This window comes from Pongo pygmaeus, chromosome 1 (genome assembly GCF_028885625.2).
Source record: "Pongo pygmaeus isolate AG05252 chromosome 1, NHGRI_mPonPyg2-v2.0_pri, whole genome shotgun sequence".
In the NCBI taxonomy this organism is placed as follows: domain Eukaryota; kingdom Metazoa; phylum Chordata; class Mammalia; order Primates; family Hominidae; genus Pongo; species Pongo pygmaeus.
In genome coordinates this window covers 175,519,346-175,651,818 of record NC_072373.2, presented here as the reverse complement: position 1 = coordinate 175,651,818, position 132,473 = coordinate 175,519,346, and the positions used below count along the sequence as shown (strand labels likewise).

The 132,473-nt window shown below is 47.8% G+C and overlaps 3 protein-coding genes across 10 annotated transcripts; 1 reads left to right on the top strand and 2 right to left on the bottom strand.

Moving 5' to 3' along the window:
* Positions 1–13,574: 13,574 nt before the first annotated feature.
* TTC22 (tetratricopeptide repeat domain 22) lies at positions 13,575–36,930 on the bottom strand. 2 transcript variants are annotated; one of them, XM_054486067.1, is made up of 7 exons: positions 36,204–36,930; positions 21,901–21,956; positions 21,566–21,681; positions 20,809–20,927; positions 19,836–19,997; positions 16,189–16,341; positions 13,575–15,645 (listed from the first exon to the last, which is right to left on the bottom strand). In XM_054486067.1, the coding sequence occupies exons 1-7, from the start codon at positions 36,768–36,770 to the stop codon at positions 15,109–15,111; spliced, it is 1,710 nt and encodes a 569-aa protein (XP_054342042.1). In that variant the 5' UTR covers positions 36,771–36,930; the 3' UTR covers positions 13,575–15,108. The 2 variants fall into 2 exon arrangements, with proteins under 2 accessions (XP_054342042.1, XP_054342051.1); XM_054486076.2 differs by lacking the exons at positions 13,575–15,645; positions 16,189–16,341 and adding an exon at positions 19,405–19,497 and having other exon boundaries at positions 36,204–36,914.
* Positions 36,931–39,246: 2,316 nt separating this feature from the next.
* Positions 39,247–77,751, top strand: CIMAP2 (ciliary microtubule associated protein 2). Of its 7 annotated transcripts, none has more exons than XM_054486130.2 (10): positions 39,247–41,848; positions 42,614–42,701; positions 43,146–43,310; positions 43,509–43,631; positions 47,538–47,675; positions 47,790–47,933; positions 49,539–49,700; positions 50,618–50,743; positions 52,684–52,817; positions 77,592–77,751. In XM_054486130.2, the coding sequence occupies exons 1-10, from the start codon at positions 41,745–41,747 to the stop codon at positions 77,626–77,628; spliced, it is 1,221 nt and encodes a 406-aa protein (XP_054342105.1). In that variant the 5' UTR covers positions 39,247–41,744; the 3' UTR covers positions 77,629–77,751. The 7 variants fall into 7 exon arrangements, with proteins under 7 accessions (XP_054342105.1, XP_054342093.1, XP_054342100.1 ...); XM_054486118.2 differs by having other exon boundaries at positions 77,300–77,751; XM_054486125.1 differs by lacking the exon at positions 77,592–77,751 and adding an exon at positions 77,115–77,431.
* Positions 77,752–85,030: 7,279 nt separating this feature from the next.
* Positions 85,031–124,215, bottom strand: DHCR24 (24-dehydrocholesterol reductase). The gene is made up of 9 exons (XM_054486096.2): positions 121,874–124,215; positions 118,590–118,745; positions 111,027–111,132; positions 110,189–110,307; positions 106,453–106,716; positions 100,363–100,506; positions 89,448–89,645; positions 88,840–89,018; positions 85,031–87,791 (listed from the first exon to the last, which is right to left on the bottom strand). Exons 1-9 carry the CDS (start codon positions 122,324–122,326, stop codon positions 87,638–87,640), a joined length of 1,773 nt encoding a protein of 590 aa, XP_054342071.2. The 5' UTR covers positions 122,327–124,215; the 3' UTR covers positions 85,031–87,637.
* Positions 124,216–132,473: the final 8,258 nt, after the last annotated feature.

Genomic DNA, 132,473 nt, shown 5'->3' with positions numbered 1-132,473 from the left:
GTACACAGGCCAGAGCAATGATTCTCAACCTTGACTGCATTAGAGTCACTATATGCACCCACTGCCACCCTCTGTCCCGAGATGCTGGTTGTGGATCTGGGGTGGGCCCAGACATTATTATTTTATAGTTCCCCAGGAAATTCTAATGTGCAGCCGGGGTTAGATCTGCAGGCCTAGAGGAAAGGCACTGGACAACCTGGTGGTGGAGGGGGCAGGGGGTAGATGCCATGTTATTATCCTAGTCTTACAGTTGAAGAAAACACAGCTCAGGTGGAGCACACGACTGCATCTGCCCACCAGCTAGGAGGACAGGCAGGGCTGGGGTGGACCTGAGCTCTTTTGTCTCTAAGAGCCTCGCTCAGCCTCTACAGCCCAGTGCTGTGGTAGAGGCTTTCCCCAAGGAGTGCAGTCCCAGAGGTTTCGCTGGACTGATACTCCTCACTCCTCCTCTTTGGGGGCAGGGGGCAAATAAACTTCAGAATTTCTTGGATCTACATATCCAAAGTAGCCTTTAATTTCTCCTTGCACGTTATTACATCCCTTTCAATCCTGGAAAATCCAGGCAGCTGTCCTCAGCACCCTGAGGTGTTAATTATTTCTCAATTAGCAGTCCCCAGGCTGTAGAGCATAGTGGTGTGGAGAGGCCTAATGACTTGCCGTGTTTATACACCCCCACATCTTCAGAGCACTTTACCAATGGTAACTAATTAATGCTCACAACCCCCTTGGGAGGCAGGCCAAGAATGCTGCATTTTACTGTGAGATTGCAGGAGGCTCTGCAGCTCCAGGCTGCAGAGTCCTATCAAGACAGTCACGGAGTAGATTTGCTCCCCATTGAGAGAGTCCAGGGTGGTGGAGATCCCAAGGTTGTGGAAACCCAGAATCTAGCCCTGTTGCTGCTAGTGACTTCCTGTGTGACATTTCAGTCAATCAATTGATCAGAATTTATTGAATGACTTGATTTACAGAGCTTATTCATGGTTAAAGCCCCATGATGCACCACCCCACCACCTGCACACACACACACACACAAAACCCACACAGAAAAAATCTATTCATTCCCTCATTTATTAATTGGTTATCAAAAAGAAATAAAGGAAGAAAAGGACTCCACACCTGCCTTGGTGCCCCACAGCTCTGGGGACACACCACGCACTTAGTGATTTCCCCTGGCCAGACTAGGATCTCCTTGAGGGCAAGAACAGGTTTTGCTTTTTTCTCTATCCTCATCCCTGAGCAGAGGGCCTGGCCCAGTATTGGGGCTTATCACAGGGTTTTGCTTTTTGGTTTATGTGTTGTTTTAATATAGCAATCAATAAATGAATGGATGATTTGTCTTCCCTCAGATCATGGGCTCCTCTGAGGACACACTGAATCGTCCTTGCATCCAGAGCCCCTTGCCTGGCACCAGGAGGGTCTCTGAATGTGTGTTGAATAAGCAAATGAAGGCAGAGTTAATGATGAACACCCCAACCTCATGAGCTCACGGCCTCCTGGAGAGGCTGCCTCTGAAAGCGGTGACACAGTGCCCTGTGGTAAGAAGCTGTGAGGAGGGAAGTGCAAGGTGCTGAGCGAACACACTGCAGATTGGGGGGGTTGGGAAAAGAAGTGACATTCAGCCATGAGGTGGGATCAGGGAAGGCTTCTCAGAGGAGGGGTACTTGGAGTTGACCTTAAGGAATACATAGGAGCTTCCCAAGCCAAAAATGGGATGGAAAGACATTCTGGTCAGAGAGGCAATAAATTGCTTCTGATAAGGAAGATGGCTAGAGGTAGTTCTGGCTGGAGCATAGAGCACTCCCAGGTGTCATGGACACACAACTGGAGCGCCATCGGAAGCCAGGTACAGCAGGGCCTGCTGAACCAAGCTCTGAGTTTATCTTCATCTTTGTGGCCATTGAAACCTTTCTGATGAGGAACGATACTCCTCTCTGCCCCTCTCTTCCCCCCAACACACACAAACTCCTGCTCTGAGCACAATCCCTGGACACTTTTCATCCCACTCTGTAGCATGGACTTGTCATAACTTGAAAGTATAATTGGTACCACAGGAAGGCAGCCTCCTCCTCTGCTGCATGCCCGTAGGCAGACACTGCTCATGTGAGAAGCAGGCCTGTGGGCAAAAGAGGGTTCTACACCAGGAAAGGACTAGTCCACTGTGTTTCTTTGTCTGAAGTGAGAGCTCAGATTGGAGGAGGAGGATGGCGAAAGAGGCCGGAAAGGAGACTCCTACAATAGCCCAGACTAGGGCAGTGGGTGGGAGAGGAAGAGACAGATTCCAGAGACATCTGTCCAGAGACAGTCCACCTGATGGACTCCTGAGCCCACCCCTGCACCCTTAGCCCAGTTCAGCCCAGACAGGCTGGACTGTGAGGGTGGCTTTGCAGTTAGGAAGGCCTTGACTAGGAATCTGCCCAGGCTCTTCTCAGCTACATGACCTTGGTGAGTTACTTACTCATTTCTTTATCCATAAGACAGAAATCATAATAGCACCCCATGGGGGTGTTATGCAGGGACACTGAGCAATGTCATTGAAAGCTTCCAGCCCATCCCTCAACGCTTGTGTACTCACTTTCTCTCCCATGTTGACTCTGGGGACGTTACTGCTCCCCTCATCCATCGTAAGGAGAGAACCCTCATCCTACTGCTGCTGCCTCTGGTTCTGAAAGACTCCCCACTCTCGCCACTGTGTAGGATGCAAATCTTTGGTCTTCGAGGGCCCCTTCTCCTTGGGCCCAGAGCACACCACTTGCTCATTTTTTCAGTGCCTAAGCCTAGCGGAGTGGAGGCCAGCAGGGATCAGGAAGGTGGGACTCTATTTTTATGAAGAGTCCTCAGAATTAGAGTGTGGCTACTACTATCATCACCATCCGCATCATCAGTAACATTTATGGAGCCCTTGCTATGTGCCAGGGACAACATTAACTACTTTACGCCTATGTCTTTTTCTTTTTTTTTTTTTAAGACACAGTCTTGCTCTGTCGCTCAGGCTGGAGTGCAGTGGCTTGAGCTCGGCTCAGTGCAACCTCTGCCTCCCAGGTTCAAGCAATTCTCATGCCTCAGCCTCCTGAGTAGCTGGGACTACAGGTGCACACCACCACGCCCAGCTTTTTTTTTTTTTTTTTTTGTATTTTTGTATTTTTGTAGAGACGGGGTTTCACATGTTGTCTAGGCTGGTCCGGAACTCCTGAGCTCAGGCAATCTGCCACCTCGGCCTCCCAAAGTGTTGGGATTACAGGCGTGAGCCACCACGCCTGGCCCAATTTAGCCCTATGTCTGATTAAATCCTTAGAACATCTCCAGGAGGCGTAAATATCACAGTTATATCCATTTTACAAATGAGGCAACCAAGGCTCAGAAAAGTTGGTTGGCTTCTCCATGGTCAACACAATTAGTAAAAGGGGAAGAAGGGAGTCATACCCGGGTTTGTTGGATGCACAGCCTGATGTCTGCACTCACAGCTTCCAATAGCAACTTATTTGTATCAGGCATGTCTTGACCCAGCACCAAAACTGCAGGAGCAATCACCCAAACAGACCCTGTCTGACTTGGCCCCTCTGTCTGGAGGCCTGCTCTTCAGCTCAGTGGCACCCCCATCAGGAGCCCTTCCTTGAAGCCCCCATAGGCAGAGACTCTCCCTCTCCTGGCACCCCTTGTAATTTTGTCTCTGTCTCCCATCTGACTGGCTCACTCTCTGACATGTGTCACAATTGTGTGTGTAAGTGTGACAGGGCAAAGAGACCTGAGTGCAAATCCTCATTTTGTTACCTACTTACCATATGGTTATTGGTAAGATACTCAACCTCCTTCAGCCTCAGATGCCTTATCCTTAAAATAGTAGTGACATCTCCCTCATGAAGCTGTAATGAAGATGAAATGAGTTTGCCCATGTAAAGGGCTTAGTACAGTGCCTGGTGCATAATCAGCGTTCAATAATGTTTGCTATTATCATTATTGTTGATGTTGATGACAGTGCCCATGGCTGGCATGATGCCTGGCACACAGCAGGTTATGTAGCACATACAAAAAGTTCATCTCTTTATCCCACTAGACCGCAGGCTCCCAGAGGGGAGGGCCCATGTTTATCTCTGGCCCTGCTAGATGTCATAATGAATCTCAATACATATTTGCCAAAGTAATGTATTTCTAAACAATTCCATCAATTCATAATAATGCCCTGCTAAAAATACAACAGAGCAAAACCAGTAATAGTTAATCTGCCAACCAACAACTTCTTTTGCTTTCTTTTTTTTCTTTTTCTTTTTTTTTTTTTTTCAGACAGAGTCTCTCTCTGTCACCCAGGCTGGAGTGCAATAGCACGATCTCAGCTCACTGCAACCTCTGCCTCCCGGGTTCAAGTGATTCTCCTGCCTCAGCTTCCCAAGTAGCTGGGATTACAGGCACCTGCCACCACACAGAGCTAATTTTTTGTATTTTTAGTAGAGATGGGGTTTCACCATGTTGGTCAGGCTTGCCTCGAACTCCTGACCTCAGGTGATCCACCTGTCTCGGCCTCCCAAAGTGCTGGGATTACAGGCGTGAGCCACTGCACCCAGCCACCAACACTTTTGGAGCACCTCTTTAGGTTAGCTCTGCAGAGCACTGGGCACAGCCAGTAGTCTGGGTGGCTCCAGGACAAAGGCAAAAATCGAATGTATATGTGTCTGGGTGTGATTCCAGCAGTTTATCTGGTGTCCCTCATCTGGAATGATGATGGGAATTCAGTTCCCTTTGAGAAAATCCCCTTTTCTCTTTGGTGCAGGCTTTTGGTTTAGGTGTGTGGGGTTGACAAATACAATGTTAAACGCGGTAGAGTCCATGCCCTCCAAAGTTGGTGGCTTAGAGAGGGGAGTGCAATGTCTGGATCCAGAGATACCTGGGTTTTCTTCCTAGCTTCAGCACTCACTGGCTGTGTGACCTGGGCAAGTGATTAGACCTATCTGGCCTTCAGTTACTCTATGATGGGGTCGGTAACCCTCCTGAAATGTTTTGGGGATCAAGCAAACAACAGTACAAAACTTTGCAAACTGAAAGAACTGTATTAGTGATAGAAATATATTAGTGATAGACATATATTCAGATCATCTGTTTGTAAGATTAAGGGTATAATGAGATAATGACTTTTAAGTAATTAATTGAGATTAGGTACGTAAAGCACTCAAAGGGCCCTGGCACACAGTGCTCATACAGCATTAACCATTGTTAATATTCCCTTGCACCTGCTGCCCCTCTAACTGGCGGCTGTCCCCGCAGCCCCATTTCCACAGGGCTCACTCCTTCACCTTCTTTGGGTCTTTGCTGGAATGTCACCTTTGAAGCCAGAACTTCCTGACACCTTATTTTTCGCTTCAATCTACTCCTACTCCCAGCACCTCCAGCACTCCTGATACTCTCTCTCTCGCTTTATTTTTCTCCATAGCATTTATTGCTATTTAATATAGTAAATATCTTTCCCATCTTTTGGTTTACTTGTATTCTGTTCCTCACCCTACCCCTACTGTATGTATGTAAGGAGTATGTACTACCTTACATACTCCAGTAGAATGTAAGCTCCATGAGGGTAGGGATTTTTGTTTAAAAGTTTTCTTCACTGCAGCATCCCAGTGCCTAGACTGAGGGCACCAAAAATTTCCTGTAAATGGCCAGAGCATATTTTAGGCTTTGCAGGCCATACGGTTTCTTTCTTTCTTTCTTTCTTTTTGAGACAGAGTGTTGCTATTTCACCCAGGCTGGAGTGCAGTGGCACCATCTCGGCTCACTGCAAGCTCCACCTCCCGGGTTCACGCCATTCTCCTGCCTCAGCCTCCCAAGTAGCTGGGACTACAGGCTCCGGCCACCACGCCCGGCTAATTTTTTGTATTATTAGTAGAGATGGGGTTTCACTGTGTTAGCCAGGATGGTCTCGATCTCCTGACCTCGTGATCCACCCGTCTCGGCCTCCCAAAGTGCTGGGATTGCAGGTGTGAGCCACTGCGCCCGGCCTTTACAGGCCATATGGTTTCTGTCCTAACTAACCAACCCTGTCACTGCAGCACGAAAGCAGCTATAGAAATATGTAAACAGATAGGCATGGCTGTGTTCCAGTGAAACTTGGCTTAATTAGCCAGCCACTGTGGTGCCTGTCTGTAGTCCCAGCTACTCAGGAGAGTGAGGCAGGAGGATCGCTTGAGCCCAGGAGTTCAAGGTTGCAGTGAGCTAGATCTCACCACTGCACTCCAGCCTGGGCAACAGAGTGAGAGAGACCGTGTCTCAAACAAACAAACAAGAACAACAAAAAAGAAACTTTTTTTTTTTTTTTTTAAAGAAGCAGGCAGCAGCCAGAATTTGGCCTGTGGGCCACAGTTTGCCAATTCCTGGCCTAGATCAACTCATGGCACATTGTATTAGCTTGATGCAAAAGTAATGGCAAAAACCATGATTACTTTTGCACCAACCTAATAGCTGCTCAATAAATATTTATTGACTGAATTAATTGTGAACAAATGAGCACAGGACTCCCATAGACACCTGGTATAGTCCCTGGTACACAGCTGCACTCAATAAATACATATTCCTTCCTATTTTGTACTTAATAAATATGACAAGATAGGCTACGATAAATTGTATTAGAGGCACGAAGAAAGTGCTTGGGAGAATTGAGTGCTCTGCCCCTTGGGATGAGGGAGGACTTCAAGGATGTCTGTATAAGAGTTCTCCAGAGAAACAGAACCAAAAGACCAATAGGATGTGTGTGTGTGTGTGTGTGTGTGTGTGTGTGTGTGTGTGTGTGTGTGTGTGTGTGTATGTGAGGGAGAGAGAGAAAGAAAGAAAGAGCAAGAGAGGTATTTTTAAGCAATTGGCTCATATGATTATGGAGGCTGGCAAGCGCAATATTTGCAGAGTGGGCCAGCAGGCTGGAGACCCAGGGAAGAGCCAATGTTGCAGTTCAAGTCCAAATTCCCTCTTGCTTGAGGGAGGTCAGTCTGTTCTAGTTGGGTCTTCAACTGATTGGATGAGGCCCACCTACATTAGGGAGGCTAATCTGCTTTACTTGAAGTTCACAGATTAAAATGTTAGTCTCATTCAAAATATACTCTCCAGGACCAGCCTGGCTAACATAGTGAAACCCCGACTGTACTAAAAATACAAAAATGAGCCAGGCATGGTGGCACACGCCTGTAATCCCAGCTATTCGGGAGGCTGAGGCAGGAGAATCACTTGAACCTGGGAGACGGAGGTTGCAGTGAGCCGAGATCGTGCCACTGCACTCCAGCCTGGGTGACAGAGTGAGACTCTGTCTCAAAAAAATAAAAAAAAAACCCAATAAAACAAACCCCAAAAAACCCAAAATATACTCTCACAGAAACATCCAGAATAATATTTAACCAAATATCTGGGCACTGGTTGTCTTAGTGTGTATGTGCTGCGATGACAGAATATCTGAGACTGGGTAGTTTACAAAGAACAGAAATGTCTTTTTTTTTTTTTTTTTTTTGAGGCATGGTCTCACTTTGGTGCCCAGACTGTAGCGCAGTGGCACGATATTGGCTCACTGGCAACCTCCACCTCCCAGGCTCAAGCGATTCTTCTGCCTCAGCCTCTCTAGTAGCTGGGATTACAGGTGCGCACCTCTACTGCCCGGCTGATTTTTGTATTTTTAGTAGAGACAGGGTTTCCCTATGTTGGCCAGGCTGGTCTCGAACTCCTGACCTCAGGTGATCCTCCTGCCTTGGCCTCCCAAAGTGCTGGGATTACAGGCATGAGCCACTGCATCTGGCCCAGAAATTTGTTTCTTACAGTTCTGGACACTGGAAAGTCCAAGATCAAGTCACTTGCTTTCAGTTTCTAGTGAGGGATGCTCTCTGCTTCCAAGATGGCCCTTTTTTGCTGCATGCTCACATGGTGGAAGGGGACAAAAAGGGACCAGTGCTGTGTCCTCACATGGCAGCAGAAATGGAAGGCTAGTAAGGGCCAGGCAGCTCTCTGAAGCCTCTTTCATTTATTTATTTATTTACTTATTGAGATGGAATCTCTCTCTGTTGCCCAGGCTGGAGTGCAGTGGTGTGATCTTGGCTCACTGCAACCTCCACCTCCTGGCTTCCAGTGATTCTCCTGCCTCAGCCTCCCAGGTAGTTGGGACTATGGGCGTGTGCCACCATGCCTGGCTAATTTTGTATTTTTAGTAGGGACAGGGTTTCACCATGTTGACCAGGCTAGTCTCGAACTCCTGACCTCAGGTGATCCTCCCGCCTCGGCCTCCCAAAGTGCTGGGATTACAGGCCACCGTGCCCAGCCCTGAAGCCTTTTTTATAAGGGCACGAATCCATTCCTGAGATCAGAACCCTCATGACTTAATCACTTCCCCCAAAGCCCCATCTCTCAATATCATTACATTGGGGTTTAAGTTCCAACCTATGAATTTCAGAGGGACAGATACATTCAAACCATAGCAGTAGTCCAACTATGTTGACCCATAAAATTAATTATCACAGTGTGCAAAGCTGCTTCCCCCAGAAGCAGACCCTAAGTCAAGGATTCAAGGGTAAGTGGTTTATTTTGTAGTGATCCCAGGAAGCACTGTTGGGGAGTGGGGAGATAAGAGGGGAAGGAAATGAATACAAGGTGTGATAATGAGCAGGTTTTGCTGCAGACAACTGGGCCTCAATCCCTCTGGGCACCTCAATCCCTCTGGGAGATAATGCCAGGCTGCCTCAGAATTATCCTACTCCCAGGACTTAGGAGGCTGCGATATTTATCCTCCAATGTCCATTCACTATTATTAGTGGAAGGCTGCTTGCTCCTGGGGCCACCGACCACCTGGTGCTTCCCGTCTGCTTGGGCTGAGAGAGAGCCCTCGATTGAGAGTGGCAGATGCTTGCGGTAGGATGAAGGGCACGCACCTGGTGGGTGAGGGCAGAAGGAATGTGGGTAGGGCACTTTAGTGATACTTGGGCTGGCCTTGCAGGATAAGCCCCCATCTTGTTTAAGACACTGTTTTTTAAGTCTTTGAGGCTCAGCGCTAAGACTAATCCTAAGTGGGGCAGTCACTAATAGCGGTCTCTGCCTCTCTGTGCTAGCACAGAGGCAGAGAGCATTTTCTTTGTCTTGGGCCCAGTTGGAAAACTCTCTGGGAAGGACTCTGATTGGCCCAGCTTGGGTCACGTGCGTGCTCTTGAGCTCAGGGGGCGGGGTATTATGATTGGCAACCTCCACCACCACTCATAGTGAGGGGAGGAGCAGTTAGTAGCCCACCAAGAAGAGATGTGCTACTCCCAGCAGGGAGGGGGCTGGGCAGGTGAAAAAATGGATCTCCTGTACAGGAAGAGTTCTTTGGTTTGTTTATTTTATTTTGTGGGTGATAAATAAAACTCACAGAGGAGCTGCAAGTTTAATGAAACAGTGTACATGCCAAACTAGAACAAGCCTCACCACAGAGCTATTGACTGGTTTGGAAACACAAACACAAAACATGCATCCTAATTTTATGTATTCAGTGTATACAGCAACATATGTGATAGAAGAGAAAATAATTTAAACCCCAAATAGTTAAAAAGCCATTCATTAGCACTCTTTAGCCTGCCTGCCATTCAGTGCTGTATAAAGGGACCTCAGGAGAGTTACTTAACCTCTTTGAGCCTCAGTTTCCTTCCCTGTAAAATGGGAATGATGCTAATCCCAGCACTTTGGGAGCCCGAGGCGGGCGAATCACGAGGTCAGGAGTTCAAGACCAGCCTGGCCAACATGATGAAACCCTGTCTCTCCTAAAAATACAAAAATTAGCCAGGCGTGGTGGCACGCACCTGTAGTCCCAGCTGCTCAGGAGGCTGAGGCAGGAGAATCGCTTGAACCCAGGAGGCGGAGGTTGCAGTGAGCTGAGATTGTGCTTCTGCACTCCAGCCTGGGCAACAGAGCGAGACTCTGTCTCAAAAAAACAAAACAAAACAAAACAAAACAAAAAAACAAAACACTACAGAGGTTGTATTCCAATGAGACCTGGGAGGCAGGAAAGGTGCCCTAGGTAGTGGATCAGGGGGAGCAGAGGCAAGGAAGTGGGAAGTGAGAGCAGGTGTAGAGCTGGCTGTGCAGCCTGGGGTGCTGTGTGGGAGGAGGAGCTGGGGAGAAGGAGGGAAGTCACTGTGTCTCTAACCCGATCAGCAAGCTCCACCAGAGACTCCGGCCCCAGGAGCCGGGGAGGGTTTCTCACTGGAAGCATGCCCGCAATGCTGGGGATCTGTTTCCGTCTGCTCATTTTACTGCTGAGTTGTAAAGTGCTAAATGTCATTATCCTCCCCTTCCTTAAACAAGAAAAAAAGTTAACAGCCTGAGAAAAGGAGATATTTCACTTCATTTGGCATCCAGCCACCATCATCCACACAGGGTGCTCCCTTGGGGTCTGGCTAGGGATGGAGAGGAGCCCTAATCTGTTCTGTTCTGCTTTCAGCTTCTAGCACCCACTCTGTGCAGGCTCCAGGCTGGGTGGCCAGGTCAGAGCTCAGCCTGGCTGCTGGCAGAGTAGCCAGCTACCCTCTGAACAGCTCAAACACTGCAATAGGTGCCAAAACAGAGGGAAAGTAACTTGTTCAAGGTCACTTTGCTTATTAGGGCCTGTTCTATATGGCCCGAGAAAGTGAACTTGAACCAAGGAAAATTACAGATTTCAACTCAATAGAAGGACAAACTCAGAAGACTTAGACCTGTTGGAAAATGATTCCTTCATGAGGTAGTGAGCTGTTTGTCTGCCAGAGGCATGCAAGTGTTGACTAGACCCTCCTTTCAGAAGACTCACTGTAGAGAGGAGTCTGCTCTAGATGGCAGGGGTGGGGGGGCGGTAAAAAAGCTTATGATTAAGGTTCTTTCCAACTCTGAGACTCTAGAAATATATACCTGAGAAATCTCACCCATTTTCACGATCTTTAACATGCCTGGCCCCTGCTGTCTGAACAGGAGTTTCTGGCTGCCTGATGATGGCATGACATAGAAGGAGTGAGCAGGCAGAACAAGGTGTGATTCATCTTCATTATTCTGATTATGGGGTCATTAAGGCTTTCACTCTGTGGTGCTCCCTCGAGGACTTCCTGCTGCTTCCACTGTATGACAGTTGATCCTCTCAGCAGCCCAGTGGGCAGGGGTGTCCCACAAGGCTCAAAGCCGTACTTAAACATCACTCACCCATTGAAGCTGCAGTCCCTGCTGACTGCAAGGCCTGGCCTTAGCAGTGACTTGTTGAAATGGGCGGCCATAGGCCAAATCCCAAGGTCTGGGAACAGCCATGCCCTCTTCTCTGTTGGGCTGTGGAAAGGCCACTAACCCAGGATGAGTATGGCTAGTGTGGAGGGACTGGGGTTGCCAGCTAAAACCTTCAGTAGCTTCTCTTAGGTTTCCCACTGGTCCCTAGGGCCAGTATAACTTGCTCACCATGGTCTAGACTGTGAGCTCCTAAAGGCAAGGACAGGGTCTGTTTTGTTTCCCACTATGGCTCCAGAGCTTGGCAGTATGCTTGGCACTTGACCGGCGCTTGGTAAATATCTGTTGAGTGAGTGAATGGAAAACCTGTAGTCTTCCCGAATGTGAAAGAAGTGAAATTGGCAAGCAGGCATCCCTAAAAGGGTGGACAGCGCTGTACCATGAGTGACATGGTTTGGCTCTGTGTCCTCATCCAAATCTCATGTGGAATTGTAATCCTCAGTGTTGGAGGTGGGGCCTGGTGGGAGGTGACTGAATCATCGGGGAGGTTTCTCATGAATGGTTTAGCACCATCCCCCTTGTGCTGTTGACATGATAGAGTTCTCACCAGATCTGGTTGTTTAAAAGTATGTTGCACCCCTGCCCCTCTCTCTTGCTCCTTCTCTGGCCACGTAAGACGTGCCTGCTTCCCCTTCATCTTCTGCCATGATGTGAAAGTTTCCTGAGGCCTCCCATGAAACCGACCAGATGCCAGCATCATGCTTCCTGTACAGCCTAAGGAAACGTGAGTCAATTAAACCTCTTTTCTTTATAAATTACCCAGTCTCAAATGTTTCTTTGTAGCCATGTGAGAAGGGACTAATACAATGAGTCTGGAGGTTTGGACAAGTCCCTGCTCTTTGGGCCTCAGTTTCCCAATCACAGAATTGGGGAACTGGCATGAGGCTGGATAGGGGGTAGGAAGAAAGGCCATGTTTCCTGGCTGAGCTCCAGACCTCAAGGGTCCTTGGGCTGCAGAGCTGGCCCCAGCCTCCGTCATTGGACTTGGTAATGGAGCCACATCTTTGGGACTGAGGTGCCACATCACTGCTGGGCATTTACTCAGTTCAACATCCAAAACTAAGTCTGTCTTATATGTCAAGTGCACTGTGGGCCATGGGGCCAAATGAGTTGTGGTTCCTGCTATGAAGAACCCAGAGTTGAGTGGGGGCAATGGACATGCAAAGAGAAGGAAAGAAATGCAACACAGTGGGACAAAATGCCCAAGAGCTCTCCATGCACGAAAGGGAGTGATTAATGAGAGCTGAAAGGATGTGCAAGACTTCCTGGAGGAGGTGCCTTTGAGCTGACCATTTGGGGTAGAAATGACAGGAAAAAAGCCCGTGGAGGAAAAGGGTGGACAAATGCACCAAGATAAGGCAGTGTGGGAGCAGAGACCAGGGGTAAAGTAACAGGTAGGGTTGGTGCTCACAGGGCATGGAAGAGGCCCAACTCTAGACCGAAGATGACACAGCTCTTGCACGGGGCCGTGTTCCAGGACAGAGCACTGAACGAGGCTGGTCTGGTTCAAATCCTGGCCCTTCACATACTTACCTGTGATCTTGTTCTGTGTCTCAGTTTTCTCATCTGTAAAATGAGGATTCTAATACCTAACCTTCAGAGCTGTTGAGAGCATTAAGTGAGATTACAACATGAGATTGCATTAAGTGAGATTACATGAGATTAGCACAGAGTAGGCAGTCTGGGAAATGGGGTTTCCTATCTCTCTTTGGCTTTTTGTTAATATGCAGATACTCCTGAGAAAAGCTATAGTGGGCGTGTGTTAACCATTTATATAATTAGGGTGAACGAGATTATCAGAAAGTTTACTGAAAAAGTTATGAGAGGACAGGGAGGCAATGGAGGGAGAAATGCATGCCTTTAGGGACGGGAAAGGCAAGAAAGGAAACAAACAAACTAGGGAGCCTGGGGCAAAAGACAAACTTCATCAACCTCTAAGTTTTGCCAGAAGACTGCCTTAAATTCAGTTTGTTTGTTTAAGGAAGGAGAAGAAAGAAATGGGTTGCCATCCCAGGGACGGTCATGGGACACAGTCTTGGGCATAAGAGGGATGGGGGTGGGTGGGGGATAGAAGTGGACAGGGGTGCGTGCGGCCTGCTGTGGAGTCACCTCCTGGCCTCTGCTGCAATGGTGGTGAGAGGAGAAGGAGGGTGAGAGAGAATGTCACCATTCAAAGTCGTGAACCATGGTGACCCATGAGGTAGAATTCAGGAGCCTCAGGGTGGCCTCCCTGCCATATTTCACATGTACCCGGAATGCCACCGTTAGTGTTGAAGCATTGTCCAAGTGGATATCAGAGTGACTCGTGTAACAAGTGACACACAAACCTTTAACATATAAACACTGAATACTTTAGTGTTGATCAGTTTATTAGTATTTTTCCAAACCTGAAGAATGGTGAAAGTTTGTGGTACAGTGTGGGGAAAACAGTAAGTGTGGCTTTGGGCACGCCACTTCCCTTCTATGGCTGTCAGTTTTCCCATCTGCACAATGAGGGGGTTGGAGTGTGTGGTCTCTAAGGCACTGAATTTCAGTCTGTTCTCCATCCATCAGTGGATATGTGAGATGCAATGCAGGGGTGCTGGCCTGTCCCTGGTAATGAGTGAGGATATGAGCAAAGCAGTGAGTACAGCCTGGAATTCCAGCTACTCAGGAGGCTGAGGTACGAGAATCACTTGAACTTCGGAGGCTGAGGTTTCAGTGAGCTGAGATCTGGCCACTGCACTCCAGCCTGGGCGACAGAGTGAGACTCTGTCTCAAAAAAACGATTCTATAACTATGATTCCAAGAGTGTAAAATTTCAAGATGTTCTTTAGAATTAGTAGAATGGTCAAGACTGGGGGCAGGGCCGGGTGCAGTGGCTCACACCTGTAATCCCAGCACTTTGGGAGGCTGAGGCGGGTGGATCGGTTGAGGTCAGGAGTTCGAGACCATCCTGACCAACATGGTGAAACTCTGTCTCTACTAAAAATACAAAATTAGCCAGGCCTGATGGCGCACGCCTGTAATCCCAGCTACTTGGAAGGCTGAGGCAGGAAGATAGCTTGAACCCAGGAGATGGAGGTTGCAGTGGGCCAAGGTCGTGCCATTGCACTCCAGCATGGGCAACAAGAGCGAAACTCTGTCTCAAAAAAAAAAAAAAAAAAAAAAAATGGGGGCAGGTGGCACCTCCTAATAGGTGGGGCCCTTAGTTTCCCCCAAGAAGAGGGAAATCAAGTGAAGGTTCTACTGATGAGCTCTATTTCAGAGCATTTGGGAGGCCTTTTGGGCCAAGCTGACCAAGAAGGAGGCCCCCTAGAAAAGTAGCAGAGACGCAGGAATGAGCCCTGAGCACCAGGCTTAGGCTAGGGCCCTGTCCCGTAATTCACTCGCGGTGCCACCTTGCCCTCTGCTTTAGTCAGGGCTTTTCTGGTTGCAGGAGCTGAGACCCCATTCCAGTCAACTGAAGTAAACGGGGCTTTCTCATAAGGATAGAGTGTGGCCTATGGGAGTCCAAAGACAGGCACTCAGGCCTGAGGGATTGAGCGCCCGGACTAGAAAACTGCCACACGGAGGTAACTGTCTTCTGTTTCTCTCAGAAGCCTCACAACCATCTTATTTTACCTGTATGTCTAGAAAATTCTGTCTCTCAATTGGCAGCTTCCCAGTGTTTTCTCACCTCTGCTCCCAGCCTCTTCTGCTCTCGGGAATCAGGCCTTCCAGTCTGGGTGGGCATTTCAAAACGCCCGGGTGTCGCAACATTCCCATTCACAATTCCCGACCAAGAATTGAACTGGCTCCGCTCCCAGGTCAGCCTAAGGCAGGGAGTCCATCCAGACCCGGTCCCATCAGCTGGGCGGGGCCTGGGCGAGGTCCCAGGGAGCCTCCGGCCTGGGCACCTGAGCCCTAGAATGAGACAGCCCGGCGGTCCCGCGGCGCGCTGGCGCCCTCGCCCTCGCGCTCCATGGTCTCGAAGAGCAGCCGCACCAGCGCCAGTCGTCCCTGGGCCACCAGGGCCCGGGCCAGCCCCAGCACCTCGTCCGTGTGCCCGCGCCACACGCGCTGCAGCTCCTGGCGCAGGCGCGCCGCGGGGTACTTGTCCTGGGCGCGGCGCAGCCAGGCGTCCACCTCGCGGCCCAGCTCCCCGTCGCTCAGCTGTGCCTGGCTCCACTGCGCCAGCAGCGCCTCAAGCAGGCAGCCAAAGCCGTCGGTGTGGCTGGAGCCCGCGTCGTCCAGCTCCACCGCGCGCTTGAAGCAGGCGGCCGCGTTGGCGTCCTCGCCCTTGATGCGCAGGCACTTGCCGCGCAGCAGCTGCAGCTCGGGCAGCGTGGCACCCAGCTCCGACTCGCCCGCCTTGGCCAGGAACACCAGCGCCTGGTTCAGCGCCGCCTCGTCCACCGCCAGCAGCTCCTGCACCGCGTCCACGCCCATATAGTAGTAGACCTGGGGTGGGGGACGCGGGGTGAGCCCTTCACCGCAGGCGCGGCTCCACGCTCATTCCCGCCCCACGCTTGCTTTAAAAAAAATTCCACTCCTTCACTCATTCCCACCCTCTCTCCATCGACAATTATTAATCACACGTTTTATTCCTGCTCCTCTAGAAAAGGAGTACCCCGATTCCAGTTCCAGCCCCTTCACACCTAGCCATATAACCTTGAGTGAGTCAATCTCTGGATCTCGGTTTTCTTGTACCTAAAATTATGATATTGTCACTTCTTGGTAAACATTCCCTGAACACAGATAGAGAATAGGTATCTTCTAGATAAAGAATAATGCCCACACTTCCTGAGTGCTTAGGAAGAGCCAGGCCTTATTCTAAATACTGTACACACATCTTATTCAGTCCTCACCATGGCTGGAGGAGATGGGTACTGTTATGAGGGAGTGAAACTTTTTCTTCTGCATCCTGGCCTAGCCCTGGCCTAGCCTGGCAAGGAGTAAACAAATTCTTGCTCAGCTATTGGCTAAGCCAAGAGACTGCCTTACCTGGCCGATGTCCAGGTATGCCTTGAAGCCTGGGCACACCCTGACCACTTCCTCGAGGTCAGCCTTGGCACAGGCCAGGTGGTTCCTGTCAGGCATGCCCCCGAGACCCATCTTGGCCCGCTCCAGGTCATGCAGGTAGGCTCTGATGTGTATCTGCCAACAGAGAGCCAGCTTAGGAAAGATGATCCAGGCAAGGGCCTCTGCCCCCCCTGCTCTAAATGAACCCAGTCTTTTTTTCAGCAGCAACCAGGGAGGTTCTGTGTTGCAGTAGAAAGACCCTGAGGCCAGGACCCAGGAGTCCTAGGTCCTAGCCTTGGACCACCTTGGGCTAGTCACACCCACTTTCTGGTCCTTAGTTTCCCTGTCTGTGCAATGAGTAAGTAGGATGAAGTAAGAGTCCCTTACTCATTCAACAGATATGTATTGAGTGCCCACCATGTGCCAGTTCCTATGCTGGATACAGGAGGTACCATGGTAACAAGATAGATGAGGTCCTTGCTCTGGCAGAACTTAACATTCCAGTAGGGGAGGCAGTCAATAGTAAACAGTACTATTTCAAGTGGTAAGTGCTATGACAAAATAAATATGACAATGGGACAGAGGTGATTGGGGAGGATTATTTTAGGTAGGATGGCAGCACCGATTTTGTGAGAGTCTATGTCAACAAGCAGTTTGGGAAGAATGGCAGGTGGCCCCAACTGACAAGCATCACATTACAAATGATCTCAGACCCTTGCTTTCCTGAATTCCTCCATTTTCCCCACACTTAGAGCATTTACAAAGTTTGGAGGTTTAGGAGGGGTGGGTTTGGGTTGGGTAGGAGGAAGCGAGGGAAAGGGCGTTATTGTTATTGAAGGTATTAATGCTTTATAGTCATCAGAAGGGCTTTGGTTATAAGACAGCATCATGGAGGCAGGGGGAGATGAATCTCTGGCTTTCGGGTCAGTTGGACTAGGGTTTGAATTCCAGTCCTTCCCTCAACCCCTAGCTATTAGCCATGTCACCTGGAGGGAGTTCCACAACTCTATGAACCTGAACCTCATTTCTATATCTGAAAACTTAGTACATGAATATCTTCCTTGGGGAATTAACATGATGTCTGAAAGAACATATTCTATTCAGGAGCTAGCATATGGTAGGTGCTCAGTTCATTCATTCACTCAGCAAATATTCATTAAGAGCCTCCTCTGTGCCAGACACTGTTCCAGGCACTGAGAATACAGTAGACAACAAAACCACAAAAATCCCTGCCATTAAGTAGCTTACATGTTTTGAGGGAGAGAGAAAATAAACATGATAAATATGTAAATAGTGTGTAAGGGAGTGATTAGTGGTAAGAAGAAAACTAAACCAGGAAAGGAAAACATAAAATGTTGGCGGTGGCTAGGTGTGGTGGCTCACACCTATAATCCCAGCACTTTGGGAGTCTGCGGCTGGAGGATTGCTTGAGCCCAGAAATTTGAAACCAGCCTGGGCAACATAGGCAGAACACTGTATCTACAACGAATAATTTTTAAAAAATTAGCTGGGTGGGTGTGGTGGTGCACACCTGTGGTACCAGCTACTTGGGAGGCTGAGGTGGGAGGATCACTTGATCCCAGGAGTTCAAGGCTGCAGTGGGCCGTGATCATGCCACTCCACTCCAGCCTGGGTGACAGAGTGAGACCCTATCTCTAAAAGAATTTTAAAAATAAATTAATTAACAAATTAAATGTTGGCATGGCTTTGATATTTTCAATTAGATGGCCACTAGAAGACCTGTAGAAGTGAGGGAGGAAGCCAATCAGATATCTGAGAGAAGAGCATTCCAGGCAGAGGCCCAGGCCAGTAGGGTTGGAAGACTGACAGAGGCATGAGCAGAGGGAGGTGGGGTAGAGAGGTCATGGGGCCAGGGCCACGCTTATGGGCCGCAGCATGGACTGAGGCTTTTACACAGATAATGTGAGTTCCCTCCTCCTCCCATCTCTTTTCCACCATCCTGTGATCCTCTAGTCATCTGAGTAGTAAGTGTGACCTTTGGCACCACAGAGAGGCCAGGATCATAAGACACCAGACGGTGATGGAGGCAGGAGAGTAAAGTTGGAGTTTCTGATTATTGAATGCAGTTCCTTGGGGAAGTCCCCTGCCTCCCTGGTTCTGTGTGGCCTCATTTGTAGGATGGCACATGTCTGGCCTCTCTCACAGGATTCTTGTGAGCATTAAATCAGACCACGAACATGAAAGTGCTTGATGAAATGCAGAATTTTATAGAGATATTTTATTATTTACTGTTATGGTTAATGTCATTATTATCTATAATAATAACCACATCCACAACAGCGAAGGAATTTCACTCCTGCCTCGTACCTGCTGGCAAAGTAATTAAGCCACTGAGACCAAGACTGGGAGTAGATTTGCCACTAGGTCATGTAGGTAGTGGAGAAGATGAGGGAATGGGGGGACTCTTTGGCTCGCAGTGAAGTAAACTCGGAGCTCTGAGTCGGCTTCCTCAAGCACATGGGCTCTGTGTGGGCTCTAGGAGGCAGGTCTGGGACCAGTGCGGGAAGCTAGCAGGAGGCAGAGCTCACCTAAGTGTGTAACTTGCAGAGCTGAATGACTGTCCACTGCATCAAGAGACAGTGAGATAATTCAAAAATATGCCTAATATTAAATTAGTAGCAGTCAGTCTCTTATGAAATCTTACTGTGTGCTTGATGCTGAATTTTACATACAAAATCTAATGTAATTCTCATAACAACTCCAGTCTACAGATAAAGAAATTGAGGCTCAGAATCCGGGCAAGAATATTTTGCCAAAGGTCCCATAGCACGTGGTGTTGTGGGATTTGAACCAAGGCTGTCTGTGTTCAGAGCCAGAGCTCTGATCCACTATATTAAATGACCTCTACTGGCTTTCAGAAAAGCACCTCCTATGTCCAAGGCACTGTGCTTTAGATGCTACCTCACTGTGTCTGTTGACAACATTTTAAGGAAAGTGTTGTTATTTATATCTTACAGATTTGGGAACTGAGGTTTGTGGGGGTAAGTGGCTTGCCGCAAGTTCCATAAGGCGGAGAAGCCAGATTTCAACTCTGGTCAGTCTGATTCCACCCGTGCCAATCCAGAAGAGGCTGGGGGCTCACTGACCAGGAATTGTAGAAGGGATTCCTGCAGTGAGTGGAGGCTCCTGCATTCTTTCACTCAAAAACCTTACAGGGCTGGGCGTAGTGGCTCACACCTGGAATTCCAGCACTTTGGGAGGTCAAGGTGGGAGGACTGCTTGAGCCCAGGAGTTTGAGACGAGTCTGGGCAACATAGTGAGACCTCGTCTCTACAAAACAAAACAAAAATTAGCTGGTTGTGGTGGTGTGCACCTGTAGTCCCAGCTATTTGGGAGGCTGAGGTGGGAGGATTGCTTGAGCTTAGGAGGTCTAGGCTGCAGTGAGCCATGGTGGCACCACCATACTTCAGTTGGGTGACAGAGCGAGACACTGTCTCAAAATAAACAAAAAACTTTATAGAACCCAACTGTGTTTTTTGATGGCTCCTAAGCTCCCTTCCACCATGAGGACTCCCTGACCCTTGGGCCCTGGCAACAGGGTCTTGGCCTCTGGCCCTTGTTCTCTGATTCCCGATGGCAGGTTGAGGTGGGGCAGGAAGTTGACCCACCTTGGCCCTTGTGCAGTATGCCTGCCAGTTGAGCTCTGGATCGCGTAGGACATCCAGGGCCATGTTGCAGGTTCCAATGGCCATATCCTGCTTTCCCAGGAAGTAGAAGATTTTTGCCAGGCGATTCAGGATGGGAGGTTGGTTCTTGGCAATCTCAATGGCCTAGGTAAGGGAGGAGTGCAAAAACAAACCACTTGCTTGGTCATTAGCCAGAGCTGGCTAAACAGTGCTGAACCACAGGAACCCCATCTTTGGATACAGCCATATCAACACGGTGCCCTTTACCCATATCCACCCTTATCCACCTGCCAGTAAGTTGTCATATCACGGAGCCCAACACCTTGGGGCACAACCTATTGGCATTCAACTCCTGAGAGCCCGGCCCACGACCACATCACTGGTCACATCCAGTAAAGCCTTCCAGAGCCCAGTCAGACCCCTCCTTCCCAGTGTATGCTCTCCCATCTTCCTAGGGCAGGTGAGAGGAAGGGCCAGAGGCAACCCCCATCCCCCAACCTTACAAAGTACAGGGTTTCTACCTGGGTAATAACACTTACCCCCACTATTGTCATTGACTGCTTCCTGTTGTAAGTGACTTGCCTTAGGGTCACACAGCCTATGGGCAGGGCTGGCAAGGAGACACCAGCTAAACCCATCTTTCTACTATGCCATTGGGGGTGGAGAGGTAGGGAACTCCTGGCAGAGGGAATACTGCGAATGAAGGCCTCAAGGGAAAAAGTCTAAGGGTCTATTTCAAGGCTAGAGAAATGGGCTGGGGCCAGATTGGGTATGGGGAGGGTCTCTTTTGTTTTGAATGAAGAGAGGATAGAGAGCAAGGTCTGGGGTAAGTGTACTTCCTGGGTGGGCCACGCGGTGGGGGTTGATACCCAGAGAAGCCTGGGTTCTGGGTGGAGAGGCTGGGGTGCCAGGCTCCTTCTCAGTTTAGAGGGTGGGTGTGGCTGGGGACACGTACCTTGCCAAAGCAGTCCAGAGGGTCAGTCCCTGAGTACCCGCAGTCATGGACGCCCATGGGGGTGGTGGAGAAGGTGTCCTTCCGCTCCAGCAGCATCCCGAGGTAGCACCAGGCCAGGGCTGGGGGTGAAGGGTGGGAGAGGGTCTCTAGGAAGCAGCAGGGTGGAGAAAGGGAAGGGGCCATCTCCATCCTAGGTGTCGCCCATGAAGACAAAGCAAGGGACAGTACTGTGAGATCACTGAGGGCAACCCAGGGACAGAAAGAAGCAAAGGTGGAGAAAGGGGCCGTGTGAGGGGTTAGTGAACCCGTTTTAGTGCTTATTCTGTGCTTAATGTGTCATCGGGGGGACCTCATTTCAGGTACGTAGGTCTCTTCTGACTTCAGCTCTCACCAGCTCTGGTGGTTCTAGTCCTTGTTCTTGCTGTCTGGCCTTGCAAAAATATGACTTGACTGCTCTCCAACAGAGGCTTCAATCTTCTGACCATAAATAGGTGGAAATAGGGGAAATTACCTCTCACCCTCCAGGTCACGAGCCGCAGATGGGGAAGCCTGCAGTCGCAGTGACTTGTAGTTGGCATGTTCACTTGGGCAAGGTATGTGGGCTCCTTGAGGTGCACAGATGAGTGTAGGGGACAGAGCAAAGGAGGGAAGAAACAGGAGCCAAGAAGGGGAGGTAGTGCCAGAGGTGGGTGCAATGCCAGCGGGCTGTTGGCAGGGGGCAGAGGCTGCTGTCCCACCCATCCCCCGGGGTCCCTACCTCGGTGGCGGGGGTCCTCAGACTTGAGCACTTGCCGGAGTAGGGCCAGCGTGCGGTTGAAGGCGGGCAGTCTCTTCTGCTCCTCACTGCCCAGTTCCAGGAAGATGCCATCTAGCCTGTGGCAGAGAAGGAGATGTGGCTGGGTGGCACCCGCTCCTGGCTGTCCTGTGTGCTGCCAGCCCTGCCCAGGCCCGTGGTGGTGGGGGGGGGTGGCGGTTTGGGGAGCCCTTTCCAGTAGGAAGGGCCCAGCCACCTCTCCCCTTACCCTGCTGGCTGGGTGCCAGGCCACACCTCTCCCTCCTCCATCCCGTACCCCCACCACCCTCTTGCCTGACCTGATGTAGAGTGTTGCCATGGTGAAATACCAGCCCCTTTTCTCCTCCATCGGGATCTAGGGAAACAGAGAACAGCCCACACTGCCATTACTGAGGTACTCTGGTCATTGTTCATAAACTCCCACACTCACTGAACCCCAAGAGGCAGCAGGCACAGTGGGAAGGGCTTTGACCTTAAACACCCTTGATTACAGTCCTGGTTCTGCCCCTGACTGGCTGGGTGGCCTTGGGCAAGTCACTTCACTTCTCTGACTACACAGGCTTTGTGAGGGCCCCCAGTGAGGTGCCTATCCTAGAGCAGGTATGGCAAGCATTTCCTGCCGCCCTCCACAGGCCCCCCAACCCCAGGGCGCACACCCCACTGCCCACCCTCTCCTCCACGCCCACCTGCCTCCCTGTTTGGTGCCATCCCTGCAGTCTTCACCTTCCCGAGAAAGCCCCTTTGGGCATGTTAAGTGAGCCCAGCTCAGCTGAAGCCCAAGACCCTCCCTGAACTGTTTTGCCATTATTATTCCTGCCAACCTTGCTGTGCAACTTGGGCACCAGATAAAATATTTATGCTGTTATTTATGGGAGTAGCTACTCCAGCTTCGGGAAGGAATTTTAATGAAAACCAATAAAACCCTCAGTGCATATCAGTAGCTCTCCCTCAGGCTCCAGCCCCTCCCTCCACATTCATCTCCCGTCCCTGATCTGGAGGCTCCACTCTGTACTCGCCACCCCCACTGTGGCCTCCTCAGCTGTGGGGGAGGGGGACCCATCATCTCTCTACCCCCATCCCCAGCAGCTGGGGTGAATGCATTTGTGAGCACCTATGGCATAAGGCCCTGTGCTGGGTGCTCTAGGAATGCGGCACTGAATGGGACCTGCACCCTGACCCAAACGCACTCACAACCTGGCAGGGGAAGCAGATCCAGGCTTCAGTAATAGGATGCCACTCAGTGCCTGAATGTGCCAGGATCCTGACACCCATCTTCTCCATCTCACAACAAACCTATCAAGTAGCTGTTATCCACATTTTATAGAGGAACATATTGAAGCTCAGATAGATAAAGTGACTTGCCTGAGGTCACACAGCTTTTGAGGGTCAGAGCGGGATCTGGTCCCCGTTTGTCAGCCTCCAAAGCCCATGCTTGCTTCCCCACACTGGGTTGCCAATAGCTGTGGTATGAAGCCAGGCCTGACAGAGGCTATGAGAGTGGTACAGAGGAAGTGTGGGGGATGGGCAGGCCACTCCCAGCCGGGGGGTGTGGGCTTAAGGAGGGTCTTGGGTCATATTGGTGACCCAAAGGGTCAAAGGGTGGGCTCCAGATGGAGGGCTCCCGTGAGCAGAGGCCTGGAGACGCTGGGGATGGGCAGCTGATGGGTGTGCAGCACAGAGTGTGTGAATGGGGATCTGGGGGAGCCAATGCTAGCAGGTTAGGTGTGGCTGCTCCGGGGACACCTTCGATGAATTTGAAGGGAGGGGTCCTTGTGAGTCAGATCCCACCAACTGGTGTGACCACCCATCAGGACAGGGTCTGGAACCCAGGTCCCAGTCAGACCACCCAAAAGGGGCCCCACTAATTGCATTTCTCAGTCAGTATTCCCTGAGTATCTTCTCTGTGTGGCTCTCGGCTGGGCAATAAGGACAGGAGAGAAAAGGCAGGTCCCACATTTAGGGGCTCTGGGTCCTGCAGGAAAGCTAGACCCAAAGACACAATTAGAGTAGAAGGAACACGGGGGCTATGGGAGCCCAAGGAGGTATCCTATACAATCCAGGAACATCCCCATGGCTTTCCAGAGGAGAAAGTACTAGGGCAGGGTCCTTAAGGACAAGTAGGAATCACCCAGGTGGATACGGTGAGAAAAGGCAATCTAGGAGGATGGGACATCAAGTGCAAAAGCTCAGAGAAGAGCGAGCAAGGCGTGCTGGGGTCTGCATGCAGCCGGAGGGCTGGAACCCTGATGGTAAGGGGTGGAGGGAAGAGCCAGCAGGGGCATAATCAGGAGGGGCCCCTGAGTGCCAGGGTCAGGACTTGGAGCTTATCTGCAAGGTAGTGGGGAGCTATAGAAGGAGATAGAGCTGGGGGGCTGGGCGCAGTAGCTTATGTCTGTAATCCCAGCACTTTGGGAAGCTGAGGCAGGAGGATCTCTGAAGCCCAGCAGCAGTCCAAGACCAGCCTGTGCAACATAGTGAGACCCTGTCTACTCAAAAATCAAAATCAAAATAGCCAGGTACGGTGGTGCAAGTCTATAGTCACAGCTGCTCTAAAGCCTGAGATGGGAGAATTGATTGAGCCCAGGAGTTTAAGGCTGCAGTGAACTATGATAGCACCACTGCCCTCCAGCCAGGGCAACAAAGTGAGATCTTGTTTCTTAAAAAAAAAAAAAAAAAAAAAAAAAAAAAAGAGGCTACAGCTCAGGAATGCCAAGATCCAACTGATGTGTGCTTTTACATTTGTATCACCTTGAAAGGTAATCCTGTTACTTAGGTGGGAATATGTATATTGGGACTTTAGCTGGGAATAGGGCTATCTGGAGGGGAGAAGGGATGGCCTCAAGGCTTAAAGGGCATCCCTGAGAAGTAGGGAACACTTTCCAAAGCAAAAGGCAGGGATAGGACTCTGGATACCCTTATCTGCTTTACTTACACTGGACCTGGGAAGGAAGAAGGAGACTGGGATTTATGGAGCACCTAGTGTGGGCCAAACTGGCATGATGTGTCAAAGCCTGAACATGCAAAGGATCAGGGGCACATAGGGTGCCTCAGGCTCCCTGGTAGCGGCTTCTTCTTTTCTTCTTCTTCTTTCTTCTTTCTTCTCTTCTTCTTCTTCTTCTTCTTCTTCTTCCTCTTCCTCTTCCTCTTCCTCTTCCTTCTTCCTTCTTCCTTCTTCTTCTTCTTCTTCTTCTTCTTCTTCTTCTTCTTCTTCCTTCTTCTTCTTCTTCTTCTTCTTCTTCTTCTTCTTCTTCTTCTTCTTCTTCTTCTTCTTCCTTCTTCTTCTTCTTCTTCTTCTTCTTCTTCTTCCTTCTTCTTCTTCTTTCTTCTTCTTCTTCTTCTTCTTCTTCCTCCTTCTTCTTCCTCCTTCTTCCTCCTCCTCCTCCTCCTCCTTCTTCTTCTTCTTTCTTCTTCTTCTTCTTTCTTCTTCTTTCTTCTTCTTCTTCTTCCTCTTCCTCTTCCTTCTTCTTTCTTCTTCTCCTTCTTCCTTCTTGCTGCTTCTTCCTTCTTCTCCCTTCTTCTTCTTCCTTTTTCCTTCTTCTTCCTTCTTCTTCTCCCTCCTCCTCCTCCTTCTTCTTCTTCTTCCTCTTTTTTTGAGATGGAGTCTTGCTCTGTCACCTAGGCTGGAGTGCAGTGATGTGATCTCAGCTCACTGCAACATCTGCCTCCTGAGTTCAAGCTATTCTGCCTCAGCCTCCCGAGTAGCTGGGATTACAGGTGTCTGCCACCACACCCGACTAGTTTTTGTATTTTTAGTAGAGATGGGGTTTCGCTATGTTGGCCAGGCTGGTCTCGAATTCCTGACCTCAAGTGATCTGCCCACCTTGGCCTCCCAAAGTGCTGGGATTACAGGCATGAGCCACCGTGCCCGGCCCCCTGGCTGCTTCTATGAGAGCGATCCCATGACCTCTGGTCCCTCACCTGCTTTGAGGTTGGCTCAACTGAGTCATGGTGGGGAGGAAGAGAACCCACTCTCCCTTCCTTGCTCCTGGCAAGGGAGCCTAGCGTCCAGCAAGAACAGGTGTAGTAGGCTTGAGGGGTGGGAATGCGAAAAGCTGAGGCTCGTGTGCCTGGCAGGCCTGGCCATATGAGATGGGCAACCTTGGGGGATGAGTTACCCCTGGGAGGTTATGTCCTTATCTGCAAAGGAGGATAATCATATGGGCCTCTCAGGAGTTGTGAGGGCAGTGCCTGGCCCAGAATAGATGTCTGTTCCCTTCCTCCTGGTCTGGGTAGAGCTGAGTAGGGTTAGCATTCTCTAGGAGGTTACTTTGTCCGCTGTGGCGTGTTTCAGTGCCCGATGAGGCAATGTGGTCTTTGGCCCTGGAATCTGAAGCCATCCTGTGACACCTTGCTGTCCTCTCCCCACTATGCTCCCAGGACCTCAGGACCGCCAATCCCCTGTTGGGTCCCAGGCACCTTTCTTATCTCCACAGGTCCCCAGTGTTGGAGACTAATGTGTTCTCCTCAGGGCTCTCCCAGCCACTCTCTTGTTTGGTATTCAAGTGGCAAGAAATTAAATTATGTGTCCAAACCACAGTTAGTACATGATAGAGCTGGGGCTTAGACTCATGCCTCCATGATCCTATTCCCAAGCCTTGTCCACAACACTCAGTTATCCTGATCAATCTCCTTACTAGATATCCGAGGACACCGAGACGAGAGAGGCGAAGTGGCTTACCTAAGGTTCCACATTAGTTAGCATCAGAGCTTACAGTCCAGTGGTTTCACCACCACTCTGTGCACTGTTGACTATTACTGATTAATTCAAGAGCCTGGTTAAGGTTTTCACTAAGCAAGCAATACCACCACCTGGTGGCAGTATGTCTGAATTGCAGGGGCAACTCCTAAGCGTCAACTCTCCTCCCCTTCAACTTGATGACTGAAATTGATTTTCAAAAAAGTAGCTAATTGGGTGACATCTGTGTGACAAATCCCTAAAGTAGTCCCTCATCAGATCCCGCTTGAGAGCAGCATTTGCAGGAGGGCTTGTGGGGCTGCAGATGGGGTCAGTGGATATGAAACAGAATTAATGGGATGCACAGATCTAGTCAGAAGCCTCATTTGTGCCTGGGCTTTATTCCTCTATCCGTGTGGTGAAGCTGGTGTTGGCTGTTCACTCTGTGGTGCAATTCTGGCTCCAAAATAGACTGTCTCCCTCTCTCTCTCTTTTTTTTTAAGACGGAGTTTTGCTCTTGTTGCCCAGACTGGAGTGCAATGGCGCGATCTTGGCTCACCGCAACCTCCTCCTCCGGGTTTAAGCAATTCTTCTGCCTCAGCCTCCCGAGTAGCTGGGATTACAGGCATGTGCCACCACGCCCAGCTAATTTTGTATTTTTAGTAGAGATGGGGTTTCTCCATGTTAGTCAGGCCAGTCTCGAACTTCTGACCTCAGGTGATCTTCCCGCCTCGGCTTCCCAAACTGCTGGGATTACAGGCTTGAGCCACTGCTTTTGGCTCTGGACTGTCTCTTTAAAAATCCTTCTGGTTGTAACCGAAGCAGTAACTGAAGCAGCCGCTGAAGCTGTTACCAGGGGCAACCTGGCAAGCCATAGTGCGTTAAATTAAATTAAACAGGCTTGTGACTGCCCCCTCCCCTCCTGGAGAAGGGAGGGGGTATTCCCCCTCTATCCTGGAGGATAAAGTTGCTGTGAAACCTTTTATGGCCGCAAGGAATTCAGTTACAGAGTTTACGACTCCCAGAGGCAAGATGTTTGGAGGCAGCCTGGGAGGAGGCTCACAGGACTTCTGCCAGAAGAGGAGTATTTACGGTGAACCTGCCTGGGGTGGGTGGCCTCCAGTCAGGACACCCCCACCTTTCTCTCATTCGATCCTTATCACAATCCCGTGGGCTGGGGATTCCGTGGTCTATGAGAGAGGCTGGCCAGCGTGTGAGTCCAGGTTTATGCTAGAGGAGCTACATTAGGCTGCTGTTCTGTGGCAGATTCATGGGAGGGAACTAGGCGAGGCCCATGTTGACCCTAAAATGAAATTTGTAGACCCTGGTATGAGCTGAAGGTGAGAATGAGAGACAGACCTCAGGTGAGGTGTTCTCAGCACACCTCCCAGCTCTTCTGAGGCCCTCGCTATTACTTTCCTCATATTAGGGATGGGGAAACTGAGGCTGACAGAAGCAGAGACTTGCCTACTTAACCTGGTACTTCAGGCCAGGTCTCTCTGACTTCAGTGTTCTTCCCACAAGATCTAGCTGCAAGGAGGTAGTGTTTGTACAGTGTTTACCATTTACAAAGGGCTTTCACACAGATTCCATGTAATCCTCAGAACAGCCTCATGGAATGTAAATGGAGTATCATTACCCTCTTCGTACAGATGGGAAGACTGAGGCAAGATGCTATCTTCACAGTCACATGTCCAGTGTGATAGCCTCGACTGAAACCTGGAGATTATGCTCTTTTGCTATACTAATAATAGCAACTTTTGAACACTTACTATGCACCAGGCACCTCATTTACATGTGTTACCCCATTAGACTTTCTCAAGCGTTACCTATGGGGTAGGGATTGTTATTCTCCCAAGTTTACAGATGAAGCAACTGTGGCACAGAGTGGTTAGGGCATGCGCCCAGAGTGACACAGCTAGCAGGTAGTAGGGCTGAGAACTCTGTGAGTTAGCTCCAGAGTCTTTGCCTCCAACTACCCTAGACAAGTGGTTTTCAAAGTGTGGCCCCCAGACCAGCAAGATCAGCAGCATCACCTGGGAATTTGATAGAAATGCAAATTCTTGACCCACTGAATCTAAAACTCTGGGGTGGGAGCCCAGCATCCTGTGTTTTAACAGGCCCCCTACTGCATGCTGAAGTTTGAGAACCATTGCACAAGGCTCTCGCTGTACTACCCTAAGGTGGAGCAAAAATGGGCTAGAAGATTTGTCTCTTTTTTAGTGAGTAAAAGGATCAGCAATTGTGATCCTCAGGGAAGCCTGAAGATCGAAGCTCCTGTGGGCTGGGTGAGTAAGCAAAAAAGGTTAGTGACCTCACAGAAACTGCAGGAAATGCTAGGATTAGGATAAGCCATTACCAGAGTAGGTATGTCTTAACTTGGGTGGGGTACAAGGTTGGATCTCAGCATCCCATTTACTTCAAAAGACGGCCCCAAAAGAAGGAAATGTTGGGGAGCTTGGCTATTTTAAGTTATTCCAATAGAAGATCTTTCACTACACCAATGACTTACTATATATATGCATTTGAATAGGCTATACAGACACCTTGCTGGTTCTTAAGGAAAATATTTGCCTTGTATTTTGAACTTTGCCCCTGATGACAGGCTGTCCTCTAGATTCAGAGTCAGTTCCTGAAAGCTGACTAATTTTCTTTCTGGGGAGGAGGAATGACAAACAGGAAAGAGAATGAACATTTCTCCAGTGTCACTGGGCTCCTCAGTGCATCATAGCACTGGGTTTCTCACAGCAGCCTTAGAAGGTATAATGCATCTTCCTCCTTTTACAGATCAGGAAACAGAGACTACAGAAAAAGCCACCGGCCCAGCCCCATAGCCCAGGGCAGAAGAGCCAGGATTCAAGTTCAGATCTGCCTCCCTCCAATGCCCCTGTTGTTTCCACCTCATCATGCTGCCTCTGTGAAGGCTGACACTGCAGAAATAAAAGTCACAAGGTGGCAGGCCTGTGGATACGTCCTTCCTGCACAACTGGAATGTCCTCTGTGATGACACAGAGCAGCCTTTCTGCTCCTGCACACCGAGCCCCACCCCACCTGGCCCCAGCCTGCCGCCTGTGGGCGATGTACAAGACAGGCAGGGAAGGGGGTTGCTCTTCCCCACTGCGGGTGGTGATGCTCTTGTGCTCCTGCCTTGTCAGGAGTGGGGAGGAAACAGAAGATGAGATTGGAGTCCCACCCCTGCCTCTCACTCCTCCAGGGGTCCTGGAGCGCCCACTGGCGTGGCTCAGCTTCTACATCTGCAAACAGGGGTGACCCCACGTGGCCTGCCTGCATCATAGCCATGTTGGCTGAGGTGGTATGCGCACAGGTGGAGGGAATTTGGGATTTGGGTGTCAGGCCATGGAAACAAATATTCAGCCCTGTCTTGGGCTCCCTGGACAGTTCCCTGCAGATTTTAAGCTTTGAGCAGCTCCCTGCTGCCACCTCCTTTCTGGTCCTAGGTCTGTCATGCAAACACAGGCCCTGTGAGTCAGCTTTGCTCTGTGCTGGGTCCCAGACTTGCTGGACTGTGTTGACCCACTTCTCTGTTTCATTGTCCCTAGTGAGAGGGCCATTCCCTGTCTGGTCCAGGGTCCAAATCCAACTCTAGCACCGGTAGTAGCTGAGTGGGTCTGCAGAAGTCTCTTACCCTCTGCAGTAACAACAGTGATGCCTGAATTTTCTCAGCTGCTCCCGTGGGTCTGTGCTGTGCTGCACTCTAACATACATCATCTTTTCTCCTGTAAAAGAGGTGGTTGGACCGGATGATGCTAAAAGCAGCTTTCGCTCTGGGCTTCTGTATCTATGAGGAGGAGGGGACCCAGCTCTCAAACTTCCCAGCTAAGTGGGGAGAGAAGCCAGTAGCAAACTTAGAGGGCACTGATATGCAAAGGTGAGCACCCCAAGGCCACATAAGGCTGGAGCCAGACCCTTAGGAAAGCTGTCTCTCCTCCTGGGCTTTGATGTCCCATAGAACTGAGTTCAGTTCCTGCTAGCCACATGTGCCCTTGGGCAAGTCACAACGCCTCTCTGCGCCTTAGTTTGCTGTCTGTAGAATGGGGTTAATGGATTTGCCAGCATTTCTGTGAGGATCAAATGAGATAATCGATGAAAAGCACTTGTGTGCACAGTGCCTGGGATATCATCCAGCTTCATCTACCTCCTCTTGTAGCGGAACCAAATCAAACCACTCAGAATTGTGGAGTCGTGTGTGTGTGTGTGTGTGTGTGTCTGTGCGCGCGTGCACGTGTGGACACACACGCATGCATGCCAGGGATCCTGGGCTTGCTGACCTATGACACTCTCTTGGGCCTTCCTGCCAGGTCCCCACCCCGCTGGGCGCAGTGATGGATTGGAATGCCCACACCTTTGTTTGTGAGGCTGGCCACCTCCCTCCCCAGCTGCCTCAGCTGGCTGGTGAAGTATGGACAGCCCCGTGTGCACTGAGCCCACCTGGGCAAGTCCCTTCCCCTCCCTGAGCCTGTTATGCCCAGGGTGCAAGGGGGAATCACAATGCCTGGCAGTGTGTCTGTGAGGTTTGAATAAAAATAAAATGCGCGAAGGCAGGTAAGATCCTGAGCTCAGTGCCCGGTGCACAGACACCATTGCGGGTGTGGTTCCTGTCATTACTCAGGGCCTGCCCCGGTGTGTGTGTGACTGCATGTGTGTGTTAAGGCACCAGTGTTTTGGGAAAAGGGGAAGAAAATGACATAACTGAGTTGGCTTGGGACAGGGATTTTTTTTTTTTTAATCTTAGAAAATAAGTTCAAGTTACCTTATTTTAAAAAATAGGGATTTTAAAGACAAAATCGAGTTATTCGACTAAATTAAACAATGCTTGCAAACTCCTCTTGGGTGTTCAGCTCTACGTCAGACATTGAGGAGGGTGGATGGGGAAGAGAGAGAAAAGCCCAAGACAGAGTGCCCACACTCTAGGGGCAAGACAGAAACCAGGTGGGGGTAAGCCAGAGGTCGGGAAGGCTCTGTTGAAGAGCAGTGGAGAAGTGCTGTGGGCCAGGGCAGGCAGGGAGAAGCCCCAGGCAGGACCTCACGTGCCCCTGCCTGGTGCTTTTCATGTTCTCTCAATCTTCACAGCAACCATGTGAGGTTCATGTTAGAAACCCATTTTACAGAGGAGGAAACTGAGGCTCAGAGGAATAAAGACTTGCCTGTAGCCAGCTAGTGATGGAGGCAGAATTCTCACCTGGTCTAACTCCAAAGCTTATGCTCTTAATAGCTACTTAATCTAGAGATTTGCTACCAAGGATCCATCTGTGAGTGTATATGTGTCTGAGAGATGGCGTGTGTATACACGTGTGTGTATATTTAGAGGGTTGATGTGAGGAGGAGGGGAGTGATCAAAGCGATCTGCCTCCTCATATTTTTTGTAATTTAAGAAACAGAAATGTGGCTGGGTGCGGTGGCTCAGCACTTTGGGAGGCCGAGGCAGGCGGATCACCTGAGGTCAGGAGTTCAAGACCAGCCTGGCCAACATGGTGAAATCCAGTCTCTACAAAAATACAAAAATTAGCCAGGCACGATGACAGGTGCCTGTAATCCCAGCTACTTGGGAGGCTGAGCTGAGAGAATTGCTTGAACCTGGGAGGCACAGGTTGCAGTGAGCCGAGATCATGCCATTGCACTCTAGACTCAGTCTCAAAGAAAGAAAGAAAGAAATGGTAGGGAATGAAGAGCAAAGAAAGGAAGTCACAGAGACACACCCCCTCCCATACAAACACTGATTATGTTTGGATTATGGGCTAAATGATTAACTTTTATAATGTTTTCTTTTATAATTTAGTATTATTATTATTATTTTGTAGTTTAGGTTAGCAGATGAGCAGCTGTTCACAGTTCTTCAGTAGCTCTTTGTCCTTTGAGCTCCAGAGGCTCTTCCCCACCTGGGAGAGTCCCAGCCCCACAAGGATGGAAAATCTCTCGCTGCAGGGGGTCCCTCCTCCTCCTCCTTTCCTGGCCTGACTCTGACTTCACCTTCTACCTCTTCCTCCCCAGTCTCTGGACACATGGCAACCCACCCACCTCCTCTCTCTCCATACTCCTCTGCCTTAGATTTCCAGGAGTATGCCTGCGAGGGGTCTTCCCTCACCATCCTGCTAGCCATCTGCATTATACCCCACTTCTCTGAACTCTCCAGAAAGAGCAAAGGCTGTGCAGTCAACCAGGGTGGCATGGATTTCATTGCCATTTACTAGCTCTGTGACCCTGGGCAAGCCTCATTCCTTGCCCCAGTTCAGCTGGCACTCAAGCCCCCGTGCTCTGCAGGCCCCACCACGGGGCCTTTGCACGCACCATGCCCCTGCTGGGTGTGTCCCTCTCATTCCTGCCTGGGAACTCCTGCTGAAGGGGAGTGTTCCCTCTCTGACTCAGTCACTCCCACTTTATCCACAGGGCCCGGACTTTCCAGGTCACTCTTGATACCAACCTTTGGTCCCCATATCCCCAGAGTGTACTTTCATTGTCAGCCCCTGGGGCCCTGTTTTTGGTTCAGAAAGTGTGACCTCTGGGTGTACAGTACTTAGAGATGATTGCCAATGACACAGGCCTGTGATGAATGCCTGTGTCCTCAGCCAGTGGTAGACACGTCTTTGATTTGCCCCTTTGGCCCCCATTCCCAGAAGAGGGGCTCAGGTAAGCATAGTTAATGAAGAAGCAAATGTTTACTTCTCCTTTCGTTCAAGGGCTTCTTAGAGGCAGGGACTTCTTAAAAACAGAGCCTGGCACATAGTAGGTGTTCAATAAATGTCAAAATGCTCAGTAAATGCCTCTCAGACATGCCCAGAATTTTCCAGTTTATGGGCATTTTTACTCTCATCATTTGTTGCATAATCCCAATAAACCTGGAGCTGATCAATGTTTATGAAGCAGAAACTCAGGCAAGTCACAAGAGATGACAAGTGACTTGTCCACAGCCACACAGCAAAATAATAACAGAACTAGGTGCTCAGAACCAAACCTCTGACTCTAAAAATGATGCAACCATCATTATTGTCATCCTGCCTGCAACTATTTCTTGAGCACCTACTCTGCCAGGTGCTTTAGAAGCATGATGTCATCTAATCCTCAGATGATAAATAGGGTCTCCAAATCCCAAACTCTCTCTGGAGGTTTGTGTAGGGGGCTGACCACAGCTGCTCTGTGCAGAACTGTGGAGCAGCTGCTGGGCCACGCCTCAGGACACAGCACAGGGTTGGCAGCCACACCCCCATGAAGCAATCGGCTCCCTCCCTGGAGTGCCAGGCACCCTGCTTAGCATTCTCTCATCTGGATGTTCACTCACTGGGGAATCCCCACTGTGGCCATGTTCCCAGAGAGGGAAGAGCCCGCCTCTGTTTGATAGCTACCCCTGAATCACTGCTTTCCTGCTCACCTCCTCCAGGAAGCTTCCCCCAGTGAATGGCCTCCTAAAAGCAGGAAAGTGCCTCAGAGACCATGTAGCTCCTGCTTCCTGCACCCCGTTCACAGATGAAGAAACCACAGCCCGGGGAGAAGAAGGCCGCACTGTGGGTAGTGTTGCAGCTGAGACAAGAACCTAGGCCTCCTGGCTCCTAGCCCAGGGCTCTTCAGGCCCCTCTCTGCTGCCATGACCTGCTGTCATGACCACACTCAACACATCAATGTTGGCTGTGCCTTCCACTGAGGGTAGCCTGGCATTCAGGGCCACAGGCTCAGGACTGAAACAAGAGACCTGGGTTCTTGTTGACCTCATGCAATCAATGGTCATGTCTACACCCAGCTTAGGAGCAGAGGAAGCTCTCCCAGCTGGGGACACGGAGGGGTCATCTGTGACCCTGCTCATCCCTGTGCAGGCTCTTTCTAGGTGCTTTACAAATATTAACTGTTAATTATGACATCAACCAAGTGAGGGATGTCCCTATTTTACAGATGACAAAGCCTATGACATATGTAACATTACTATCTCCATCTTACAGGGAGGGAAAAGGCGCTTGGTGGTGCTAAGCACTGATTTGAAGTGAGTGAGCATGGGGGAGCTGGAATTTGGATCCAGACCATGTAACCCAGGGTCAACTCTCTTAACCCCTACCCTGCGTGCTGTCCTTAAGTCAGGTCCATGCCCTCCAACCTGTACTTTCTGAGGTCTTGACTCTTACATCTTCTCTTATTGAAGCCATGAACATTCATGGAAAAGGCACTGAGGGGAGTGTGTGGAGCCTTTGTGAAGGGAGCTGTGCTACCCATGTGTGAAGGCTTGTTATTTACATATCACAAATCTAAAACGTTATAAAACATCACTGTTAACAGCTCAACCTTGTCTGTGCTGTGCCTTCATGGAACCCCTCTGAACCATGGTTTCCTCTTCTGTAAAAGAGAATAATGCTCTACCACATCATTTTTCTGTCATTCAGTGCCTAGTGTGGCAGGCTGCCTCCGAGATAGCCCCAGTGATCCCCACTTCCAGGTATTCATGTCCTTGTGTAATCCTCCCCTTTGAGTGTGGGCTGAACCTATGACTTCCTTCTAATGAGCAGAAAATAGCAAAAGTGGTGAAATGTCCATGTGGCATGGAAAAGAGGGAAGCCATTTGCAAGAGCCAGTGAGGAACTGAATCCTGCCAACAGCATGTGAGTGAGCTTGGAAGCAGATCCCCCCTAGTCAGGCAAGCCTTCAGATGAGACCACGGCCCAGAGGCACTGAGTGAAGCCATCCTGGATTCCTGACTCACAAAAACTGGGTCATAATATATACTTATTATTTGAAGCTGCTAAATTTTGGGGGTATTTGTTATGCAGCAGTAGATAATATACCTAGTATTTGTCTATTGAATGCTAGGCCCTATGCTGCACATATATCCATTCATTTATTAGATACATTTATTGAGTGCCATTGTGTGCCAGGTGCTGTGCCAGTGTGTATTGGGTTTACGGTGGTAAACCACACAGACATTGTCCTCACTCTGAGAGACCTCACGATTGAGCTGGAGGCTTGGAAACAGACAGTGTGAGCAGTGCTATGGGAGCCCAGAGAAGGCACCTGACTCAGCCTGAGGAGTTAGTGGAGGCTTTCTAGAGGAGGGGATGTCTGAGACCAACCCGAGACTGAAGAGAACCTTCCAGGCAAAGGTGGAGCCGAAGGGCACCCCAGGAAGAGGCCGAGAAAGGGACAAGGTGAGCTGCAAGGAGATCTGGCCCATGGAGGAACAAGGGGAAGTAGAGTGTGGCAAAAGCCTGGCTTGGAAGGGGGAACGTGGCAGAGGAAGGACAGAGAGGTAGCTCACGGAGGATGTCAAATACCCACCAAAGAGCCTAGGACTTATCTGCTAGGCAGTGGGGACATGGCCAGCAAGATGGAGCACCACCACACTGGCAGCAGACGGGAAGATGAGGCAGAAGGATCAAGCTGGAGAGCAGGACCCCAAGGATGGGTGACAGCAGCTACACTGGTGCAGGCAGGAAGGTATGGAGGCTGGGCCGGCAGAGGAAGCCTGGAGAAGTGTGGAGAGACCTCAGAGATAACAGGAGGTTGAGGGGACAAGATTTGGGGACCGAATGGATGAGGATGGAGGTGAGGGGGAGAGGAGAGGTGGGAATGTGCCCAAGTTTCTGGCAGGATGCCTGACTGTGTCTTTTACTTAGGTGGGTGTGCACAGGCGCAGGAACAGGCACTTGCTGGGTGGAGCAAGGTAAGAAGGATGAATTGTCCAGGTTGGGCTTGTGCTGTTTCCAAAAGAGAGGCTTGGGCAGGCAGTCCCACTAGGAAGCGGTTCCACTCCCTAGACCAGGAGAGGGCTACAGGCCTGGCTGGGGCAGGCGGGGGATGCACATTGGAAAGGCATTTGGGAGGCTAAAAGACCAGGGTTGAGGGAGAGTCAGGGGTACCGGGGCATCTCTACAGACAGAAGGGAACATGGTCACAGTCCTCCCAGCGGGAGGTAGGGAGACAGGGGTCACCTACCTGCTGCCCGTAGCCTAGCGCCTTGTCGTAGAGCGCGATGCCTGCCGCCAGCCCCCGCGCACGCTCCTCTGGGCTGGCGCAGCCCACGTCGAAGCCGTGCGCGTAGCCCTGCTCGGCCAGGCAGCGAGCGGCGCGGAGCTGGGGGTCCCCGGCGGCCTCGGGCTCCTCTGCCAGGCCCATGAGGTCGGCCAGCCGCGCGGCGCACGCCTCCTCCTCTTCTTCCTGGCCCAGCCGGCCGTACACGTGTGCCAGATTGGCCCAGGCGTTGAGGTTGCCCGGGTGCTCGTGGGCCACCTCGAGGAAGCACTCGCGGGCCTCGTCCAGCTCCTCCAGGTAGAATGCGAAAGCGCCCAGGAGGTGACGCACGGCGGGGCGCTGCGGGGCGGCCGCCAGCTGGAGCTCCTGCCGCAGACCCTCCCGCTGCAGCTTCAGGTCCCGGGCGCGCTGTGGGGCCGGCGAGCGCGGCTCGAAGTTCAACTGCATCTCCAGGTGAAAGTGGCCCGGGAGGTAGTCCAGGTCGTCGATGAGGGCGTCTAGATCGTCGGCCACAGCCTCCAGCTCCGCCATGACTGCTCCCTCTGCTCCCCTGGCCTCACCCGTGTCCCTAAGGCTGTGGAGGGCAGTGGATGGGGGCGTTCCCCGAGCGAGCTCCGTGCGGGAGGCGAGGGGCAGCCGGCAGAGGCCCCGGGCGCTGAGGCCTCTCGGTCTCAGGGCGCCTCCCGCAGGTGGGTGGGCCCGAGGAGTGCCCTGTAGGTGTTTCCGCTTTCGCTGCTCAGCGGCTTCTAGACGCTGACATTGCACAACCAGGTGTGCCAGAAAAACAGGCACATTGTCAAATACGGGGCGCGCAAACCTCGGTGCAAGGCAAAAGGCGTGTTTTTACTCTGCTAAGCAGAGGAGGAAACTGAGGCTCAGAGGCGGAAGAGAACTTGCCCAGGTCACAGAACTGGGGCGTACCCAGGTAGGTAGGCCTCGAACCCCAGTTTGCTGAAGGCCGGGCCCTTCCTCCAGGGGCGCTGCTCCGCCCTGTCTGCTTGAGCTGAGTCAGGACTGGCCGTTCTAGCTGCGGCAGCCACCCTTACTCCTGCCGCTGTCCCATCCTCTCTGCAGGTCCTCAGTTCTTTTCCTCTGAATGGAGCATGCCACCTCCCTCCTCTCTTTTTTTGGCCATTATTTATGAGGCTTCCTTCCTGGGATTTCTCTGCGCCCTCTCTGCTCAGCAGTGAGCTCCTGTGCAAAGACTATGGGCTGCATGCGCTGGTTCTAATCCTGCTTCTCCAACCCTAATAAAGTATGACCTGCCACACTTTCATCACCTGTGACATGAGGATGACAATCCTTCCGCATTTATCAGGTAAGCCTGATAAATGGCCACTCTGGATAAATGTCAACTCCCACTCCTCCAGCTTGGTTCCCATCCCATCTTGCACTCCACCTGTGGTCCCAGTTTTCTTGCTTTGGCAAGTGTTCCTCCCAGGTCTAGAGTGGTCCCCTAACCTCTAGCCTGGAGGCTGGGTGGCAGTGCTCCCTGCTGCAGGGGCCAGTTCCTCCTGCTCTTCTTTCCACCTGGGCCTGGCTCCTGCCATCCCTGTTGTTTCATCTTGACAGACAGATGAAATATATATCTAGATGAAATCTAGATAGAGTATCTATGAAGATATAGATGTAAATATTTATATTTCATATAGATGAAATATCTATATATTTCAAGATGAAGCAACAGAGACCAGCATTTCAAAAGAGGAAATAAAGCCAATTAGTAAACTTGAAAAAATATTTGACATTACCAAAAAAAAAAAAAGTTAAATTAAAACAACATCCTGGTGCCATGTTTCACCTGCCAATTTTTAAATATAAAATTAATTTTAATAATTTTTAATTGAAAATTTTGCTATAAATTGCTGGTGATCCTGTGATGAAACTCGTTCTCTCACCTGCTTGAGAGTATCAGGGATGGATTCACAGAGGGTTTGGCTTTGAAAAAAAAATTGCGGGCTGGGCGCGGTGGCTCATGCCTGTAATCCCAGCACTTTGGGAGGTCGAGGTGGGCAGATCACCTGAGGTCGGGAATTTGAGACCAGTTTGACCAACGTGGAGAAACCCTGTCTCTACTAAAAATACAAAATTTGCCGACCGTGGTGGCGTATGCCTGTAATCCCAGCTACTCGAGAGGCTGAGGCAGGAGAATCGCTTGAACCCGGGAGGCGGAGGTTGCGGTGAGCCGAGATCGTGCCACTGCACTCCAGCCTGGGCAACAAGAGCAAGAAACTCCGTCTCAAAGAAAAAAAAAATTGTGACAATGTATACTTCACAAAAAATTTACAGTGTTAACCATTTTCAAGTGTACAATTCAGTGGCATTAAGTGCGTGACTGCTCCCCTGGCCTCGTCCTTGTCCCTGAGGGCACTGTTGTACCACTGTTCCCACCTTCCATCTCCAGAACTTCTTCATCTTCCCAAATGGAAGCTCCATACCCATTAAACAATAACTCCTCATTCTCTCCCCACCCAGCACCTGGTACCCACCATTCCGTTTCTGTTTCAGTGAATTCAACTACTCTAGTTACCTTACATAAGTGGAATCATATAGTATTTGTTCTTTTATGACTGGCTTATTTCCCTTAGCATAATGAAGACATTATGCTAAGGGATTCATCCATGTGGTAGCACGTGTTAGAATTTCCTTCCTTTTAAAGGCTGAATAATATTCCATTGTATGAATATATCACATTTTGTTTATCCATGTATCTGTCAATGCACACTTGTGTTGCTTCTACCTTTTGATTATTGTGAACAATGCTGCTATGAACGTGGGCATACAAATACATGTTTGAGTTCCTGCCTTTAATTCTTCTGGGTATATTCCCAGCAGTGAAATTCCTGGATCATATGGTAATTCTATGTTTAATTCTTTGAAAAACTGCCATACTGTTTTCCACAGCAGCGGGACTATTTTACTTTCCCACCAGCAATGGCCAAAGGTTCCAATTTCTCTACAGCCTCACCAACATATGTTATTTTCTTTTTTTTTTTTTTTTAGATAATAGCCATCCTAATGGATGGGTTTGGCTTTTGATTTGATTCTGAAAAAGATGAGTAAGAGAGTTGGGTGGGAAGGGTAGTAGGTTGGTGGGGGGCGCATATCATCAGCAGCAAAGGTATGAAAAAGCTAGAGGTTCTCCAGGGGAGGGTGTGTCCTAGGGACAGAGCAGCCTTGTGGCTGGAGGTTACAGAGCATGGGGCAGAGATGGCAGGAGATGAGGACTGAAGGCAGGGGCCACAGTCCTATCACAGAGGCCCAAGTCCTGGCTGAGAAGCTTGACTTGACTCTACTGTTACAACAGGTGGCTCTGGAGTCTGGACGGGTTAAACAGTCTTGCAGCCAGGGAGCTCTCCAATGTCCTTATGAGTCCCATATTCATGGTGTGACCCTATGCCTCACGAGATGTGACCAGGCCAAGTTATTCTCCCCATCTGAGCCTTAGTTTCCTCTTGTGTACAATGAGGGTGCAATGGTGCCTATAAAAGAAAATGGGTAAGGTGCTAGACAAGGAAGCTGCTGTGATGGGAAACTTTGGGCTGACCAGGGCAGGCGGCCTTGCTGCAGAGCTGACTCATTTGGCCTGTTCTGGCTTTCCTGGCAGCCAGGACTCCCAGCCCAGTGGACCTTGGCTTATAGCCTTTCATCACTCCTCCATGAGTCCTAGAGCCATGGGGCTCAGGCCAGAAGAGAAGCAGCAATGTAGCTGCAGGCATGTCTGGGCCACCCTGAGAATACCCGAGCAGACCCAGGGCTGGCTAAAGTGCACAGGGCTGGAGAGTGTGCACATCCACACCTCACTGACACCTCAAAACAGCCTTTCCAGGAAGCTACAGTCATAGGTCCATGTCACAGAAGAGGAAATCAAAGTTGGCAAGGGTAACTTGCCCAAGGTCAGCACCTAGGAAGTGGCAGAGCCAGATTTAAATGTGTCTTTGAGGATTTATGTGTTATTGGGTAGTTGGACCAGATGCATGTATTCATTCCCTTGTCATTCAACAAATATTTCCTGAACATTTACAATGTGCTAGATGCTGCACCAGGAGGAAATGAGACAAGTGTCTGTCCTCAGGCCTCTGTAAAGGTCTCTAACCAAGGGCTGGGAATGACCTCCAATTGAGCGCTGTTGTGTGCCAAGAGTATTACCTAAATCAGGTCATTTCATCCTCACAGCAGCCTGGGAGATAGAGATAATTACTTTCATTTTATAGAATGAAACTGACAATGCTGTGACTCAGAGAAAGAAGTGACTTGCTCAAAGTCCCACGGCTGGGAAGGGCAGAGTCTGCTTAGATGACCCAGGCTTTCCGTTCTGTGCATGTTCCTGAGGCCTGCCACCTCTGACCATCAGCTCAGTGGTGCAGTGCAGACGCTCTGCCGGCAGTGGCCCGCCAGGCCTGGAGCCTAAGAGTCCAGCTCTCAGCTGTGCTGGGGAGCCACACTTCTTATTTAACTACTAGCTTGGGATGTCAGAAGGGCATTGGGTGGGGCCTGGCAGAAGACCCACTGTGCCTCTGGTCCAGCTTCACCATGGGCTGGAAGCAGGGCCTCTGGTACAACCTACACCTCTCTGGCTTCAATCCTGTCACCATGGAATGGGGTATGGATCTCTGCCCCACCTTTGCCTAAGACCCTTGGAAAGATCACGAGCCATCGTGGGAGAAGTTAGACAATCTCAGAGCATGGCTGTGGAGCACTGGTTGGGGGGTAAAGAAGGAGGGAAGAGAGAGCTGACTATGCTTTGTGTGGGGTACATACCCTCAATTCCTTTCTTTACTTGGAAAGTCATCCATATGCTTCAATGTTGAGTTTGGAATTCTCCTCCTCCAAGAAGTCTTCCCTGACCTACCCACCCACAGGCTGGGTCAGAGGCCTTCCTCTCTCATAGACCTGACCCTAGTATGTGGTCATTGCTTCCCCCATTATTTTCAGGGCAGGGACCATATCTGGGTCCCAGGCATTCTGCACAGTGTCTGCCCAGAGTGGGTGCCAGGGACGTCTAGGGGCCGGTTGAGTCCCGACTACCCCTGCAGCTTTGCCCAGCCCTCCACCCTCTGGCTCTCCTTGCCCTTTCCCCCTTACTTCTGCTCCCCTGACTCCCAAAGTGGAGAAGGAGCTGGGATGTCATTTGCCCAAGTCGGCCCTCTCTGTGGGCCTCAGTTTCCCATCAGCACAAGGTGAACATTAAAAGGTTCTTTCTGAGCCTAGGCAGGCTCCATGCAGGGCTCTGGGATAAAGCCAGAAATCAGAAACACTTCCCCAACACATGACTGTAAGACCCCACCCAATGGCATCCATATTAAATACAAGAAAGGCCATTACATCTGCAGGGGCCAGGGAAGGACCCTGAAAATGTGCATGGACAAGTGAAAAATCAGCGGGCTACGAGCACACGCCGGTGGGGGCGCCACGTGGGCGAGGGCGCGGCCCACAGCTCCGGGGCGCATCACAAGGCCCAGGTTGCCGTGGCAGCAGCGGAGGCGGGCGGCGCGCAGGCCTGCCATGAGGGAAAGCCAGGATGCCGCCGGAGCTCATGGCTGGAACCGCGTCGGCTCCATGGCCACCAAGTGGTTCACCGGGGCGCCCTTCGGGGTGCAGAGCCACAGGTGGGGCCCGTTTGCGTCCTGGGCTCAGGCCCACGGTCCAAGGCAGCTGCTGCCCACCCCGAAGCCACGCTCGGCCTCGGGAGAGAGGGTGTCCACCTACACACAGGGCTGAGCCTGGAGGGGAACCAGAGGAGTGGGGGCCGGCAGTGAGGAGGAGCTGGGCTTTCTCTCCCCCTCATGCTTACTGCTCTTCCCTGCGCAGGGTTCTTTTACCATCTAAGTGAGTTCTTTAAAACCATTTCAAGAGCACTTACTATGTGCCAGGTTTAGAGAGGTCACATGGCCTGGTCCATAGTAGGCCACTCAGCTCAAAAGTGGTAGGTGGGATTTCAGCCCAGGTGTCTGTCTTCCATTCATTCATATTCCACTCTGTCTCTTTCTCTCTCTCACCTACTCTGTTCCAGGCACAGTTCTAGGATCTGGGGCTACAGCAGTGAACACAACAGCAAACCCCTGTACTCGTGGAGTTTGCTCTCTTCTGTTGGGGGTGGGGGTGGATAATAAACAAAAGTATGTATATCTGTAAAACGTTGGGTATTGGTAAGGGCTGTGGAGAAAAATGAAGCTGGGAAGAGGAGCTGGCGGGTGGGGTGGGGTGGGAGCGGCCTGGAACATTCGAAGCCACTGCAACTCCACCACTTTTCTTTCATGAGCTTGCTCCAAAGTCACCTTCCCGGGCAGCCAACTCCCCCATGCTCCAGAACTGCCCACGCCAAGGCCAGGTGCCAGGCACAGGGCTCTCACTGGGCCACCGTCCCTCCCTAGGTTTGACATCTCTGCTGTTTATCCCAACCGGAAGAAGTTCAGCACCTTCACTGAGGCCCCATACTCCACGCGTTATTCTACCCAAATGGTGAGTTTGCACAGCTTCCCTGACTCCTCCCACAGGGTCTGGCCGCTGCCCCTTTGAGCTGCCTACTGCGGTGCATGAGCTGAGCTGTAGAAGGGGCGTACCTTCTACCTTCTTCCGGCACAGAGCTGGGCCCACAGTGGGGGCTTCCAGTGTGTTTGATAAACAAGGGACTGCAGCACTCCTAGCTTTTGCACTGACTACCTCTGGGCTCTTGAAGGAGCTATTATACCTTCCTGCAGTGTGAGGGGGCAGTGATAGAGGATGTCACGAGTGCACCTTGAGTGCCAAGCCTGTTGGTGCCAGCCTTAGTGCTGAGGGTGGGAGCCACAGGGGGGGATTGCCTACTCCCTTCCTCCGGGTCAGGGTGGTGGCTTGGTGAGGGCCTGCTCTGTGGGTAGACTGGGTGGGCGTGGCTGTCACAGCTCTGACCACACTCTGACTCAGTCCCACATAGGCCCTGGGACTTACAGCTCCAAGGAGACCTGCTTCAGCAAGAAGAAGCTGATGAAGGAGGTGGACACAGGCTGGGCCAAGGCCCAGGAAGCCACGCGGCTGACCCAGCTACCCCACTTCCAGTACCAGGCCATCCTGAAAGAGAAGCGGCTGAAGGTGAGGCCTCTGGGGCCATGCCTCTCCCTCTGTGGTGCCAGGTGTTCCTGTCCATTGCAGCTGCTCCGTGTGGCCTTCAGAGTCCTCCCAAGGCCAGATGGAGATTATCCTTTAAGGAACACCATCATGCCTTGGGCTTCTTCCTGCGTGGATTTTCCCAAGTTTAAGGCTTTCATTTTCTCTCTTCTCTTGGCACAGGAGCAAAAGCTGGGGCCCGGCTCCTACAACCTCAAAGACTTCTTAGAACAGCTGCAGGAGAAACCATGTAGCACCCGGGGGCTGCTCAGCTCTGGGGAGGTTCGCTTCCGAGGACTCATCGGGGTAGGTGTTCTCACGTCTGGAGTCCCGAGCAGAGAGCCTGGCATACGCTGGGTGCTCAACAAATTCATTCACTTACATATCCATCCATCCAGCCAGCCAGGAATAAGGATTAAGCACCTCCGAAGTGGCATACACTGTCCTAGGCCTTGGGGATCTAGCAGTGACAAAGACAAGGTCCCTGCTCTCATGAAGTAGATGTCCTAGTGGTAGAAACAGTAGTACAAAGACGGAAATATAATACATATATAAGCAGGGCTATGAACACAAATTAGACAGGCAAGGGACAGGCAGTGATGGTGGTGCAATTGATAGAGAGTAGTCAGGGCTCTGGGAGGAGGTGACATTTGAGGAAACCTACAGGTCGTGAGCGACATTTGAGGAAACCTACAGGTTGTGAGCAATGGAGACTTGCAATGTCTGGTAGAGCCTTCCAGGCATTGGAAGCAGCAGAGGCTAAGGCCTTGAGGTGGGAACATGCTTGTCAAATCAGACCTGCAGGCAGGAGGCCAGTGTGGCTGGAGGGCACTGGCCAAGGGTGAGAGGAGGTGAGCGAGAGGGCAGAGGAGTGAAGAGCTGAGTCATGAGGACCCTGCAGCCAAGGTGGGGCCTTGGTGTTATTCCAGGTGCTCCCGGGGGGCAGTGGAGGGCTTTGACAGGAAGAGGACCTAACTTACCTTTTTAGAGGAATACCCTCGAGAGGGCCAGGGTTGGGAGGAGGCGATGGTGCTGAGAGGTGGGGGTGGCAGCGCCAGGGGATGATGATCTCATCAGGAGGACAGTGAGTGAGGCTGACACTCAGTAAGGGCACGAGGGAGAAGGCAGGAGTCACCCCCTACCAAAGGAGCCAGCGCTGCAGTTTGTTGGCCTGGACCTCTCTGTGCTAGACACTCTGTTATCCTTCTCCCAGCCCCTCACATAGGCCATGCTCTTTCACGTGGGGCTGTGCCCCTGCTGTTCCCTCTGCTAGGAATGCCCTTCCTCCCTTGGCAGCCTCTTCTCCTTGGGCACGCCTACTCATCCCGCAGCTCTCAGCTTCCAGAAGCCTTCCTCAGCCCCGCTAGGTGGCATCTCCCTTCCTAGGAGTCTCCACTGTGGTTGTGTGTTTAGCATCCATCCCCCACTGGACAGCAGCCCCTGAGGGCAGACCACGTCTGCCTGGTTCCTTCACTGCAGCATTCTGAGGTTGTTGCAGTGCCTGGCACACATAGGCACGCAATAAGTATTTGTGGACTGAATAAGTGCATGCATCCTAAGTACCAGGTGCTCCAAAACATTCTAATTCTTTGCAACCACTCCAGATGAGGCCCTGGAGGCTCAGAGAAGATAAGCAAGTTGCCCCAGAGTGCACAGCTGCCAAGTGGGCAAGCTGGGATGCACACATGGGAATGTCCAACCCCAGAGCCAGGGTCTTTCTCCTACACCTCACCACTGGGAATGCTTCTATGAAGGCTGGAAATTACTCCTGACAGGGTCTGGGGATGAGCAGATGCATCTTCAGGTGCAGAAGCTGTAACTGTAACTTAGGGAGAAGGGATACCTGGAGCATTTAAAAATGTCATTACTGTCCGATCTAAAGTAATAATAGTGGACATGTAGCATAGCACTTACCACGTACTAATTAATTTCATGTTCATGACAACCCTATGAAGCAGGTAGTATCATTATGTCCATTCTACAGATGAGAAAAATGGAGTACAGAGTGAGTAACCTACTGCCCAAGGTCATGAAGCTACCAACTGGCAGAAGTAAGCTTTTGAATCCCAGGTGTCCAACATGTACCTTGCATTTCACCTACAGGTTTGGCCCCCATAGTTCTTGGACTTTGCTCCCTGAGTCTCTGTGGAGGCCAAGGCCTGGGTGTGGGAACTCAGCCAAGCTGATGGCAGGGGAGCTAGGGGGACAAGCCTGATTCTCCTTCCTTCCTGCCTTTGCTCTTTTTGACTGGGGGATCTTCCCACCTTCCCTCATAACTATCTTTGGGGATCCTTCTCAAAGTCCAGCCTGAAAAAAAAAAAAAACCAAAAACTTAAAAGTGATGATTCATTCATTTCCACACTCCCCCTCTCCAGTTAATCACTCCTGTTTGAGTCCCCAAAGCTCAGACAACATAACATTCTAGTTAAAACCATAGGCTTTCCCATCAGCCCAAGTGTGGTACTGAACCTCTGAACCTGAAGGTTTTAAGGAAGAAAATAGGATTATCCTGACAAAGTGCCCAGCGCTGGGCTTGCCTCTGGGCTTCAGAAGCAGGGCCATTCTCACCCTTGGTATAACCCTCATCTTCAAAGTCTCCCAGGTCCTGTGGTGCTCGCTGCCCACCCACCCCGGTGCCTTCCACAGAGCCTGGCAAACAGTAGAGGCTCAGAAAGGTTATGGATTTTGGAGTTGAAACTCTCATGCTGTCTCTTTCTGGAGGTGGGACCTGAGACATGCAGTTTGCCTCTCTGAGACTCAGTTTCCCCATCTGTTAATTGTGGATGGTGCTGACTTGGTCTCCCCCAGTCACTGCCAGGACCAAGATATTAAGGCTTGTGAAGCACCTAACACACCATGCAGGGATCCAGCTATCCTTGGGGGCTTTCTCCAGAATGTACGTGGGAACCTTGGAAGGAGACATGTAGTTCCATTCCTCTGGGAGCGAACAAATCTGATGTCCTTAGTGGCCTGACTCCCCATGCAGAGGTCCCTGCCCTCCGTGCCCCATCCTGCTTCCCCAGGGCCAGGTTCCAGGCTCAGAGGTAGGGCACGGCCGAGCCATCTATGGAGCAGCAGTGACCCCGTGTGGCTAAAAGGTGCAGAGCAGCAGAAAACGTCCTGCCAGGTCTCTACCCAAGGTGGACTGCACTTTTCACTGCGCCTACAAAATCACGCTTCTGACCCTGGCAGCCCAGGTCCCAGATGGTCATTCCAACCAGTTGCTAACCTTTCCTCCTGCCCCCCAAGGCATTCAGCCATCCCGCCCTGACTTATCATGTGTCAGTGTCCACTCTGTGCCAGACACCGTTGCCTGTGAGCCTCCACTCCTGCTCACACCTTCACTTCCAAGTTCAGCCTCTTCTCCAGGGCCCTACTGGCCCGTCCATGCTATGTGTCACTGCCTCTTTTCTGCATCCCACACTCTGACATGGTGGGCTCCTTGCTGTTCCCCAAGCACGTGCTATTCCGCCCAGCCTCCTTCCCTTGCTTGCGGACATTATTTAACTTCACCGTCGTTACCTGGAAGAAAGTATTCCTATCTCATGGTACCAGTATGGACCACGAGACTCAGAAGGTCTGAGGTGACTCAGCAGAGCCAGGATCTAAACCCAGCACGGCAGTCCTTCCCTGTCACAACACTGTTCACAGCACATTGAGAAAGCCCTCATGTCACGCAGGGCCGTGGTGCAGAGGTGTAAAGGTTGGAATTGCCAAATCCACCAAAGCAGGCAACTGTCTCGGGTGGCAGCAGGAGGAAGGCTTCATTCCCAGAAGAGATGACATGTGAGCTGGCTTTGCAGGAGCAGTAGAATTGTCCAAGGCAAAGAGGGCAGGAAGGGCATTCTGGGTGGTGGTTACAGCATGAGCCGATGAGGGAAGAAGGTTAGGCAGAATGGCATGTGCTTGAGGAGCAGCAAGAAGCCCACTGTGTTGGCCAAAGTGCGCAATGTAAGGAGGGGGCAGTGAGATATAACTTGCACAGGCCAGTCCAAGTTCAGCCGGGGAAGAGGCTGAACTTGGAGGTGAAGGTGTGAGCAGTGGTGGACACTCACAGGCAACAATGTTGTGTGTCAGAGGGCAGGTAGCAAGCGGGTACCCTGAAAATCGCATTCCCTTCTTGGGGATGGCAATCTCAGATGTCTGTTCCTCAGGCACACTCAGCACAAGGAGTGGTTCTGATGGCCTCCATGCCCCCCCCCCGCCCCACAGAACTACTATCCAGGCCCTGGAAATTATGGGGAAAAGGGTAACCCATACACCAAGCTGGAGGAGAATGCCTGGAACCGGTCCCATTCCGAGGGCCTCATGTGCAGGATGAGCAACAAGCTGCACCCCCGGCCTCATCAGGTACCCCCTTGGCTGGCCAGGCCTTGCCTGCCTTCCCGTCCTGCAGGAGCACTCCCAGGGCAGAGGGGGAAGCTGAGCTCTCCTGCAGGCCTCATCACCTCTGCTGTGCTCTAGGGGAGTGGTCTGGGACCCGGCACCTACTCCTTCAAAAGCGACCTTGAGACATATGTGGCACGATCCATCGGCACCCGCGGCCCCTATGACACTTTCTCTGGTGATCGGAGCAAGCCACTGCCTTATGGGCACTACTCCACACAGGTGTGTACCCAGGGGTTGAAGGGTGTTAGTCCATGCCCCAGCAGGATGACAGGCCTCACTAGTCAGCACCAGGAACACCAGCCTGTGTGCCAGGCTCTGCACCAGGCCTTTCCCACACCCCCTCACTTCACCCTCACAGCCAGGGCTGGATCTGGTTTCCCGTGTTAGGTAGGGAAAACTGAGGCTGGCCACATGGCTGGAAGGAGCAGAGCTGGGATTTGAACCCAAGGACGTCTGTCTGACTTCACTGCCAACTCTCTCCTCTGCACTGGCATGAAGTGCCCAGGAGGTGAAGATGGCCCACGGTACCAGGGGAGCTTGGCCATGAGGAACCTTGATGGCAGAAGGTGGGAGCATCCTCCTATTTTGGAAACAGCAGGCATTATAGACCAAGCTGGCTGGGTTAGGGCCAGCGCTGTTGACAAAGCAGAGAACAGGAGTCCCAGGAGGGGAACTTGAGGTAGAATTTTATCTTGATATCTCACAGCTTGCTGCGCTTTGCTTGCTTTGTGCTCGTAGCCACTGGAATTAAGTTTTGTCTAATTGCCTGTTTATCTTGTCTCCATTATGCATTCTCGCAGTGGGTATGATTAAGCCAGGTAGTAGGTGATGTACAGAGGAAAGCAGCCCTTGCGGAACTTACATTCTAGTGAAGAAAGAAACTCAGTCATCAATGAATAAGAAAAAAATTATCGAGTGTGAGCAGGCAATGAGTGCTATGGCAGAGCTCAGGAGTGCTTAGGAGGGTAGTGGTTAATGTAGAAGGACCTCAGGACCAGCTGGCAGGTAGCCACTAAGCTAAGGCCTTCGACCTGGCTGCTCCCTGGAGCCCCCCAGACCTCCCCATGACCAGCTATGGCAGGGGTCAAGGGACCCTCCTCAGGCACTGTGGCCAGTGCCCATTCTGGCTGGCCAGCGTCCAGGCCACGCTGTTTGCTTTTGTTTGTAAGACTTTTTTTTTTTTTTTTTTTTTTTAGATCAGTTTCAGGTTCACAGTAAAATTGAGTGGAAAGTACAAGGAGTTCCCATATACCCACTGCCCTCTCCACACCACGCACAGCCTCCCCCACCAACATCCCACAGCAGCCTGGTCTGTTTGCTGCAGTTGAAGAACTGATACGTCATTATCACCACAAGTCTGCGGCGTACCTTAGGGTTCACTCAGGTGGTGTACCTCCTGTGGGTTTGGCCAAATGTGTGACATGCAGCCACCATTTTAGTATCATACAGAATAGTTTCACTGCTGCCCAAATCCTCTGTGCTCCTCCAGTCACTCTGGTTTTAAATATTTAAGACATTGTTCCTGCTTAGAATAGTGCCAGACTCAATACATGTCCAACAAATGAAAGAAAGAAGAAATGGATGAAAAGGAGCTGGGCAGTAGGGTGTGGCAGGTGCATGGTGCAAGAGACGAACCCCGCCCTGACTGCCTGTTTCCGCCAGCCCTGGTCAGGGGGGCCTTGAGGCTGGCCTGGCCTCCGGGATGTCTGCACAGCAGGATGGTAAGTGATGCCCCATTGCTTTTCTCTGGTTGCGGGGGAGGGTTGAGAAAGGAGCTCTTGATTTTCCTGGCATAGCAGATTCCTTTTTCTCTCTTTTTCTTAGAAAAAAAAGCCCAGGGAACTGATGAATTTCAAGAGCTTCGTAGAAGAACTTAACTCACGTCACAATAAGAAGCATGGGGTTTTTTCTAAACTTCCCCGAAACCCGAAAACCCCTACAGAGAGGATTTACTGGGCCAACCTTAGCCAGTGCCCCCGCACACTGGTGAGTTCGCTCCTACGGCCGGCCTTCCTCTCTCGGAGGGCAGCTCTCCTTCCGGGGCTGGGCATGGGGTAGGGTGGCTAATTTCATGGGGAATAGCTCAGTCTTGGGATCAGACTGACTTGGTTTCCAATCCTGGTCTTGAACATTGGGACACTTTAGGTGAGACCTTGTTTGGGCGTCGGTTTACACCCCTGTCCTATGAAGATGGTGAAGTGGTTGTGAGAATTAGATGGGGCCCTGTACTTGGAGCCTACAGTATGGTGCCTGGTACCCAGGAAGCGCCCAGCCAGTGCCGACCTTCCCCCTGCGCCTCCCTCCTCTGGCCTCAGAGCGTTGGAGGATGGACAGGGAAAACTGGAGCAGGGCAGAGTGCAGTCTACCCACTGGGGCCTGCCCACCTGCTCCGCCCACGGGAGTGGTGCACTCGGCCCTAGTGTCAAAGCAGGCCCTCTGGGGGTCTGCCCCTGCTAGGCACTTTCCAGCCTTCCTGAGGTAGGGATTATCATCTGCATTTCACTAAAGGAAACTGAAGCCCAGATCTGGAAAGGGATTTGCCAAGTTTCTCCAGCAAGGGTGAGAAGGGGCTGGGATTGGAACCCAGCTCATCTGGCTCCAAGTCTGGTGTGGTCTCCTTCCTCAGAAATGAGGTCTTCAGCTGTCTGGGCCCCACCAGAGAGTGAAGGCCCTTGGACACCTGAAAAGAGGCATCAGGCTGTGATGGGTGTTTGTTAGAGTGGGTGGCATGCATCATGAGGGCCCCTTTGCTGGGAGGTAGCTGGGTACCTCCACCATCCTTGGCTCAAGACCCAGGGCTGCTGGATGGGTGGAGTCAGCTGGCCAGAGCCCTCACCTGCCCTGGGCCCAGGCTGACACTGCCAGAGCCTCTCCAGATTTCAGCCTTCCTTCCTTACTCGTAGGCCACATCTGGCCCCAGTTTCTGGCTTCCACAAGAGAAGAAATGCAAACTTGTCAACCAGCCCCCATTCCTGTTGACCTCCAAAGGGTCAGGCGCAAAGGCCTGCCAGATGATTATGGGAAGCTGGGTAAGTGGGTCTGGGGTGAGGGATACATGGGAACTCTCTCCTGCCTCTACAGCCAACACCAAAGCCTCTTTGTCCCCAGGTAACCGATGCTTTGAGTAAGCCATATGCCTCCCCTTTCTTTCCCTAAGGGACCTGAGGTCCACTCCCACTGTCTTATTTTCCTAAGGCATTGGTTCTCAAATTTGAACTGGTATTAGCATCACCTGCAGGATTTGTTAAAACACAGATGGCTGGGCCCTATGCCAGAGCTTCTGATACAGTAGGCCTGGGTTGGGACATGGGAATTTGCATTTCCAACAAGTTCAGGTGATGGCGATGATGCTATTCCAGGGACCACACTTTGAGAACCAATGAGCTAAGAAACATCACACCGCAGCCATGCCATTCTCTTATTTTCCCAGAGAAATGCTCCTTCCATTCTCTGTGTTTGTCTTGGGCCTCAGGGGCAGCTGGTGAAGCTGGTGCATTTCCTGTCCCTCGCTGAGCAAGACCCCCTTCTGGCCCCTTCCCTTTCCCACTCTCTTCCTTCTCTCCAGAGGCAGCCATCCCCAAGTGTGCGATGTAATCTTTAGTTAGTGTTCTTGTAAACCAGCTAAATTCTTGACCTTGGGCTTTGACCTCATTCTGTTTCTTACTCCACCCCTTTTCAGTTTGTAATGCACCTTTTATTGGAGTCTAATAATCATAGAGAAAGGCGCTGAGTCCTAAGTGCACAGCTCCATGAATTGTCACATAATGGCCGTAACTACCCCCCAGAGCATTTAACAGCTCTCATTTCCAGCTCCCCAAGAGCCCCTGCCGTTCCCACCCCCACCCCAATTAGATAGGCTGCTGTCCTGACTTCCAGTAGCACAGGTCAGCCGCCTCACCTCCTTACCTCCCCACACTGTGGCAAGGTCCTCAGCGTGCCCAGACCCCAATGACCGATTCTTGTGAGGACCAGCTGGTTGTCCCCAAATCCTTCCTTTTTTTACCTCTAGCCTGCACCCCCTGCAAGGGAGAAAGTCTTTACCTGAGAGTCCCCAAGTGAAATGTTTAGACCAGAGCCAGATGACTCTATTGCTACCACAGAGCCAGTCACTGTGAAGTGGGAAGGGCTGATGTGAGGTCTGGGTTCTGGTGGCTCAGCTGGCCGCACCCCACAGGGCGGGAGAGCCCCTCTGCTGGCACCCCTGAAACCTGGGCGCCTCATGAAACAGGCTTCTCCCTTGTGGGAGGCAACTTCTGTTTAGCATGGGACCAGCTTCTGGGTCCTAACATCTCCCCAGCCCCACCCCTCAGGACTGCTTCTCCACAGATGGCTGGGTTCTTGTCCTGCCTTTATTCTGCCCTTGCCGTGTTACCTTGGGCAAGTTGCATCTCCTTTCCCAACCTCTCTGTTGGTGCCTCTAGGATCTGTGACCCCGATATCTCGGTGGGATGCTGTATTCCCTTCCTAGGGTTGCCACAAACTAGGTGGCTTAAAGCAACAGAAATATTCTCTGACAGTTCTGGAGGCGAGAAGTCTGAAATCAAGGCGTTTGCAGGTCCGTGCTCCCTCTGAAACCTGTTGAGAAGAATCCGTCCTTGCCTCTTCGTAGCTTCTGGTGGTGGCCAGCAATCCTTGATGTTCCTTGGCTTGCAGTCATCACTCCAATCTGTCTCCTGGCATGGCTGTCTTCCTGTGTGTCTCTTCTTAAAAGGACACCAGTCACACTGGATGAAGGGCCCACCTTACTGCAGTATGACTTAATCTTAACTAATTATGTCTGTAGCAACCTTTTTTCCAAATAAGGTCACATTCTGAGGTACTGGGGTTGGGACCTCAACATATCTTTTTGGGAGACACAATTCAGTTCTTAACAGAGGGAGTAGGGAAGCATCCAAGGGGAGGAGAGGAAGCCGAGACGCAGTCTCCAAGCCAGGCTTGCTAATGTCCTGCCATCCTCTCCCTGTTGCAGAACCCAGTAGGTGTGGGCCGCTACCTCAACACCTGGTTGATGGAGACAAAGGACAGGCGGCAGCGATATCGATCCCTATTCCTGAGTGGATCCAAACGCTACCTCTCAGACCTGGCCCGGGACATGCTCATGCAGTGAGTGCAGCTGGAGCTGCAGGCGAAGGGGCGAGGGCGGTGGGGGGGTCTTACTCTGGGGTGGGCTGGTGGTTCCCCATGTTTGGTTCCCATGGGAACACAGCTTCTGCCCCTAATGCCAGCCAAACAGCAGAAGCAGTGGAGGGACGTTCACGTTCAGATCCTGGCTCTGCCACTTACTGTACGTGTGAGATGGGGCATGCTGCGTAACTTCGCTGAGCCTCATTTCCTTCAGCTGTCAAAAGAGCAGATGTTTGAGGAGACTCAAATGAAATGATCTGTTGAAAACCCTTGGTAAGGAAAAGGTACTCAATCAACTCTAAATCTGCCACCCAGAGCCCATATAGTCCAGTCTCGGCTCTCAGTGGCTTCACCACGTGGAATCTGTTTCTTGGTGTTCCTAATGGGGTTGGTAAAACATCAGAAGGTTGCAAAGTCTAAGAAGGGAAAGGTACATTAAATACTGCGGAAAACTATACAACAGCTTGTAAATGTTAGCTGTTGCCATATTTTATTGACCTAAGAGGCCATCAGTTGTAATACAGTAACAATTTCAGAAATGTTACAATGTTGACAAACATGCACTTTATAATCCAGTATTTTTTTTTTTTAATTATGGTGAGGACATGAGGACCAGATTCTGAGGACCAGATTTCTCAGGAGAAATCAGCTTTTAAATGTAATTTTAAAGAATATTTTATTTTTTATCAAAGTAGTGCTGTGTCTTCCTCCTTCTCAACTTACCCCCTTGTTTTGGTGGGTTCCTGAGAAAGGGCTGAGGAAGGTAAGATTTTTGATAGAATGTATGCCTGAAAATGTTTCTTATTTTTCCTTTCTGCACATCTGATCAATAGTTTGGTTGGAAATAAAATTCTAGGTTGGATATAATTTTCCCTCTGAATTTTGAAGGCCTTTCATAGCCTCCTAGCTTCAAATATGGTTGTTGAGAAGTCTTATGCCTTTCTGGTTTTCTGTGCTGTGTATGTGACCTGCATTTTCCTTCCTGGAAGCTTTCAGGATCTTCTCTTTACTTCCTGTTCTGATGCATCTTGGCATGGCTCTGTTTCATCCTTTGTGCTGGGTACTTAGTGGCGTCCCTCCATCTGGAGACTCAGCACCTTCTATTCTGAGAGAATCTTCTGAGTTTTGTCTTTGACGATTTCCTCTCCTCTGTGTTCTGTCTGCTGCCTTTCAGATATCTCTTTTAGATGAATGTTAGATGCCCTGGTTTGGCACTCTAGTTTTCTTTTTTTTTTTCTCTCTCTCTCTCTCTTCTTTCTTATTTTCCATCTTACCTTTCTGTTCTACTTTCTGGTAAAAATTTCTTGTCCTTGTCTACCCTACTATTACTTTAAACATTTTGGCTATCATATTTTTTAAGTTTCCAAGAGTTATTTTGTTGTGGACTGCTCTTTTCTTTCTTCTTTTAATAGCACCCAGTTCTGTGTCACGTATGCAGTGTATAGTATGTTCTTTTTTTTTCTTTTAAGATGAGGTCTCCCAGCCTGGAGCACAGTGATGCAATCTTGGCTCACTGCAACCTCTGCCTCCCAGGCACAAGCGATCCTCCTGCCTCAGCCTCCCAAGTAACTGGGATTACAGGCAGGCACGACCACGCCCGGCTAATTTTTGTATTTTTTGTAGAGGCCAGGTTTCATCATGTTGCCCAGGCTGGTCTTGAACTCCTGAGCTCAAGCAATCTGCCCGTCTCAGCCTCCCAAAGTGCTGGGATTACAGGTGTGAGCCACTGCGGCTGGCTGCAGTATGTTCTTTTATCTAAGGATGTTAATTAAGTTTTCCTGAAGTTCTTTTGCCCCCTGTGTTGTCTCCAGTTCTTCCAAGTTCCTTTTTTTCTTTTGCTTGTTTGTTCATACTGAAGAGGAAAGCACTAAATAATACTGTGAGTCTGGGTGGGGCCTGTCAGTCACTGTGAGTGATTGGCAGGGGATTTGGTCTTTCTGTTGAGACCCTCAAATGCCAGTGTCTCTAGGTGTTTTCTGTGGGACTATTCAGCTTCTCTAGAAAACAATCCTCTGTCCTGGGTGGGGGTAAGTGTGGTTGTTGGCGATTAGAGGAAGGAGACTGGGCTGTCTCATTCAGCGTATGGACTGCCTCCTACCCCCTCTCTTCTCATTGTGGGACCTGTCTGCCTACATTCCACTGTGCGCCTCCTCCTAGCCCCCTGGAATCTATCCACAAACCAAACCTCCAGTCTACTGCTGGCTGGGTGAGGAGTCAGCAGGAGGTCGTGTCTAGATGGGATCTCATTCTGTTACCCAGGTGGGAGTGTAGTGGCACAGTCATAGCTCACAGCAGCCTAGAACTCCGGAGCCAAAGCAATCCTCACCTTGGTCTCCCATGTAGCTGCAACTGTAGGTGCGTGCCACCATGCCTGGCTACTTTTTTATTTTTATCTTTGTAGAGACACAGTCTCACTATGTTGCCCAGGCTTGTCTTGAACTCTTGGGCTCAGGCTGTCCTACTGCTGTGGCCTCCCAAAGTGCTGGGATTATAGACATGAGCCATTGTGCCCGGCCTCACCTGTTTTTTAAGATACCTGTGCGTCCCATTCCTAGATCTTTCTGAGGTTTTGTGGCAGGAGTTGGCAAGTGTCTCCCCAGCTTTCCGTACCCTCCCTTCCTTCCTTCTTTTCTTTTTCTTTCTTTTCTTTCTTTCTTTCTCTTTCTTTCCCTCTCTCTCTTTCTTTCTTTCCCTCCCTTCCTTCCTTCTTTCCTTTCTTCCCTCCCTCCCCACTCCCTCCCTATATTTCTTTTCTTTTTTCTTTTTTCTTTCTTTCTTTTTCTTTCTCTTTCTTTCCCTCTCTCTTTCTTTCTTTCTTTCCCTCCCTTCCTTCCTTCTTTCCTTTCTTCCCTCCCTCCCCACTCCCTCCCTATATTTCTTTTCTTTTTTCTTTTCTTTCTTTCTTTTTCTGTCTTTCTTTCTTTCTTTCTTTCATCTTTCTTTTTCTCTCTCTCTTTCTTCTTTCTCCCTCTTTTCCTTCCTTCCTTCCTTCTTCCCTCCCTACCTCCCTTCCTTCCCTCCTTTCTTTCTCTCTCTCTTTCTCTCTTCCTTCCTTCCCTCCTTCCTTCCTTCCTTCTTTTCTTTTCTGCTTTCTTTCTCTCTCTTCTTTTCTTTTGCTTTTTTACAATGCAGTGGTATGAACATGGCTCACTACAGCCTCGACTTCTCAGGCTCAAGTGATTCCCCAACCTCACTCTCCCTAGTAGCTGGAACCGCAGGTGTGCACCAGCGCACCTGGCTAATTTAAAAAGTTTTTTTTTCTTTTTTTTTTTTTTTTGTAGAGACAGTGTCTCACTATGTTGCTAGGGCTGGTCTCAAACTCCTGGCTTCAAGTGGTCCTTCCACCTCAGCCTCCCAAAGTGCTGGGATTACAGATGTGAGCCACCACGCCTGGCCTATTTTTAGTTTTTTAAAGAAACTTCCATACTGTTTTCCATAATGGCTGTTCTAATTTACATTCCCACCAAAAGCATGTAAGAGCTCCCTTTTCTCCACATCCTTGCCAGCATTTGTTACTTTTTGTCTTTTTGATAGTAGCCATCTTAACTGGGGTGAGATGATATCCCTCAATTGGGGTTTTGATTTGCATTTCCCTGATGATTTGTGATGTCAAGCATTTTTTCATATATCTGTTGAGCATTTGTATGCTTTCTTTTGAGAAATGCCTACTCATGTCCTTTGCCCACTTTTTTTGTTTGTTTGTTTGAGATGGAATTTCCCTTTGTCACCCAGGCTGAAGTGCAGTGGCGTGATCTTGGCTCACTGCAACCTCCACCTCCCGCGTTCAAGCGATTCTCTTGCCCCTGCCTCCTGAGTAGCTGGGATTACAGGTATACACCACCACCCCCGGCTAATTTTTGTATTTTTAGTAGAGATGGGTTTCACCATGTTGGCCAGGCTGGTCTTGAACTCCTGACCTCAGGTGATCCACCCACCTTGGCCTCCCAAAGTGCTAGGATTATAGGCATGAGCCACTGCACCCAGCCTGCCTACTTTTTAAATGGGATTTTTATTGTTGCTGTTGAGTTCCTTGAATATTCTGGATATAAGTTTCTTGTCTGATGAATAGTTTGCAAACATTTTCTCCTATTCTACACGTTGTCTCTTCACTCTATTGATTGTTTCTTTTGCTGTGCAAAAGCTTTTTAGTTTAATATAGTCCCATTTGTGTATTTTTGTTTTTGTTGCTTGTGCTTTTGAAGTTTTAGTCATAAAGTTGTTGCCTAGACCAGTGTCCTAAAGTTTTTCCCTTATGTTTTATTCTAGTAGTTTTACAGTTTTGGGTCTGATAGTTAAGTCTTTAATCAATTTTGAGTTGATTTTTATATACAGTGAGGGGTCTAGTTTCATTCTTATGGATATTCAGTTTTTCTAACACCATTTATTGAATGGTGTTAGAATAATACCATTCTATGTAAGGTCATTCTAACAATATTAATTCTTCCAGTTCATGAACATTGGATATCTTTCCATTTGTTTGTGTTCTCTTCAATTTCTTTCATCAGTGTTTTGCAGTTTCCATTATAGAGGTCTTTCCCCTCCTTGGTAAATTTATTCCTAGGTATATTTTTTGGCAGCTATTGTAAATGGGATTGTTTTCTTGATTTCTTTTTCAGCTAGTTACTGGTGTATAGAAATGCTACTAATTATTATATGTTGATTTTGTATTCTGACAACTTTACTGAATGCGTTTCTCAGTTCTAAGAGTTTTGGTGGAGTCTTTAGGTTTTTCTCTACATAAGATCATGTTGTCTGCAAGGAGGGACAATTTATAACTTCCTCATTTCTAATTTAGATGCCTCTTATTTCTTTCTTTTGTCTGACTCCTCTGGCTAGGACTTCCAGTACTGTGTTAAATAGGAGTGGTGATAGTGGGCATCCTTGTCTTGTTCCACTCTTATTTAACATAGTACTAGAAGTCCTAGATGTTTATTGATTTTATGTTTTCAAAAAACCAACCTTTCATTTTGCTGATCCTTTGTATTGGGTTTTTTTTTTTTCAGTCTCTATTTTGTTTAGTTCTGCTCTAATCTTTATTTCTTTCCTTCAACTAATTTTGGGTTTGATTTGTTCTTGCTTTTCTAGTTCCCTGAGGTGCATTGTTATGTTGTTTATTTGAAATCTTTCTACTTTTTTGATGTAGGCATTTATCGCTATATTCTTCCTCCCTCTTAGCACTGCTTTTGCTGTATGTTGTGTTTCCATGGCTCATGATTCTCCCACCTCAGCCTCCTGAGCAGCTGGAACTACAGGTGCACATCACCATGCCCAAGTAATTTTTTTGTATTTTTAGTAGAGACAGGATTTCATCATGTTTCCCAGGCTGATCTTGAACTCCTGGGCTCAAGTGATCCATCCACTTCAGCCTCCCAAAGTGCTGGGATTCCAGGTATGAGACACTATGCCTGGCCTCTTTCTTAATTTATTCCTTGACCAAGTGGTCTTTCAGGAACATGTTGTTTAATTCCCATTTATTTGTACAATTTCCAAAGTTCCTCTTGTTATTGATTTCTGGTTTTATTTTATTGTGGTCTGAGGAGATACTTGGTATGATTTTGATTTTTAAAAATTTGTTGTGATTTGTTTCATGGCCTAACATATGGTCTATCCTGGAGAATGTTCCATGTATTGATGAGAAGAATGTGTATTCTGTAGCTGTTGGATGAAATGTTCTGCAAATGTCTGTTAGGTCCATTTGGTCTATAGTGTAGATTAAGTCTCATATTTTTTGGTTGATTTTCTGTTGGATAATCTTTCCAATGCTAAAAGTGGGGTCTTGTCTACAACTATTATTGTATTGAAGTCTATCTCTCCCTTTAGATCTAATATTATTTGCCTTATATATCTAAGTGCTCTGGTGTTGAGTACATATATATTTACTATTGTTATATTCTTTTGATAAATTGATCACTTTATCATTATATCATGACCTTCTTTGTCTCTTTTTATGTTTTTTTTTTTTAACTTAAGGTCTGTTTTGCCTGATATAAGTATAGCTACTCCTGCACTATTTTGGTTTCCATTTTTGTGGAATATTTTTTTCCATCCCTCCACTTCCAATCTATGTGTGTCTTATCAGGTGAAGTGAATTTCTTGTAGGCAGCAGATAGTTGTCTTCTAGACAGCAGCTGGTCTATATCTTTTAATTGGGAAATTTAAACCACTTACATTCAAAGTTGTTATTGATAGGTGAGAACTTACTCCTGTCGTTTTGTTGTTTTCTGATTGTTTTATATATCTTTTGTTCCTTTCTTCCTTTTATTGTTTACTTTTACAATTTGGTGGGTTTTTGTAGTGATAACGTTAGACTACTTTCTCTTTCTCATTTGTGTATTTGCCCTACCAGGGAGTGTAATACTTTTGTATGTTTTCATGATTGTAGATGTTGTTCTTTCCCTTCTAGATGTGGGACTCTCTTAAGCATTTCTTGTAGGACTGGTCTAGTGGTGAGTAATTCCCTGTTTTTGCTTGTGCTGCAAATAATTTATTTCTCCTTCGTTTTTGAATGATAGCTTTGCTGGGTATAGTATTTGTGGTTGGCGTTTTTTTTTTATTTTGTTTTGTTAATTTTGGTTTTTTTCCTTTCAGCACTTTGAATAATCATCCTATGCTCTCCTGGCTTGTAAGGTTTCTGCTGTTTTCGACTTTTTTTTTTTTTTTTTTTTTTAAAGACAAGGTCTCACTCTGTCACTCAGGCTGGAGTGCAGTCATGCAGTCATGGCTCAGTGAGCCTCAACCTTCCAGGCTCAAGCAATCCTCCCACCTCAGTCACCCAAGTAGCTGGGAGCATAGGCATGTGCCACTATGCCTAGATATATATTTTTTTACTTTTTATTTTTTGTAGAGATGGGGTCTTACTGTGTTGCCTAGGCAGGTCCTGAACTTCTGAGCTTGAGCAATCCTCCTGCCTCAGCCTCCCAAAGTACTGGGATTACAGGCATGAGCAGCCATGCCTGACCTGTCCTTGATTTTTGACAGTTTGACTGTAATGTATCTTGGAGAAGGCCCTTCTGATTGTATCTATTTGGGGTTCTGTGAGCTTCCTGTATCTGGGTGTCTATATCTTTTGCAAGACTTGGGATGTTTTCAGCTATTATTTCATTAAATAGGTTTTCTATGTCTTTTCCAATCTCTTTTTCTTCTGGAACTCTCAAAATTATAATATTTTATTTCATTGTGGTGTTCTGTCACATATACTTTCTTAATCTTGTAAATTTTTTTCTTCTTTTTTCTGTCTGACTAGTTATTTCAAGATTCCTGTCTTCAAGTTCAAAAATTCTTTCTTCTGCTTGAGGTAGCGTATTGTTAAAGTTCTTGATTGTATTTTTAATTTCCTATATTGAATTGTTCAGTTCTAAGATTTCTGTTTGTTTCCTTTTTAGTGAGTGATATCTTTTTGTTGAATCTCATTCAGATAATCAATTGTTTTCCTGACTTCTTTGTATTTTTTATCTGTTTTCTCTTGTATCTCATTTTCTTTAATATCATTATTTCGAATTATTTTTCAGGCATTTCATAGATTTCCTTTTGTTTGGGATCTGTTACTGCAGAAATATTGTATTCCTTGGAGGTATGATGTTTCCTTGCTTGTTCATGTGTGTCCCTGTGTTCATATGTGTGCATCTAGTATAACAGTCACTTTTTCCAATTTTATGATTGTCTTTCATAGGGAATTAATTACTTTTTTTTTTTGAGATGGAGTCTTGGTCTGTCGCCCAGGCTGGACTGTAGTGGCGCCGATCTTGGCTCACTGCAAGCTCCGCCTCCAGGGTTCACGCCATTCTCCTGCCTCAGCCTCCCGAGTAGCTGAGACTACAGGCACCTGACACCACGCCCAGCTACTTTTTTCTATTTTTTAGTAGAGACGGGGTTTCACCATGTTAGCCAGGGTGGTCTTGATCTCCTGACCTCGTGATCCTCCTGCCTTGGCCTCCCAAAGTGCTGGGATTACAGGTGTGAGCCACCATGCCTGGTGGGAATTACTTTTACCTGTAGATGTATATATAGTGTTGGTTGGGTATGGTACTTTGGCTTTGATTCTGGGTGGATGCAGTAATGTAGTTTCTGTACGATTTCTTCAGCTATGATCAGCATCAGTGGTGTCTTTGGGTTTCTTAGTGGCTTAGGCTGTGGTTTTTAGGAGAGGCTATGGCAAGGCTTTGCTGGGGGTGGGGCTGCCAGGTGGGCTAGTCCTCAGGGACCAGTGGTGGCACAGTGGGCTGGGTATGTCAGTCCTTGTGCCCCTAGTTAACATATGTGAGTGGCGCACAGGCAGGTCTGGGCGGGCTGGTCCTCAGGCCTCCATGTGGTGTGTTTGGGTGCTGGTGTTGGCAGTGGTGGGCTGAGCCAGTGGGTCCTCGGGCCCTTGGGTGATATGCATGGCATCAGTGGTGACAGTAGTGGCAATGGGCCAAACTTCTACTCTAGCCACTGAGCAGTGCATGTGGGTGCCAGCAGTGGCAGTGGTGGGCAAGAGGGGCCAGTCCCAGGCTCCTGGGTGGTGTGTGAGTGGGTGCCAGCAGTGGTGATGGCAGGCTGAGTAGGCAGGTCCCTGGGCCCCTGGGAGATGCATGCATGGGCAGTGGGTAGGTGCACTAGTCTACTTCAAGGTCCCTGGACAACATGCACAAGCCCTGGTGGCAGTGGCTACAGATAGTGTGGGCCTGTCTAAGGGCTCCCTGACAGTGTACATGGGCACTGACAGTGGCAAGTGGGGGGGTGGATTCTTAGGCCCCAAGATGGCACGTTTGGGCACCAAAGTTCAGGTAGGGTGGGCCTGTCCTTGGGCCCTGGAACAGTGTGCAGGTGTGCAGCAGCTCTGCCACTGGAAGAGGTAGTGTTGCTGTTAGTGGCAGTGGATCCAGGCAGCTAGCTCTCAGGCTCTGGAGAGCACAAACTTCAGCTTTCTTTGCCCTAGGTCAGCTTATTTAGTGCTCTGCCCTGCCCATTCCCCAGGGTGTAGGACACTACATGGGCTAGAATGCTAGGGACCTGGCCACACTGCTGGGTCCAGCTGGCATTGGAACACTGCAGCTGTCTGAGTGGACATGAGGGGACGTCAGCAGGGCCCCAGGGATTTGGAGATACAGGATCCGTAGGGCTCTGGGGCAGGATGTAGACTGGTGGGGACTGGGCTCTCAAAATGGTGCTGTGCTGCAGCTGCTTGGGTATCAGGGGATAGGTGGGACCCAGTGCAAACTCCTTCTTGGGAACAATGCTGTCACATGGACCCCCAGAAGTCCCCTGTATTAGTCTCAGGGCCTGCAAGGCCTGAGGGCTCTCCTGTGGGTAGGATTGCAGGAGCCTGTGGGGGGAATGTGGACCACAGGGGATCTCTTGCTCACCCTTTCTCCACACTGGGGACTTTTTCCTGGCTCTGAGCTGATCCTGGCCAGGCCAGCTGCTTCGCTTTCTTCTCCTTCCATGCCTCAGGAGTTCTATGCTGAATTCCAGTGTTCTCTCATTTGCTATATTCAACGTGTGGTTATCTACTTGCTGTTTTGGTCCTTCTTTGTGGAGGAGGCAAGTGCTTGGCACCTCTAGTCAGCCATCTTGAAGCCCCCCTCCTGTTTGTCTATTTTTAAAAAATTCCTTTATACTTCTAGTGAGTTGCAGGAGGGAGGAGAGATAAATGCATGTATTCGTCTGCCTTGTTCAATGGTAAATCATATGAAATGAAACACTTTTTGGGTGCAAAAGCATTTTCTTCCCCTTTCTAGTCAAGGTAGTTAGCCTTATTTTAGGGTTGTTAAAACCAGGACCAGAGAGAGGAAAAGAGGAGGACAACTTGCCTAAAGCCACACAGCTGGTGAGTGACAGAGCTGGCACTAGAATCTGGTCCTTCCCCTTCTTGGGCAATATCCTTTCCACATATCAACACCCATGTGAGGATTTGGGGGTGCTAGGGCAAGTACCATGCCCAGACTCCTGCAGAGCCACTCCTCTCAGCTGCTCTTTTGCAAAGTCCAGTCTATATGCTGTTTGCTTAGCAACAGACTCTAAGGAAGGGAAGGGTGCCCCATCCCCACAGGACTCTCCCCCGGACACCTGTGTTCTCCTCCTGGACATCTGTCTTTCTCTTGCGTTCAGCATTCTCCTTCACCACTGTTAACACATCCAACACTCAGGCTGGTGAGAATTATAGGATTTCTAACTCTGGCTTAGAATCCCATGTCTGCCACTTAGCTGTGTGACCTGGGGCAAGTTGCTCAGAGAAGACTTCCCTCATCTGAAAAATGAGGGTAAACTAATAATCACTTTCAGAGTCCATTATGAGGACTGAATGAATGACACAGGTGAATGTACACTGCCCCTGTCGATGCTGTTTTGGAGGCATGTTGCACACGCTAGCTTCCTTTTCTCTTAGCAGCTGCTCCTGCTTTGGCAGAATTCTGTTTTACTTATTTATATAAGGAAAAATTTCTTTACAGAGGCTTAAAATGCACGACATCCAGAAAGAGAAACTACAATTACTTAACTCACCCTCTGTTGCCAAAGACCCAAGCAAAAGCCTCTAGTAAGATAGAGATTTTTATGTAGAGACTGGGGGAGAAATAGCAGGTCCTTTGAGGCTTGAGGAGGATGAGGGCTTTGAAAGAGAAGGCCAAAAACATTGAGTAACTAGAGGTTTCTCAATGAAGTCAAGAACAAGATAGGGATGCTTGTGTCACTGGCATTATTTAACATTGTTTTGGAGGTTGTAGCAAAAGCAATAAGACAGGAAAAATAAATAAGAAATACAAAATATTGGTAAGGAAGAGCAACATTATTACAATTGATAATGATATGTGTGTTTACTAAAAAATTCCAAGAGAGTTAATTTTAAAACTGTAAAGCTAAGAAGGCAAAGACAGGCAACAAAGTGTATAAATGAATATTTTCGTCTTATACTGCAGCCATAACAAATGGAAAATTAATTGAAACAAAAAAAGGATTCCATTCTTTTTTTAGACAGGGTCTTGCTCTGCCATCCAGGGTGGGGGTGCCACCCAGGGCTGCAGTGGCGTGATCATGGCTCATTGTAGCCTCCACCTCCCAGGCTCAATAGACCATCCTGCTTCAGCTTCCTGAGTAGCTGGGACTGCAGGCACGTGCCCCCACACCTGGCTAATTTTTCTATTTTTTGTAGAGAGATGGGGTGTCACTGTGTTGCCCAGGCTGGTCTCAAACTCCTGGGCTCAAGTGATCCTCCTGCCTTGGTCTCCCAGAGTGTTGGGATTACAGGTGAGCCACTGCACCCAGCCAAGATCCCATTCTTTTCTTTCTTTTTTTTTTTTTGATTTTATTTTCAAGGGCTCTTTTTACTAAGACCCCATTGTTATTAGCAACACAAATGATAAAATACATTTGGGATAAACTTAATATGGTGTATTTAAGGCATAAATGAAGAAAAATAGAAATCTTTATTAATGGATGTTAAAGAATGCCTGAATAACTGGATGAAAAGACATGATATTGGAAAAATATTAAATCTTCCCTGTGATGTACACGTCTTAAGTCAAATCCTAAAGAGGTTGATGGGGCCAGAGGGGGCAACTGGATAAATGGATTATAAGCTTCATCTGAAAGAGTAAGATACATATAAATACATTTTAAGATAGAATAATAATGATCCCATTTTAAAATGCATTGACATATGCATAGAAAACATAATATGGAGGACTAAGCACCACACTGTTGGCCATGATTACATGCAGAGGGCAGGGTTACCAGATTCTTTCATATTCTATCTTGTCGAAATGTTTGAGTTTTTCAAAATAAGCATATATTGTTTTATAATCAGAAAAATAGTACAAATAGAGGACAAGAGCTCTTGAGATAAACTACACAGAATACGAGTTCCCCTTTTAGACCCATCTCCAACCAGGAGTTACCCTTTGTCTTCCAGACCTTAGTTTTCCCATCTGTAAAAATGAAAGAATTTATACCCTGGGGGACCTGGTGAGGCCTAACTAAGTCTTATGAATGCTGCCAAACTGAAGCCAACCAGCAGGTCCCTGTGGGTGTCAGACTGTTAGGCTGAGGCATGATTCTCTCTGAGGCTCAAGTTCAGCATTGTCCATGAAGCCCTTGCCCTACTTGGCCTCCTGGCTCAGAAGAATTATGCCAGGAGGCACAGAAGATTGATCACAGGTGTGAAGGATTTCTTTATGCACTCTTTCACTGACTGATTCATTCGAAAAACCTGCCCTGTGCTTGGTTCTGTCCTGAGCACTTCTGAGCTGCTGATTGTTTTCAGGTGACCAGAAAAAGTCTGCCATTCCCTCACTGAAAATTTCATTTTTGCATTCATATTTTTTAAAGTTTTTTACGTTTTAAGAGTTATTTTTTGTCTTCTGAATGTTCCTTTGATAACAATATGCTCTGGTTTCATGAAGGCAGTGCTTTCTCATCTTTCAAAGATATTAAGACAAATATCTTCAAAAGATTAAAGATTAATATATTCTTTTTGAAGATATTAAGACTATTTGCTTGACATTGTCCCCATTTTTTTTCAAATCTCATTTTTCTGTATGTTCATTTTGGCCTCAGTCTTCCGTATCAGAGGTTTTTCCTCGAATGTCTGGTGATGCTTGGCTCTGCATCCCTGTCCAGCTCTAAATCCTTCTGAAGGCTCTGGGGCACTTGTTGATTATGGACTCCACCACAGGATGATCAAGCTGGGTGTTTTCACTGGGTGAACTCCCAATGTCACTACTATTAGAGCTTCCCTCTCTGGGGGGTGTAAGCTTGGCTGTCCAAGCTCTAGAATCTAAGTGGAAGGGAAGAGGCTACAGTTCTCAATATTTAGTGATTAAACTTCTATTTAATTCCCGGTTTTCTTTCTTTCTATTTATTATTTATTTATTTATTTATTTTTTTTTTTTTTGAGACAGAGTTTTGCTCTTGTTGCCCAGGATGGAGTGCAATGGCGCGATCTCAGTTCACCACAACCTTCGCCTCCTGGGCTCAAGTGATTCTCCTGCCTCTGTCTCCTGAGTAGCTGGGGTTACAGGCATGTGCCACCACACCCGGCTAATTTTGTATTTTTAGTAGAGACAGGGTTTCTCCATGTTGGTCAAGCTGGTCTTGAACTCCTGATCTCAGCTGATCTGCCCGCCTTGGCCTCCCAAAGTGCTGGGATTACAGGCATGAGCCACCGCGCCTGGCCCAATTCCCTGTTTTAAATATGGTACTCATGATTTCAACTATGCCTGGTGCCATCCTGAACAGAGAATCTGTCTCCAGAGAATAAATCTCCAATCTTCCGCCAGGCTAAATGAAGGGCACTCATCTGGCTGCAGACAGTGGGGGAGAGAAACTGATATTATACAGATTATCAAACTGATATTATACAGACCGATCCCTTTCGGTTTCATCTTCATTCCCACTTCCAGGGGTACCTAGTGCTGCCAATTCCTTAGTCTTTTGGAGTCGGGGGATTCTTAGCTTTACCCTTTACTGATTTGGGGTTTAGCTTTCTTAGGTCTACTAGGTTAGTCACCATTCTTCCATCTGCTTTTTAACTTCCAAAATATTTTTTCTTCCTGCTGCTTCTCCTGTTCTTTTTGCCCTTGTGGGTACATGCCTTAACATTTTTATTCCTTTACTTTGTTTTAGTGAGATTTCAGGAGGGAGAGAGGTTAATATACCCATTCAGTCCATGAAAAGTGTGGTGAAAATTCTGGGTTTCAAAGGTAAAATAAAAATCTTGCTAGTATCATATCTAAAATGACACTGAACCTGCAATCTAAATCAAAGACAATCAGGCATATTTCATACTTCTCTTCTGAAACATAAATGGTAGAAAACACTGTTTATATAATTCTCAAGGAAAAGAATTGGGACTTTGTAGAGTCCTCTATGTAGCCAACCAGTCATTCATGTGCAAAGCAAATGAGAGATGCACAAATATTGGGATATATATGAAATGCATATTTTTCTGAAAATATTACTGAAGGATATACTCCAGTCAAATGAAAAATGAATTAACATGGAGAGCTTAAGAAAGGGGAAGACATGGCTGGGCACAATGGCTCATTCCTGTAATTGCAGCACTTTGGGAGGCCGAGGCAGATAGATCACCTGAGGTCAGGAGTTTGAGACCAGCCTGGCCAACATGGTGAAACCCCGTCTCTACTAAAAATGCAAAAATTAGCCAGGCGTGATGGTGCACACCTGTAATCCCAGCTACTCAGGATGCTGAGGCAGGAGAATCACTTGAATCTGGGAGGCGGAGGGTGCAGTGAGCCAAGATTGCGCCATTGCACTCCAGCCTGGGTGACAAGAGCAAAATTCCATCTCAAAAAAAAAAGGGGAAGGCATGCATGTAAAAATACATCTGGCTGTGATATATCAGATAAATGTAACCAACAACAAAAAGGAAGAGTAGTAATACAAACACTAAGCAAAATAGAATTCAAGGCAAAAATGGTAAGTGGAACAAAGATGAGTATTTAATCATGGTAAACAATAAAAAATCCATGAAGAAATTATAATAACCATGACCTTTTTTTTTTTTTTTTTTTTTTTTTTTTTTTTTTTTTTTTTTTTTTTTTTTGACACAGGGTTAGGCTAGAGGCTGGAGTGCAGTGGCACAATCACAGCTCGCTGCAGCCTTGACCTCCTGGCCTCGAGCAATCCTCCCACCTCAGCCTTCCAAGTAGCTGGGACTACAGGCATGTGCCACCACGCCCAGCTAATTTTTGTATTTTTTGTAGATGGGGTTTCACCATGTTGCCCAGGCTGGTCTCAAACTCCTGGGCTCAAGTGATCCACCAACACTGGCCTTCCAAAGTATTGGAATTACAGGCATGAACCACCATGCCCAGCCTAACTATGAACTTTTACACACCCAAAATAACAGTAACAAAATCCCATAATAATAATGAGAATTCTTAATAGACCTATCTGAAAATCTGACAGCTAAGGATATATAAATAATTATTTGGAGGATTTGAATAGATGTATTTTATTCCACATTATTTTCAGATACTTATAGAACATTTATAAAAATTGATCTCTAAGAAAATCTCATTTAAAATGTTTAAGTTAACACCCTACATAGGAATTTTTAGGTTACTTTTTCTAAACATAATACAACAAAACAAGAAGTTAACACAAAAGGATAACCCCAAAACCAAGTACTTGGAAAGTAGAAAGCACTCTTCTAAATAGCTCTTGGGTCTAAGGGAAAATCAAGTTTAGAGTTACAGACTATTTAGACATTAATTACAATGGAAACTATAGATCAAAACCTGTGTAATATGGTCAAAGCACCCATTAGAGGAAAATTCATGGCTTTAGTTGTTTTAATATCAAACAAAAAAGACTGAAACCAAAAGAAGCAATCATTCAACTCTGTAAGTTTAAACAAAAAAAAATCAAAATAAAAAAAAAATAAAGCTGGAGTGAAGAATCAATAAAAATGGGCTGGATGCAGTGGCTTACACCTATAGTCCCAGAACTTTGGGAGGCCGAGGCAGGAGGATCACTTGAGGTCAGGAGTTAGAGACTAGCCTGGGCAACATAGGGAGACCCTGTCTCTACAGAAAATTTAAAATTTAGCTGGGTGTGGTGATGTGCACCTGTAATCCCAGCTACTTGGGAGGCTGAGGTAGGAGGATTGCTTGAGCCCAGGAGGTTGAGGCTGCAGTGAGCCATGGTTGTGCCACCACACTCCAGCCTGTGAAACCTTGTCTCAAAAAAAAAAAAAATTAATAAAAATGAATGGAGACTCAATGGACAGAGGAGCTCCCATTGGATCCTCACAGCTCTTTCATGTTAATGCCGCCTTCTCCAGAGTGGTGGTCAGGCAGGAGCCAGTCTGATTGTGGGTGTAAAATGTAAACATCTGCAGATGACAGAGGTGCTAAAGCAATGCAAAGGGTGACTGTCTGCCCTGTCATCCTCATCTCATGTGTGAATAAATGATGCTTGGAGAGGTGGGGTGAAGGGGATTGCTGAGTCCCACAGCTGAACAGAGGCAGTGCAGGGACCAGAAACACATGGCTCCGACTCTGACCCTGTGCTTCAGCCTCACCTCCTTGGCCAGGTTGGGAGGAGGCCCTTGGTGGCAAAACACAACATGTTCTCAACCAGTGCGCTGCCTTTGGTCCAGGCAAGGGAGTGCATGTGTGAGAGTTGTAAAGTCTCCTTCTGGAATGTGTGGCTACAGCTAATCTTTCTCACCCCTCATGCCTAAGCTGCCTTCTTCCCTGCTTCTTCATGCAAACTGTAGGGTTCTGGGCTTCCAGCCTGGAAGCCTGGGATTTAACTCATGTGTGGGAAAGGCAGCCTTTTGTTTTCCATTCTGTAAAGCTGTGTATATAGTAGGTGCCTCATAAATGTGGTTGACTGATGAGTGGGCCAGGTTTTTCATCTAGCCAACTTTCTAGAGCTTCTGGATCTTCCAGCAAGGTCTTTTTTACTCCGTCTGGCCTACCTCTGGCCATGCGGATATCAGAATTCTGCTCCAGGCCAGGTTCTGACCCACTCCCTTTGTCTTCCCCACATTGTGACATTGGCCACCCTGTGATTTGTTCTTTTTTTTTTTTTTTTTTTTGAGATGGTGTCACGCTCTTGTTGCCCAGGCTGGGATGCAATGGCTCACTGCAACCTCCACCTCCCAGGTTCAAGCAATTCTCCTGCTTCAGCCTCCAAAGTAGCTGGGATTACAGGCATGCACCACCACAGCTGGCTAATTTTTGTATTTTTGGTAAAGATGGGGTTTCACCACGTTGGCCAGGCTGGTCTCAAACTCCTGACCTCAAGTGAACTGCCTGCCTCAGCCTCCCAAAGTGCTGGGATTACTGGGGTAAGCCACCGTGCCTGGCCTATGATTTGTTCTTGAAACATCTTTCCCATAGTTTTTGTTTGGAAAACTCCTCCTATTCACCCTCTATAGCGCTGCTTAAATAGGGAGTCTTCCCTGATTATTTTTCCAGGCAACTTCAGAAGTTCATACAGAACTTTTCTATTTTCCAGCTCTGGTGTCTTGCTGGCAGGCACAGAAGGAACTCGGTGAATATTTGTTAAATGATGAGTCAGTAAATTAATTAATAAAATGGGCCAAGATCTGATAACTCCATGAAAGGAACTCATGAGAAACTTCTTGTCTGATTTGGCAGAAGTTTATTTTTCCTTTTAAGTTTCTTTCCCTGATATTTTATTACAAAAATTTCAAACATATAGCAAAATTCAAAGAATTTTACAGTGTATACCTGTATACCCACTACTCAGATCATATGGGTTGAGTCTCTCTTGTCTGAAATGCTTGAGACTAGAATTGTTTTGGATTTGGGATTTTTTTTCAGACTTTGGAATATGTGGATATATATAATGAGGTATCTTAGGGATGGGACCCAAGTCTAAACACGAAATTCATTTATGTTTCATATATGCCATATACACACAGCCTAAAGGTAATTTTCTACAATATTTTAAATAATTTTGTGCATTAGCAAAGTTTTGACTGCCACCCATCACATGAAGTGAGGTGTGGCATTTTCCACTTGTGGCATCAGGTCAGTGCTCAAAAAGTTTTAGATTTTGGAGCATTTGGATTTTGGATTTTCAGATAAAGGAAGCTCAACCTGTACCACTAATGGTTTACTCTTCTTGCTTTATGACCTGTCTTTCTACCTATCTGTCTATCCATCTGTTAATTATCTTTCATTTTTGATAAAGTTCAAAGGAAATGGCAGCCACGAGTACACCTTCTCCTAAATGCTCCAGCACGCATACTTTTAGTATTTGAAGCTAAAAGGCATATTCTTTATCCAGAAATCTGAAATGGAAATCATAAATGTCTATCCTCTGTAATGACAGTAATAAATTATTATATTCTTGGAATATCTTTAAAATGGACAAAGTGATGGTTTTTTTGTTTGTTTGTTTTTCGTTTTTTTGAGACAGAGTCTTGCTCTGTCACCCAGGGTGGAGTGCAGTGGTGTGATGTCGGCTCACTGCCGACATCAAGGTCACTGCCTTGACCTCCTGGGCTCAAGCAATCCTCTCACCTCAGGCTTCCAAGTAGCTGGGACTACAGGTGCGTGCCACCACGCCCAGCTAATTTTTGTAATGTTTGTACAGGAGGTTTCACCATGTTGCCAGGCTGTTCTCAAACTCCTGGCCTCAAGTGATCTGCCTGCCTCGGCCTCCCAAAGTCCTGGGATTACAGGCATGAGCCACTGTGCCTGGCCGGACAAAGTGATTTTGTATGTACTTATTGTATGCAATAGCTTTAAAGGGTAAGGATTACGCTCAGTGGTTTTCAGTTGAGAGTATTGAAGTTTGAAGAGAAAAAGTGATTTTCCAAAGTCATTGTTAGTAAATGGCATTGATGCATATATTTCTCAAAAATTGATTGTGCACCTACTGTGTGCCAGGCACCTTGCTGGTTCCTAGGACACTGCAGAAGAGAACCAGACAGCAGTCTGGTCCAGAGTGGCTCCAGCTTCATGGGGAGGGCACTCACCCAGCTCCCCAGAGTTACAGGGCAGCCTGAGAAGAGGGATGAAGGCAGGTGGGGCCCAGGACTTCTCTCTCTCTGTCCAGAACACTTTGCCCACTCTTTCCCCCGAAGCTTTCTGGAAGATGAGAGCAGAAAGGAAGGCTCTTTGAACCCAGGAAGGCTGAGGCATAGTTGGCCTTCACCATGACCCATCTTCCTGCCCTTACCCCACCTGACCTTATTTGATCACTCTCCTTTTACCCTTTGTGCATGCTGTTTTGGTGAGATTTGGAAGTTTGGGTAGGAAAGAGGGACTCAGGAAGCTCAGCATGTGGAGTCCTCTCCTTCTCCCCTCAACCCCCTCTGCATGTTTACTCTGGGACCCAGAAGTCAGGTGGTTGCCATTGAGACTGTGTGGCACCAGGGGAAACTGGGCTTAACTCTAAGGGAAAGCAGTGGGGAGAGAAGGCCCTACTTTTTCATTTCTCCTTCCTTCCCTCTCTCCCTCCCTCCCCCCTCGCCCACCCGCCTGCCTGCCTGCCTGCCCGCCTGCCTGCCCGCCTGCCTTCCCTCTGTCCCCCTCTCCTTATTCCTCTCTGTATTTCCGGTGGGGGTGGATGGGGTAGGGACTTGAGCATATTTCTGGCTGATGGGCAGGGAAGGAGGGGGAGATTCTCTTGTGAGGTGGTGGAACATGCTCTTTGCTTGGGCTGGAGGGGTGATCACCCTGAGCACAGGGAGAAACGTTGGCCTTGGATGGGGGTAGGGGGTGGGGGAGAAAAAAGGTTGATGATTTAATTGAATTTAGTGGATATTTGCTAGGGGTCAGAACACAGAAGGTCTCAGGCAAACGGGGCAGAGAGGAAGGATTGATTTAGCATCAGGTACATGAAGGAGGGCTCAGCCAGGTGCCATAAGCATGTGGGGCAGAAATGCCCATGTCTACCTGGAAAGGTGGCCTGGAGAGATGGAGGATATTCTGGGCTGGAATATCCTCAGCCTGGCCGTGAGGGGTAAATGAGCCTGGCCTGATCAGGGATGGCTGAGCAGCGGGAGGGTGGGGTGTGGCAGGGGATATGGAAGAACGAAGCCAGGTGAATCAGGTGGGGTGGGATCGGCCGAGTCTTGATGGAGGAGTCTGGTCTCTGCTGATGAATACCTGCAAATCAAGCAGCCAGTAAGCGTTCTTCAAAGTGCAGTTGACGTGAGAGGAAATCTTTGGAAAACGCCACTTGGAAGATGTAATGTTAGGATGGGACTCACCTTTGCCTTCTCATATCTGAATTACCAGTTGCTCAGGTAGGAAACCTTCAGGGGTTATGAAATATTACAGTAGACCCTTAAAAAATGAGTCCTAGATTGAGGTAGGGGACTGCGGTTCTGTTGTTTACAAGCCATGTGCTATTAACAAGTCGTGTGACCTTCCTGTTGCATATTTTGTTCCCCAAATGACGTCAGCATTTATAGCCCATGTCCCCATAGGTAGCCTGGACTCCGCTTTGTGTCGTCTGCTTGATGGCCTTCAGATCAGCATGGACTTTTCACCCTGACATGGCCCGTTTGAGGCTCCAACAAGTTGGTGAACATCAGGAGAAGATGCAGCTTAAAGTCTCCACTTTGGCGTCTCTTAGCTGTGTGGCCCTGGGCTACTAAGCACAACTCTCTTTTCTTAGCTGTAGAATGGGCACAATGAAGCCTGTCTCACAGGCCAGGGTCTACGTGGAAGACTTGCCATCCAACTCCTTCTTCATAGCCCAGCACTGCACAGCAGGGTACTGCTGGCATGTGGGAGGGGTGAGGCGCCTCTTCTTCATGGTGCCAGACTCTCCTGCCCAGTGGCGGGATGGTTAACATTCCAGGTGCCTGCCCGCTGGTTGGGGAGTAGTGGCCCCCAGTCTTTGGGAAGACCCCAAAACTCTCCTGCATGTTTTCATTGCCCCCAAGGGGGAAAATGCCACCCCCAATTTAGCTGATTCAATTCAGGATACATTTACTGAGCGCCAACAATGTGCAAGGAAGTCTGCTGGGATCACCCTTGAAGGGGGCTGTGTGTAATGGTTGGAAGGAGCAGAGGCCTGGGAGGAAGGAGAACAGACTTTCTGTCCCTAATCTATACAGATCATTTCATCTTTTTCTGGCGTTGAGTATACATCTGTACTGGATACCTATGTTTAAGGCTATGGCTGTTTTTTCAAATTGCTTACAGTTGAGGATAGAGTGTATTGGAGGGGGAGAGAGGAAATACTATGGGAGTTCAGAGGAGGCAAATATTATATTGAATTTGGAGCCTTCCAAGCAGGGAGGGCTGCTTGGAAGAAGTGGCATTTGATCTGGTTCTCAAAAGCTGGATAAGAGTTGGGCTTGGAAAGGGGTAACAACTGTTAATCAAAGGTTGACTGTGTGCCAGGCACTGTACCCAGCTCCGTATAAACATCTTTCATCTGGGCGTAGTCATTCACGCCTGTAATCCCAGCACTTTGGGAGGCTGAGGCAGGCAGATCATCTGAGGTGAGGAGTTCGAGACCAGCCTGGCCAACATGGTAAAAGCATGTCTTTACTAAAAATACAAAAATTAGTTGGGTGCGGTGGCAGGTGCCTGTAGTCCCAACTACTTGGGAGGCTGAGGCAGGAGAATTGCTTGAATCCAGTGGCGGAGGTTGCAGTGAGCTGAGATCCCGCCACTGCACTCCAGCCTAGGCAACAGAATGAGACTCCATCTCAATTTAAAAAAAAAAAATCATCTCTCATGGGCATCACAAAGCCCTGTGAGGTATGTAATAATTGCTTTTATTATATAGATGAGGAAACTGAGTAACTTTCCCAGGGCCACAGTGAGTTACTGACTGTGGCAGTTAGCTATTGCTACGTAACAAGCCACCCAGAAACTCAGTGGCTTAAAACAATAGCCATTTGTTATTGTTCATGAGTCTATGGGTTGGCTGGGGGCTGGCTGGTCTGGGATGGTCTTGGATGGAACAACTAGACTCTCTTCCATGCGGACTCTGGCCTTCAGTGGTGTAGCCCAGGCTTGCTCCTATGGAGGAGGCTGGGGTTTGAGAGAGGAAGTGTGCAAGGCCTTTTGCAGCCCAGCCTCAGAATGCCACACCATTATTTCTACCACATTCTGTTGGCCAAAGCAAGTTCCATGGCCAGCCCAGATTCGAGCGGGGCAGGGGTTGTGGGAGAGTAGACTCTACCTCTTGATGGGAGAGGCTGCAAAGTCACATTGGAAAGGCCACCAATACAAGGAGCTATGAAGGCCTGGGCCATTCTTGCTCTCTGTGTAGTACAATCACAAAATAGGATTGGATCTCTGGTCCATCTGGCTCCAAGCTGTGTTCTTTTTCTTCTTCCAGGGAGGAGAAAAAAAAATAGGACAGAGGGAAGAGCATGAGCGAAGGAAAGGAAGCAAAAAGTTCAGGACCTATCTGGGCAATACTAAATGGCCCATTTTGAATGATGTGTGGGGTATGTAGAGGGAGTAGTGGAGAATAAGGCAGGAGAGGTGGTTCGGTCAGTCCTTAGAGGGCTGGAAGGCTATAGCTAAGCTGCTTGGACTTTATCCTGTATTTGAGAAGCCACAAAATTTTTTTAAAGTTGAATTTATTTATTTATTTATTTATTCGAGACAGAGTTTTATTTTGCTCTGTTGCTCAGGCTGGAGTGCAATGGCACGATCTCGGCTCACTCCAACCTCTGCCTCCTGGGTTCAAGCGATTCTCTTGCCTCAGCCTCCCAAGTAGCTGGGATTACAGGCACCTGCCACCACGCCCGGCTAATGTTTGTATTTGTAGTAGAGACAGGGTTTCGCCATGTTAGCCAGGCTGGTCTCAAACTCTTGACTTCAGGTGATCCACCTGCCTTGGTCTCCCAAAGTGCTAGGATTACAGGTGTGAGCCACCGCACCCAGCCTAAAGTTGAACTTATTATAGTATAACTCACATGCAATAAAATTCATTCTCTTTAGGTATACAATTCTATGAGATTTCGTTGCTGTTTTTTGAGATAGTGTCAACACCCTGTCACCCAAGCTAGAGCACAGTGGTGTGAACATGGCTCATGGCAGCCTTGAACTTCTGGGCTCAAGCTATCCTCCCACCTCAGGCTCCCAAGTACTGGGACTACAGGTGTGCACCACTACACCCAGCGAATTTTTAAATTTTTTGTAGAGACGTGCTTTTGCCATTCTGCCCAGGCTGTTCTTGAGCACCTGGGCTCAAGCAATCCACCCACCTCAGCCTCCCAGAGTGCTGGGACTACAGGCATGAGCCACCACACCCAGCCCAATTCTATGAGTTTTGACAAATGCATGTAGTTGTCATACATATCACCTCAGGCAAGATATAGAATATTCCTATCCCCCTTGTGCTATCTGCAGTTAGTCTACTCCTCCCCCTGCCAACCCTGGCAACTCTACCATCCCTGGAGTTTTGCCTTTTCCAGAATGTCATGTAAGTGGAATCATCTGTATGTAGAATTTTGTATCTTTTTCATGTTACACGGTGCTCTTGAGATTCAGCCATGCTGTTGTTGTATCATAGTTTGCTCCTTTTCAATACTGAGTTGGATTGCGTTGTGTGGTTGTGACACAGTTTGTTTATCCATTCCTAAGTTGAGGGACATTTGGATTGTTTACAGTTTGGGGAATTTTTAATAAAGCTGCTATAAACAGTTACATACAGGTCTTCATGTAGACATATGTTTTTATTTCTCTCTGGTAAATATCTAGGAGTAGGATTTCTAGGTCATTTGGTGGGTGTGTGTATAACTTTGTAAGAAGCTGCTGAACTATCTTGAAATGGCTGGTCCATTTTGCACTCCCACCAGCAATGTATGAGGGGTCTAAAGGTTCTGCATCCTTGCCAGCACTTGATATTGTCAGGGTTTTTCTTTTCTAATTTAAGCCATTCTAATAGTATATTTCATTATGGTTTGAATTTGCATTTCTCCAGAGACAAGATGTTGAGGATCTTTTCATATGCGTCCTCTGATGTCTTCTTTTGGTGAAGTGTTTTCAAATCTTTTGCACATTTTAAACAAATGGGCTGCTTTGAGTTCCTTAGATATTCTAAGCATAAGTCCTTTATCAGATATGTGTTTTGCAAATATTTTTTCCCAGATATCCAGAAGGATTTTAACGGGAAGTAATTCTTGTGTTTAATAAACGTACTTATGGCATTATGGACTGTTGCGGGGATAGAGACAAGGAGGCTGCCTCAATAGTAGAGATGAGAAATGAGGCATGGGGCTGGGCCAGGGGCCGTGGGCATGGTAAGGAATGGAGACACAGGAGGCGTGGAGACCCACTGGATGGTGGGAATGACCTCTCTTACCCTGGTGAGTCCTCCCTCCTTTGACAAATAGTTGTTAAGCATGGGTAATGATCTAGGCATAGGGGAAATACCAGTGAAGAAGTCCAAGTCCTGCGTTCATGGAGTTCACATCTTGTTAAGGAGGACAGACAACAAACAGATACATAAAGTGTGTAACGTAAGGGCTGGCGGATGCTGTTTGACACACACAGCAAGGGGTTCTTATGGAAGTGCCATCTTCCAAAGGGCTCACGGGATGGGAGGTTGAGTCCTCAGGGTTTCCACTCACGGGAAAGAACTGGAGCAGTGGAGGGAAAGTGGGACTGAGGTCAGGGCTTACATTCTGGCCCTGATGCTGGCCTTCAGGTGACCTCAGGTAAGTTCCCTCCTCTCTCTGGTCCTTGGTCTTCTCTCAGGGTTGGGTTAGATAATCTTCCAGGCACTATGATTTTATATCTGAAGTTCTTACAAGCCAACTTGGGTGCTTTAATGAGCTGAACTGGATGTGAATTGCTATAATCCCATCCTTAGAATCAGGCTGTTTTGTTGGAAAGGTCTAGAAGTCATCAATTTTGGCCTCTCACCAATGTAGGATCTCCTGTGAAGCAGAACCAACAGGTACCTGTTCATTCCCTATGGGTGTCCCTCCAGGGTTGAGGAGCCCACTCCCTTCCAAGGGATCACTTCCATTTTTAATTTTTTCTGTCTTTTTAAAGGGAAAGGATCACACCATTTACTAAGGGGAAGTGCCCTCCAACTGTGGATTACAATTCAGATCCTACTCCTTAAAGCCACATGTGAAGGACAGCCCGCAGTGACCGGAGAGCCCTAAGGCCTGAAGACAAATCTGGGGGTGACAGCATGGGCATGGGAGTGGGGTGTCTTAGAGAAAGGACACATGGGCCTGGGAGAGGGGAGAGATGTATGGGGATCACCTTTGCTGGAGCTGCATACCTGAAGGTCACAGTGTCTTCTGGGACAGCTGGGGACAGGTATCTTTTGTTGCAGGAGATCAATTATCCTGAGAACTCAACTCAGCCAGTGACACGAACATGGGGGCCAGAGAGCAGATGGACTGAAGGGATGGGACGTGGTTGACACTCGTGGGACCTTTTCTATTCTAAAGCCAGAGTGCTTGGCTCCTTGTTTATTAAAGTTCAGAAAGTGGTGGGAGAGTGTAGCATTTATTACACGGCAATTCTAGGACTCTCCAGGAACACCTCATTGCCATCCCAGGATGCTTCTGGAAGCTTAGCAGGGCCTCACTGACGAGGAAACTGCTGACCTCAGGCAATGTCCAGCCATGGGGAACATCGGCTTCACCCCTGAGTCAGCCCTTGTGGGCACCCTTCCCTCACTATTTCATGTCAGTAAGAATGGGGGAGCAGGTTGTCCCTAGAGGAGACTGCGATACCACAGCTTCGTCCACAAAGCTCACATAATGATAAAAAATATTTGAAAAACTTTCTTCTGTGCGCGAGTGTCTTACAAAAAGCAGTTATTCTCCTGTGTCAAAACAGATGTTTTTGAAGAAGTAAAGCTATCTTTATTCACCTTGCCAACGTATTGCACATCACCACGTGTCCACGCCCGCTAGGTGATCCTCAGAACCTGGTTGCCACAGGACTGCCTGTGTTTGACACCCACTCATTGTTATGTTACTTGTGGTCCATGTTGCAAGCGGGTGCTGAAGGCATACTAAGAACCTGGACGTTAAGAGTGGGGAAAAATTACTACCTTCCTGAGCAACCAGGGAGGTGCTAGAACCTGATGTTACTTTTTTAAGATTTATGTGCTGGAGTGTTCAACCCAATCACCCGCAGGACCACTTCTAGAAACTGAACTGGAATTCGGTGGTTATGAAACATTTATTCATTTATTTTTGGGGGCTGAGGAGCTCTTTTTCTTTTTTCCCAAACAAAAGCATTTAGGGAAAGTCCAATATAACAAACATGTAGCCACTTTGAATCAAGCTGGGTGAGGCTGGGAGACCAGCCCTCGTGGCCAGCCCCTGTGCCCTCCTTCCCCAGGGATTGTTAGGAACCAGGCCGCGCAGTAGGAGGTGAGCAGTGGGTGAGCTCCGCCTCCTGTCAGATCAGCGGCGGCATTAGATTCTCACAGGAGCCGAACCCTATTGTGAACTGCACATGTGAGGGATCTAGGTTGCATGCTCCTTATGAGAATATAACTAATGCCTGATGATCTGAGGTGGAACAGTTTCATCCTGAAACCATCCTCCCCTGCCACCCCGCCCTACCCTGGTCTGTGGAAGAACTGTCTTCCATGAAACCGGTTCCTGGTGCCAAAAAGGCTGGGGACCACTGTAATAAAGGACTTACAGCCAGAATATATACGTGAGTTCATATATATCTCAATAAGAAACAACAAAATAAAAAATATATAAAAGATGTAACAGACGCTTTACCAAGAAGATATATGGATGGCAAATAAGCACATGAAAATAAACTCAATGTCATTAGGCATTAAGGAAATGCAAATGAAAACCACAATGAGATACCACTACCCACCTATTAGGGTGGCTAAAATGGAAAAGACTGACCATACCAAGTGTTGGTGAGAATGTGGAACTCTCATATACTGCTGGCGGAAATGTAAAATGGTACAACTATCTTAGTTCATGTAGAAGACGTTAACATCAGGCCGGGTGCAGTGGCTCATGCCTGTAATCCCAGCACTTTGGGAGGCCAAAGTGGGCAGATCACCCAAGGTCAGGAGTTCGAGGTCAGCCTGGCCAACAATGGCGAAACCCCGTCTCTACTAAAAATACAAAAAAAATTAGCTGGGCGTGGTGATGGGCACCTATAGTCCCAGCTACTTGCGGGGCTGAGGCATGAGAATCACTTGAACCTGGGAGGCAGAGGTTGCAGTGAGCTGAGATCGTGCCATTGCACTCCAGCCTGGGTGACGGAGCGAGACTCTGTCTCAAAAAAAAAAAGATGTTAACATCAGGGGAAGGCGAGTGATGGGGATTGCTGTACTACCATTGCAACGTTTCTGTAGAATTAATTACAAATAAAAATAAAAAGTAATAAGACGAGTTAAAATATATGCAATAAAACTTTTTAAAGAGACTGTTTACCTTACAAAATAAGTATATTTGTTCAAATATCTCTATCAGCTATCATATTATAGACAGTCACTGTCACCGTAGAGAAGGTCAGCAAGGCCAGGTGCAGTGGCTCACACCTGTAATCCCAGCACTTTGGGAGGCCAAGGTGGGCAGATTACCTGAGGTCAGGAGTTCGAGACCAGCCTGGCCAACATGGTGAAACCCCGTCTCTACTAAAAATACAAAAAAAAAAAAAAAAAAAAAATTAGCCAGGCGTGGTGGCAGGCACTTGTAATCCCAGCTACTCAGGAGGCTGAGGTAGGAGAATTGCTTAAACCTGGGAAGTGGAGGTTGCAGTGAGCAGAGATCAAGCCACTGCACTCCAGCCTGGGCAACAGAGCAAGACTCTGTCTCAAAAAACAAACAAACAAAAAAAACAGAGAGAAGGTCAGCAAATTTGTGATGCTTGCCTTTTTAGAACAGAAACCTGTGTAACAACTTCATTTATTTATTTATTGAGACAGGGTCTTGCTGTGTCCAGCCCAGGCTGGAGTGCAGTGGCATCATCATGGCTAACTACAGCCTCGACCTCCTGGGCTCAAGCGATGCTCACACCTCTCAGCCTCTCAAGTAGCTGGGACTATAGGCTGCACCACCACGCCTGGATAATGTTTTTGTTTTCTCAGAGATAGGGTCTTGCTATGTTGCCCAGCTTGGTCTGAAACTCCTGGGCTCAAGCTGTCTTCCCACCTTGGCCTCCTAAAGTGCTGGGATTATAGGCATAAATCACCGAGCCTGGCCACAACTTTTTTTTTTTTTTTGAGACAAAGTCTTGCTCTGTCGCCCAGGTTGGAGTGTAGTGGTGGGATCTCAGCTCACTGCAACCTCTGCCTCCTGGTTTCTAGCGATTCTCATGCGTCAGCCCCGCAAGTAGCTGGGACTACCAGGCATAAGCCACCACGACCGGCTATGTTTGTATTTTTAGTAGAGATGGGGTTTTGGCTGGTCTTGAACTCCTGGCCTCAAGTGATCTACCAGCCTCGGCCTCCCAAAGTGCTGGGATTACAGGTATGAGCCACTGTGACCCCTGGCCACAACTTTAAATTAGGCAATTCTTTTAAATATTTTGCCATGAGATAAAAATGACTTCATGTGTGTTACAAAAATAATGTGTGCTGGGGAGGGACATTCATCTATAATGGAGCAAAAGGCTCTCTGGCTGCCAGGGCTGGCTTTGCTGCCTGTGGAGGGCTAGAAGTGCCAGGAACTCCACATCCCTCTGGAGCTACCGTCACTGAGGGAAGTTGGTGTATAAATACCAGCTCCCTCAGCCCTTGTGGGATGTACCTTTGAAATGCATGTTTTACACTGGTTTCCAGTTTTCCCAGTGCAGTTACACTGTAGTGGCCCCCAGTGGTAACCTGCTTGAGAATGAACCCATTATTGGCTGTCATCCCTTCCCCACTCCCTTGCTGGTGTTTTCTTCACCTCCCAAATAAACTGCTTGCACTCAAATCTTTGTCTTAGGGTTGGCTTCTAGGGAAACCCAAACCAAGACAAACACTAACATTTTCTCAGGCATCCCGATGGATCATCCTGTTACACCCTGGGCTTGGGAACCTCATTTGGTGACCACTGCTCTGCTCTGCGACAATAACTCCATCTGTCTGTCCAGGCTCTCCTTGCACACCCCCAAGACAGCCCTTCCCAGTGCAGGGCAGCTATGATTGTAAAAGGGTCCTTTGGATGTTGAGCTAAAATCTGGCTTGTTGTGACCCTTGCCCTCCTGCCTGGGCAGGGCCATAAGGGGACATGGAGTTCTGCAGGTTGTTAACTGGACTCTGCCGGGGCCTCCAGCAATCCCTGGCGAAGGAGGGCACAGGCCCTGACCATGAGGGCTGGACTCCTGGCCCCACCCAGCTTGACTCAAAGTAACTCCATGTTTGTTATATATTGGATCCTAAAAGCTTTTGTTTGGGGAAAAAAGCTCCACAGCCAAAAATGAAATGAATATTTAATAACCACCAAATTCTAGTTCCATCGCTTGAAGTGGTCCTGCAGGTGACTGGGTTTAACCCTCCAGCACATACATCTTAAAAAAGCAACAGCAGGTTCTAGCACCTCCCTGGTTGCTCAGGAGGGTAGTGATCTCTCCCACTCCAGTGTGAGATGCTGCCAGGTTGTGGGAAGCCCTGAGCAGGCCAAAAATAGCCTTTTACAAGCCATGCCACCAGACTTAACATCCAGGTTCTTACTATGCCTTCAGCACCACCTTGCAACATGGACCACAGGTAACATAATGAGTGGGCATCACACATAGGCAGTCCTGCTGCAAGCAGGTTCTGAAGATCAGCTAGTGGGCATGGGCAGCTGGTCATCTGCAATGCCTTGGCAAGGTGAAGCATGGCTGGCATAGCTGCTCACTTTACAGGGAGAAACTGAGGCCCACAGGAGGAACAAGTTTACATAGGTTGCATGGCGTGGTTGCTTTAGTAAACATAATAGAATGGGACTTCATTTCTGTGTTAGGTTCTTATCAATACCTAAGGGTGATGGTTCTGACCATCATGAACACTGTACCGTGCTGTCTTTGGCTTTTTACCTTGAGTTCACAACATCCCTGGGCACACCAGCCAGGCCAGCTCTGGGAAGCTCCCTTTGTTCAAAGCTCAGGTCCTCCCATCCTCATCGCTGTGGGCTGCTCGATGCCTGTCCTGGGCCTGAGCAAGCCCAGGTCCCACTCCGGCCCTGCCATAGTCCTTTGGCCCCGAAGGCAGTTTCACCTTCACCAACTTGACCCTTGGAGCTCCTCCTTCTCAGGAGCAGTTTACACCTGTTCCCAGGTTCAGTTGATCCACTCCCTCTTCCTGGACCTGCTGCAGCATTAGCCAGGGAATGGGGGTTCACCAATAATGAGAATGATTAACAAGGGAGTGGGGGATGATCATAGAGATGCCTGAGGTTCAGAAGCCTGAGAGGCGAATGTACTGAGGCCAGAGCCAGGGTGCAGGAGCCACCTTTCCTGCTAAGCTTGGATTTGGAGGGCTCATTAGGAGAGGTCTCTGTTAAGTGGTGTGCTGGTAAATGTTTGTCTCTCAAAACAAAACAAAGCCCTCCTGTGATAGTTAATTCTATGTGTCAGTTTCACAGGACTATCGGGTGCCCAGACCATGTGACCAAATATTACTTTGGGTGTGTCTGGGAGGGTGTTTCTGGATGAGATTAACATTGAATCAGACTGAGCAAAGCAGGGTGCCCTTCCTAAAGCAGGCGGGTCTGATTCAATCAACTGAAGACACAAACAGAACAAAAGGACTGAATGAGAGGAAACTCCTGCCTGAGTGCTTAAGCTGGGACATCAGGCTTTTCCTGCCTTCAGACTTGAACTGAAAAATGGGCTCTTTCTGGGTCTTGAGACTACCAGCTTTTGGACTGGAACTTACACCATTGGCTCTCCTGGTTCTCAGCCCTTTGGACTCAAACTGGAACTACATCATTGGCTTTCCTGGGTATCTAGCTTGCCTGCTGTAGATCTTGGGACTTCTTAGCCTCCATAATCGCATGAACCAATACATGTGTCTGCCTTTCTATACAGTCATGTGATGCATAACATTTTGGTCAATGACAGACTGCATATACAATGGTGGACCCGTAAGATTATGTCATAGTTGTACTGTACCTTTTCTATATTTAGATATACAGGTACTTGCCACTGTGTTATAATTGCTTATAGTATTCAGTGCTGTACCATGTTGTACAGGTCTGTAGCCTAGGAGCAATAAGCTATCCCATATAGCTAGGTGTGTAGTAGAGGCTGTATACCATTTAGGTTCATGTAACTACACTGTGTGATATTCACACAATAATGAAATCACCTAATGATGCATTTCTCAGAACTTATCCTTGTTGTTAAGGGATGTGTGCCTGTATGTATGTGTTTGTGTGTGTCTCCTATTGGTTCTGTTTCTCTGCAGAACACTGATTAATACAACAGAACAAGCCTTGATTCATAGTGCTGCTAATTTCTGTGGTGTAAATGCTCCCCCTGTGCGTGATTTCCGGCTGCCAATGTCACTGAACATGGAAGTGGAAGGTGTGCATGATGGCCCTTGTAAGCTGGTACAAGCCATATCCGGCACACCACTGAACCCCTCCCACAAACATCTTTCTCACCCCTCCCTCAGGGGAATCAGACTTCAGGTCTGCCAGTGGGGTAACTAGAAGTTCCAAGGATACGCATGTGAATTCTCTTCTACTTTCAGCTTCCATTAGGTCAGGTAGTGAACAGATTGACACCCTCCTGTAAGGAGGTTGGTAAACCAAGCCAAGGCCCCTCAGGTGGCCCTCTTGCTTCTTCTCATAGGTCTCGATGCCAGGTTCATGGCTTGAGGCTTGTAAGGCAGCTGCTGCTAAGATTCAGATTTGGAACTGGGAGCAGCAACATACAGATTGTCCAGTCTAGCGCCTAAGCTCAGCAAACCAAGGAACTCTGGGTAGGGCTGTCAGGCACCAGCCCAGATAATGCCTTATTTATTTATTTATTGAGACAGGGTCTTGCTCTGTGTCACCCTGGCTGGAGTGCAGTAGCACGATCATAGCTCACTTCAGCCTCAAGTTTCTGGGCTGAAGCAATCCTCCTGACTCAGCCTCCAGAGTAGCTGGGCCTTCAGATACTTGCCACCATACTTTGCTAATTTTTAGACGGGGTCTCACTGTGTTGCTCAGGCTTGGTCTTGAACTTCTGGCCACAAGCGCTTCTCCTGCAGTGACTCAGGAATCCAGGTTCCTTCTGACATAAGACTCTCCAACCACCTATGGCCTGGTTGTCATCTGCACTGAGTGAAGGGGAGAGTCAGGAGACCTCATATAGGTTTTTATGACTTCTGTTTACATTCCACTGGAAAACTCTTAACACAAGGACACAACTGACTGTAAGGAAGGCTGGGAAAGGTAGTCTAGCTATGTGTCCAAAGAACGGAGGAATGCATTTTAATGGACAGCTGGTGGGTCCACCAGTTTGTAGATGAGGACAATAGTCTCAACTGGATTAACTTGCTAAAATTAATTGGTCACAACCAAGTGACAAAGCCAGGCCTCCACCCTAACCAGAGCCACCATCATCTCACCTGGACTGCAGTGGTGGCCTTCTCACTGGTCTGCTTGCCATCCTGCACACAGAGGGATCCTTTCAACACTTACTCCAATCACACTCTGACAGTGATAGAAATAAACTTGTCAGTTCCTGCATGTTCTTCTAGCCCTTGGCCATGGGCTCATGGGTTCAGTGAGAGCAACTGAGTTGGGGAATGACACAGCCTGCACCTGAGCCCAGATCTGACTCCATATTTTGGTCCCCCGAGCAAGAAATGACAAGTGCCAGTTTCCAGGCCACTTTTATTTAAACAGAAGCAGCGGCCCCACAGCCACGGGGACATGTCTTCCAGACAGTAGACACAGTGTCTGTGGCTGTAAGAGCCTGACAGGGGAGATTCATGCCTTTCTCCTTGGCCCCCATGACCAAAGAAGAAAATAAAAATCACACACCATACACTGCCACACCCATCTCCACCCCTCCCTTTCAGTAATATCCAATTATTCATCCTTCTGGCCAAAGAAACTGGCTACAATTCTGATTCTAAAGAAAACCTTCATGCAGCCAAGAAACTCGGGGCTCTGGAGGGGAGAGGCTTACTCTGATACTGTCCACATGCACTGCCCACTGGCATCAAGTTTAACTCCACCCAAAACCATCACATGGATGGCCAGGGACAGGACTGGCTACAAAAAAAAAGGCATGAACTCAGCTCACCATGCTAAGAAGACTGCCCCTTTCCAGGCAAGATTTTACTGGAGCAACAGAACCTGAGGGTGTGATTCCAAAATATCTTCCTTTCCAAGCCCCAGGTTGTGGATAAGGTCTGGATTTTGGTTATATGACTAACGGCGACAGAGGCTGCTGGCATCTCTGGCCACAGTCCCAGTGGCTTAGGGTTGGAGGCTTCACTGGTGAAACAATGACACTGTTTAACTAGCTCGTGTTAACCATTCATCTACAGCAAGTAGAATCATCAGTTTTGCACTGAGCAAGGAAGCACATGGGTCTCCTATGAGAGCTAATGCCAGAATTCACATGCTTTGTAAAATATAGGATGAGGTTTGTTTCTTTCTTCTGCTCCCTCCAGAGGCCAAATGGGTAGGGTGGTTCCTTTGCCTTCTGAGTGCCTGGATGCCCCCAGCCCTCACAAGACTCTGCTAAGACACTGGCAGTGTGCCAAGCCTTGGGTGGGATGGGAGAACACCCTTCAATGACTCTGAGAGGATTCTGGCACCTGGAATGACAAGACAGATGCTTCCCTGCAAGCCAGGTATGAGCCTTTCTGAAAATGAGATGGGAGCTGGCCTTGGGGTTGAAGGAAGGATCTTGAATGACAGATAATCCCCAAGTGTCCACTGGATCATTTATTTTTCCTCTGACTTTCCACACAAATGAGGCTTTCTGTGGGTTTTGCAACCACAGTGTCTAAGACAATCAGAAGGGTTCCAGGGAGGTCTTGTCTGTAGCGATGTGACAGATGAGGAAACTGCAGCTCAGAGGACAGTGACTTGCCCACCTTGCACAGCTCGCTGACAGTAGAGAGGGGCTGAAACCTAGGTCTCCTGACTCACACGCCACAACCATGACTGGCTCAGCTCCCTTAATTCCAGCTTCCCTTACATGATGCAATTCCTTCTCAGATTCGGGTTTTCAGCTGAGGCTGGGCAGTTCTTAAGATAGAGTTGCATAAACAACCAAGCTTTGCGTTATAACAAGTCAGGGAAGGACCTAGGGAGGTTCCCTTCCCTCTGGAACGGAAATGGAACTTTCTCTGAGCTTAGGATTTGTAAGGCACTGAAATTAACTACAGCTGGGGTGGGGAGTGGTGGGAGAAAGAAAAAGAGGGATGAGTGGTTGGAGAAATCAAGTCGATGCTCTTTTCTTCCAGCCCCACAGTGAGAATCCTACAGAAACATGAGGGTGGACTCCACTTTCCCACCTGATGCTGTCCACTCCCCAGCCCCCGTGCTGCAGAGCAGCGCGGACCCACTCCCACCATGACAAAGTGGGTTTTGGGAAAGATGAGGACTGCAGGGTTGGTGAGCCAAGAAGAATGAGCCCAGGTCCCCTGGATCCAATTCAGAGCGGAGACCACTCTCTCCACCTAGGTGTCCCAGGCTGAGGCTGGGACAAGATTCAACCCTGGAATGCCTTCTCCAGGAACACAGGGCACTCCCAGTGGACTCAGTGGTGGTTGGGGTGGGCCTGCAGGCCCAGGCATGAAGGAGGAAGGGGTAGGACAGCACCAAGGATGGCAGGGAGAACTTTGGCCTCGGACCTGGCTTTGGCACAGTGCATCTGGGGCCTCCCCACTCCGTGGCTGCCCTCCTGAGATCCCAGGGTAGGGAAGAGCTGTCCTCCTGTGAGGACCTCGTCTGGCTGATGGAGGCAATGGCAGGGCAACTCCAGGATATCCCCTTCATCATTCCAGCCATGGCTGTGCACAGGTGACCTAATGTGGAGCCTTTTCAGACTCCACTGCAGATGTGATGCTGAACGGGAAGCAACAAGAGCTACCACTTATCCAGCACCTTCGATGTGACCAGGGCTCAACTCAGATGACAACAACCTGCAAGTAGGTATTACTATCCCCTTCAACTGATGAAGAGACCCAGGCTCAGAGGGGTTAAGGGACTCACCCAGACTCACACAGCCAATGAGTTCTAAACAGGGAACTGGACTCAGGCTTGTCTGACTCCAAATCCCACATTCTTTCCATTCCACTGGGCTGCCCCTGGAAGCCAGGAGGAAGGTGGTATTGGGCTGTCAGGGTGGGAGTTCTGGAGGGGTTTCTCTCTGAAAGTGTGGATCTGGGAAAGCAGCCAAGCTTGAGTGAAGGGAAGATGCCTGACCACTCACACGTGTCTGTCTCTCCAGGTGGGCTCCAGCTCAGTGCCTGGCGGCCTTGCAGATCTTGTCGTACACCTCGGGGAAGGCGTCCTGGCAACCCAGCTTCTCTCGCAGCTTGTGGTACAAGGAGCCGTCAAACATTTCCCAGAACTCCTCCCGGTTCATGTAGCAGTCGGCATACAGCATCTGGAAGCTGCAGAGGCAGAGAAGTAGGTGAGGACGCCAGGAGGCGCATGGAGTGTGAGGCGTGAGAGAAACTCAACTGCTCATTCTGCAGCCCGGAAAGGGCTTTTGGAAGATTTCTCTTGTTTAACCCCCTTAACCTGGTGAAGAAGATGGTGCAGGTATTCTTATCTCCCTTTTGCAGGTAGGGAATTGGGGCTTGGGGGTTAGGTAGCTTAGCAGTGGAGGCAGAGTCAGGAGTAGAGCTCAGACTGCTGGGCTTCTGCCCCTCTGCTTGGCCAGAGGCACAGCTGCCTCCCCTAATGGAGCAGTGGGGCTGTTTTCCTTTAATCTGTTATTGACTTTCAATAAACTGGACATAATTTAAAGTACACAATTGGATAAGCTTGACACATGCATGCAACCAAGGACTCCAATCACTGCAGTCCAGATTGTGGCTATAACCATCAGCCCCAAACTTTCCCCATGCCCCTTAGTTATCCGTTGCCCTCTGCCATTCCCAGGCAACTATTGATGCGCTATCAGTATGGATTCATGTGTGTTTTTGGGAATTTTATATGAAAGGAATCATATGGCATTGTTTTTTTACTGGCTTTGTCCATGTTCCACTCAATAGTTTATCCAGGCTGTTTTCTCAGCAATCCTCTGTCCTGGGCCTCTCCGTGGTTTTCATAGACAGGAATCCCTCTCTCCTTAGCTTTGGCCTTTCCATCTGGAGCAGTCGCCCCTGGACACAGCTAAGCCCACACCCATCATCTGTTCCGTAGGGAGGAGTGGGGTGACTCCCAGGTTTCTGGCTGGGGCTGCTGGGAGGGAGTGACGTGTTCTCTGGAGGAGGGGGTGCAGGGAGAAGAGGGTAAGTAGTCCTGCAAGCCCACCCCCTGCCCATCCTTCACAGCTTATCTCCTGACCCAGAGGCTGCCACAGCTCCAGGGGCCCTAAGGAACCAGCTGATAGGCCTGGGGCTCCTGGTTCTCCATAGAGCTGGCCTCATTCCCCTGGAGCAGTACCCTGGGGCTGTCAGCTAGAGGGACCATACTATACTCTGGGCCACTCACCCATGCACGCTGCGGACAAACTTCTCCAGCTGCCGCATGCAGGACCTGGCTTCAAAGTGTTTCACACGCGGCTCCCCATATGCTCCAATGTCGATGTAGAGCTCTGCCTCATTTCCCTTGGGGTGCACTAGGCCTGGCTGGCTGGGCAGGATGAACGGACACAGCCAGATGGGGTAGACCTGGGTAGACCAGGGAGGTGGGTATTGGTGCTTTTTCTCCAACAGGTGACAGGCTCATGGCTGGCCCGCTCATACCCACCCAAATGAAGGCTTTGCAGCATTCTCAAGACCCCCTCAGGTGCTCTTTGCTTCACTCCCCCGCCCCCCAGCCCTGGCTGAGAACACCCTGACTCCACCACCTTGGAGGACACAATCGGAGCAGGTCATGGGGGTGCTCGATGCCAGACCCTACGACTCCTCTCCCAGGGGGGGCCATCACTGAGTGGGCTGAGGCCTCAGCAAACATAGGGACAAGGACCTCATCATCTTAAAGTTGGGAAAACACCCAGAAGGCAGGTGTGCCCAAGGTCGGTCACACGGTTCAGGGGAGGAGACCATGGATTCCAAGGGAATGCGCCTGGTACGCCCTCCCTGCCCTGCCCCACTCACGTGGATGTCGTTTTGGAAGGTGTGCAGGGCCTGCTGCAGGCACTTCATGGGCACCAGCATGTCCTGCACCACGTGGTGCTGCTCGTACAGCTTGCGCAGGGTCTCACCCTGAGTCAGCTTCAGGAGGGAGATCTTGGGAGGCACCATCCAGCCAAAGAGGTAGCGGAAGATGGGGTTGTTGCCAAAGGGGATGATGTCCTGGAAAACAAAGATTAGGGTTGGAGAGAAAAAAACCAACAAGGGTTGAATGTCTCCAAGTGCAAGGGGCCAGGGGCCAGGTCCCATTCTGTGCTTGACAGAAGCACGCCTGGGTCCAATTCCCCTCTTTGGAGGGAGTGTGATGGGACCAAGGACTTTACCAGTCCAATCTAGGTTTGCTTCTCAGCTCTGGCATTTGCCAGCAGTGATGACCCTGGGCTAGTTACTTAACTTCTTTGAGCTCAGTTTCCTTATCTGTAAAATGGGCCTTGTGAGGATAATGAGATATTAATACCAAGTGGAAGGCACTCAACCCCGTGACTGGAGTGCAATAATGAGGTAGCTATCATTCCTGATCTAGCTGTTGAGATCTGGCTGGAATAGAGCTGGCATTCCATAAATGTTTGAGAAACGAATGCTGTTGAATGAGCATAGTGATACTCAGAGAACTTAAGCAGTCTCCCTAGGGGCACACAGCCAGAGACAGCTCTCATGGGGTGGGTGCAGTCTGGCTCAGGTTCGACAAGGAGCCCACTGGTTTGCAGCATCCCTTGCTCACAGCCTGACCACCCGCCTGGCTCCCCTAGTTCGGTCTCCCTGGAAACCCTCCTGCACAGAAGCTGTTCTCTTCCACGCCTCAAACTGCCACGAGGCGGGAGCTTCCTCGCTCAGCACTGCTGCCTCCTGACGACGCCCCCCACTTCCCTCCAGCTCTGCCCCCCTCCAACAGAGAAGACTTTGGCCCCTGGGTCACAATCTTCCGCCCTGCTTGAGTCCTGCCATGTTCCTGAGGGTCCCCAGTGTCCACTGATGCCTGATTCTCACAGCTCCAGGAGCCCTTGAAGCCAAGGCTGCTCCTCCATTCATTAAACAGTTCTGGCTGGGTGCGGTGGCTCACGCCTATAATCCCAGCACTTTGGGAGGCTGAGGTGGGTGGATCACAAGGTCAGGAGATCGAGACCATCCTGGCTAACACGGTGAAACCCCGTCTCTACTAAAAATACAAAAAATTAGCTGGGCGTGGTGGTGGGCGCCTGTAGTCCCAGCTACTCAGGAGGCTGAGGCAGGAGAATGGCGTGAACCTGGGAGGCGGAGCTTGCAGCAAGCTGAGATCGTGCCACTGCACTCCAGCCTGGGAGCGAGACTCCGTCTCAAAAAAAAAAACAGTTCTGAGGGGCCTCCAAGGTCAGGAACCAGGTTCTATGCTGGGTGTTAGGGAACCAAGATAACTGAGACATGGTCTCTGTCCTTAAGACGCCCACTCCCGCAGGTGTGGAAGACACAGGCCACCGGATGAGTGTGGGAAGAGTGGGGACAAACAGAGGCTGGGGCAGCTCATGAAAGCGTCCACATCAGACTAGGAGGCATGGTGACTCCCCAAAGCAGCCATGTGTGTAAGCACTGAAGGCTGAGTGACCCTTTCCCTCACTCCCCTGGAGCCGCCAGACCACTCCAATGAAGTCAGGGACCTGCCTGTTTTCTTCTGTTAGATCCCGCGCCTTTGCCAATGTCTGGCACACAACAGGATCTCAATAAATAGCATGGCTTTTATTGTTTCCTTGGTTACCTTTGGAAGACCTACACATGCCCACAGCAGAAATCCCCATAGTACAAGAGTTAAGCCTCCCTGCGCATTCCTGACCCTGTTTCCCTCCCAGCAATGACCTGACCTCGCTCCCGACCCACGCTCAACTCCCCTCCCGCTCCCTAAAGGCAAGCATTGGTATGAATGATTTGCCTACCCTTCGGGAGATATCTGATATGGAGAAGCAGAGGAGCTTTGAAAAAACAGAAAGCAAAAAAACCTCATAAATTGTGGCATCTTAGCGCACCTGCTCATCACTGTATCCTGTATCAATACAGAGGGCACTACTGCCTTCAGTTGTGGGTGCCTAATGTGTGCTGCAGGGGTCCAAAAATTCGGCCCACCCTCTGATTGTGTGTTCCTTTACAAATTGTCCATGGCTGCCTCCAGGCTACAAGGCAGAGGAGCAGTTACTAGAGAGGCCTTATGGTCCGAAAAACCTAGACTGTATACTATCTGGCCCACTGTATAAAATGCTTATTGGATCGGGTGTGGTGGCTCATGCCTGTAATCCCAGCACTTTGGGAGGCTGAGGCGGGCAGATCACTTGAGGTCAGTAGTTCGAGACTAGCCTGGCCAACATGGTGAAACCCCGTCTCTACTAAAAATACCAAAAAAAAATTAGCTGGGCGTGGTGGCGGGTGCCTGTAATCCCAGCTACTCAGGAGGTGGAGGCAAGGAGAATCGTTTGAACCGGAGAGGCGGAGGTTGCAGTGAGCCAAGATCGCGCCATTGCACTCCAGCCTGGGTGACTCAGGGAGACTCCGTCTCAAAATAAACAAAGGTTATTGACCCCTGCTCGATTACAGCAGATGTGTCATAATTTATTTAATCACTTCTATACTGGCAGACATTTAGATTATTTCCAGATTATTCCAACTAATATCCTTCGTATATGTATCTTTGCCCATTTATATGGGTCAGAAAGATGAATTCCTAGAAGTGGAAGATTTTGGCTTAAACAGTGTGTGCAATTTTCATGGACACCATTTCAGAGCTTGTACCATTTTATACTCTCCCAGACAATGTAGAACACCGTTTCCCTTCTCCCTTGCCAGCACAATGTGACATCAAACTTCTAGATCACTGTCATTCATTCTGATAGGTGAAAAATGAAACTCCTGGAGTTCTGTTTTGCCTGTCTCTAATTCTGAGTTAGACTGTATCACACTTTGATGTTTAGAAGCCATTTGTGTTTTTTTCCTAAAAATAGTCAACTGGTAGCCAAATATATCAGCTGAAACCATTCCTTTTTCAGTCTTAGCCTCAGAAAGTTCAAGTTTTAAACATGTGCCCTGCCCTTCTCCTTTCCTGCTTCTGTCCACCCATTACTTATCCTATGTGGCTTAGTGACCTGGGGTGTCAGACTCCTAAGCTGCCCCCTTGCTGAGGCCAGTCATTGCAGAGAATGCAGCCCTTGCTCTCTGGCCATCCTTGCTCACTGGCTGTAGGGCCCCATGGCAAATCCAAGGGGCCTAGCCTGAGCCAGGAACCTCAGCCCCAGAGGGAGGTCCTGGGGCAATGGCCTTCTATGAACACAAGGACTCTGTCTTATCCTTTCTTACTGGTGTTAACTCCCTGTGTTAGCTAACCGCTTATACTGAAATGATGACATGAAAAGGAATGACAAGACAGAGCTGCCCAGCTTGGTCCCTTTTCTTTCAGTCCTTCCTTACCGTAAGTCAAAGGTAGTGTTGGTGGAATGTGCATGTAACAAAGAGAAGTAAAAAGAGTTTATGCAGCATTCTTAATGGAACCAAGAAATACATATACATGAGGAGTTAAATGTAACATTTAAACAATGAACAGTAAAATTCATACTAATAATTTAAATTTTTCTTCACTTAGAATGGCATTAAGTTGCAAATATTTATGACAAGAGAGAGACTATGGAGAAAGAAAAAAGCTTTATATTTTAGTACCTTTAATGGCACTTTTGGCCTGCTTTTTGCACCCGGCCCTGCAAATTATGCAGCTAACCCTGACCCTACGTGTTGCTGATTGACCAAGCTGGGAGAAGGGAAGTGACTGGACCAGCCAGGCCTGGCACAGGTGTGACCAGAATGGACTAATCACCCAGAATGCAGCTTGTTAAGGGGCTTAGCACACAGGCCTGGTCACACTTGGTTCATTCCAGGGCCTTACTCATCAGGGAGGAACCTGGGGGAAAGGCCGCCAATGGGAGGAGGAAGAATTATCCCAGCAGAGTGGGGAAAAAGGCATGCATTTGAAATTGTTTATTCCTCCCCTCTAGAAATGTCTTGGCTTCTGCATTTCTACTGTAGAGGATGCTGCACGCAGATGCCCGCTCCAGGGAGGCACCCATTCCCCCAGCTGCACGGGGTGCTGACTGCTGACACTCAGGGAGAACTGCCCTTGGCAGAAGGGAGTTGCCTCATCCAAGGTCAGTCTGCACAATGACTGGTTGATGGGGCAGCACAGCAGTTGGTATAAAGTCCTAGCCCACTGGCCTAAAGGTGACACAACTCTGGAGGGCCATCTTACCCCAGGGCTGCCTGTGGGTCAGCTGAGGCCTTCCTTGTGACTGCACCACAGCTTGACTTCTCCCTCTTCCCAGTCCCGCTTCCCTACTACCGCACAATGACAGATCACGAGAGGTCTGAACGTTCACTTCCTGCATGCAAATGCAGGCTGAACACACTTATTCTTCCAGATTCTTCTTTTACCTGAAGGCAGTGTGGGCCAGTGTTTACTTAACAGAATATTTAAGACAAACCTCATTTTGAATCCTAGCTCTGTGTAGCAGTTTTATTTTTATTTTTATTTATTTTTTTTATTTTTTTGAGATGGAGTTTCACTCTTGTTGCCCAGGCTGGAGTGCAATGGCACGATCTCAGCTCACCACAACCTCCGCTTCCGGGTTCAAGTGATTCTCCTGCCTCAGCCTCCTGAGTAGCTGAGATTACAGGCATGCACCACCACGTCTGGCTAATTTTGTATTTTTACTAGAGACGGGGTTTCTCCATGTTGGTCAGGCTGGTCTCAAACTCCCAACCTCAGGTGATCCGCCCACCTCCGCCTCCCAAAGCGCTGGGATTGCAGATGTAAGCCACTGTGCCCGGCCTTCTGTAGCGGTTTTAACATATGCCCCTAGATTCTTTGCTAGTCCTTTCTCAAGAAGTGGAGCTCAGTGCCCCTCCCCTGAGTATGGGCCAGATTAGTGACTCTGATCTAATAAGGAGAATACGGTGGAAGTGAGAGGTGTGACCTACGACTGGGTCATAAAAGGCATTGCAGACTCTTCCTTGGTCTCTCTCTTGGATCACTTGCTCTGGGGGAAGCCAGCTGCTTTGTCATGAGGTCACTAGAGGAACCCATGTGGCAAGGAGCTAAGGTCTCTGGTCAACATCCATGTGAGCTGGAAGCAGATCTTCCAGCCCCAGTCAAGCCTCCAGATGACTGCTGCCCTAGACCATAGCATGAGAGTCCCTGAGCCAGGACCACCCAGATCAGCCACTCCCAAATCCCTGACCTTCAGAAACTATGATATAATAAATGTTTGCTGCTTTAATCTCTAACTTTTGGTTTTGTTCATTATGCAGCAATAGATCACTAATACACTCATTCTCTGAGTTGTTATTTACTTTGTCTTGAACAGTTTCCCTTTTTTTTTTAATTTTTGAGACAGTCTCACTGTCGCCCAGGCTGGAGTACACTGGCGTGATCTTGGTTCACTGCAACCTCCACTTCCTGGGTTCTCCTGCCTCAGCCTTCCTTGTAGCTGGGATTACAGGCATGCCCCAACCCACCTGGCTCATTTTTGTATTTTTAGTAGAGACGGGGTTTTGCCATGTTGACCAAGCTGGTAGTTACTTTGGATAATCTAATCCTCAGTATTCTCATCTGTGGAATGGAAATAACACTAATATCTACTCTCAGAGGGTTGTTGGGAAGATGAAGATAATGCGTGGAAAGTGTTCAGCATTAACGTCCACCCACATCGGGAGTGGCTAATGTTAACCACTGCTGTTATCTTTCTGATCCTCTTTCGCTAGCTCCTCTCCTTTCTCTTAACAAAACCACACTCCACAACCTTAACACTGCTTTAGGCAGGGGTCAAGAAGGACTCATAGTGGCTTCTGCTTTTGGCCAAATTGTCCACCACCTGCTGTGGGCCTTGACATTGCCCAAGATTAAGACTAATGGGTGTGGGGGAGACCCCATAGCCCCCCAGGCCATGATGAGACCCTCACCCCTACACTCCTCCACCCCTACCACCACCCAGTCACATTCTGCTTAAGATACCTGCCCAATGTCAGAACTGACCAATCACCCTCTCCTAGGAGCCCACCAGGTGTAATTCCATCATGCCTTACATTCTGTTGTCCTTAGTCACCATGGCCTGCCAGATGCCTTGTTCCTCTGATCTTAACCTACCACAGCAATGCAGCATCTCTTAATCTGACTTCACTTGCCACTGCCCCACTGCCTTTCCTCTCAAGCCCTGCTCTCATGGTCTGACCTTAACAAAACCCTCTCCATTCTCAGTCTCTTCTCTGAACATTCCTTTCCCCTCCTTGTTCTTAACTAGAACCCTGAAGCCCTCTTTAAGTGGTATCATTTTCTCCCCTACAACCCTCCTGCCACTTAGATAGACAGAGGTGAGGGTAGGGTCCCCTTGGCCCCTCATTACTGCTTCCAGATCTCTGTTCCTCCCCTGTGCCCAGAAACCAACCTCAGAAACTTGTAAACGTGTGCCCAATACCTCTCCTGATAACCACGGCTCCCCTCACTAGAGTGTGGATCACTGAACTCCCCGAATCCCAACATCCTTGGTTCCTTTCACCAGATCCTGGAAAACTGTCACTTTCTTCAACATTAACTTGGTGAGGCCAGGCACGGTGGCTCACGCCTGTAATCCCAGCACCTTGGGAGGCCGAGGCAGGCAGATCACGAGGTCAGGAGATCGAGACCATCCTGGCTAACACGGTGAAACCCCGTCTCTACTAAAAGCACAAAAAAAAATTAGCTGGGCGCGGTGGCGGGCGCCTGTAGTCTCAGCTACTCGCGGGGCTGAGGCAGAAGAATGGTGTGAACCCGGGAGGCGGCGCTTGCAGTGAGCCAAGATCGCGCCACTGTACTCCAGCCTGGGCGACAGAGCGAGACTTCGTCTCAAAACAAACGAACAAAAAAACAAACTTTTGTTGATTTAACACCCACAGAGAACGTCCTGACCACGCCTGGCCTCTCTGCCCTTGGCCTTCTTTCTTTACATTCCAGTGATCTTATCTTCCACATGTCCTTGGCCACCGGCTCTCACAACATACCCTGGAGGAGGGGACAGAAATTACTACCCGCGGGGATCCAGTGTGGGAGCGAAGTGAGCCCACTGGCCACGTGTGGCCTAGTGACTGTTTTTGTAAATTTGGTTTTACTGGGGCCAGTCATCCCTATTCATTTATGTACCGTCCTTGGCTGTTTCCATGTGGCAGATGTGAGGAGCTGTGATAGATTGTGTGGCTTGGAATGTCTAAAATATTTGTTGTTTGGCCCTTTAGGAAAGTTTGCTAACCCCCAGGCTCTGTCACCCTGCCCTACATTCACAGTCTCCATAGCTTCCATTGCAAGTGTTTGCTCTCAGCCATCACTGCCTTTCTTCCTAGCTTATGCCCTCTAGTCCCCTGACTTTAATGCTCCACTCCACCCAGGGCATCCTGTCCACCATATCAGTAGTCCCTTGTCAGTCCCTGGGGACCTCTCACATCTGGCCTCCCCTCCATAGCTGGCTTAGATTTCATCATAACCTTGGGTCCTCACTCTTGCCTACACATCACACTCCCTGCAAAACCTCAGCCATGGTTAAATATAACTCTCTGCCTCCTCTGTACCCCACCAACAGATTCCCGGGTGAAAACCCACAACCACAGGGTTGGTCTCACTGTAAATTCATGAGTGTGAATCCCTGGTAGGCCCAGTGCTGCCTGGCAATGCCACAATGTTTCCCCAGTTAATCCATTTCCCACTCTCCGAGGGACAGCTTCACATCTCTTCTCTCCTCAAACCATCAAAATCCTCTCCCCTTTCATCTCAGCCAAAATCCTTATTTCATTGAGAAAACAGAAGCAATCAGAAGAGAACTCCCACACCCTCCCACCAAGCTATGGTCCTCCCATTAGTAGCAACTGTAGCTGTTAGTACTGCTTCCCTCCTGACAATTGGATGAACTTTCCATGTGCCCATCAAAAGGCAACCTCTCCACCTGAGCTCAGGAGCCACTCCACTCCCCTACTCAAGACTTCACCCTATCAATATACCCTCTCTTCTGCATTGTCATTTTCCCCTCCACTGGATCATTGTCATGACTGCCATCTCTCCCATCTTAAAGCAATCACACAGACAAAGTACCTTCACCTGGCCCGACACCCGCCTCCAGCCATCACCTTGTTTCTCTGCCTCTCTTGATAGTGAGCCTCAGGTTTGTTTTCACTGTGTCCACCGCCTTGTCTCCAGTTCTCTCTCAAACCCACTGGTCAAGGATTCACCCCTATTGCTTAAAGTCAATGATGACATTCCTATGGCCAAATCCAGAGGCTGAGTCTGTCTTCATCTCCTTCAGCAGCATGTGGCACAGTTGCTGGTCTTCCTTCTGAAACAGTCTTCCCTTGGCTTCTGGGATGCCACATCCTCCTGGTTTTGTTCCCCTGCCCTGGTTGACAGCACTTTCTCCTGCCCTTGGCTGGTTCCTCCTCCCCTAACCTGCAGGGTGTCCCAGGGTCTTCTCTATCCACCCTCACTCATCTCCCTCCCTCCATAGCTTTAGAAAACACTTCTCTGTGGCTGAGAAATGTGTATATAGGGCTCCAACCTCCACTGAACTCCTGAAGTCCCGACACACGTCACCGGCTCCTGCTGTCATCCCACCTGGACATCTGAATGGCTTCTGATTCCCCTTTCCAGTTCCCTCCCCCATGTTTCAAATGGCAGTCAACCTTGGCCCTGAACCTTGGAATCACATCCATGGCCAATCTGTCTGGAAATCCTGTTGGTTGGTTCAACCTGCACTGCATCTCCCGGATTTGACACTTCTCCTCTGCTGCTGCCCAGACAACAGTATCTTCTTTCTTCTACTCTTCCACTCTTGTCCACTCCCGCCCCCATCCAGTCTATCCAGCTGTCACAGTTATTCTTTTAAAACAAAAATCAGGCCATGCCACTTTCCTGTTCAAAGCCCTCATTGGCTTCCTATTATACTTAGAATAAAATATAAAGTCCTTCCTAACCTACAAGGAGCCATATGATCTAGCCTCTGGTGGCTGTTTGACCTCATTCCTCACCATAGCTCAGCGTGGGCATGCTGGCTCCGAAGGCTTCTTGCTGTTTTTCAAACACATACAGCCTTGCTGGGATACCTGGATAGCTATATGCAAAAGAACGGAGCCTGGGCTCCTACCCCACTCAACAGCCTAAATATTAGAGTTGCAACTATAAAGGTCTTTGAAGAAAACATAGGGGCTTGGACTTGGCAATAAATACTTACATATGGCACTAAAAGCACAAACAAAAGGGAAAATAGATAAATTGGAATTCATGTAAATTAGAAACTTCTGTGCATCAAAGGACATTACCAAGACAATGAAAAGAAACCTACAGAATTGGAGAAAATGTTTGCAGATCATATATCTGATGAGGGTCCAGTATCCAGAATATATAAAGAACTCTTACATCTCAACAACAAAGACAAATGACCAAATTTTAAAAGGGGGCAAAGGATTCAAATAGACTTTTCACCAAAGAAGATATACAAAATGGCTAACATGCATATAACAAGATGCTCAACATCATTAGTTTCAAGGAAAATGCAAGTCAATACCACAAACCCACCAGAATGGCTATAATAATAATACTAATTATTTAAAAACCAGAAAATAACAAGTGTTGGTGAGAATGTTGAAAAAATAAGAGTGCTCATACATTGCTGGTGGGAATGAAAAATGGCACAGCCTCAGTGGCAAAGAGTTTGATTGTTGCTCAGAAAGTTAGACACAGAATTAGTATATGACCCAGCAATTCAACTCCTAGTTCTATATCCCAAAGAACTGAAAACAGGTATTCAAACAAATACATGCACATGAAGGTTTGTAGCAGCACTGTTCACAGTAGGCAAGAGGTTGAAACAACCCACATGTCCATCAACAGATGAGTGACAAAACAAAATGTGGTCTCTCATATAATGAACTACTATCCCGCCATAAAAAGAAATGAAATATTGATACATGAAAACATTTGCTATGTAAAAGAAGCCAGTCACAAAAGGCACATACTGAATGATTCCATATATGTGAAATATCCAGAATAAGTAAATCTACAGAGACAGAAGATGAATTGGTGGTTGCCACAGGCTGGGGAAAGGGGAGAGAATAGGGAGTGGCTGCTTAATGGGTATAGGGTTTCCTTTTCGGAGATGAAAATGTTTGGAACTACACAGAGGTAGTGGTTGCACAACACTGTGAATGTACTAAATTACCCTGAACTGTCCATTTTATAATGGTTAATTTCCTGTTAGCCCAGCTCAAGCCCTGGGCTCTGGCTGTCCCTCTGCCTGTGAACAGTTCCAGAGTCCTCCCCAGAGTTGTTCCTGGCCTGCCCTCCCTATGTTCAGGTCCCTGCTCACAAAGTCATCTCCTGAGGGGTTCTTCCTGACCTTCCCCCACTTAAAGTGTCACTGCTCCTCATCCACCCACCCACTACACATGCAACAGCAAATTCTCACTCACCTTTCACAGCCAGGTTTGGCTGTTACCTCGAGCCCTAGGCAGAACTAGCCACTTCCTACTAATGTTCCTGCGGCCCTTTACAGTGCAGGGATCTGTCTGCTCACCGTGGCTAGAGGTTAACCCTTCCTCAAGGGCAGAACAGGTCTGTGTTCCCCAAAGTACCGGCCTAGGGGCTTACTCCCCAGCACCAAGCAGATGCTTCCTAAGAGCCTGCTGCTTGAACTGAAGGTAGTCGGTTCCTTCAGAAGGAAAAGACTGTGTTGCTGCTTGAGAAGGCGTTGCAGTTCCTTAGGACAAAGCCACCCTGAAGGGAGAGAGTATGGCAACAGTGTTAACTGTCCGGGCTCCCTGCCCAGCTGGCCCGGAGGAGCCAGGGCTACAGAAACCCAAGCCTCACCTGGAGCTCCCAGAAGATGCTGCGCGTGTGGCGGTGGTAGTAGTGTCTCAAGGGAATGTACTCCAGGCCCTCTCGGTTTGTCTTCAGATAGTTCTCCACGTGCTTAAAGAACCACGGCTTGTAGTAATTGCCAATGCTATTCAGCTGAAATGACAGAGGGCACTGTGATCAGCCTGCAGACAAGTGCCCAGCACCATCGAGGCGTAACAGCGACACCCGGCTTCTGTTTCGCACTCCTGGCCTTTTCAAAGCTCTTTCATGTCTATTACTGCCTTTGAGACTCTTGAAAGCTGGTGAGGTTAGGCACAGCGGGTATCCTCTAGCAGAGAGAGCAGGAGCTCAAAGAGGTTAAGTGGTGTGTGCCCAGGGCCAAACAGTGAGTCCCCGACAGTCTAGAGAACTCAGCGACCCCAGCCTAGCCTGGTGCAAGTGTTTAACAGAGTTAAACATTTAACTGCCCTGATGCAGTGCTCCATGCAGGGGAATTCCCTCCCTCCCTCCCTTCCCACCTTCCCTGAGGCCAGGGAAGCACGAACTCTGGGCATGGGTCAGCCCCTCAGTGCAACCCAGGGCTCATGGCACCAACTGGTCATGGCACTTTCTCTGCTGTCCCTGGACCAAGCTCCACAGTCCTCTGGGCACAGCACTCCCCAGGCAGCCACCATCGTCTGGAGGATGCTCACATGAATAAGGCTCACACCTCCCTGGCCCTGGGGGCTCCCACCTCCCTGGCCCTGGGGGCTCCCACACCCAAATCTTCTATTGAGCTGATGTCTCCTTCAGCCCTAAATGGTCATAACTCAATGTGCTGTGTGCCTTGGGATGGCTGAGCTTCTCCCGGCCTCAGCTTCCTCATCCATAAATGAATTCTGGCAGATGCTCTCGGGGAGAGGCAGGGGGGATCCTGGAAAAGCACAAGCTTCAGGGTGGGCAGCTGGGGACACACCCAGTTCCCCACCAGCTGTGTGGCCTCAGGCAGGTCATCTCTGAGCCTGTTTCTTCACATGTAACATGACAATAAAAATACATACTTTGTGGGAGTTATTTGCCTATTAGAAATTACATACATATGCCCACTGTTTTTAAAAAATAGGACTATCTTTTTTTTTTTTGAGACGGAGTCTCGCTCTGTCGCCCAGGCTGGAGTGCAGTGGCGCGATCTCGGCTCACTGCAAGCTCCACCTCCCTGGTTCACGCCATTCTCCTGCCTCAGCCTCCTGAAAAATGGGACCATCTTACACATATTGTTTGCCAATTTGCTTTTTCCATTTACAACACACTTAGCAGAGCCTAGGCAGGTTACTTAGCATTTCTGGAAGACTAAAAGAGATGATGTAGAAAGTGCCAAGCACAGTGCCTGGTCCACAGGTGGCTGAAGTATCAGTCCCCACCCATTCCCTTGCTGACCTGCTCTACCCTAGAGCCAGGCAACCCTTTGCCCTGGATCTCTGGCCTCCAGCACTTGCAGCTTATCTGTGTGCCACCCGCTTGTGCAGGCCTACCCTGCTGGTAAGGCCACCCTGCTGGTGAGGCCACCCTGCTGGTGAGGCCACTCTGCAGGGAGGAAACTGGGGCTAAAGAGCCTCTTTGCCCAAATTAGTTTTGGTGTGGACGGTATGGGGCAGGGCAAAAAACACTCACGCTGGCCTCTGCCTGCTAATGTGAACAGGGGAACCCAGCAGGAAACAGAGCAACCTGATCTAACCCCAGGTGAGGCGTGGCACATACCTGGCAGTGGCAGCAGCTGCATAATGAAAGTGAGACTTGGGGCCACCTGGATACAGGCGCTCCTGGTGCTCACTGATGCATCAGAAGCCATGCAGAGAAGCCCAGGACATGGGAAAGAACCCAGATAGTCTGTCTCTTCCAGGCACACACCAGCTGAGGAGGCCAGGTGGCTGCACGAGCTCCAGTCCACCCCAGCCCTTGACTGCAAGCCACTTCCTATCTCTGGGCCTCCTCTGTGAAATGGGGGCAGGCTGCTTCTCACAGGATTGCAGCAAGCTTTACACGAGGCAGTGCCTGCAGAGGGCCCATCACAGGGCCTGGCACACAGGGACAAATTCCTGAATTCTTAGAAGCAGAAATGTTTGGAAGCAATGCTCCTAAAATGAAATGCCCAGATGTCTAATGGCATCCACCACTCTGCCCCAGCCCTGTTCCCATCGGGTATCAGGGTCTTGCTCACTGGGGCACTTGGTAAATATCCCTCTGCTGCTGATTCTGGGAGGGCCTTTGGGTAAGGCTCTCTGTGCCTCACAGTCTTCTCCTGGGGAAATAAGGGAATCAGATCAGGTCTCCAAATATTTCAAAAGCTAGGCAAACCCCTCTGCCAAATCATAATCTTAGGTGGCATCTAATACATCAAATGGATGACAGCAGAGCCACTTTGGGTACAGTGGGGGTGGTGACTCCCCTTGGTCCCATCCCTCAGCTTTCCTACCCCGAGAGCCTCAAGGGAGCACCTCAGAGCAGTTGGAAAGCTCTGGTCTAGATGTCCTTGCTAGGTGACTTGGTGCTAGGTGACACACACTGTCTGGGCTTTGGCCTCAGTCAGGCAGACCCAGGGGCCCAGGAGGGCCAGAGCACTTCAGCTCAATGTCCGGTATTGCCACCGCTGTTCCAGGACCTCCAGCACTTACCGCAGTGTCCCACAGGGAGCAATGTTTGCACAGTGCTAAAGTCTGCAGGCTGATATGTCAGGGAACCGACACTGAACCAGGAGTCAGCAGCTGGAATTTAAATCTGTTCTGTGCTAGCTGTGTGTCCTCAGAGAAGTCTCTTTCCCTTTCTGGGCCTCATTTCCTTATTTGTAGAGGATTGTACCGGATGATTTTATAGCACTTCACAACTTTAAAATGTTTTAAGTATGTATATAGGTATAGATTAAGAGTCTTAAGGGATGCCTATCCTTTGATCTGCGATTTTATGTTAAGATATTACTCAAATTGGCTGGGTGCGGTGGCTCACGCCTGTAATCCCAACACTTTGGGAGGCCGAGGTGGGTGGATCACGAGGTCAGGAGATCGAGACAATCCTGGCTAACACAGTGAAACCCCGTCTCTACTAAAAATACAAAAAATTAGCCGGGCGTGGTGGTGGGCGCCTGTAGTCCCAGCTACTTGGGAGGGTGAGGCAGGAGAATGGCGTGAACCTGGGAGGTGGAGCTTGCAGTGAGCCAAGATTGTGCCACTGCACTCCAGCCTGGGAGACAGAGCGAGACTCTGTCTCAAAAAATAAATAAATAAAAATAAAAAAAAAAAAACAAAAGATATTACTCAAATTACAGACAAAAGATGTTCATTGCTCCATTAATTAAAATAATAAAAAAATTGGAAGCAATTTAAATTTCCAACTATGGGCAGCAATAGGGCATTCGTTTCCTCAATGCAAGGTGCAATGCAAGGTTGGCCATTCTAACTGGGATTCTTTAGTTCTAATAAGAATGGACATTAACAATGACGGTTATGAAGGCAATGTAATGGTTCTAATAAAAGATGGACATTAACAATGACGGTTATGAAGGCAATGTAACAACAGGGGGAAATGCTTATCACAATAAACAAGAAAAAGGCTGGGTGCAGTGGCTCACACCTGTAATCCCAGCATTTTGGGAGGCTGAGGCAGGCGGATCACCTGAGCTCAGAAGTTCAAGACTAACCTGGGCAACATGCCGAAACCCCGTCTCTACTAAAAATACCAAAATTAGCCAGGTGCAGTGGCATGCGCCTGTAGTCCCAGCTACTCGGGAGGCTGAGACAGGAGAATTGCTTGAGCCTGGGAGGTGGAGGTTGCAGTGAGCCAAGATCGCACCATTGCACTCCAGTCTGGGTGACAGAGTGAGACCTTGTCTCACAACAAAACAAAACAAAAAACAAGAAACAAGAAAAGACAAATGTGAACAAGTGATCACAGCTGAAGACAAACAAACTGCAAAATCCTGCAGAGAGGCTCACCCTCACAAGTGATCCAAGAACTGCAAAATAAAATGAGATACTATTTTTAACCTTATCAGATTGGCAAAAATGAGAGTGATCCTATTTAGTGTTGGCAAGAATGTAGGGAAAAAGGTGTTCTCACAGACCATTGCTGCAAGTAGGCATAAACACACCTCTTCTCGAGGGCTGTTTGGTCATATCTATTAATATTTAATGTGCTCAAACCTTTGTGTAACAAAGTCCATTTTTCTGACTCAATCCTACCCAAATATTTGTACAGAAGAACAGGATAAATGTAAGAGAGTCTTAAATCTTCAATGCAATCTTATTTGTAAGAGCAAAACAGTTTATGCAACATAAATGTCAGTAAGGGCTAAATTAGGCCAATTATTTACATGCAAAAATGGGATATTACAGAATGAAATGAAGACATGCACACATACATATATACACACACACAGAGAAATAGGTCTTGGTTGGGTGTGGTGGCTCACACTTGTAATCCCAGTACTTTGGGAGGCTGAGGTGGGAAGGAGTTCAAGACTAGCCTTGGCAACACAGCAAGACCCCATCCCTACAAAAAAATTTTAAAAATTAAAAAATTAACCAGGCCGGGCACAGCGGCTCACACCTGTAATCCCAGCACTTGGCTTGGGAGGCCAAGGCAGGCAGATCACCTGAGGTCAGGAGTTCGAGACCAGCCTGGCCAACACGGTGAACTCCATTTCTACTAAAAATACAAAAATTAGGCAGGCATGGTGGTGCATGCCTGTAATCCCAGCTACTTAGGAGGCTGAGGCATGAGAATCGTGTGAACCTGGGACACAGAGGTTGCAGTGAGCTGAGATCACACATTGCACTCCAGCCTGAGCGACAGAGTGAGACTCCATCTCAAAAAAAAAAAAAAAATTTACTGGACATGGTGGCACATGCCTGTAGTCCCAGCTACTTAGGAGGCTAAGGCAGGAGGATTGCTTGAGCCCTGGAGTTCAAGGCTACAGTGAGCTGTGATCGTACCACTGTACTCCAGCCTGGGCTACAGAGACCCTGTCTCAAAAAAAAAAAAAAAGAAAATAAATAAATAAAAATAAATAGGTCTCGAAGAATGCACACAAAACTGTTATACATAAGTGGTTACACCCTGGTGTAAAGAGATGCACTTTAACTTTCTTTATATATTTCAGCATTGTTATATTACTTTTATAATTTAAAAACTTTCAAAAAAATCCATACACAGAAAGAGGAAATAAATACAGTTGTCTCTCAGTATCCATGGGGGATTTGTTCCAGGATCCCCCAAAATCCATGAATGCTCAAGTCCCTTACATAAAATGATTTAGTATTTGCATATAACCCTATGCACATCCTCCTGTATACTTTAAATCATCTCTAGATTTCTTTACAATACTTAATACAATGTAAATGCTAAGTAACAGTTAAGGAATAATGACAAGAAAAAAAGTCTGTCCACGTTCAGTTCAGATGAAACCATCCATTGTTTGCCCCCTGAACACTTTCAATCTGCAGTTGGTTGAATCCACTAATGTGGAACCCACAGACACAAGGGGCCAACTGTATACCAAACACATTAGCAACACTGGCTTTGGGTCATATTTACAGGTGGAGTCTTTTCTTTCCTTTTTACTTGTTTGTACCTTCCAAGTCTTACAGTAAGCACAAATCCTTTCTAAATGGAGAAAAAACTGCTAATAAAAATTCCATGGTATATGTGGAAGGAATGTCAATCTAGATTCCAAGGCATCAAATCGATTACTCGAATCTTGTGGAAGTTTACATTACCTCTTTTAAGTGTTGGGATTACAGGTGTGAGCCACTGTGCCCAGCCTACATTACCTCTTCAAGACTCAGTTTCCTCATCTATAAAATGGGTTTGCTATAAGGACCAAAGATTACATCCACTAAGAGACAAGCACATCCCAGGCAGGTGGTAGGGGCAGAGTAGATGAAAGCTTCCATCACTGTCTAATACATTTCTGACGATAGATCCTGTTGCCTGTACCCCAGGTGGGTTGACCCAGGCAGCAGCCTTGAAGAGGTGGCTGCCAGGGTCAGGATAGGGGAACCGGCTCAGTCCCAGCACACTCATGCCTCCCCCCAGTCTTGGTCTGCAGCAGCTGACACCCTGGCTTACCTTGCTGGGCTCTGCCTCATCTGTCATGACGCCCGTCATAATGACGGCTTCATCCAGGGAGTAGAGCAGCCCTTCCACGAAGTGGTTCTCCTGCCGCTGGGACTCGTGGGTGAACTTGGCACAGATAGCCTCCAGGCCCCGCACTGGCTCGAAACGCAGCTTGACGTACTTCTTGGCAGGGATGATGCGGATCTCAGCGGCCACCAGGAAACCCAGTGTCCCACAGGACCAGGGTACGGCATAGAACAGGTCTGAGTTTTCGGACTGTGAGACAGAATTGATGTGTTGTGAGCTGAAACCTTGGGCCCCACATTGTGGCACACAGTCAGTGGGGGAGCAAAGCCCGGGAGAGTCCCTATTCTCTCACTCTCTTGTGTAAACCCAAACAATGAGCTTTACAAACTGTGCTTGGTGGGCTTTAGTTTCCTCTCTGCAGCTTCGACATGACATGGAACCTAATACTACCCTCTGTCTCAGGGCCCCTCACTGAGAGAGCATCCTCCTTCTCCCATCTAGGCACAGCCCCTGACCCAGAGGCTATTCAGGAAAAAGCTGGGACTGGCACTGCTGCCCAATGACCCATAATGGCAGGGACATTGCACAAGGGCAGGGGTCCGAGGCCAGGCCTTGACACCCTTAGTGGGTGTCAGGCAATGTAGCCGGGGAACATTAAAATGCCTCCCTTCTGAACCATTACTAAAATTTACAAGGCCTTTCCCAGTCCATCGGCTTGTGGGATCCACCCCCGACAGAGCCCAGGGAGAGCGCTAGCACCCCCTTATGACAAGTAAAGAAACTGAGTTTCTGAGAGCTGCCATGACTCACTAAAGTCTTCCCAGAAAAGTCAGCTGCAGCAATGCCAGGGCTCAGGCAAGACCACCTAACTCCCCAGCCAGCGTTTTTCCTACAACACCTCATCTGCTTCCATAAATCGATGTCCAACCTCATCATTTTATTGTTTTGACATAAGTCTTGGACACAAACAACTGACTTTTCCTTGGCCATTTGATTGGGATTCTCTAGTTATAATAAAGCTCTTTTGAAAAAGTCCAGCCATGTCTTGCCTTTACTAAGAGGACAGCCCTGTGCAGTCTCCATGAAACCTGAATGCTCTTGGTGGTGAGCACAGTGAATGCAGCAGGGCAGGAGAGCTGGAGCAAGGAGGCTCTGCAGCAGGCTGGCAGAAACCTCAGGAACAGCAGCACTAGGCTCACCAACTCCCCCTTGGGCCCACAGCTAATCACATTCTCCTGGCCATGGCAGTGAAGATGACACACTTGCTGATGCTCAGCTCTATGCAAGGAGCTTCCCATACAGAACCTACTTATTCCTCTCAACCACGTATTTGTCAGTGAGGAACCTGGGCCTCAGAGAAGGGAAAGAATTCACGAATGTCTGTCTCCTTTCTCTGCCGATAATAAATAGGTCAAAAGACAGGGCCCCGCGAGCGTTCAGGAAAGCAGGATGAACGGATGTGAATCTTGCTAGGGGTATCTCTCATCCAAGACCAGTGCTGCCAAGTTGGGAGTCTTTCTCTGAGCCCTCTTCTGTGAAGTGAAGGAGTCTGGTGGCTCCCTGAAATACCCACTTCAACAGAACCAACTGTCCCTCCCATCCCAGGGGTCCCTCACACCTGCCAGGACAGATCCAAGGTTATTTAAAGTGTCACTCCTATCCCACCCCTTAGGTAAAACACTTTAAATGTTTGAATCCCAGTTTGGGTGGTAGAAGTGTCTCTTATTTTTCTAAAACAGCCTCTCTAATCACTTTTACTTACATGATCATGTGCTACATAAAGACGTTTCAGTCAACAATGGGCCACAGATAAAATGGTGGTCTCCTAACATTATAACGGAGCTGAAAAAGTCCTGTTGCTCAGTGGTATCACTGCTATCACAGCTGTCCTAATGTCATACTCATGTGTTTATGGTAACACTGGTGTAAGCAAACCTACTGTACTGCCAGTTGTATAAAAGTATAGCACATATAATTATGTACACTACATAATACTTGATAATGATAAATGACTCTGTCATTGGTTTATGTATTCACTACACTATACTTTTAATTGTTATTTTAGAGTGTACTCTTTCTGCTTATTAAAACAAAGTTAACTGTAAACAGCATCAGGCAGGTCCTTCAGGAGGTATTCCAGAAGAAGGTATCGCCGTCAGAGATGACAGCTCCACGTGTGTTATTGCCCCTGAAGACTTTCCAGTGGGACAAGATGCGGAAGTGGAAGCGTTATTGATAATCTTGACTCTGTGTAGGCCTAAACTAACATGTGTTTATGTCTTGACCTTTTTTCTTTGAGACAGGGTCTCGCTCTGTCACCCAGGCTAGACTGCAGTGGCGTAATCACGGCTCACTGCAATCTCTGCCTCCCAGGCTCAAGTGATCCTCCTGCTTCAGCCTCCACAGTAGCTGGAAATACAGGAACACACCACCATGCCCAGCTAATTTTTGTATTGTTTGTAGACCATGTTGCAGGCCATGTTGCCCAGGCTGGTCTCCAACTGCTAAGCTCAAGCAGTCCACCTGCCCTGGCCTCCCAAAGTGCTGGTATTACAGGAGTGAGCCACTGCACCCAGCCTTGTGTTTAAGTTTTTAACAAAAAAACTTTAACAAGTTAAAAAAAAAAGTTTAAATAGAAAAAAGCTTATAGAATAAGGATATAAAGAAGGAAACTATTTTTGTACACCTGTACAATGTGTTTGCATTTTAAGCTAAGTGTTATTACAAGAGTCAAAAGTTTTTAAAAAGTTTATAAAGTAAAAATGTTATAGTAAGCTAACAGTAATTTATTATTGAAGAAAGAAACATTTCAAAAAATAAATTTAGTGTAGCCTAAGTGTACAGTGTTTATAAAGTCTACAGTGGTGTACAGTAATGTCCCAGGACTTCACATTCACTCACCACTCACTCACTGACTCACCTAGAGCAACTTCCAGTCCTGCAAGCTCCATGCATGGTAAGTACACTACATAGGTGTACCATTCATCTTTTATACTGTATTTTTACTGTACCTTTTCTAAGTGTAGGTATGTTTAAATACATAAATACCATTGTGTTACAGCTGCCTACAGTATTGAGTACAGTACCATGCTGTATAGGTCTGTAGTCAAGGAGTAGTAGGCTATCCAAATAGCCTATGTGTGAAGTAGACTGTCTCATCTAGGTTTATGTAATTACACTCTTATGATTTTGCATAATGACAAAATTGCCTACAGCTTGTTTCTCATAACATATCCCTACTGTTCTGTGACACATGACTGTACCTCACAATGTTAAGACACACAGCTTTGATGCCAAGGCCTGACTTCCTTCAGAGAGGCAGGATGGCATAATGAATGGCTAAGGGACCTGGGAGCCTGATTACTGGGGTGTGAGTCCCAGCTGTGTGACCTATGGCAAATAATCTCTCTGAGCTTTAGTTTCCTATCTATAAAATAGGGATAATAATCCTTCTATTATTTAATAATAATCTATAAAATAGGGATAATAAACCTCCCTCATTAGGTTGTTGAAGGATTACATGCATGCCTTAATATATATAATGGATTTACGACATTGCCTAAGCTCATATAAGGGGCTACACAAATTTTTGTTTACGGATATAGACCCAGACTGAACAGGTATTGGAAATGAAGCACACCTAGAGGAGCCACCTCCCTGACCTTAGGATCCTTAATGCCCAGAGCAGGCTAGCATGGACGTCTCCCATTGCTGAACTCACCGGAGTGCATCGCACAAAGCTGCCATCAGCCAGGACCAGCTCATAGGCAGTGCAGATGTGTTGGAACAGGCCGTACTTGTGGGATGATGACTCGATGCCTGTGCCCATGATCAAGCCCCCTGCAGAGACATCACACAGTGTCAGCAGGGAGAGCTGGGTGGGTTAGGGGTGGGTTGGAGCTGGGGGAACTCCTAGCATGAGGGAGGTATGGCAGGCTAGTAGAAATGGGGCTGACTTAGGGGAGATTTCCCACCTGTCAATCTAGAGAGCAGGAGAGGGAAGGAGGGGCTCAGATGGGAGCATGAGGGCGTCCTTAGAGGAAGGGGGTGGCGAGCAGACCTTGTCAGGTGTACTCACACCTCACCTCTGGCCAGACTCAACCTAGAAATCTGTGTGCATTCATCTTGAGAGGGACTTTAATGAAAAGGGGGGTTGAAGGGGTGACAGGAAGCCCTGTCCCATGGGAATAGTTAAAAGAACTGAAGGTGTTTTCACTGAAGAAGAAGAGGCTTTGGGGGCTATGAATCCTATGGGAGGAAAAGAGCGACTAGACTTATTCTGTGTGCTCCATGGGGTGGAATTGGAGCAAGGGGAACAAGTCACAGGGAAGCAGATTCAAAACAGAAATTAAAAGTGCCTTCTGATAACTTGAGCTGCTCAGAAATGGAACAGCAGGCAGTGAACACCCTGTCATTGGAGCAGGCAAGTAAGAGACTGAATGACTTCGTCACAGATGGAATAGCGGCAATTCCAGGACTAGATGGAGGGTGGCCAAAGCCCATCAGCTCCGGTCCTAGGACCGTGTGTCTCTTCTTGCCCGTTAATATAGGGTCCTCACCCACTGTGAGGTCATCAAGCTCAGGCAACACGGGGAGAGTCCAGCCAATGGAGGTCAGCAGGGCAGTCACCTGGCCCATGGTCACCAAGGGCTCCACACGGACAATCTGTTGACATAAGAAAAGAGACCCTGGGTCAAAAGGAGCCTGCCAGGCCCAAGGGGAGCTCCTGCACACAGAAGGTGTCATCTCAAACCTTCCCAAACACTCACTGCAGGGATAATTACAGGGAATGTGATTTTTGGCTCTCAGCTAGTGTTCAACCTCGCCCTTCAAGTATCTTTATACTAAATATTTGACTTATCCTTTTCTAAATTACAGGAGAAATACTCACTCACTTAGAAGATACAGCAAAAGTGAAGAAGAAAACAAAAATCACCCATCCTGGCTGGGCGTGGTGACTCATGTCTATAATCCCAGCACTTTGGGAGGCCAAGGCGGGTGAATCATCTGAGTTCAGGAGTTTGAGACCAGCCTGGCCAACTTGGTGAAACCCTGTTTTTACTAAAAACACAAAAATTAGCCAGGCGTGGTGGTGGGCACCTGTAGTCCCAGCTGCTTGGGAGGCTGAGGCAGGAGAATCACTTGAACCCGGGAGGTGGAGGTTGCAGTGAGCCAAGATCGTGCCACTGCACTCCAGCCTAGGCAACAGAGCGAGACTCCGTCTCAAAAAAAAAAAAAAAAAAAAATCACCCTTCCTAGTTCTTCAGAATTACTAATGTTAATAGCAGAGTGTATTTACTTTGTTTTTTTTTTCCCCACATATACTATATTGGTACTGTGAACCTCGAATATCAGAGACAGGTCTCAGTTAATCCAGAAAGTTTATTTTGCCAAGGTTGAGGATGTGTGCGCCTGATATGCCTCAGTACGTCCTGACAACATGCGCCCAAGGAGGCTGGTGCACAGCTTGATCTTACACATTTTAGGGAGACAGAAGACATCAATCAATATATGTAAGAAGTATATTGGTTCTGTCCAGGAAGGCGGGGACAACTTGAAGCAGGGAGAGGGCTTGCGGTCACAGGTAGATAAGAGACAAATGGCTGCATTCTTTTCAGTTTCTGATAAGCCTTTCCAAAGGAGCTAATCAGAATATGCATCTATCTCAGTGAGCAGAGGGATGACTTTGAATAGAATGCGGAAGCAGGTTTGTCCTGAGCAGTTCCCAGCTTGACTTTTCCCTTAGTTTAGTAATTTGGGGGCCCCAAGATTTTCCTTTCACACTACTTTGTATGTTTTAACACAACACACACAAACCAAAAGCATATCTCATTTTCTGTCTTGCCTTTTTAAAATTTAACAGTATACTATGACCATCATCTCTTATCATTACACATTCTTGGAACACATGATTTTTCATGTATACATCCCTTGGACTTCTACTTCTAGCCGAAGTGGAACAACAGGAACCACATTTACCCTGCTGCCTGAAAAAAAAAAACTGACAAAATATATGAAATAAGAGTTTTCAATGTAGTGGACATAAACGATGAAAGTTAGTGATCCCTCAGAGACAGGAAACAAGGTGAGCTCTGAGGTGGGAGGATTGCTTGAGGCCAGGGGTTCGAGACAAGCCAGGACAACATAGCAAGCCTAAAAATAAAAAAATAAAAACTTATTTAAAAAAAAATTGAGCCCTAGGGATGGCCCATCTAACTGCCTGGAGTTAGGCAGTGCAGGGAGGGAAACCCAGGTGGAGTCCAGTGGACTTTCTAAGAGTTAAAAAGATGGAGGTGAGACTGGGCGTGGTGGCTCACACCTGTAGACCGAGGTGAGTGGATCACCTGAGGTCAGGAGGTCAAGACCAGCCTGACAACATGGCAAAAACCTGCCTCTGCTAAAAATACAAAAAATTAGCTGGGTGTGGTGGCAGGTGCCTGTAATCCCAGCTACTCAGGAGGCTGAGGCAAAAGAATCACTTGAACCCATGGAGGTTGCAGTGAGCCAAGACTGTACCACTGCACTCCATCCTGGATGACAGGGCGAGACTCTGTCTCAAAAAAAAAAAAAAAAAAAAAAGATAGAGGTGAGAGTTCCAGAAGACCAAGGTGAATAGAGCGTGCAGGATAGAGGAGAGAGTTACACAGAGAAACAACCGAAGAAATGCAAAAGGCGTCCTTGGGAATTCAACTGAGTACTAATCGGTAAATACGCGTGAGGCTATTACCTGAGGCTGAAGCCAGGGAAAAAACTGCCAGAAAAGACAACAGGTAATAGGCTGGGCATGGTGGTTCATGCCTATAATCCCAGCACTTTGAGAGGCCAAGGCAGATGGACCACCTGAGGTCAGGAGTTTGAGACCAGCCTGGCCAACATGATGAAACCATGCCTCTGCTAAAAAAAAATACAAAAAATTAGCTGGGCGTGGTGGTGGGTGCGTGTAAACCCAGCTACTCAGGAAGCTGAGGTAGGAGAACCTGGGAGGCGGAGGTTGCAGTGAGCTGAGATTGCGCCACTGCACTCCAGCCTGGGCAACAACAGTGAAACTCTGTCTCAAAAAAAAAAAAAAAAAGGTAACAGGTAATAGTACCAGGGACTCACACAGGGCAGGAGATAGTGTCTGTTCCCACAAGCCAGACTGGAAAACCTGATGATTCACAGGGCACTGTGTAGAGTACTCAAAATGATCTTGCCTCGAGATTAAATACCTCCCTGGCCCCATCTAAAAAATCAAGACCCAGTGGGATCAAACTATTTCCAAGTAACTTAGCTGCCTCCTAGAGCAAAACTCAAAATTTATAGGAACATAAAAGTACCCAGCTCCCCAAAAGGTAAAATGTCAGAGTATCACAATGCCAGAATCCAATAGAATTTTACCAGGCATACAAAGAGGCAGGAAAATTCAACCCATAATGAGAAAAATCGATCAATCAAACAGACCCAGAACTGACACAGATATTAGAATTAGTGAACAGGAACATCTAAACATTTATAATTACTATATTCTCTATATTCAAAAATTTAACTAGAGACATTAAGAATATATTAAAAAGATCCAGCCAGGTGCAGTGCCTCATACCTGTAATCCCAGCGCTTTGGGAGGCCAAGGCAGGCGGATCACCTGAGATCAGGAGTTTGAAACCAGCCTGGCCAACATGGCGAAACTCCGTCTCTACTAAAAATACAAAAAAATTAGCCAGGCGCGGTGGTGTGCACCTGTAATCCCAGCTACTCGGGAGGCTGTGACAGGAGAATCGCTGGAACCCAGGAGGTGGAGGTTACAGTGAGCTGAAATCACGCCACTGCACCCAGTCCAGCCTGGAGGACAGAGCAACACTCCGTCTCAAAAAAAAAAAAAAAAAAAAAATCCAAATCAAACTTCTGGAAATGAAAACCACAATGTCTGAAATAAAAGATACAATGGATGGCACTAACAGCAAATTAGAAATTGCAGAAGAAAGGATTAGTTAACTTAAATACACAGCAACAGAAACCATCCAAAATGAAAGACAGGAAAAAAAACTTTTTTAAATGAACAGTGCCTCAGTGACCTGAGCTGTAGAACAAATTGAAATGGCCTAATATATAGGCCTAGCTGTCTCTAAACTAGATGAGAAAAAGGAGAGGACAGAAAAATAAATGAAGAAATAATGGCCCCCAAATTTCCTGATTTGATGAAAAATTACAACAAATTCCAAACAAGAATTATGAATAAAACTATACCAAAGCACATCGTAATAAAATTGCTCAAAACTAGTGATAAAAAATCAACATACTTCTAAATAATCCATGGGTCAAAGCCGACATCAAAAGGGAAATCAAAGTATTTTGAACTGAACTAAAAAGAAAAGAAAACATATAGAAATTTGTGAGCTGCCTCTAAAACAGTGCTTAGGGGAAAATTTATAGCACTAAACATTTATATTAGAAAAAAAAAGATCTAAGTCAATGACTTAAACTTTAACCTTAAAAAACTAGAAAAAGAGTAAAATTAAACCCAATGTAAGAAAAGAAATGAAATAGTAAAGACCAAAGCAGAAATCAATGAAATTGAAAACAAAACACACACACACAAAGGGAAAAATCAATGATATCAAAGCTAGTTTTTGAGAAGATCAATAAAATTCAATAGCCTTTAGCCACTGTTCAGGAAGAAAAGAGAACAGAAACAAAATACCAATATCCAGAATGAAAGACTTGACATAGCTACAGATGTCTATAGAAAGTATTGTGAACAAGTTTATGTCAATAAATTATACAACTTAGTGAAATGGACAAATACCTTTGAGACACAAACTACCAAAGCTAACCCAAGAAGAAATAAATAAACTGAAGAGCCCAATATCTATTAAAGAAATTGAATTTGTGCTTAAAAACTTGCTCACAAAGAAAACTCCAGGCCCAGAGAGCTTCACTTTGTTTCTATAAAACTTCTAGAAGAAAATATAGAAGAAAGCCTTTTTGACATTGGATAGGCAAAGATTTCCTAAATAAGACATCAAAAACACAAAGTAGGCCAAGCGCGGTGGCTCACGCCTGTAATCCCAGCACTTTGGGAGGCCAAGGTAGGTGGATCATTTGAGGCCAGGAGTTCAAAACCAGCCTGACCAATGTGGTGAATGAAACACCATCTCTATTAAAAATACAAAAATTAAACAGGTGTGGTGGTGTGCACCTGTAATCCCAGCTACTTGGGAGGCTGAGGCACAAGAATTGCTTGAAACTGGGAGGTGAAGGTTGCCAAGAGCTGAGATAGTACCACTGCACTCCAGCCGGGGCCACAGAGCAAGACTCTGTCTCAAAAAACAAAAATATAAACAAACAAACAAAACCCCCACAATGCATAAAAGAAGAAATTAACAAATTGGGAAAAATTAAAACTTCTGATTTGACCAGGCGTGGTGGCTCACGCCTGTAATCCTAGCACTTTGGGAGGCCAATGCAGGCAGATCACCTGAGGTCAAGAGTTTGAGACCAGCCTAGCCAACATGGTGAAACCCCATCTCTACCAAAAATACAAAAAATTAGCTGGGTGTGGTGGCACATGCCTGTACTCCCAGCTACCCAGGAGGCTGAGGCAGGAGAATCACTGGAACCTGGGAGGTGGAGGCTGCAGTGAACCGAGATCGTGCCACTGCACTCCAGCCAGGGTGACAGAGCGAAACTCTGTCTCAAAAAGAAAAAATAAATAAAGCTTCCGGTTTTCAAAAGAGAAGCCATAGACTGTGAGAAAATATTTGCAAATCATGAATCTAATAAAGGGTGTTGTTTCAGGGTATAATATCCAGCATCGATAAGGAACTTAAACAAACTTACAAGAACAAAACAACCCCCATTAAAAAGTGAACATAAAAAGGACATGAACAGACACTTTTCAAAGACAAGCATGTCGCCAAGAAGCATATGAAAAAAAGCTCAACATTACTGATAATTAAAGAAATGCAAATCAAAACCACAATGAAATACCATCTGACACAGTCAGAATGGCTATTATTAAAAAGTCAAAAAATAACAGATGCTGGCAAAGTTGCAGAGAAAAAGGAACATTTATACACTATTGGTGGGAGTGTAAATTAGTTCAACCATGTGGAAGACAGTGTGGTGATTCCTTAAAGACCAAAAAACAGAAGTAGCATTCGACCCAGCAATCTCATTACTGGGTATATATACCCAAAGGAATATAAACCATTGTATCATAAAGACACATGCATGTGTATGTTTACTGCAGCACAATTCACAATAGCAAAGACATGGAATCAACTTAAATGCCCATCAGTGGTAGACTGGATAAAGAAAATGTGGTACGTATACACCATGGAATACTATGCAGCCATGTTCCTTTGCAAGAACCATGGATGCAGCTAGAAGCCATTATCCTTAGCAAACTAACGCAGGAACAGGAAACCAAATACCACATGTTCTCACTTATAAGTGGGAGCTAAATGATGAGAACACATGGATACATACAGGGGAACAACAGACACTGGGTCCTATCAGAGGGTGGAGGGAGGGAGAAGGGAGTACTAGGCTTAATACCTGGGTGATGAAATAATATGTACAACAAACCCCATGACACACGTTTACCTATATAACAAACCTGTACAGGTACCACTGAACTTAAAAGTTAAAAAAAAAAAAAAAAAAAGATGTTTCCAGAATATATAGAAAACCACCTGATTTTTTTTTAAATTGGCAAAAGATTTGATCAGGCCTCACCAAAGAAGATATACAAATAGCAAACATGCACATGAAAAGATCATTAGTCACTAGGGAAATGTGAATTAAAATTACAATGAAAAACTACTACACATCTATTAGAATGGCTAAAATTAAGACTAACCATATCACGTTTATTACAATGTGGAACAAGAACAACACTCATGCTGCTGGTGGAAATGTAAAATGCTACAATCACTTTGAAAAAAAATGTGGCACTTCCTTAAAAAGTTAAATGTATACCCACCATATGATCTAGCCATTCCACTCCTAGATATTTGCCCAGGAGAAAGGAAGGCATATGCCCATACAAAGACTGTTCACAAATGTTCCATTTGATTTGTAATTGCCCCGAACTGGAGCCAGCCAAAATGTCCATCAGTAGGTGGATGGATAAACCAGCTGTGATACATCCACACAATATGTGCAGGAATATGACTCAGCAGTGAAAGAGAATGTACTATTGACACACCCTTCAACATGGATGAATCTCCAAATAAAGATGTTGAGTGAAAGAGGCTAGACAAACAAAAAGTACTGTATGATTCCATTTATATAAACTCTAGAATCAAACTAATTTATAGTGACAGAAAGGTCATTGTTTGCCTAAGGCTGTGAGGGGCAGGTAGGGGAAGAGGCAGGGCTAGGGGCTAGAGGAAGGGATTACCAAGGAGCATGAGGAAATTTTGGGGTGTGATGGGTATGTTTGTTGTCTTGATTGTGGTAATAGTTTTACCACACTTTAAATACATCAATAAAGCTATTAAAAAAAATGGCACAGAGAGATTAAGTAACTTGGCCAAGGTCTCACAATAATAACAAAATGCCATCAAGCAGACATACCATATTTAATGACTCCCCTATTATTGGATATTGTGTTGTTGTCAACTAGAAATAAAGCTGTGATATAATCGCTCTGTGTTGGGTATCTTTAATTATATTGAAGCCTATTTCCTTTTTCCTTAAGCCAGGTTTCGAGAAGTAAAATTACTAGACGGGCCAAAAAGTATGTACATTTCAAAGGCTATTAAACAAGAGGGTCTCCAGGAAGCTTATAACAAGACCCACGCCTCTCAGTCACTTCTGTAGCCCATTTTTTACCAGCACACTTCCTTATCAGGAAGGGGCAAGTAGATTCCTTTTTGCCTCTCATTTTTGCTCATGAATTCCCCATTCGTGACTTCCCTGTGGAAACGCAAAGGGTTCCCCTGAGCTATTATGACCCATCTCTCCCCTGGTGGCTGTGAGGCTTGAGGACAGCAATGGCAGGGAGTATCTTCTATGACTGTGGGCATTGGTCCTGTCCACTCTGCAATGCCCTTGGCTAAAATCATCTCCCTATGAGTCACTTGCACCAGGGGCAGTGCCCCATCTGCTCCCAGAGCCCGGAAAAGTGCTACTCTCACCTGTTTCTTGGTGTCCACTTCCAGAATGTCCATCAGGTTGATCATGATGTTTTTGTGTGTCTTCTTGTACTTCCCGACACGTAGTGAGACAGTGAGCCAGCCAGGGCGCCCCGTGCACATGAAGGTCTTGCTGCCCTGCTCCTTCCATTCCCGCACCTGCAACCACAGGATAGAGGGTGAGCTGGCCCCACTGGGAATCCCCAGAGCAGCCTGCAGCCCTGCTTTCTTCAAGGGGGAGCTGGGAATGATGCCTCCATCAGGCACTGGAGAAGCAGAACAATGAAAAGGCCTGCTGGCCCTACCCTCTGGCACCTCCCTGGCCAGCAAGGCTGACAGAAAAGCCAACATATTGCTACACCACAAGGCAGAATGATGAAAGAGCTAGAAGAGAGGATCAAAGTGTTCTGAAAACATTAACTCTAGCTGAGAAGTTCAGAAAAGGTTTTGTAATGGTGATAATAGCAAGTATAAAAATGAGGACCATTTCCTGGGTATTCCCAACACACTAAGCATCTACTGCACACTGTCTTGTGTAATTCCTACAACAGTCCCAAGAAGTTAGGATGACACCCTTTTTTTGAGGATAAGGAAACTCAAAAGCAAAAGAATTGTCCAAAGTCACACAATTGGTAAATGGCAGAGCTGAGATTCATAGCCAGGACTGTTTGACTTCAGGACAGGAAAGATAGATGGAGTTGTGGTAACAGTTCACAGAGTAATAGCTAACACGTATGGAGGTTTATCACATGCCAAGGCCTGTTTAAACATTTGTGTATGTTAACTCATGCATCACTTTGAGGGGGAGAGGAGGAGCAGGGAAGGACCACCAAGCCAATGTAAGGAAGAGGTTTTACAAAACCTCTAAGGTAAGTGACCAGAGCACAAAACACAGAACAAATGGCCCATGGATGACAAGCCCATCAGAAATGCAGGAGGAAGTGTTCTTTTCTGCTGAGATAGACAAGTGCAGGGGAGGTGGATATTTGTCGTTTTGACCTGTGACCATCCTTTTCCTCTTCATCCACTTCTAACAATGCCCATCTTCCTTTGGTCCAAGTGAGACTGATTCTACTCCCCTACCCCAGGAGGTGGGTACATGACTGAGGTCTGCTTCTATACTTCTGGCCAGAGACAGGTTAAGGACATCTCATTAAGTCAAGCCAATGAGACAAGTTCCAGGACAGCCACTCTCTCTTTACTGGGGTCGCTAAGCTGGTTGGATATGAGCCAGAAACTGTTGGGGCCTCTGCAGGGAGAGAGGCTCCAGAGAATGAAGTCAACCTAGAAAAGCAGGGCCAACAGATGGCAGAGGGATGGACAGATGGAGGTGGCGGACAGAGGATCCTGGATCCAGCCATGCCTGATCCAGTTGTACTCCCAGACTTTTCAGGACCTGAGCCAATAAAATCCCTTTTTGCTCAAGTCAGTTTGAATTGAGCTTCTTTCACTTGTAACCGAAAGTCTGGTCAAATACTGGTCAGGTCACCTGGAGAAGGCTGCACTGGAGCTGGCCAGGCAAACAGCTCAACACGGGGAAGGACTTTTCTTTGATCAGAGGCCAGGGAGCCAGTAGGGGGCAGGTATTAAGGAAGAGATTCCTGTGATTTGGGGGAAAAGGGATGATAGGTGGGATTCCATGACCAACCAGGTCTCGTTCCTGCCTGATTCTGCAGCCACGGAGTTTGATACAAGCCCAGAGATGGGAGGGAGTGATTAGGGGTGCTGCATTGAAGCTGGAGGCCAAAGACAGAGCCCAGAAAAAAGGGCAACTGGGTCAGACAGCTATTACAAGCCAGGTGTGAGGCAACTGAACCAGACCTACAGAGGGGAAGGGAAAGCCTGGGAAAGAAGAAATGTCAGAGTTCAGGCTCTGAAATCGAGCTAACCTAGGTTCCAGCCCCATTTACTGACTAGTCTTCCTGAGCACATGACTTACACTCTGAAACTCAATTTTCCCTGTTTGTAAAATAGGCACAAGATCTACCAGGGTTGCTGTGAGGATGGCAATGGCACATGGCAGGTCTGGGGTAGAGGTTAGTCCAGCTGGGTCCCTGCTTTCCTGCTCACAGTGAACCTTGTGGCTTAGCTGAGATTAATAGGCACTCACTAGGCTGTTTTGAGCCAGGCCCTATGGGCCACAGGCGAGTCACGTAACAGTCCCTGCATTCTAGGAGCTCACAGTCTAACAGGGGAGACAAGCAGGTAAATGGAGAATTTGAACTCGAGAAAATAGCTAGGAAACGGTGCAGGTGGGGAGGGAGGACAGGCAGGCAGAGGCTCTGGAGCCATGACTGTGACCAGCAAAATCCAGAGCTACAGGGCAAAGCGCTTCCAGACACTGCATTCTCCCACCAGGCCCCAGGTCTTATGCTTCATGGGAACGTCTCTCTGCATCCATCTTCATGCTCTTGCCTGCAGCACCCAGCGCGGAGAAAGCAGAATATGGAGGCTGCTACACCTACGGAAGAGTGGCAGCAGGAAACAGAAGCTCTCTGCAACCTGATGCCAACAAGAGAGGAACATAAAGAGAAGCAGAGGGAGTCAAGAAACTGCCCAGGTCCCTGGATGCAGAGGAGGCTCTACTGTGAGCCACAGCAGGTCACAGTCTCCGTGGGTGCCTGAGGAACTGAGAGATGGACCTACTGCCTTTGTCAAGAAGTGAGCCCTCCGTCACCAGAGGCTGTGAGGCTCTTCCCTCCCGCTTCTGGGCTGGGTTCTACCTTCTTGCTTTAGTCTTCTATCCTAAACCCAATCAAAAGCGTCTTGCTGTACAAAATAAAGTCCAAACTCGGCCTTGGCATCAAGGCCCCTCTCCAGCCTAGCACCAAACGGACTTTTCCGACGTTCTCCCGCCCCTGCCCTGCACTTGTCGGCTTCCCAGCCTTTGCTCACACCAGTCCCTCCAACCACACACCTTCCCCCAATCATTTCCCATACTCCCCGATCTCTAGACCCAGCTCCACCTCCCGGAAGCCTTTCCTTCTCTGAAATGCTTGCGCCGGGTGAGAGTTACCTGAGTGCTGCGCACCTCCCCCTCTTCCCCTTCTTCATCTCCCTCCAGGTACCCGCATATGCCCTGCACACAGTGGGCACTTTGCCTGTTCTGTTCCCCCGCCCCCATCACATTTTTGTTTCGTTCCAACCCCTCTCCAACGCCAGCTCCCCAGCCCACCGGGAAGTCCCGGCCGCCCCCGCACCGCAGCTCCCGTCGCTACCTCCCGTCCCGCTATCCCCGCGCACGCCGCCCCCGGCCCTGAGTCCCGGCCGCACCGGGCGCCGCTCACCTGCTTCTGGATGTCCCGCACGCGCTGCTCGTGCAGGCGCGGCGCGCTGCTGAGCTTGAACACCACCCAGGCGCGTACGTAGTAGTAGATATCGAAGATAAGCGAGAGCGGCAGGAGGAAGAGGCACACGAACACCCAGCGCTGGTGGATGAGCACGAACTCCAGCCCCTTCACGCGCACCCACAGCAGGAAGAGCAGCGCGCATACGGCCAGCGACACGGCGGGCTCCATGGTGCGGCGCCGCGCGGTAAGGGCTGCGGGTTCGCGCCTCCTGTCACCGCCACCAGCTCCGCGCCTGGGCCGCTCTGCGCCTGTAGCCGGCAGCCCGGGGAGCCCGGGATCACCCGCCGCCTCGCGATTGGCTCGGGTCGCCGAGGTTCGGTGGGCCGAGACCCGGGCGGCGACCAATGGCGAGCCGCGCCGGGGATCGGACCAGGAACCCGCAGATTTCATTGGCTGCGGGAGTCGGACCGCTCCACCCTTTTCTCCCCGCCGCCGCGCGAGGCGGGGGTGCCAGGGTCTGGGTGCCGGTGGGGTCCGCTGCGAATACGGGGGGCGGGCAGCAGGGACTCAGGGCCCCAGGCCCTCGGGGCTGCAGTGTCGCCTCCTCCAAAGGCGCGTTAAGCGGGTTTGCAGTGGCTTTCCGCCTGAGGGCTGGGGGGGCGCCCCGGCCCTGAGTCAGTCACCGTTTGGCCGGGCAGGCGGTTCCCGGGCGCGGAGGATGGAAACCTGGCGGTAACCTCTGGAGGTCGTGCCACTTGGTGTGCGCAAGGCTTCAGAGGCATCTTTTCATTTTTAGGGGGCACTTTCCACGAATTCATTTGAGCTACACAGCAGTCCTGGGCAGTGGGGAGTGGTGAGCTCCATTGTGTACACTTGTAAGCAGCCCAGAAAGGTGAAGACCTGTTCGTGAACTCCAGAGGCCATTGGAAGCGTGAAAGGCTATGGCGGGCACTCTTCCTCTTTTTCCAGTTCACTGAGACAGATGGGAGGCCCGGAGGAGAAAGAGTGAAGGAAGGCATTTCAGCCCGAGTAAACTCCCCAGGCCCCCTCTGTGCCAGGCAGTGTTGCAAGCCTCGGGTAGGGTGGTGAGCAAAGCAGATGGCCCTGCCCTCACTCAGCAACCAGTGCAGGGGAGCTGCCACGGTTACCAGCAAAAGCTGAAATCCAGCGCCATTTGCATTTCATATGGAATTTTAGGAAGTTTTCGAGATGTTTTAGTTTGGAAGCTAAACATGACCTACCAGGTTCTTCTGTCTGGCCTTGCATACCTATCCAGTTCCCTCTCCATTCATCTCTGCCCTGACATGCACTCTTGGGAGGCTCCCTAGGCCTCAGCATTCCTCATTTGCACGCCTCTGGTCAAGCTAGTACCTCTGAATGCCCTTTCCCATCCCCTTCTCAGAGTTCACTTCACACATTCCGAAGCCACTCAGGGCCACCTCTGAAACATTTATAGCACTCCCCTGCCCATCCAGATGCTCATTAAATAGTGTGCATCTCTGTCACCGTTCTTTCATGTTATTTTATAATTGTCTCTTTATGTGTGTCTCTCACCCCCACAGACTGAGCCTTAGGGCAAACAATGTCTTGTTCACTTTTGTCCTTCCAGCTTCTAGCACAGTGCTTTGTGCACAGTAAACACTCCAGCGGCTGTTGACCAATGAATGAATGAAGATTGTAGGCTCAAATATTCAAGTTATCAAAGTGCAAAGAATGAGGGGTTGTTTGCACTGGACTTCAAAAATAAATAGCCTGGACCTGTAACTGTCTTACACAACAGCTATGAGCTACTGGTATGTGGCTAGTCCAAACTGAAATGGCCTTTAAGAGTAAAATACACACTGGATTTCAAAGACTTAGTACAAAGAAAAAATGCAAAATAGCTCATTAGTAATTTTTATGTTAATGACATGTTGAAATAACATTTTGATATATTGAGTTAAGTAAAATATAGTATTAGAATTAATTTCACCTGTTTTATTTACTTTTTTAAGGTGGCTACTAGAAAATTTAAAATTACAGATTTGTCTTGTATTACATCTCTAGAAGCTCCAACCAACAGGGGGACACTGAAGTATGAAGAGGAAAGCCAACGTGAAAAGTGCCTCTCCCCGATTCTGTCTGACTCTGTTAGAGAGGGCTTTGCTTTAGAAGCTTAACTATTCTGATTATTTTGGGGGTATGAGGTAATCTGGAAAGTAAAATTTACCTAAAAATTAACTGAAGAGTGTTGTGTAGGAGAAACAGTGGAAATTACTGGTTAATCAGAATAGTTTTTTATACTTGGGAAGAGAAGGATGGAGTCCCAGAAAGTAGATAAAACTGATCTTTAGGAAACAACTCCCAAAAAAGGAAAAGAATAAAAAAGTACTCAGGCTGGGTGTGGTGGTTCATGCCTGTAATCTCAGCACTTTGAGAGGCCAAGAGGAGCAAATTGCTTGAGCCCAAGAATTCAAGACAAGCCTGGGCAACATAGCAAGACCCTGTCTCTAAAAAAAAAAAAAAAAAAAGAAAAAAAAAGGCTGTGCACGGTGGCATGCACTTGTAGTCTCAGCTACTCAGGAGGTTGAGGTGGGAGGATCGATCACTTGAGCCTGGGAGGTCAAGGCTGCAGTGAGCCATAATCACACCACTGCATACCAGTGTTAGCAACAGGCTGTCTCAACAACAAAAAAAAAGTGAAAAAGTACTCAGAACAATTGTTTGTTCAGTGTGCACGTTTCTCATTCTCTCTTCCTGCCTACCCTCCTCATATTTCTGATTCTTCTTTTCTCGCTCCACAAACTCTAATCCTTTGGGTTGCTTTGATCCAGGTAAGGAAAACAGTCACTTGAGTTGAGCCAATCAATTAATTAATTTTTTAAGTTAACATATAGTAAAACTGCTTAATCTTTGTACAGCTGATGAATTTTAGCATGATGAGGATTCCGGTAACTACTACCACAATGAGGATACAGAATAGTTCCACCACCCCAAAAAACTCCCTCTGCTACCCCTTTGTAGTCATACTCTCCCCCATCTCCTAGCCCCTGGCAATCATTGCCCTGTTCTGTCACTATAGTTTTGTTTTTTTCCAGAAGGTCATATGAATGGAATCATATGATATATAACCTTGGACCTACTAATTTTTGCTGGAGTCAAAGCAGCTTCCTTTGTCAGGGAATCTATTCATATTATACGTTACTTACAGAGTTGATGGAGCATGCAAACAGTCAGAATGCTTAGGAATAGGATGTTCTGGGCAATAACTTTTCAGGTTAACTAGGTAAACCCCTTTTATAGTTTGACCACATAGCAATCTTTCTACAATGTGAGCCTCTGTTTCTTAATAAATAGAGCCTAAAGAACACAGTTTTTTTTTTTCTTCAATTAAGGAGCACGATAAATACCAGAGTCCTAACAAATTGCATTTTCTTATATTTGTACAGTGCAGCTACTGAGATCATTTGATCTTTGCAACCAGTCTCAGGAGTGGCAATGCAGGGAATTAATATGTTTTTTTTTTTTTTTCAAATGGGGACATTTAGACTCAGGTTAAGTGACTTACCTGATCAATGTCTTATTCTGGTGAATAGAGAATTCTAATGCAGTTGGTCTGCAAACTACACACAATAATCAAGGGAGCAGATTCAAATGATGGAAAGATCCAGAAGATGGGAGCCATTCATGTGGTTCCGTTCCATAGATATGAAGTAGAAGTTTTAGAATAGGGTTTGTTGAAGTGTGGTTTGCCGACCAACTACATCAGAATGCTTGCTAAAATGCAGAGTCCTAGACTCTACCATATCCCACTGAAGCTAAATCTCCAGAGGTGGGGCCAGAAATCTACTTTTTAAGAAGGCATCTATGTTATTCTTATGCATGCTAAAATTTAGGAGATCGGACTGAGTATTAATCCTGGAACTTCTTTAAGAATATTACCTTTGTTTGGCCAGGCGCAGTGGCTCACGCCTGTAATCCCAACACTTTGGGAGGCCGAGGCGGGCAGATTGCAAGGTCAGGAGATCAAGACCATCTTGCCTAACAAAAAACAAAAAAACAAAAAACAAAAAACAAAAAACATAAAACATATATATATATGTTTCACCATGTTGGCCAGGCTGGTCTCGAACTCCTGACCTCAAGTGACCCACCTTCCCCAGGCCTCCCAAAGTGCTGGGGTTACAGGCATGAGCCACCAACCTTGGCCTGTTAGGGCTTTATTTTAAAACAAAGAAAACAAAGGTAATTTTATATATATAATATATATTATATTATATAATTGTATATATTATATATATAATATAATATATTATTTATTATAATATAATATATATTATATTATTATAATTAATATATTATATAATATATATTATTATAAATGTATATATAATAATATATATTATTATATATTATTATATATGTAATATATATTATTATATGTATAATAATATATAATATATGTATAATAGTATATACAATTATATAATATAATATATAATATAATATATAATATATTATATATAATATATAATATATTATATAATATAGAATATAGAATATAGAATATATATTATATAATATATTATATATTATATATATTATAGAATATATATTATATAATATATAATATATTATATATATTATATATTATATATTCTATATTATATATAATATATATTATATAATATATTATATTATATATATTATATAATATATTATATATTATATATATAAAATATTACCTTTGTTTTCTTTGTTTTAAAATAAAGCCCTAACAGGCCAAGGTTGGTGGCTCATGCCTGTAATCCCAGCACTTTGGGAGGCCTGGGGGAGGTGGGTCACTTGAGGTCAGGAGTTCGAGACCAGCCTGGCCAACATGGTGAAACCCCATCTCTGCTGAAAATACAAAAATTAGCCTGGCATGGTGGTGCACACCTATAATCCCAGCTACTTGGGAGGCTGAGGCAGGAGAATGTTTGAACCCAGGAGGTTGAGGCTGCAGTGAGCTATGGATAGCACTGCTATACTCCAGCCTGGATGATAGACGGACCCTGTCCAAAACAAAAAAGAAGTCCGAATGCAGATTGACCAAGAGTTGGTTAATTCATTGGTTCAGTGAGAATTTGAAAGACCCAGTTCTGGTCGGGCGCGGTGGCTCACGCCTGTAATCCCAGCACTTTGGGAGGCCGAGGCGGATGGATCACAAGGTCAGGAGATCGAGACCTTCCTGGCTAACACGGTGAAACCCCATCTCTATTGAAAATACAAAAAATTCTCCAGGCGTGGTGGCGGGCGCCTGTAGTCCCAGCTACTCTGGAGGCTGAGGCAGGAGAATGGCTTGAGCCTGGGAGGAGATCGCACCACTGCTCTCCAGCCTGGGCGACAGAGCGAGACTCTGTCTCAAAAAAAAAAAAAAAAAAGAAAGACCCAGTTCTTCTTATCTTTTGCTTACTCTGTCTTCTCAGGTTAACTCCCCTGATGATGGCAGAGCAGCCATGTTCCAGGTGCTACATCAGATACAGCAACATCTAGCAGAATAAGGGGAACCAATTTCAGGTGGAAATTAACCATTTCTGCAGCACATTCATTCAATGATTTTAAATGTGCGGGAATGGTGCAAAATGCTGGGGACACAGTAGTGAATTAGACACAATTCTTGTCCTGACAGATCATGTGTGGATCTAGGCAATCAACAAATAATTATAAATCAACATCATAAGTACTATGATAAGGGTACTATGGAAGCACATGAAGATATCTGTCTATCAATCCATTGATAGGTAGATAGATATATGCAGTCCCGGAGGGCTTCTGAGAGGAAGTGATGACTAAGCAGAGATACCACGGGATAAGTGGAAGCTAGCCAGGTGAAGTATTGGGTCTAAGGAATAAGAGCATTCTGAAAGAGGAATGCCATGCGCAAGAAGCTCAGAAGCAGGTGAGTGGATGTGGATTTAGGGGAAGTGAAAGTTTATCCTGTACAGTACAAACAATAGAGAACTACTGGGAGATTTTTGAAGAGAGAGTGCCACCATTATCACAATATTTAGGACAATTGCTCTGACTGCAGGAAGGGAGACAAATCAGTGGTGAGCAGGAGTGAGGCCAGGTAACATGCCGACAAAAATCCAGGTGAGAAATGATGAGGTTACAAAGCCGAGGTAGTATCAGTAGAAATGGAAAGTAGATGCATAGTTGGAGACAGACTGAAGGAGAAGGTAGGAAAAAAGAAAAGGAGTCAAAGATGATTTCCGGACATTTTGCTTGGATGACAAGGATGTTTACTAGCATGGCAGAGAATGTAGGTTTAGAATCAGTCTTGGGGTTAGAGTGGGAGGGAAGATGAATTAGAGGTCATCTGGTCTGGTGAAAAGAAATGATAGCTGGACATCTTCAGGGTGTGCATAGCAAAGCCACAGAGTACGTCTCCTGTATCCTTTCCCTTTGGGTTGCTGATATCTTCTTCCCAAGATGTCAATGAATCAATCTGACAAATTAGCCCTTATTAACATGGCTGTCTTTGAGGCAATATTTTCTTGAAAGGAGATTAATAACAGCTATAACATTATATTTTATGTAAAAATCATTGTATTGCTTCTGTAAATGTGGCATATGCTTTTCTAAACAATTCAAGCTATACAGGGAAGTACAGAGAAGAAACTAAAAATTGACTCATTCCATCATGCAGATGACTGAAGTTCACATTTTCATGACATTCCTTTTAGACATATCTCTAGGCCCATATACACATATGTATAGTATTTAATAAAATAAGAGCAACTCTACAGGAGCTTTACAATTTGTTTTTAAAAAACTTAACAATATACTATAGACATATAGTTTCTTTGTATTCCAATGTGTATATTCAGGTGTATGTGTTTAGATGTGTACGCACCTATATGTGTGTAGCTTAATTTATTCAAAGAGTCTATTATTGAAAGACATTTAAGTGTTTTTAAAGTTTTGTTATGATAAACAAAGTTGCAGTGAATTTCCCTTATTATTCACATTTTCAAACTGTCAACGTAAATAACAACGAGAGGTTCTCTAAAAGAAATATATTTGGGAATAAAACATTGTGATGGGAATACATGTGCCATACTAAGCTATGTGTATTTTCAGGGAGGTAAACGAAGACAAAGATTTTTAAAGGAAAAAAATAAGGAGAATTACACAATTGTTTTGAAATAATTATCCTTGGCTGCAAAGATAAGTAACAAGGGTTATGCCTTACCGAGAGTACACAGGAAGTTGCTGGGCAGATGTCCTTGCAGAAGCATTTTTTATGTAAGCTTGTGATGGCCTTTAGTCCAAGGTTGTGGTTTTTGTAGTCTTTTTCTGTTATCAGGCATACACGATAACCCTCTTTCCACAGCCTTCCCAGCTCTATTTATCAGGGTTTTCTTGACATTAGTGACTCCATTTTGATGCTAACAACTGTTACAAAACTTATAAAATTTTCTTAAAATAAATTTGTATTTTAAAACCTAGGCCAGGCATGATGGCTCACACCTATAATCCCAGCATTTTGGGAGGCTGAGGTAGGAGGATAGCTTGAGCTCATGAGTTTTGAGACCAGCCTGGGCAATATAGCAAGACCCCATCTCTACAAAAAAACAAACAACACAACCTATTGCAAAATCACTCTCTAAAAATGCTACCCACAGGATATAAGAATAACAATGTCTCCACCTTTTTTTTTTTTTTTTTTTTTTTTTTTTTTTTTTTTTTTTGAGATGGAATCTCACTCTGTTGCCCAGGCTGGAGTGCAGTGGCTTGATCTCGGCTCACTGCAAGCTCTGCCTCCCAGGTTTAAGCCATTCTCCTGCCTCAGCCTCCTGAGTAGCTGGGACTACAGGCACCCGCCACCATGCCCGGCTAATTTTTTTGTATTTTTAGTAGAGATAGGGTTTCACCGTGTTAGCCAGGATGGTCTCGATCTTCTGACCTCATGATCCACCCACCTCGGCCTCCCAAAGTGCTGAGATTACAGGCGTGAGCCACCACGCCCAGCCCCCAATGTTGCCACCTTTATATCACCATGATAAATCAACAGACAATTATAACTCAATTATAAAACAATGATCTCTTTGTTGTTTAAATGGTAGGAATTTCAGATACTTAGCTGGTTGCTCCATCTGGCCTTTCAGTATCTCCCATATCACACATAAAAGGAGTTTGCTTAAGACCAGCCCACCATGGAGGAAATTCATCCACCAGTCTCCTTTTCCAGACTGCCAAAATGTTTAGTTCTCAGGGCTTTCTAGATAAGAAAAACAAGTGAATGTCCCAGACTGACCAGTCATAGTGATCCAAAGGCAGTCAGCAGAAATCAGTGTCATTAGCATTTCTGTCCTTGGTGCTGTGGCAGGCCAGAGTCTTTTCGCCCTTTATGATCATTCTCAAGACCAGTTCTTGCTGTTCCTTTGTGACTACAACCTTCTTTGTGGTCAGGTCAGTGACAAACTTTCTGACCAATGTTCTTGAGTCAATACTCATTCATTTAAGAAAGCAATCAGTAAATCATTGAGTATTAAACATCTTCAGAGTAGTCATAATGTTCCTACGTATTAGCTTGTATCCCCTGTTATTTATTGGTTTTAATTTTCTTCTGGGTGGAACTTTATGATATCAGTGGCTTATTTCATAACTTCCAGCTGCCATCATGGATGGAAAGGTATAGAACATGGAAATTTTTACAATTGGGATGGAGAATGGAGGACAGCATGCTTAGGGACCTGTGGCTATGCTTTACTGTAAGCCAGGCGTGCTGCCAGACGCTGGACATAAAACAGAAAATGAGATGTTCTTTTTTTTTTTTTTTTTTTTGAGACAGAGTCTTGCTCTGTTGCCGGGCTGGATCTCTGCCTCCCAGGTTCAAGCCATTCTCCTGCCTCAGCCTCCTGAGTAGCTGGGATTACAGGTGCATGCCACCACACCCAGCTAATTTTTGTATTTTTTTAGTAGAGACTGGGTTTCACCATGTTGGCCAGGATGGTCTTGATCTCCTGACCTCATGATCTGCCCGCCTCGACCTACCAAAGTGCTGGGATTACAGGCATGAGCCACCGCGCCTGGCCGAAATGAGATGTTCTATGCCCAACCCTCATGGAGCAAGGCTTGTCAACCTCAATATTATTAACATTTTTGGTCAGATAATTCTTTGCTGTGGGGATGTCTTAGGTATTGCAGATTGTTTAGTAGTAGCTAGATGCCAGTAGCACCCTCCACCAAGTTGTGACAACCAGAAATGCCTCCAGACATTGCCACATGTCCCCTAGGAGGTAAACTCTTCCCTGGTTGAGAACCACCGGTGTAAGGGGAAGACAGACAGAACGAGAAATCACAAGTGAAATTCTTCTCAAGTTACACAGTAGAGAAACATAGACTGGTAAAGCAAGGACTTCATGAAGTCCAGGGCCTGACTGCTCAGAATGTGATCCTTGGACAGGCACTCCAGTCTGGACGACAGAGTGAGACTCTCATCTCAAAAAAAAAAAAGTGAAGGCCCGGGCACAGTGGCTCATGCCTGTAATCCCAGCACTTTGGGAGGCCGAGGCGGGTGGATCATGAGGTCAGGAGATTGAGACCATCCTGGCTAACGCAGTGAAACCCTGTCTCTACTAAAAAGTACAAAAAATTAGCCGGGCGTGGTGGTGGGCGCCTGTAGTCCCAGCTACTTGGGAGGTCGAGGCAGAAGAACGGCATGAACCCAGGAGGCGGAGCTTGCAGTGAGCCGAGATCGAGCCACTGCACTCCAGCCTGGGAGACAGAGCGAGACTCCATCTCAAAAAAAAAAAAAAAAAAAAAGTGAATTAAATCCCACATATCACAAAATCTAGAAAAATAATGTTATATTTTAATTAAACTGCCAGATACACTTCTCTAATACTTTACCCCCCTACATTTTGGGGCTACATTCTATCATTTCTTCATGTGACAACAATTTTTTTGCATTTTATATAGAGAGAATAAAATGATAATCCAGACCTTCCAACATGGTTGATTAAAATTTTTTTATATAATTGATAATTTGGAACAGTTTTAGGTATATAAATAGCTATTGTTAATACTATAATACAATTTGATTGTTGTCAAATTTGGTAAAGGCTCTATTAGGTTTCTTTTTTTTTTTTTTTTTGAGATGGAGTCTCACTCTGTCACTCAGGCTGGAGTGCAGTGGCAAGATCTTGGCTCACTGCAACCTCCACCTCCCGGGTTCAAGCAATTCTCCTGCTTCAGCCTCCTGAGTAGATGGGATTACAGGTGCCTGCCACCATGCCTGGCTAATTTCTGTATTTTTAGTAGAGATGGAGTTTCATTTGTTGGCCAGGCTGGTCTTGAACTCCTGACCTCAGGTGATCTGCCTGCCTCGGCCTCCCGATGTATTGGGATTACAGGCGTGAGCCATCGTGTCCAGCTATTAAGTTTCTTTTAATTATTAGCTGTAAGGTTTCAAAGCATTTCAAATTTTCTCATGTAGTGCACAATCTCTGCTTCTGAATTGAGTATACTCATTAACCAGGGCTTCAGGAGATTATCTATCAAGTGAGTAGCTCTGAAGCTGAAGTACCATTAATTTCATGTAAATACTTTTCTGTGTATGCAGTTTCAA

What these genes read in the sequence shown, in the direction of transcription:
- DHCR24 (XM_054486096.2), bottom strand. Translation starts at nt 122,326, where the DNA reads ATGAAATCTGCGGGTTCCTGGTCCGATCCCCGGCGCGGCTCGCCATTG. An exon ending in ATGAGGCAGAGCCCAGCAAG is followed by an intron (nt 100,507 to 106,452) that starts GTAAGCCAGGGT and finishes CTGTCATTTCAG; the next exon opens with CTGAATAGCATTGGCAATTA. An exon ending in CCTTCCAAAACGACATCCAC is followed by an intron (nt 89,019 to 89,447) that starts GTGAGTGGGGCA and finishes TGGTCTACCCAG; the next exon opens with GTCTACCCCATCTGGCTGTG.
- TTC22 (XM_054486067.1), bottom strand. Translation starts at nt 36,770, where the DNA reads ATGGCGGAGCTGGAGGCTGTGGCCGACGATCTAGACGCCCTCATCGAC. An exon ending in CGCTAGGCTACGGGCAGCAG is followed by an intron (nt 21,957 to 36,203) that starts GTAGGTGACCCC and finishes CTGTTTCCCTAG; the next exon opens with ATCCCGATGGAGGAGAAAAG. An exon ending in ATGGCAACACTCTACATCAG is followed by an intron (nt 21,682 to 21,900) that starts GTCAGGCAAGAG and finishes TCTCTGCCACAG; the next exon opens with GCTAGATGGCATCTTCCTGG.
- CIMAP2 (XM_054486118.2), top strand. Translation starts at nt 41,745, where the DNA reads ATGAGGGAAAGCCAGGATGCCGCCGGAGCTCATGGCTGGAACCGCGTC. An exon ending in TGAAAGAGAAGCGGCTGAAG is followed by an intron (nt 43,311 to 43,508) that starts GTGAGGCCTCTG and finishes CTCTTGGCACAG; the next exon opens with GAGCAAAAGCTGGGGCCCGG. An exon ending in ATGGGCACTACTCCACACAG is followed by an intron (nt 47,934 to 49,538) that starts GTGTGTACCCAG and finishes TCTTTTTCTTAG; the next exon opens with AAAAAAAAGCCCAGGGAACT.